A 144179-nucleotide genomic window follows, 5' to 3' on the forward strand; every position below is an offset into this window, starting at 1 on the left:
GTGAAGGTTCCCAAAACATTGTCTATTCCATATCCTAAGCTGTCTTTTAACATATTGAAGCTGTTTAGAAAATGGAAACATAACAATACCATATGCAGGAGCTTCATCTCTCCACCAACAAAATACAAGATCATGAAGAGAGTAGTTATGAAGCCACATCAACTGGAACTTAAAAGATGGATGCTTCAGAATAATAACCCCAGTAGCAAAAAATTTAATTGGCTAATGATCACAACCCCTCCAGTCCAAAATTTTCAAAGAGAGAGTAAGGGTGCCACTAACCCAGAAACAAGAAACAAGAAATCTATCCAGACGTTCTCAGATAGCATCAACCCCAATCCTTCTACTATATATTTGATGTTATATTACGTTTTCAAAAATATGGACGCTAGTTTTTTAACTTTATAATTTGTATAAATTATTTTTCTCTTTTAACTGGATGAATTAATTGAAATCTTATATGCAAATTGTAGGTTTGTGAAATATGATATTTTATAAGTGTATTTAAACTATACTCCATTGTGAATGGTATGTCGTATTGCTAATTATAAGCAAACAATGTGCAGCAGAAATAAAATAAAATATAAATTTCATTAGTGAAGTAAAAATAAGAAATTCCAAGAATTGAAATATTCTAATATAGATATTTTATAAATGTGTTAACTCTAATATAGATTATCGTCATAGGCTACTATTATTGCATTCACTTTCACATTTTTAGTGAATTAGTTTATAGTCTATCCACCAATCATAATTAACTTTTTTTATGAATAAAGTATTTATAAAGTTTGTATATTAATTTATTTATATAATTTATTATTATAACTATATCTTCAAGGATGATTGGTTCATTTAATTTCGTCTTAGGGCCCTTTTTGCAGAGGCCTCTCCATATTCATTTATTTTCATCTAGATTTTAGGCTAGTTATTATGTTTTATTAGTATTTAGTATTTTAAATTTTTACAAATCTAATGTTAACTACTTTTATCTATTACTATATAGTTAACTACCAATAATAGTTTTTATAAAATATTAATTTATAATTTTTACTCTTTCAATGTTCTTTTCACATTATCAAAATATTTATGAATTAAATCAAACTTGTTCTATAGTAGATTTACAAATTCTACCCAAAAAAATATTTTTAACTAACCTTAGGTAATTAATCAATCAAATTCTAAATTTTATATAAAATGCAATAACTATTTTACAATTTGATCAATTAACATATACAAATGCTACATGTTTAACATGCCACTACGTGGCACTTGTTATATTTTGGTCTCCTTTCATTTTTCATATTATCGTAATATAATTTATTGCTCATATATGTCAAAACCATAACAAACTTAATAATGTGAGATTTTTTTATCACACTGGTCATTTATAATCCATCATAAAATAAGGATGATGAAGAAGTGAGAGCAAGGTTATTAAGTGTGCATTTCCATAACATTAGGTGTTTAATTTATAAATTAATATTTTATAATCAAACTTCATCTAGCCTTTTTCTTATTGAAAAGTAGAGATAGATTATTGATTCATAAACATTTTTTTTCTTTTGGTGCTAATCTAATATTATGACAATGGTGTTTTTACTTTGGCAATGACACAAATTATTCTGCATACTAACCCAACCATATGGTGCTTTTACACTCTAAGAAACACAATCATGCAGTCATTAGAAGTACTATGTTTTATTACAATGTGCATACTAACCCAACCATATGGCACTTCTACTTATGAGCATTCTTGGAGTATATTTAAGACTTGAGCATCTCTACTCTCTGAGAAACATTATAGTTGAAGTCATTAGAAGTACTTTGCTCTATTACAATGTGCATACTAACCGAACCATATGGCGCTTCTACTTATGAGCATTATTAAAGTATATTTAAGACGAGCATCTGTACTCTATGAGAAACATAATCTTTGAAATCATTAGAAGTACTCTATTCCAAAGAACCAAAAATCGGAATTAGATCAAAATCAGCAAGGCTTACTCGAATTGTGAATCGCCTGAATTGCAGCTATGAATCGATAAAGTGAAAAACCCTTAAAATTTAAAGATTTTAACGATTTAAAACTTGTTTCATACACCTTTTATTGAATATAACTAAAAAACACTATAACATCATCAAATAGAAGTTAACATACACAAACAAGAAACTTAATTGATAAATCCATCACATATGTAAAAACTAAAATGTAAATTTTAGCTTAAGTAAATAAAAATCATAGGGTCATAATGAGGCATGACATGGATATACAGATTATAGAATTATAAATGTTGTCAAATCATAGATGTGTGTAAGACAAAGATCCATAATGATAATCATAAAACCAAATGAAAATGACATCAAATCATAATGTATGTAAGATGAAGATCCATGATGAAGAATCATGAAACACGTGTCTATCTATAAAGTCAAAGTGTAAACAAAATTAAAAAAACAAGGCTCTAGCTCAAGCCTCGAGCTCGTCATCATCCTCAAGATTAGTTGCAACCTCAGGATCAGACTTAGCCTTTGATACCTTCTACAAAAGTGTCTAAGGTAGGTCCTAGAGGATTGTTGAGCCATAGCCCCCGCATGTGAGATGGTGCACAAACATCACTAGGGCCTATGGCATGCTTTGTGTGTGCATGTGTGCATGCGCCAATGCTTGAACGTGCTCTAGCCTCCTCCTTTGCCATGGCCATAGCCTCTGCCTCTATATCTACCTAGTCAACCCACTCATGGTCTTCCTCAGTGAAGACAATTGCACCTATAGCCTCAGTGAGCCACTCTAACTCTGGATCGGAGAGGAGTCACTGGCCAAATTCTATCTAGTCCTAAGGCGGAGGTTGTAATGAACAAATACAAGATCATTCAACTTCTGCACAGACGACCTATTTCGCCTCTTCAAGTGGATATGCTCAAACATGGACCATCTGCGCTCACATCAAGAAGCGCTACTAGGCAGACTCAAAATAGGGATGGCAATCTTCTAAAGTTTTGGGGTTGATTGCCCAAACATTTGCCACCATCTATCTGAAATGAGGGAAAAGAAAAATAATTAGTCTCATTTACAAGCACAACTTTAAAGCTAAATTAGAAAATCAGAAACTAGAATGCATAAGTCGTAACAATTATGAATGAACTTTAAGAATATATTGTTTTTACCTAGCTGTAATGATGTGTGAGCCTCTATGGCCATCCTATTAGAGAAAAGTGACCCCTCCTTATTATTGAATTTGTCCAACTCAATGGTTGCAGTTGCAGCACTACTATCACGACTCAACCTCTGTATGATTGTGTATAGGTCAGTAAGAACCTCCTCATCCACCCTGAAATTAAGAAGGAAACAATATACTAGATTAAGGTAATAGGCAGTTGCATGGATGGGCCTATAGAGCTAATTCTGTCATCTCCTATCAATAATGTCCCAGATGGGGCCATACTTCTCTGAAACTCTTGCATACTGAGCTTTAATGGCCTCCTTGACCTTATCCATGCCCTCATATATGTAGCCTATAGAGGGTTACTTCCCATCAGCAACTCGTAGGAGAGATACAAGGGGCTCATTGATCAGCATATAATGTAAAAAAAAAATTGAGTCAAGACTCAAAACTAAATTATAAAGCTAAATCATTAAATTATTAAAATTATTAAATAATAAATAACAATATTAAATGTTAAATAGTAAAAAGTTTACCTTGATTATTTCTTGAGTAGGTGCCCAAAAACCATCCTCATCAAAGAGGATATTTCCCACATCTATACTCACTGTGGTCTTGGCATAGGAAGAAGAAACAAACTCCTCCCCAACAATCATGTGCCCCAACTCTTCCCTTGATGTCATCAAGGACTTCAGAGTGATGAAATTTGAGGCAAACCTCACGATGCCCAGACGAGCTAGCTCCCTATCTTTTGTGTATTTCTTCATTGTGGTGAGAACAAATGTATGATTGTATATAAACTTGCATATACTTTTTGCCCTTTCGACACATGATTTTACCCCCTCAATCTTACCAATGTCCTCCAACATGAGGTCAAGGCAATGTGCGACACAAGGAGTCCAAAATATAATGGGGTGTCTCTCCATCAATAGTTTTCCTGTAGCAATTTTAAAATTAATTAGAATTTTAGTATTTACACATGTCAAGAAACTTAGAAAAGTTCAAAATTTGATAAGTTAAAAGTTAAAAGTTAGACTGTTAAACTTAAAGGTTTACCTGCAGCAACATAACTTGCTGATCACATGTTCTTCCCCCACCTCTGCTATGACTTCCTCAATAACCTCACACAAATTTGTGGCATTTTTGACTTGAGAGGAAGCATCAATAGATTTGATGAACATGGTGGATCCTACAAAATTGAAATAGAGCAGAACATTTAATTATCATGATTATGATTCATGGACCATCAACAAATTAGCAATCAACAAATCAAAATTTAAATTAGCATGTAGGAAAGTGGAATGATCAATCACCTCCACAGAAAACAAGGAAATTGAGGAGTGTTCTTCCCCTCTTATTTGTCCAACAATCAGTCATGATGGTGCAACCTTTTATGGTCCATTCCTTTCAGTGGTCGACTAGCTCAAACTTCATGTCCTCTACCATTTCATCTAAGAGGTAGCCACTCAGCCTCAATAGGGGCTTTAAAGCCTGGACCACAAATAGTTATGGCATCTATCATGCCTCGCCAATAAGGAAACCTATCACAAATAGATTATGATTAAAATTTTATATAACAAATCATTATGTAATATCAAATATGAACCTACAATTACACAAGTAGAAATATTAAATAATTTAGAAAATAAAAAAGAAACAATTACCTCGTTGCAATAAATGGAATGTTGCAAAAGTACCAAAACTTGCAAATTTGTTTTATAGCAGAATCATAAATCTCCTTGTTCAAACTAACCTTGCTTTCAAGCGAAGGTTGTGAGCCAAGAGTAGTGTGTGGAACAAAGTAACTATCCAATCTGGACTTCTACACTCTAGGCTGAAATATAATAGGCTCAGGCTCAGTATAAGAACGACTAGCATTAGGACAAGCACTAGGACTAGCAGTAGCACTAGCACTAGGATGAAAGGGAGACCTAAAAGAACCCTCTCCAATGCAACCTACATATGTGGATGCGAGTGCATGGGAGCCAATAGCACCTAACTGTTCAAGTTGTTTTTTCTTATTTAACTTCTCTTGTCCAAAGCCTCTAATGCCATATAACATTTTCTTTTTACCTCAACAATTTGTTAATTGCATGGGGTAATATCATGTCCAGGTATGCTTGCAATATGATATTTGAATCTATAAATGCCACCTGAGTTTATTTCTTTACAAAAGAAACATTTTGTTTGATATTTTGTTCTTTCAAGAAATTCTTCAGTATAGATGCAAGTCTCATCTTTTTTAGACATTATGGAAAATGAAAGCTAACGCTGCTACAATAAGAAAAATCTATTACAAACTTAAACTATAAAAATATTTTTTAAAAAAAATAAAAATAAAAAAACCCGACACTATTTTTGAGCAAATTGTACAATGTAAAACCAAATAGATGTTTGCAATTTGTTATAAAAACCAATTATAGGGTTTGCAAGATTGCACCTTGCAATTTAGTTAAAAAAACATGTAAAAACTAAATGATATTTAAGATTTATAAATGAAAACTTTAAAAAATTGACAAAAAAATTGACAAAAGAATGAAAAATGCACTAATATACAAAAAAAATCAACACTTACCTCTTGCAAATGAGTTGAGGAATGTTGCTATTGGCTCCTTAAAGCTCCCAATGCAATCTTATGGCCTCTCCAAACTAATTATTGATCTCCTTGATGCTCTTCTTTCTTGCTATCTAAAACCTTGTGGTTTCTCTTTTCTCTTCTTCTCTCTCACTTTTCCTCTCTTCTTCTCATACTAAACAATTAGAAGGCCCCTTAGGGTTATAAAAAAGAGAAAAGACACAATAAAACATCAAAAAATTGATTTAATTTTATGTTTTTTAGTTACAAAATCATGCTTGCCGCAGCCGATTTTTCAAGCTAGTTTTAGGCGATTTTTGGTGAATCACCATGAGTCGTGATTTTGGCGATTTTTGGGCCAAAAATTGGCAAGCCGATTCACCGACTCACCGTGAATCGCTTGGCCTTAGTTGGATCACCAAATCGCCTGCGATTCAGGTTACTCTGCACTATTCTATTAAAATGTGCATACTAACCCAACCATATGGCGCTTCTACTTATGAGCATTCTTGAGTATATTTAAGACTTGAGCATCTCAACTCTCTGAGAAACATAATTGTTGAAGTCATTAGAAGATGAAAGGAATGATTTGTTAATTTGTTCTTCATCAACCCAAATGTTTGTCTTCACATGAAAAAATTTGAGGCAAGGAATTTTTCAAGTTTATGACTTCAAAGTTCAATAATTTTGTAGCACAAACTGCCAACCAAGAACTTATGAGCTCATAATTTCTAATCAATCTTAGTGTCAAAAAGCTGATCAATCAATTGATATCAATGGGTTTGAATTTGAGATTACAAGATCCTTATCTTGAATGATTAATGTGAAAGGATGAATGAAGGAGCATTAAATTCCACTTCACATTTCTCATTATGGCTGCCTCAGACTTTATTTGTATTCCCCAATTTTATTTTGTACATGTACTCTATGACTGAACATTCAATACTCAAAAATAATTCAAAAGTAATTTGCAATAACAATTTTTTATTTGTTATTTAATGGTAGTGCAGACTTATTTCCTCTGGGTATCCACTCAATTTGGCATGCAATTACAATTGCAGTTTTACTTTCAATGTTTTCAGTAGTATTTAGTGTTATTTTAATATATCACCTACACCAAAATACCCTATTCCTATTTTAATCCCATATAATTGGACTGTATTTACTCAATCAGTTTTTCATGTCACTAGTTGTAAATATAATGCATAGCAAGGAATGCAAATGGTGCCAAACATAGGAAGAGTTAAAATGCATCAATAGTCACATGCTCCTTCAATTTGCATAAAACTGTGTTGTATGATATTTTCATTTACGGCTCTCAACTCATGCCCTGTAACCTCTGCTGAAAAAAGATATGCTATTCAGATACAAGAGGGTAATTTTTTTCTGGTGATGTACATTTCAGTTATAAGATACCAAATTATCCCTATTAGTTTGCTTTCTACCTAGGTCTAGATTTTAAGAGCAGGCAATCTCATTTTAGCTATGAAAGGGTTCAAGCTAAGAGCTAAACTATTATCGGAGTCCATGTGTTTTCTTGATTTTATGCTTGCTTATGACCTAGCATCATAAGATGGATCCCCATATTGTTTAGAAATTAAATTATAGCACGTTAATTCAATATCTTAACCAGAATGGGACCCAGAAACATAATGGACAATTTGAACTACTGTGTTTTTGCCACACCATATGAACAACATGCTAAATTGATTTAAAATCAATGTACAATAGCTCAAACTGTGATTCAAAATAGCAACTAACAAAAATAATTATTTTATTAATATTATATAGAATGACAAGCAACAGGCAATAAAGTTTGGCAACCCATTTTAAGACAAGCATCACTCTACCTATAAATTTAACTACAGGAAAGTTTTATCAATCATAAGCAGTATGATAATTGTGCCACAACAATTATCTATTCTAAGATTTCTGTGGGGTATCTGCAAATCTCCATGTCTTATGATTCATGAACTCATAAGTTCGGATACCTACAACTTCATCAGCTAGCAGTGATTCGCCAATTTCTTGCAAGTCCGTTTGCGAGAGTTCAATGTTCAAGGAGCCAATATTCTCGTCCAAGTTCTTGGTTTTAGTAGTTCCTATCAAAATATCAATAGAAGAATATCACTTTCTATGCTAACAACTCAAATCACTGCCAATGAGGAAACAGAGATATGGAACATAGACTCACCAGGGATGGGAACAACATCATCACCTTGATGCAGAACCCATGCAAGAGCAAGCTGGCCAGGCGTACAGCCATACTTTTTGGCTAAATCTGCAATGCGCGTGTAGAAAACTTTGTTCTTCTCCAGATTTTCCCCTCTAAATCGTGGATGATTAACCTGCCCCATAGGACCCATTGGCATAATATTGATTGATTTTTCAAATCAAACAGAAAGGATAATGATTGAATTTTCAAATCAACCAGAAAGAAAATATGTAACAAAGAATTTGACTTTCAGTCTCCAAGAATCTTGTACAATCTCAATCAAGAAAAAGAACATATCCAGGACCAGTTCCTAAATATATTTTGAAACATACCAATGAACTATTTTCCGGTAAGCTCTCTGCAACTGCCTTTCCAGAGAAGAATCCACGACCAAGAGGACTGTATGGTACTATACCAATGCCTAACTCCCTGATTACAAAAAGGCACAGTTCATATTGTATCAGTTAGGGGAACAGAAGATTAAAAATATTAGCATCTCATTCCATTAAGAAATTGAACTCTTTTATACACATCATACTAGAGATCTGTAGAACTAAATCCAACATGCCTAACAACAACTGGGGAAACGTAGACAATCTTCTTATAGACTTTTCACCATTAATAATTTTGTATTATCTCACTGGTTTTCAGATGCTTTTGTTTCTTACATTATCAATTCTGTTATATGACTATTTTTGATATGTTAGAATTATACGTTTTAACAGGGATCTTGTAAAAACAGTATGACTATTTTCAACATTTCAGATTTCACATGTTTTAACAATGATCTTGTAAAATGTGCTCAAAATGCCCATGTTCCATTCTCATTGGCACTTGACAATGAGGACACCTAACAATAGAAGGGACAGAGTGTTGCCATATTAAAGATCCAAGCCTACCCTTTGTCTAGAAGATCTGCCTCGATTCTTATTGGCCCTCTGTTGTGAAGCTGTGAGGTTTTCACACCATTGCCTCATTGCGAATTGGGACCCCCTCTTTTTTTGCCTTAGCAGCAGTAGTGGTCTTAGGCGGCTTTAGTTGGCAACATTTTCAATTCTCCCAAATCAAGGAAGTAAGTTTGTGCAATTTTGGCCTGTCAGGAAGTAATGTCTACCTGGGGTGCAAGCAAGAGTTGAGCTAAGTCTGTCAGGAATATGGAATTGGAACCAAAGGGATTTTAAAACCTTTAGACAATCCTTGTTCTAGCTTTAATGTGACCTTAGAAAGCCAGGATAGGTTACGGGGGGTTAGAGTGTTGACAGCGTGTTGAATCTTGAAATTTGGTTGACTGAAGTTTTTTGAAAAACCCCAAAGTCTAGATTTTGTGTCAAGATAGGTTATGGGGGTTTAGAGTGTTGAAGGCGTGTTGAATCCTGAAATTTGGTTTAGTCTGAATTGTTTTGAAAAACCCCAAAGTCTAGATTTTGTATCTTAACTCCTATGAAGCTGAAACCTATCTCAAACATCCTAACAGTATAAGAAAGGAACTCATATGTTCTATTTGTATAAAATTATAAATCCTCCCGCCCCAGAGCTGGAACTGACTAAGTGTTGTTTGCAGAGTAAACTTGCAAGCAGATTGTCCAAACTAGATCAGAATCCGACCCTCTTTTGGCATTATTTCCCAACGTAGGTAAATTTTTGCCCCTTCAGTCAGGCCTTTAAAGCATAATTCGATGAGGAGCTTGAGGACTTTGAATGAAGTAATGTAAAAGGAAGGGGAAATTTAATAGTTCCCATACTTAAAAATTTCGGCTTGCTGAATGGGAATGCCCAAACATGTCGGAATCTGGCCTTTTTTGGGCATTAATGACCAAAATCATAAGATGACCTTCCATTTTGGCTCAGCTTATTAGTGCCTTTGAGAATTTATTCAAACTTGCAAATTTGAGTGAAACAATGATGGCAATTTAAAAGGTTCAAAAATTGGATTTTTTATTAGAGTTTGGCTGGAATGCCCAAGTTGGGTCAGAATCCGGCCCTTTTGGGGCTTTTTTGCCCTTCAATTTAACTGAAAACTTTGGTCCATTTAAAATTTGTTTGAAACTGGGCAAAACTTGATGGAAAAACGACTTGAAGTGTGAAATATATGATGGATTTAACCTAAGTTACCATGGTTCATCACTCCCCCCCGGACCAGTACAAGTTTGAACTGGTTCGAAGTGTGGTCCAGTTCAAACTCTAGCTCGGGTAAGGTGCTGTTTTTTGACGGCGGGTTCAATTGGGTTCGAGGCAAGTTCGAACCCGGGGTGGACCAAGCTGGGAAAATCAAACCAAGTTTGAACCCACGTGTTTGCTAGGCCCTGCAGATGGCAAAAATCAGATTTTTTGCAAAATTGATGATATTTTGGCATCCACAACTAATGTTGCTGCTGCAAAATTAATGATATTTTGGCATCCACAACTTGTTTTGATGTCATGATAGCCAATGGAGGCACATTAGAGTGCAAAGGAAATACAGTAATGTTCACATTTCTATGGATGAGTAAATTTACCATATAACTTTTTTGTTCTCTCGCTTGAAGGTTTGTGTGGTTCTAGAGTAACATTTATGCAAACCCTGACCCATCCTCTAGGATTTCTATTGAGGAATATTGAAGAACTTAGAATATTGATAGATTTTTATTCCATTACTTGAACAATGAATGTGAAGCAATGATACTTGAACTTGATGCTATGATTTGTTTTTAATATTTTGAATCTTTAATGTTGAACTATATGATGGTATGATCACTATGATTACAACTTTATGGTGCTTTCGTTGTTTAAATGTGTTTACGCTACTATGCTACATTCTAATTTTAACGCATGCTATATTATATATATATTTTTACATGTTTTTGTACTAAGGAACCCAAACGAACCCAAACCCCTTTCGAAAATTTTGACGAACTTGCTAACCAGTTCTCAAACTTTGAACTTCAAGCTGAACCCGAACCTGTAACTTAGTGTTCAGGTCAGATCCAACCTTTTTTGGGTATTAATGCTCAAGATCATAAAAAATTGTCCAACCTCCATTTTGCCTCCAATCTTTCATAACATGCTACAATTGGTGAAAACTTACAGAATTTGATGAGAAGATGGCTTGAACAAACAAAGATTTGGAGATTTTGGTGACTTAATGTTTTTCAGATGTAAGAGTGAATTGCTCGATTAAGGTCGGATCCAAGCTGACTTGGGCATTAATGCCCAAAAACTTCAAATTTCCGAACCCTCATTTTAGCTTAAAACATTAAGGAGTCTTGGTAAACATTTGGTGAAAGCAGCTTAGACAAATAAAAAATTTCAGTGGTTTAATGAGTTTGGAATTTCGAAGTGAACTGGATTGCTCAAGATAGGTCAGAATCCAATCTTTTTTGGGCATTAATGCCCCAAAATGCAAGATTTCTGACCTCCCTTTCTAACCTAAAACATTAATATCTTTTGAAAATTGCCTTGATCTTGGAGAATTTGAAGAGAAAACAACTTGGGGAATGAAAGTCTTGGGGGCTTGAGGACTCCAAAAAAATTGTGTTGGGCTGGAATCGCCCAAAACAGATTGAAATCCATCTATTTTAGGGCATTTTTGCCCAAAAGTCTCCAACCCTTTCATTTTGAATGATTCTTTGACTAAGGCCAAGAAGCATTCAGCTTTTAGCAAAATTACTTGAACGAGTGAGGTTTTTAGGAGGTTTGTGCATGTAGACTTTTTCTGATTGTGGTTGTGATTGCCCAAAATAGGTCAGAATCTGACCATTTTTGGACATTTTTACCCTGCCATTCTGACCACTACTAAGACTAGGATTTAAATTATTTAATTTCGTTGTTTAAAGGCCAACTCAGCCCTTTAATTGGACATGACTTTTCAGGGCTCTTGAATTTCTATATAAAGGAGACCCCTCAAATCATTTGAGCAACAAAACAAAGCAATTCTGCTCTGACAATTGGTAGGGATCCACCCTCAAATTTGTAGTGGATTTGTCTGATTTTATGTCATGTCCCCATTTTGGAGGCAATTTGATTTAATTAATTTAATTAATTAGGTTGTCCAAAATAATGAATATTTTATGAGGATGACTAATTAATTATTTTAATTAAATAAATAAGTGGTATTAAGTTAATTATTTATAAAGTTATCAAATAAATAAATATTAAAAGGTAAATTTATATTTAATTAATTTAATAAAGTGACTTGAATTATAAAATATTTTATAAAGTCACTTTGTAAAAAAAAAAATCAAGAGTTCCCCTTTTGAGTACATACATGGACTTTGTAAAAGGAAAAAAAGAAGTAATATTAAAACTCATGTATTATCCCACATTGGCAAGACGGAAACGTGGAGCAAGTGAGGAAGGGATTAAAAGAAAGAGGATAGCTCTCATTTAAGCAAGCTTGGAAATATCAAAGAAATTGAAAAAAAATTCTGGAGATTATGTCTCAATAGTTTGAAGGACGAAATCCCTTCAAGCTGGAAATCTTGACGCCATTGAAATATATGGTCTTGAGATTCAACAGGGTAGCAGTCTGAAAAAGTAGATACGAAAAAGCAGTCCGAAAAAGCAGAACCGAAAAAGCAGTCCGAAAAAGCCGAACTGAAAAAGCAGGCCTAAAAAGTAGTTTGAAAAAGCAGTTCGAAAAAACAAATCAGAAAAACAAAGCAGAAGGGGCGGCATTGAAGAAAATTATTACAGCCATCTACAACCAGGTTCTTTTGTTAGTATTGTTTTTTAGGGTGTTATAAGCTTTCAGCTGTAAGTGTGCATTATACCAGCATTATCATTTTGTAATCCATGTAAATGCCAAAGTCTTGGCCATATTTCATGAGCATTGTAATTTTCATTGCAATTAAGAAGATAATAGTTGCTGGTGTCATTTAAGCAATTTAATATCATTATTTATCAGCTAGTTAGTTTGCATACAAACTGTTTGTAAAAATGCCAGTTGGCTATAGGTGTTCATTTCTCATGCTTAGATCATATATATGCACTGAATATTGTCAAAATTAGTAGCACACTCATGTTAGGTCATTGTTTAGTCCATTGTAGTCTTCTAGCACAAGATTTTCATTGATGCAAATTGTAAAAAAAGTCATTTGAAGCTAGCTGAAATACTATATCAATCATACGTCCCTTGCATGTAAATTGTTTGATGAAATTCCTTGAACTTTCATCAGCATTTTTTGAGGGCAGATTTGAGGAGGGTTATTACAGTGGTATCAGAGCTTGCTTGCAAAGTGTTTGACGAAATGTCAAACAACTGAAGTATAAAGATTTTTGGTGTTTGAAGAAGTTATAGCCTATTGGGGTTATTACAGTGGTATCAGAGCGGTTTCCTGCCATCCTGTGGAGGTCTTATTGGGAATTTGGATTAGCCAGATAGAGAGAAAAATGTTTGACAAAATGAATGCCAGTCCAGATCAGGGAAAGGAAAAATTCTTACAGATATTAGACACCTTAGCACAAGGACAGTGATCAACAGAGCAGAGAGCATAGGAACAAAGTCAAAGATTGGAGCTTATGATGCAGATGATGGCTCGTCAAATGGGGTTGAATGCCAACGTAGGTGGAGGAAATAATCAGAATGGTAATAATCAGAAGGGTAACAATCAGAATGGGAATAATCAGGATGGGACACATAATGGAGGTGAACGAGTTGGGAACAATTTCGGTCATGCACCCCAGCAAACTAGGACAGTGAGTTCGCGGCCTATGATTCCCATATTTCCTCCTAGAGCTCCAGAGCATCCCATACCAAAGCCCCAGATCACTGATATACAAGACCAGCTGAGGAGAGATTGGGAAGCCGAAGGTCCAGATTTTATTGCTGCAATCACCTTTAGGGAGTATATAGATGTGCGGATGAAGCATATGCCTCGTGGACATGACAAGAACCAGAGCTATGAGCTACGAAAGAAAGTAAGGAAACTTCAATTACCATATTATGATGGCTCGAGGAAGTCTACAGCAAGAGCTTGGGTTCAAAGGCTTGACACATACTTTCAAATGAACCCTATGCCTAAGGAAGAAGCTATTAAGTATGCAACAATTCACCTGGATGGGTTAGCACACAAGTGGTGGCATCATGGTATGGTCACTATGGGTCATGCACACATTACCTCATATGTAGAGTTTACGGAGAGACTGATTGAACATTTTGATAGGCCTAAGGATCATACCTTCCCTATGACAGGCAGAAACTTGTATGACGAGTTTAACAGACATGCTGATTCGATACAGGGAAACATTAGCACATCTTCAGGTAATGGTTTATCGACATCATCTTCACAGGCAGAAGGGGTTACAGATGTTGTGCAGGTTGAGCCAATAGCATCAGAAGGTGATATCACAGGCACACCGGATTGTATGATTGACACAGATAGTGATTCCAGTACAGTTGGGCTGGATGAAGTTACAATAGTTGAGGATACTGTCATGTTTGAGGATAGTACATTTGATCAGCAAGTGAGCATTCAAGACTTTGCAGAAAATGAGTATCAAGCACAATTGGATGCTTCTTCACATGAGATAGAGGCTAGTAGCTCTTTACTTGGTTTGGCAAGCCAGTTGAAGACAAGGGACAAGAATATTGTCACGGCTTTATCTCATCATGACAGGATACATGGATTGATTGAGAATCACATTTGGATGATTCAACTGCAGGAGAGACAGAAAGAAGTCACAACAGGTTCTTCTTGTGACAACTTACAACAGATCAAGGAAGGCATGGAGGCAATGAAGATAAGTTACATACACCTACTTTCAAATCGCGACCATCTCCTTAATCTTGCAGGGATCTATTTAGATGCATTGAAGGAGGAGGAGGAGATTGACCGGTTTTCTCATGAGTTGGAGGATACTCAGAATTCCTTGGGGTGTATTCAGTTGGCTCTCCAGGATTCTGAGAGATATGTGGACGAGCTTTGTCTTGAGGTGAGCTCAGTTCGGGAGTTAGCGCATATAGCAGGGGCTCAGTTTCCTTTTACAGTCAGGTCACATGTTGATGATGATATGAGTACATCTAGCATTCACACTCCGGATTTAGAGACTGTAGACAGGTTCGTGAAGTCAGTTGGTATTGTTCACATTACTCAGGTGAGAAGTTTACTTGAATGGCCAGTTGGTTTCCATTCATGGATTAGATGTTGGGATCCTTATCTTAGTACTTGAGATCGTTTTGACCGGAGATATTTATCATTCTTTGGTAGTAGTATCTGTTGCACCATCATGGACTTGATTAGTAGTTTGCCAGGTGTAGTTCTCATCCATGCCAGCAACTTGTTTGATGCTGGAATTAGTTTTTACACACCTTTGTTGGGCATTGTTCATGTATCCAGTCAACAATTCTTGTTGGAATGGGTTGATGATCTCTCAGATATGACAAAATTTACAGAAGAGTCTCAGGATCTGATTATTACAGATGACACCCACGGGGATGTTGTGGACAGTTTTGAGGACTGTCTCCTCAACAGTTTCCTTTGATACGGAGGTTTATGTTGATGCTTCAGTCACTCTATTTGATGATACAAGTTCAGCAATTGGACTGCAGAATTTGGATGGCAGTATTACAGACGATAGCTATTATGAGGTTACTCCTTTGGACAGTGTACCAGGGGTAGAGTATAGGAGTTTGACCAGCCAGCACAATCATGTGTCTAATCAGCTGAGAGTTAGTGAGCGAGACATTGCTATCGTTTGTGAGCATTTCGATGCTACTCGTCAGTTGTTAGCAGTGTATGGATGGGGTTCTCCTACTAGTAATGAGCAGGGAGGCAGTTATCTTTCCTTAACGGAGATCCACTCTTTATGGGAGGCTATTTGGATTTTGAGACAAAATTATATGCAGTTGGTAGCCGACAGAGATTATCTTATGGAGTGGGGGAGTACAGCATACGAAGCATTAATGTGGTGAGTAAGCTTACTCAGCAACTCGAGGTGACTTCTGAGATTCTTGAGAGTACACAATTGGCTTTCGAGGAGTCACAGTTTCATTTGGCTAAGGTGACCATGGAGTTAGAGCAACTGCAGTCTTTACCAGATTTTGTACAGTCACAAGTTGTGGTGTCTGGTGATCCAAGGATGTCCATGGTCGAGATTGTCAGAGACAGTGGAGATGGGGATGCATCCATCCTTGATACTAACATTGGCATATCGGGTTCGTTCTCACTAGAGTCAGGTTCAGTTGAGTTGGGTGTTGCAACAGATTGTTGTGGTATGCCTGACATGGTGGTGGCCTCTAGTACTGATGGCACGGAGACTAGAGATGTTGTATCAAAGATTATGTGTGATGTTGGTGAGCCGGCAGTTGGCATGGTTCCTGCTAGTGATACTACTCCCTTGGCGATGTCTTCGGAGGTATTAGTCAGTTCCAGCTTGGTTAGTGATCGATTGCAGTTAGTTTCATCTGGGTTGCAGTCTGAGCCACTGACTAAGAGTGGCGCATTCTATCGGCATTATACTGTGAGGTATGCTCATCAATTTACCTTTGATGACCATGTTGATGAGATGATGATACAGAGATATACTTTGATTCCTAGTGCTTGTTATCAGTTATGGGATGGTTTGACGCCACAGGATAAGAGTTGTGATGGGCATGACATGGCGATAGGTTTTGCAGTTGACAGCTTGATAATACATGACTTAGAGCAGGAGTTTGGGAGTGATGCTTCAGCGGTTGTTGTTATTGATTCTACTCCTTTGGCTATGACATCTCCTGACTTAGCTGGTGATCGGTCACAGTGGGTTGTATCACTTTTTCATGGTGAGCTGTTGACTGAGGTTGGTTCTTTTTATCAGCATTATACTGCAGGGTATGTACATCAGTTAGCATTTGATCCTTGTGTTGAGGAGTTGATGGCAAGCAAATTTGGTTTGGGTTCCATTTCTTGTTGTTTATCTTGTGATGTCTTTTCACCATCAACGATGCATGGGAGTTATGGTTATGAGACAGTGGCCGGTGATCTGCAGAGTTGTGTTGACTGCAAGAGTTGTACAGTGAGTGGATTCTCCATACTTGGTACAGTTTCATTCGGGAGCGTTCACCATTGTTGCAAAGTTGGATTATACATTCTGTATAGGCCAGTGGGATGCGTTGTTGGTATTTACTGTGTTGGCAGCTTGATTTGCCCACTTTACTTGGGTTCTGATGTTCTAAGAGTTTGTGTCTCGTGGGTTTCTAACTGTGGCAGTTGTGATTTTGGAGTTTGGTTGAGCTGTAATTGTCAATTTGATTATGGATTCCTCTTGGTTATATTGCAGAGGATATTGCAGGAGCCTATGTTAATTAACAGTGGTATAGTTCATGACTACATTTGGGATCCAGGCGGATTGATTGGTTTATTGTTCAGCCATTGCTTGGGGACAAGCAATTTCAGGAAGGGCGGACTGTCATATCCCCATTTTGGAGGCAATTTGATTTAATTAACTTAATTAATTAGGTTGTCCAAAATAATGAATATTTTATGAGGATGACTAATTAATTATTTTAATTAAATAAATAAGTGGTATTAAGTTAATTATTTATAAAGTTATCAAATAAATAAATATTAAAAAGTAACTTTATATTTAATTAATTTAATAAAGTGACTTGAATTATAAAATATTTTATAAAGTCACTTTATAAAATTAAAATCAAGAGTTCCCTTTTTGAGTACATACATGGACTTTGTAAAAGGAAAAAAAAAAGTAATATCAAAACTCATGTATTATCCCACATTGGCAAGACGGAAACGTGGAGCAAGTGAGGAAGGGATTAAAAGAAAGAGAATAGCTCTCATTTAAACAAGCTTGGAAATATCAAAGAAATTGGGAAATTTTTCTGGAGATTATGTCTCAATCGTTTGAAGGACGAAATCCCTTCAAGCTGGAAATTTTGACGCCATTGAAAGATATGGTCTTGAGATTCAACAGGGTAGCAATCTGAAAAAGCAGATACGAAAAAGCAGTCCGGAAAAGCAGAACCGAAAAAGCGGAACCGAAAAAGCAGGCCGAAAAAGCAGTCCAAAAAAGCGGAACCGAAAAAGCAGGCCGAAAAAGCAGTCCGAAAAAGCAGTTCGAAAAAACAAATCAGAAAAACAAAGCAAAAGGGGCAGCATTGAAGAAAATTATTACAGCCATCTACAACCAAGTTCTTTTGTTAGTATTGTTTTTTAGGGTGTTATAAGCTTTCAGCTGTAAGTGTGCATTATACCAGCATTATCATTTTGTAATCCATGTAAATGCCAAAGTCTTGGCCATATTTCATGAGCATTGTAATTTTCATTGCAATTAAGAAGATAATAGTTGCTAGTGTCATTTAAGCAATTTAATATCATTATTTATCAGCTAGTTAGTTTGCATACCAACTGTTTGTAAAAATGTCAGTTGGCTGTAGGTGTTCATTTCTCATGCTTAAATCATATATATGCACTGAATATTGTCAAAATTAGTAGCACACTCATGTTAGGTCATTGTGTAGTCCATTGTAGTCTTCTAGCACAAGATTTTCATTGATGCAAATTGTAAAAAAAGTCATTTGAAGCTAGCTGAAATACTATATCAGTCATACGTCCCTTGCATGTGAATTGTTTGATGAAATTCCTTGAGCTTTTATCAGCATTTTTTGAGGGCAGATTTGAGGAGGGTTATTACAGTGGTATCAGAGCTTGCTTGCAAAGTGTTTGACGAAATGTCAAACAACTGAAGTATAAAGATTTTTGGTGTTTGAAGAAGTTATAACCTATTGGGGTTATTACATTTTAGCAGCGAAATTCTTCTTCAGGGAGCAGCAAATTAGGCTCAGACCTGTAGCAACGAAATTCCCAGATTAAGGCAACAAGCTCTCCCTTATCTAGCAGCAAATTTGATTCTAAAAGGTGTTGGGATAAGGTGGCTCAACCTTTGGACGCTTTATTGGTTTTTTAATTATGCATTTTTGGAATTTGCTAAATGAGACCAAATCTTCCACAAGGATAGACTTGGACCAAAAAACAGAAAGTCTGTTTTTTGGGCTTTATTCTCTTTGCTTTGTTTTTATCCAAGAGTTGTGCATAAAGGAAGTTTCTAAATAAGTTGCACATGAAAGATAGAAAAAAATAAGTCTTTTGCAGTTGGAATAATAAGGTTTACTACAAAACCTTGGTGTTCTAGGTTCTAACAAGGGATATTACAGATAGGACCAAGAAGGTCATTCAATTTGAATATGGAGCAGATGACAGTAAATATTGTCTCACTTGGGGGATTGATAGGAGATGGCACCTCCAGCTTCACAAGCCCATCCATACAATCACTTAGTACCTCAATTCAGCATTGCATTGCTGCCCTTATTTCAAGATGGATGAGGAGGTTCTTAATGGTCTCTACTTGTTTCTAGAGTTAATGGCTACCGGTTATACTGACATGAACACTATTGTTTGAAATTGGGGAGATCTTCTCTCATCAAATTTGCAAAACCAGTTGAATAGAATTGCAGCCAGGTAAGAATATATGTTAAGAGCATAATTTGATTTTATAACTTGAAGTATTAAAATTGCAAATGAGACTGATTTTTCTCTCTTCTTATCTCATATAGATGGTGGAAAAAAATTGTTCATAGAACAGCAAACTTGTGGAGGATTACCACCTACATATTGAGTCAACCATGTGGCGCTTCAGATCGTAAGCGCAATAGGAGCATGTTTGAGCACATACACTCCAAAAAGTGCAATAGATTGACTGTGGGGAGATTGAATGATCTAATGTTTGTTCATTACAACCTCCAGCTTGGATAGAGACAGATTTTAGACAGTGACACCAACCTAATCACACTGGAGGAAGTCGATCCAGAATCTGAGAGGATCACTGGGGCTACAGATCTTGTCTTCAGTGAGGACCTTGACTTAGCCGGTGAAGCCAATAGAAGAAGAGGCAGATAAAGCACAAGCAAAAGTAGGTACAATTGATGTTGGTAAGGGTGGCATGTCATACGCACAAACTATGGCTGCTGATTCATCTAGGACCAACCTTAGACACCTTTGAAGGAGGGATGCAGGCTACTTTGAGCCATAAAATTGTTTTTGTTTTGATATATGTTTCGAACATTTTATGTCAAGGATTTCATATTCCATAGTTTTGTATAAATTTGACAATATTTATAATTTTATGTATCTAAGCTTTCTCCTTTAGTTAAAAGTTGCATTTACACTTTTTGATCAATGTATACTTGTGTATGTGATTAAACCAGCTATTATTTGATGATGTTATTATCTCTTTAAAATTTACTTAATAAAATGTGCATGAAACAGTTTCAAATCCTTGAAGATCTCTATATTTCTTGGGTTTATTCACTCAGTCAAGTATTAGCCAGTCCCACGTCAAGTTACCCTTGCCAAGTCCAATTCCTATATCTATGTTAGTATGTTAGATATAGAAACCTACATCTCTATCATAGCTAAATTTAGGTGTTTTTGATAGGCCTTGTTACTTTCTTTGTCATCATGGGGATGGAGCTTAGCTGTTAAGAGTATCCAATGTCCTCTCTCATTTGTAAATGCTTGGGATGGCTGCGTGAATCATACATGAAACTTTATCTCTGAAAAGATGTTGAAACAAAGGAAAATGCCTTCTCAGTTGATAGTTTCCACCGGATACATCTTTTGCTTACATGCAAACAGAAGGCAAGATTATAGCAAAAAATTTGTTATTGGAACACTTTGATAATTGATATCTTGACTTGTTGCTAACTGAACATGTACCCATATGGTAACATGTTTCGATACCCAACATACATTTCTCAGGTTCATTAGTTCCAACTAAATTCCATTAAATGTAGTAATATAATTCCTTTTATGAGTGTCAGTTCTCAGAATCTCTGCAAACACTCCATTCTCTCATAGGTGTTCAAAATCTGGTGTAGCTTCAAGAAAGATCTTCTCTTTGTTTGTACCTACTACATCAACATATGAAGTCACCAGCATTTACAAGTTTCTAGCAAATTTTGGTTATGTACTGCTGAAGTTGAGCTTCAAGCAATTTTGATTGAGACTGCTAAAAATCAATGGTTGACCAATGGTCATCTCTTGGCAGCTATAATATTCTATATATCTGTCTTCATCTTTGCCTCATCCTATAGCTATCCTCCTACTTGGCTGATGCAGTGCAAGGTAGGAGAATCCCCAAAGGAGATGTTTGAACCCCCAGCAAATAACCACACAGTAGAAACACAATAACAATGCAAAATCTGATACCAAATCACAACTTTTTATTCATAAAATAACTGTTACATGCAATATGTCAAGCGGTAAGGCCTTCCCGCTTACAACCAAATACAATAGCAATTACAATAACAGTTCTACAAGATCCCCCAAGATCCAACCCAAACACTAGTTAGTCCAGATCCACTCTGGTAGAAACCTCCAAGGAAGATCTAAACTTGTGCTCGCAAGCCCACCAAGCAATCTCCTTGTTTCTAAACTGTAGCCACTAGATCTTCTCACAAACTCGCAACTCCACCACAATCCTGCTATAAACTGCCTCACATTTGGCACTCTGTCCACAGACTCAGGAACATTCGATCCTCTGCTTCCTCCTCTCCAAGCTTCTACTAAGAAGAGATCACACCTTGAAGCTTGATTAGAAATGATCATATGCCTTGCTTAAATAGGCACTTAGCACCCAAGACGTTACAAACATAACCAATGTGGGATAAAAGGTAAATGCAACTACCTTTAACAAATATTTAATTCCCACCCAAATACAACTAAGCACCACCATGTGGCCCAACAAATATTAAATGCACAATTTAAGGAAGTGTCCACAAACTTCTACAATTCCACCTACACACCTCGATAAATGGAATGACAACCATTTTAATTTATTTTTCTATTTAAGCCACCTATGCACCTCAAAAATAGAAATTCCTCTTTTTCACCTTTTTTTTATTTTTTTATTTTTCTCTAATTTTCGTCACTTTCTCTCTCCTCCGATTTTTTTTTTTTTTGACGCAAGATGCTCCTACATCAGACTGCCCAAGTAGATTAAAAAAAGTGTGTCCCACACTTGACGCCAAAAGAAAGATCTACAACCATCTTCATCTTCACCAAAGGTTTCCACTCCATTAGGGACAAGAAAACCAACATGCAAATCATCCACATTTGCATCACTCTATCGAACACCAGAATCTCAACCATCTAATCAGCATGCTCACTCCCAGGAACAAACTGAACATGATGCTTCATCAACAAACCCTCATCCACATCAACAACTAGTGAATCCACGCCAGTAGCAACAAACTCCATATCAACAACAATATGTAGATCTCCATGAATACATTCCAAGCTCACAACACCAGTGGTCTTATTGCTTACAACAAAATGCTCTACAACATACAAGTCACCACCAACAGCAACCAGATCATCCACGACCAAGTGCTCTACAGTCTCCATATTAGACTCAACCAACTGATCATGAAAACCAATCTCCATCCCAACATCAACAAGGTCGGGCTCCACAAACTGATCAACAAAACCAAACTCTTCCACCTCGACCTTGCGATGCCATCTTCTCTCTCGAACAAGTCTTCTAACTGACCAGACAACTCTCTTCCAGATCAATAGACTCCAACTCCAATAGCATAGAACTTCCTTCTTAGGTTTCTCAACTCTTTTAGAAAAAACAGCGTCCACCTGAGCTATTGTCTCATTAATCCTCCTCTCCACTATATCTCGGAGATTCACAATCATCCCAAGGTCCAATCCACTCAGAGCCATCTCCCAAGATCTTTGCAAACCCTCTATAAGAAATCACCAATAGATCAATCTTCTCGAACAAGATCAACCTTTTGTCTTTGCAACCATAGATCCATCTGCATGTCCTCCCAAGGTCCTGGTGCAAACTACCTCAACTTCGGCAATTTCTGTCTACACACTCAAGAACAACCTTCGCTCTGATACCACTTGATGTAGCGCAAGGTAGGAGAATCCCCAAAAGAGATGTCCGAGCCCCCAACAAATAACCACACAGTGGAAACACAATAATAATGCAAGATCTAATACCAAATCACAACTCTTTATTCATAAAATAACTGTTACATGCAATGTGTCGAATTATAAGGCCTTCCCGCTTACGACCAAATACAATAGCAATTACAATAACAGTCCTGCAAGATCCTCCAAGATCCAACCCAAACACTAGCTAGTCCAGATCCACACTCTAGTAGAAACCTCCAAGGAAGATCTAAACTTGTGCTTGCATGCCCACCAAGCAATCTCCTTGTTTCTAAACCGCAGCCACTAGCTCTTCTCACAAACTCACAACTCTACCACAATCCTGCTGTAAACTACTTCACATTCGACGCTCTCTCCACAAACTTAGGAACAATCAATCCTCTGCTTCCTCCTCTCCAAGCTTTTACTAAGAAGAGATCACACCTTGAAACTTGATTAGAAATATTCATATGCCTTGCTTTAATAGGCAATTACCACCCAAGATGTTACAAACACAACCAATGTGGGATAAAAGGTAAATGCAACTACCTTCAACAAATATTTAATTCCCATCCAAATACAACTAAGCACCACCATGTGGCCCAACAAATATTAAATGCATGATTTAAGAAAGTGTCCACAAACTTCCAGAATTCCACCTACACACCTCGATGAATGGAATGGCAACCATTTTTATTTATTTTTCTTTATGCCACCTATGCACCTCAAAAACAGAAATTCCTCTTTTTTACCTTTTTCTTTTTATAATTTTTTTTTTTCTCTTTATTTTCTAATGCAAGATGCTCCTACATCATTAGCATTTAATGTGGATGTGTGTTTATTGGATGCAACCTCTCTTGTTTGACATGTCATCGAGTATGACCATGGAACGGCTATTTTGGAATGGCAAACTCTTCTTGTTTTGGTTGCATTTCCTTTGCGTCAGTCATTGCCTTTCTCTCTTCCCAAAGGTTGTTCGCATGGTGGAGTTCATTCACTATCTTTGGAATAGAATTTCTTATGGCTACAAGCATTATTGCATTCAAAGCGGAAAAAGCATTGTAGGTGTTTACTTCAGAAGTATTTGTCTTTCAAGTGTGTGTTCGTCTGCAGTTTGTTCATGCTCTTAGAAGAGTATTTTCTTCAGATAGTTCATATTCTCAAGAGTGCTCGATTCTGGAGGAAATCGCTCATATTTTATCTTCATATCTTCGATAGTCAGGTTCTTCAAAGTGATTATTGATTTCTATGAGAAATCATTTCTAGTTTATCTGATTTAATGCATGTATTCTTAGAGTCTCCATGCTTGTCATATGTCCGCAAGTTCCTAAGGAGATTGTGTTTATTTTTGTTCTCATGCATATTCAGCTATTTGTGTAAAGGATAGTGCTCTCATTGAGTTCACCATATCTCATATCCCGACTGGAAGTTCCATGTCAAAAGTCAATCAGTGTGAAAGAAGATTGCTAAAAGAACATTGGAGATTCTTCCTTATTTATAACTAAGAGATCAATTTTTGTGGGGCTGGGTTGTTTCCCTCGAAGAGGAGAGTTTTTCCCAGGATATATCTTTCTCTGTGTGTTTTAGAATTTGTTTTCTGTCAATCTGATTCAAATTTAACAATTGGCACTGATGCACATCAAATAAAAGATTATAAATTTTAACACCAAACAGCACCCAGAAAAACATGAAAGCTGCAAATTGTAGGAAGAAAAAAAGGGAGCCTCCACTTGGAAGTAAAAGATAGTGAATAATAGCTTTCATAAACTTTTATGGGTTTTAATTTGGTGTTTCCTTGAAATTGTGGGTATGATTTAATTCCTATTTGCTTATATACTTAAAAAGCATGGACAATAGCCACGTGTTTTTGTAGGTTTTCTTTGTTGCTTGTTTGAAATTCAAGGTATTATTCAATTCCTATTTACTGATATTTAAAAATTAATAATCTTCTCCTTTTTAATGTTTTTCTTTTAATTGGGGCAGACGGAAAATAATAGGGAATGAAAAAAGTAGCACACAAGCAAACAATACAGAGGAAATGCCCACATATCACCTGCGTCCAAAAACTACTGCTTGTGTTTGCAGGATATTTCCACAATGTTACCAAGTAAGGAACTGGTGAGTCACAATGATGGAAAGGCAGGCCCTGGAAAACCTAAAAATACAAAAAAGATAGTCATAATGTCCACTACAGATCCTGTAGATAACTACAAAGTTTGGATTTCCCTGAGATGGCTGGGGAAATCTGGAACATCACTCAATCATCACCAGGATGGCCAGACATCTTGACAGCAAGACAAAATACAAAAAAGATAGTCATAATGTCCACTACAGATCCTGTAGATAACTACAAAGTTTGGATTTCCCCAAGATGGCTGGGGAAATATGGAACATCACTCAACCATCGCTAGGATGACCAGACATCTTGACAGCAAGACAAATTTTTATGATGTTTTTAAAGAAACATTCATGACATTACAAAAAAGACATATATCATAACAGCACTATAACTGCAGCAATAAATATATCACCACAGCAGTATAACAGGAATAAATTCAATCATGACAGCACTAACAGCAGCAACAGTAGTATAACAGCAATATATATAACAATATTTAGAGTCATAGCTAACAATATAACAGTTAACACTAACTGCAATAATTCGAATTTCAGATTTCATTGTTCAAATTTTGACTCTAAGTCTCAAACTTCAAGAGATTTGATATGGTACTCGAGTCAATAATAATTGTCAGTTTCAAAAAAGATTAATGGTGCATAGACTGTGGTCTGGTGCAGTGTAGTATTGTGTGAGACGAACAGACAAACAAACAAAAAATTGAAGTGTGGTTGGCGTGCCGGCTTCTACAAAAGTCATCCACAAAATTTTAACTGTTCCACGTTATAGTGCTGCTGCTATACTGCTGTGTCCATTAACTTGTAGGAATCTCTCTCTCTCTCTCTCTCTCTCTCTCTCTCTCTCTCTACATGCACACACACATACATATATGCATGTGTATGTGTGTGTATATCTATAGCCATCCCCAAAAACTGGCCATCAACCTTTGTCCCTAAAATCACATCCCTTGCTATATCCGTCATTGTCCCCAAAACATCATTGAACATATACTGGAAATCCTCATTTGTCCACAAAGATCAACACATAATCACTATTGAAGAGTGATCTCTCAATATACCATAACAGCATATTTATTACAGCGTACATGCACATATATACTCTTCTTTTTTGTTCCAGATCTCTTTCATGCTGACTATGATAAATGTAAAGCTTACTACTTTCATTCCTTCTCTCACATTCAGCAGACTATACGGAATATTGTCATGTATTTCTCAGTGTTTCCTAAGCATCTAAGGAACACTCACTTCAGTATATCAAGTCTATTAGTTTTAAACCAATCCAAATATCCATCTAAAAAAGGCAATCAAGAAAGCTTTCAAGAAAATTGAGCATCTCATATGTAAATTTGCACATTTATCTTCTTGGATTAAAAATGGACACTTGATAAGTTCCTATCCAATTTTTCTTTCTAAAGACAATGAACTAGAGGTCAGCTGCATTTATTGTTCTAAGACTACAATGCTTAACATTGTTTGTTCACCATCTTAGGAAAGTCCAAGTTATTCAAGATGATACCCAACCTTGTGGCAAACTTCCTAGATCCCTTTCCTTGGGAAGGCTGTTATTGAAAAGACTGATCTTCCATGCACAGATTAAAATCTCAAAATTCCTTGCAAAATCATTATATCTGGCATCTAAGTAATGAATCTTCCATCTCAGTCTTGTCATATTGTTTAAAGATGGCCACAAGGGTCCTTAACATCTGATGGAAGTAACAATCAAATAGCTTTGATTGCAGACAAAGAATTGAATCCTCCATGATTATCTTAGGGAACCATTCCTTTTGTAAGATTTATAAGTTAAAAATGTTAACTCCCTCTTTAGCCCATACGCGGGATTACAATTTTCAAGTTGCTGACAAAGTCTCTGTGAGAGGAGATGCAAATATAAGGATAATTTATGATAGTCAGCAATAAAAAAATTTAATTTATAAACAATTTATTTAAGTAATAAATTCAAACAAAATATATACAGACAAGTTTGAATGGACCTGCACACTGGGATTATGTCGTCCTCAATGTCACGAGTCCAAAGGGACCATTCAAGCTGAACGGCAGTAATAGGATGCACTGCATGGGCTCTTCTAATGGTATCAACACTGGCTTCTGACAGTCCAATATATTTTACTTTTCCCTCTTGCACAAGTTTTTTGAGCTCCCCTATCTAATCATCAGAGACAAAGACTGCATTGATTATCAACCAGACAAAAATCACTAACAAATCTGCATATGACAGATGAAGTCTTATGAACTTTAACAAGTGCACTTGAAACCTTGCCCAAAATCTCCTCAGAAACATAAAAATATGCTCCGAATTTCAAAATAGATGGAAAGTGCAGAAGCAAACCTAGCCTATAACTTTGCATTCATTGTGTTTGAGAAAGAATCAATGCAAAAAGGAACAAGCTGTACTTACTGTTTCTTCAATAGGAATTGACGTATCTATCCTATGCTGATAATATAGATCTATGTACTCCACATCAAGACGCTTAAGGCTTTCTTCACAACATTTCCGGACATACTCTGGGGAGCCCTTGGCATCCATCTTACCATCAGGACTAAATATAATACCACACTTTGTTGCAAGCTGAACTTTGTCACAAGGAAGCTGCTTCAATGCCTGTGTATAAGCATTTCCAGCATTAGCGAAATTTATAAAATTTAGTACTTCTGTAGCTCACCGCAATTTTATTCACAGTTAGTCCCTTACACTGCTTTGGTCTCGTGGACGTCATTAAAATCATTCATTCCCCTAAACGCTTTGTAAGAACAAAGAATCCAAATGAAAAAGAGTTGAGCATATTTTCTATTATTTTATGTGCTTTAAAATGATGGCAATAAATAAAATGTCGAACATGTAATAAATGAGTAGAAGTGAACAAATTTCAATTAACTTGTTTATTTTACCAAAAAAAAAGCTCAAATACAAACATTTGAAATGAATTGTTAAATCTCAACACGCACTGCATATTCAGTTTCACACTTCATCCTTCAAAGCCAAAGATGTCAAAAAAGTATCTGCCTATCATCCGACAGAGGGTCTACCCTAAAATAAGTGTCTCGTGTCTGTTGAAATTAAATCAAATCAGGTGTTGTTAAATTCTTACTTTTCAGGATTTGTTCTCTTAGATATTAAATGAAAAAGATATAAATCGAGAAAATCAGAGACCTGCTATAAATTAATGACAAGGAAATGAAGTTTGGAGAGCTATTCCAAAGATTAAGAATACTCCATCGAGATAGATACATCCTGATATGTCCTACACACGGTGTTGGGACTCTGTATACATAACAACTTGTTTTGTCCTGCACTTGCATTTGGTGGAAAAAAATGGGCCAAAACTTGACAAACTCAACAATTATAAATATATATAATATAAGAAAATCTGTTTCGATTGGTTTCTTTTGCGAATTTCAAGTTGATTTTCTGTTTTTTTGGGTCTCGGCTAAGTCTGACAACTGATACTTGTGAACCTGTGAGTCTGACAGTAGGAGTTTTGACTGTTGGACTCAATCAAAGCTGCAGACTCTCGTACTCAGATCGGCAAACCCTGTCTTAAAGAACCTTGCGAGCTGTAATCATCATCAACAGTACACCATACCCTGGTCGCTTGTAAGCTAACATCAAATAATGACGCCTTTAATCACCAATTAGATTAGGGATGGAGAAGATTCCATTTTGAGGGTGTATACAAATAATTAACAAATTGGACCACTATTTGTGGAAAAACTACGATTCAAAACCAGTAGGCCGCTCTTGAATGTGCGTGTAGCCCCAACTGATAAGGGCCGTGATGGCCATAATGGAAACTGGTGTCACCGAATATGCCCATTCTTATAATTTCCTAAATTATAAAGAAATTCCAAAGAAAATATCAGGAAGTTTGAGTGTGTATAGCAAACCATTTTAAAAGGTAAGCTCACCTTCCCAACAAGGATTTCATTGGTAGTGCCACCATATATATTTGCTGTGTCGAAGAAGGTAATGCCTTTCTCGAAAGCATACTTAATTACGGAAATCCCATCTTCTTCGGAGACAGGATTGTTATATACGCCAGTAAGCCCCATGCATCCATATCCCAACTTAGAAACCTTGACCAGAATTAGTTTCCAGTTTCAGTGTCTATCGAAATCTCTCACAGCCAAAATTTCATACGAAAATACTTGGTACAAATGAAACCTTGACTGCCCAAATTGGTTCGTGGAATTACTGTGGTTGCCATTGTAGATTGACGGAAATGCGTTAGGTAGCTCAAAATAGAGAAGCTGTGGATTCCAGTAGCCTCCTCTGTAGTTTGGACTTCTTATCTACGAATAGCTATGCTCATTCTTGTTATTCTTTTGGTGGCAGTCGGGAAAAAGTACTAGGAAGCCGTAACCATCAACGGGGCACCTAGGTAACGCTCTCATGGAGAGTGGCTTTTTAATTCATTTTACGGTGCTTTTTTAGATCAGGCTCGGTCAAAAGGAGCAACGTCTACGTTCACTTAAATATTTAATTTTGTTTTTCAGTTCCGACAACTATGTTTTGGAACTCTAGTTTGAGCACTCAAGTAGGGAAGCAAGTGAAGCACTAGGCAAGACATGCTTGAATACCCAAATTCAGCATGGCCATATGCAATGGTGCAATTAAACATCGCTAAATTTAAGGAAATGTCACTTGTAAAATGTACAAAAGATCAAAGTGTGGCTAATTATATATTATGTTTTCTTAAGATCACACTTTTAAAAGTTGTCGAAATACAAATAGGACAATGTCTAATAGGGCTATAATAGATCACAGTCCATTTTTTTTGAAATTGGTCATTTATTTAAATGGACAATAAAGATAGAAAAGCCATTTTAAACAAAAGAAAACATCAACACATGTGATAAACACACTTTGGATGTTGGGGAGTGGTCATATCATCATAAAATAAAACTTCAATAATTAACTTTTGTAATCACCAAAAAATATAGTATGTTATTAAAGAATAGAACCAACAACATAAGAACGCCAAGACTTATACATGGTAAACCCAAAGTAGAAAAAAACATGAAAAAACACTTCACTAAAGTATATAATTTGATTACAAAATATTAGGATCCTACTTCTTTAGATTATCAATAGGAAGATCAATGCCAATACAACAATGAATATGCATAAAGGCCCATTGTCTTACAATAATGAATACAGATACGTAAAGGCCCACTACCTTATGATATAAAGAGAAGCTCATTGCTCTAGACTTTCAAATAGAAGCTTGTTGTCAAAGTAGAAAGATGCAAAAACAAGCTCAAGTACCCAAGACTCATTGTCTTCAATTGCTCGCTCCTCTTCAAAAGTAGATAAAGATGGATTCTCTTGATAATGCAACCAATCTACACAACACTTTTTACACTAGCAAAAAACTTTAATATTGTTTTTCCTTCACTTATGTTGCTTCAAACTCTACTTTGTTGATTGTTGAACTAATCTGCATACATCACTTGCTTTACACTTCATACTTTATTTCTCCAGAGTAATAATAGTCCTTATATACATGATAGATCATTAGAGAATACAACTAGGTCAACCAATTTAAAAGATATTACAAACAAGTTTCATGTTAGCCAAGGCAATGGCAACTATAAATAAGACCAATTTCAAAGACATCTAAACCAAAGACTTCAACATATAAGTGATAAACATTATAATACATAGGTCCTGTATAACATAAAGCTAAGATATAAGCACTAAGTATAAAATTGGGACCTAAATTTGATACTTCAATAAGTAATAAATATAACACCTAGACCTAAATCTTAAAGCACAATCCATCCTAATAGAAAGATGGATAAGAAAATGATACACATTACCTAATATCATATTCACAATCATCAGAACAACTAGTACTTGTTCCCTAATTTTTCTTTCAACTCAATCAAGTAGAGCTTGAAAAATATTTGCAACTAAAAATGAAGGGTGCCTAATTGATTCTGTTGAGTGTTCTTACAAGAAAGAAGTGTTATCAAATGAATTTCAAATTCAATGCACATATTTTTATGATAGAAAATTATTACATAGCTTTTTATAAAATTTGCATTATTTATGTACATAGTTTCTTAAGTACAATATTATGCATAAGCCATAGAAGTAACTAATTTAATACAACATAAAAGAAACATTATACATTTGTAAAAGAAATCTCATAAAAGGAATAAGGGTTTTTCATTGGTTAAATGACAAATTCCAAGGTCAAATTGTTGCATGTCTCTTTCTCCTTCAAATCTTCTACCCGAGAAATACCTTCAAGAGATGAGAGGCATTGGTTATAGAGTTTAGGATGCCTAGTCATTCAATTTACAACATCACCAGATCATAGCTTTCTTTCATAAGGCATTGAACCAGTTTTGGAGCTCTCACATATATCAAAAAAAACATGAAAATGTCATCAGTTATCCATTCAATTATAAACTTCATAATATTATTTAAGAGTTTGTTCATTTTCTAGGTATATGAATATTCTTACTACTCATCAAAATGCTCAAAATAACATATATCACAACATATATAGAGTGAAATAGGCAACCACAAGGGTTGATCCAACTATATTGGCCTCTTACATTTTGATAGAGATAAGAGTGTGGATCATCTGTATTTGTAGTTGTATTGACCAAATATTCATCATTCATAATAGTGAGTTTATGGTTTCACTTTTATAAATAATTCATATATATCGAATATAACTACATTGAGTGAAATAAGTGATTAGTATTTTCAAGAGAAGCATAAATCATAGAAAAGAAAGGTAAGGACATGCAACCTTTGTGTGAATGGGAAAGAACATAAAAGTTCTAAGCTCTTAGGATGTGTCATAAGAAGATGTACATTTATATCAATATAAGGGGAAAATAAGCAACATTGCAACATAAAAATCTAAGAGTGATCCTTCTAAAAACATCTATAAATTGGTCAAGACATATTGAAACGAACCTCAAATAGATAGTGATGTCATAAAGACTCTAAAAGAAAGAAATAAAGCACTCCAAGGTAATGGACAATCTTCCAAGGAATTATGGATTGTTGCAATAGTTAAGGAGTTCTACATAGGCATGAGACAATCCTTGATAATCACAAAGGTTTCAAGGACATAATGATAAAATTCCAAGACATGGTGACAATAAAGAGAAGAAAAATCAAGAAAACAACTTCAAAGATAGGAATTTGTTATGTTATTCAATCCAAAAGATTATCTAACAAAGGAAGGTGCTAGACAAATCAAGATTGATTTTTTATTTCATATTGAAAGAATGATCTCAAAGACGTTGAGGTCACAAAATCCTCTATGGCAACCATGGAAACATAGTTACCAAAAATAAAAGTTTGAAGTGCAAAATACAAAGTGATAAGCATGAATTTCAATCCTAACTTGTAGAATGCAACAAATAGAGGGAAATTTTTAGCCCAATACAAAGAGTGAAGCAAAGAGCAATGTGCAATAAAAGGACATAATAAATGCATGGCTACATTTTTTAATAGAAAAGACTTAACCCATTGCAATCAAATCATAGTCCTTAAAGAGGATTTCAACATTATTCTAACACATGGATAGTCTCCAATAGTAGTCAAATCCAACAAGAAACATCATATGTATTATGAAAGCTCAAGAAACGGATATTCAAGAAGATAGAAGATAAAATCATGCCCTGCAATGACTATTAGCCCATCTCAAAATCAAGTGTGGGATACATAAAAAAAACAAAGTGCATTCTTAGTATTTTCACTCAAATAGAGATCAAAAGATGAATTATAAAATGCATAGAGAGACAAAAATAATCCTACTATTTTTTGCACAAGTAGGTCTTAAGGAAATATCATTCTTCTTAGTTAAAGAAGTTTACCAAGAATGACTTTAATGACCTCACAAGATATGTATGAAACCTTTGTTACAAAGATCTTCATATACCTTTGGATGCAAGAAGAGCATGGTGGTGCTTTCACAAAAGTAGGTCATAACAAAAGAAAAAAATATTGAATGCAAGTGAATGAGTAGTGGTGCTTTGTTTGAGGGGTTTTGCTTATCCCTAGAAGTAATTAATCAAAGAGGATTTTTTTGCCTTTGTTTTTAAGAACTTTTCTAGCACAACTAATACCCAGTGAGAAGCATATTTATTATGTTTTTGTATTAGGTGTAAAATGTAATAAGTAAACATTTACTATATCGATCTCTAATATATCACTTTATTAAAAAAAATCTTAACATTTTTTATGAGTCAAAGGGGATATTGTTGAAAATTCATGAGTGTTGTCAAGCATATATGGAAGTTTGAATAAGTTGAGAAACATGTGGAGGGAATATAGTGGTTTTCATGTCAATTTAGAGAAATTGGAGTGTTTTTAAGTTCTTTTATGGTAGGGGAGGTTGAGGCTTGATTCTTTCTCCATCTTTAAGTCTTTTTGGACTTGTTTAAGATGATTATAAGCATGCTTGGAGTTTGTGTACTACCAATGAAGTTAGAAGTTTATATTTTTGTGCAATTGATTAGAAAAGCATAAGTATCTTCTAGCTTCATTGTTTGAGGTAGATCTTGGTATTTTTTCCATGCTACAATTTTGTTTTTTTGGAAATTATTTTGGGAGGAGATCATTTTCATAACTCATTTTCCAAAATTGTATGATATTATGTACAACAAATTTTCTTAATATATTTTAATGATTTTACCTTTACATGCTCATTTTATTGAGTATACAAAATATGTGAATAAATGTTTTCTATGAAATTTTATGAATTTATTTTTTCATTTATTTGTTTAAACACCTTTAAGAGAGATAGATCATACTTTTATGGTTCATATGATTTTTTTAGTGATGCAAATAACAAGTACTTATGGAAGCTCTATTTTCCTTCTTGAGTTGTGAGTATTTTTGCCTTCTTTAAAATGTACGTGCGCGCGCGCGCACGCGTGTGTGTGTGTGTGTGTGTGTGTGAGAGAGAGAGAGAGAGAGAGAGAGTTGACCCTATGGAGTTAATAGTAACTAGGTCTTACTAGTCCTAAATAATGATGGAAGTAGGAACTTAAAGCATGTAGAGACATGGTGCTATCCTCGACTCAATCCACACCATGACTAAATAATTGCCATTTTTTTCTTATACTGGCTTTGGATTTTTTTGTATGTATAAGGTTGAAGCAACCCATCATTATCAAGGAAAGAAAATAGGATAAAGAGAGCAAAGAGGGAGAGGGAGAGGGAGAGGGAGAGGTAGGTGATAATGGAAGAGGGGAGAGAGGGAGAGAAATGTTTCAAGTCATCTGTATCAAGAGAAAGGGGACCAAAGAGAACTATAAATGATTGCAACAACATGTCAACAATCTTATCATTCAAGTAATATAACTACTCCTTTCATGGATGCTTTTAGTGCAACATGATGAGTCTATGTTAAATTTTGGCGATTCAAACATTTTAAACTAATTACAGGAGGAGAAAGAAGACTAAATTGAACTAATCATAACAACAACACCAACTCAATTTTTAATTTTGTTTAGGTAATATTATTGCTCCTATGGCTACTTTCATAGTACATGGTGAATCCATTCTAAAATCTTGTGAGAAAAATATTTTAATTTTTTTGGAGAAGGAGAATTAAGACTGAATATAATTAGACATAATTGTAACATCATCATCTTAACAGTCTTATCATTCAAGTATCAAAACTACTTGTTTTATGGTTACTTTCAAATCACCATGGTGAGTCCACTATGAAGTTTGGTGAAAGAAAGATTTTGAATTGTTTTGAGTTGGGGAAAGAGGAATAAACACAAGTGGACATATATACAACATCAACTCAATAGTCTCATCATTCAAGTTACACAACTACTCCTTCTATAGTTTTTATAAGAGAAACATGATGAATCAACTCTTGATTTTTATGAGATAAACCTTTCAAACTACTCAGAGGAGAAAATGATTGAGCATAACTAAATATTATTGCATCATCAACTCAATAGTCTTAAAACTTAAGCAATGGAACTACTCCTATGGTTTTTTTTAGAGTAGTATAGTTAATTGACTCTAAAATTTTGTAATAGAAAGCTTTCAAACTGTCTCTAATGGTGAATGGTGATACCAACAATTATGTTGCATACAACCCTCAAAGTACTCTTGTCTAAGATGAATAATTTATAGGGGAAATGAAAGAATAGAAACTCTAATTATGTAATCTTTACCAAAAATGTAGGTTTCTAAGTGGTTTATTTTGGACATGCTTCCATAATGTGCGTATTTTCTTTCTACTTGGTTTACCTAGTATTGTCATAATTCATAGCTATATAAATTTGTGATTCCCAAGTTCACTACACATGCAATTATATATAGTTATACAACCAAGGAAATCAACTCCATTAAAATTATTTGGCTTATCAACTTACGCAATTAGGTTTCCATCTCCTAGGTTTATTGGGATGACCCTATTTTCATGATTGTTGTTTATCATTCTAGAAGAGAATAAAAGTTACAAGGGTTACATGTTTGTGCAGTTAGTTTGTGAAAGTTGGTGTGTTTTCTCTTCAATGTCGTGACATCTTGATTTGGTTTTTAAAAAAAAAAATACATTATCAATTTTCCTTTGGTTTATTATTTGGTTTTGAACTTGCTTCAAAATAAAATTATGATAATAGATTTATGCAATTTGTTTATGGTTTTTTCAAAGTCTTTATCACAAATTTTAATATTAAAACCACACTCACAATTTTATTCCAAAATTACTCACTTAGTTTTATTTTAAAAAATCCTCTTGCAATTTTATTTGAAAAGATATGTATGTATTATGGCTCAAGTCTTTTGAGCCGTAACACATTTGGGTTATTAGAATTTTTAAAAGACCCTAATGTGTTAGTGTCATTTTTGGTTTTTTTGGTGAGTGACTACCTTTCTATTCACCATCTTGGTACACATCACCAAAAGTAAATACTTGATCTTGAGAGGCCTTTGGGCTAATAGGTCCATAGAATTTACAAAGATAAGCTATATTGTTAAACCAAATAGAATGAGTAGTGAAACCAAAGATAAAGAATTGCTAAACTATAAGATAAACAAACTTCTCTAGACCACACAAATGACTGGAAAACCCATGAAAAAGGTTTTTTTTGACATGTGAGAGACATCACCAAAGATATAAATAGAACCTAACCACATATGTCTTCAAATAAGATATTCTACATTGTTTGTGCACTAACAATTCATCCTTCTACACCAAAAGGGAATTTGAGTAAATAATCAAATAAGTATTTAGGTGTAAGGTTTGTAATTTTTCTTTTATTTCACTAGTGGGGGCCTAAGTATTATATATGCCACCAAGATATAAAGCCCTAAACATTAGGAGAAAAGCACCAATAGCTAGCAAGATTACGTGGATACCTAAACTTATTGTCATTTTGTTCCCATGTTTCCATAAGTAACTAAAAATTGGAAAATATTCCTCTAAAGTCTCTTGTACAATTGATGTGTGATAAATACAACTAATTTTAAAAATTATAATTAAAATCAAGCAAAATAGGGAAATGTGTCCACAATTTTATCACTAGGACTAACTCTCCATCCTGGAGTAGCTAGATATGGAAGTAAATTCAATCTTTGTTCACACAGGTATTTTGGTGCAAAATGGACCACTTCAAATACATTCATTTCTCTAGCCCAAAATACAATTAGTTTGGCATGTGTTGCATGAGCCACAAGCGATTTGCACGACACATTAATAAGTAGAGTGTTACCAACTCACCAAATGAAACTAGTAATTAATTTCTTGGTCACATCCAACAAAAAATAGGGTTTTATTAAAGAGTGTTTCCACGTGGAACAATCATAGGGAATATAAGATTTTCATGAGACCGATCCTAAACTTCTATCCTAGCATGAATAAGAAAGTATTACTAAATATTATTATTAGAAAGATTCAAGAGAGTGAATAGTATCCTATGGTTTTTTTGCCTTTATGATTCCCAATTTTGTATTTTACTATTTGATAGGAAATAATATTTTCCAATATATTCATAGCATAAAAAATGTTAAATAGAATTTATTTTTTCAAATTTCTTATATTTAGAACAAAACCTATGTTTTATCTACATAAAGTTCCTTTTTCTAGAGATACGTAAGAAATTATGTTTTTTTTCACTTTTTAATTCTTTATTAGGTATTGATAAAAAAGGTAGAAAAACATACCTATGAGACAATTGATAATTTAGATCTAGTTATCCAAACTATGTGTAGAAGTAGTAGCACAAATGAAAAAAAATGTTTCCTTTTTCTCTGGCACACCTTTATTTTTATTTTTTTATTAGTAATATATCACTTTTGACTGAAGCTATGAAGCAATGAGGCCACAAATCTAGGGGACCTCATCCTTGAATCCAATGCCCAATAGTTGCGAGCACAAAAGCCCAACAGGGACACTAAGCTTGAGAGGCACAACCAACACACCTGACATGGGTCTAACATAGGATCCATGAGCACTCCTAACCTAGTGATAATCTTGAGAGTTGACCATTGTTATCTCCATCTCAATCAACGATTGACCTAAACACCAAAATCTCCATCAACATTAGTTTGCCATACACATGCAACACATGCACCTAACCACCACCACACACAAGAACCAAGGTGGGCCCAACCAATATTAACACTATTTTGAGCCAGTGGGGATTCGAACCTTGGTTGCACCAGTAACACTGCAACCACAACACATCTATACGACAAGGTGATCCCAACTTTTAAAACAATTTTTATTGACTATTATTACTTTTTTTAATCGATGATCTAGACTAATTCTAGATCATTAGTAATTATTGTAGTTCACTTTGAGGTCTCATTTTATCTAAATGATGATTAGAAAAATAATAAGTATTGTAATGAACAATAAAATAATAATAAATGTAAGGTTATTTTATTCCATTATTGATATTCACTTCTTTTTATCATAACTTGAGATTTGATATCACCGAGTATCATTTTTTAACAAGAAAGGCTGGAATACATATATTAATTCCAACAAAATTGGACTTGGCAATGGGAAAATATTTCAATGTAGTTTGAAGGTTTAAATTGCATAAAGGTTATTTTATGCGATTATTGGAAAACAAGTTGTTAAGAGCCCAACTTTTATGCATTTAATAATCCTTTATATTAATAATATTATTAGGCTTAATGTGTTTTGTTAAAAAAAAGTATCCAATAATAAGGTCATTGTAGATACAACATTTAGTGGTTTTGATTAATTTTAATAAAAAATGACACGTATAATATACTATTATGTCTTGTTCATATTAGATTTAGCAATCTCACCTTCATAGATCAATCCCACCACCTTACTAGCATATTTCAAAGGGATACCTCAATTAAATTCTATCATTTGAAGTCACATCTTGATCATTATTCTCTATCTCACCTTTATCTCCAAACCTAAACATTGAATTAATTTATGAATTTTAAATAAAGACTTTAATATTTAATCTCTCATTTTACTTTAAATATTCTATTTATTTGGGGAGTTTATATTCTTTACAAAATAGATGTAGGATTGTGAAGTTATGAGATTGGAAAATCAGAAGGTGCTTTTTGGTTTGTTGGTTACCTTGGTGCTCCTTTACAGATGTTAGATTTGAGGCAATAACAATTGCGAGATAAAAAATGGAGGCTAAAGATTAAAAAATCCAAAAATATTTGATCATTAACAACCTCAAAATTAAAACGATAGTCCCCCATGAAATCTTATTGGCAGAAACACACATATTCCCTTTGGAGGCTTCAGTTACCAAGCTACCTAAAGACAACCCGAAGTATGGTAAACCATTAATGACCCAAATTGATTATAGAAGAAAAACTTGATAGGAGAAAAAACACATGGATGAAACAAAATGTCAAATGAGTGAAAACATGGAATATTAATATGTATGAATGTCTGGATAACAATTCATGAAAGAAAAATTCAGGAGTCTCATATAGGTAAAACCAAATGGGTGCAAAAAGAATGTTGTATCAAAGAATTCCCCATGAAAGATCATGACGAGAAGGCACACATAGGAGCAAATATTAACTAGAGACCTAAAATACTCATAGCACAATGTAGGACAAGTTCTCAACATATGAAGTGTGAAATAAGTAGATGTATGAAACCTAAGAAAGAATAAGATGAGAAAATATGTTCATTTTGTGATCCAATAGTGGTAGATACATAATAATATTTTATCATGGATTGCCTAACATATAATGACACCTAGTCTAGATACAAGGGTATTGTAGAAGTTGATAATTTAATTGTTTCTTTTGAATGAACGTAGCCAAATAGGACAACAAGCTTAGTAATCAAAAGTCATTATCAACTAACCGAATTAAACATTATCAAAAGTTAATAGTAAAGGGTTAATGTTTAAAATTTAGACTGGTTTTGTTGTTATTGTCCTCCCTCTTGGGCTCTGTTTCTTGGTCCCTGGTTTGGCCTTTGAGTTGCATGCTTTAAGTAGGGATTGTAGGGAATTACCTATCATTTATAGAGTTGTTAAGATCTGCTTTGGGCTTTTGGCTAATATGGTTATCTTATTAAGAATTTCGTATCAATTTGATGCATGCAAATCTCCTTATGGTTGAGTTTCAGGTAATGTGTATTAAGGTGAGATGTTTTAGACTCTGTCTTTAATAAGTTTTGATCTAATTGGGTTATAGGGATTTATATATGGAGATTAGAATCTCAAATGGGCCATTTCATGTGAATATTCTTTCATCCATTTGGTTGCTATGGGTAGGAGTATGTTAAGGGCTTTTGGCCCTGACAGAGTGTGACTCTGGTCTATCTGGTTATTATATCAAATCCCTTTCATATTTTTTGTTATTACGATTTGATTTGCTTATTTGTATGGTATTGTTGAAGGATGGTAATATGTGATGGGCTGGTATTTTCCTCATGCTTTTCAATTTGTTTGGGTTGCAGATTATGTGATTAAGCTCCTAGCAGTATCAAAGGTTATTTCTGAGAATGTATTCTCTTCTAGTTTTGCTATGATAGGATTTAGTTAAGGGTTTCTTTTCTTGTAATTTTTAATTGGTAAGTTTTAATTTCTAACTTTATTAGGTTGATAAATTATATTAGTTAAGACAGAAAATTAGACCTTCTTGGAATCTTTGGATGGATAACTTTTTCGAGTTTATGGTTAATACGTTTTTTAACTTGTTGAATGATAAAGCTTAGTAGGAGGAATGATTGTTTGATACTGGAGGTATGCTAGCACATAGATGGTTTTCGACTCTAGATCAGGGGATATGGACAAATGCAATGTAAAAATGTAATCAAACCTATTGTGTTTATTAGGGGTATGCTCTTGAATATGTTGTAATTTTAAATTTGACTGGGGTATGCCTTTGTAAAGATGTAATAATATAGGACGTTAGTCTCGGGCTAGACTGGAGGTTTTCTTCTCCCTTTTTTTTTCTAACAGTGCCCATTTGAACGAAGTAAAGCTATTGTATCTTATTTATTAAATTAATAAAATTAATCAAAACCTTGACCATTTACCAATTTTTTTTTTTTTTGGGAAAAGTCATTATCGACTTAAATTTTTTTTTCAAAGACCTAAAATTCAAACACCTTTTATTTTTTAACATCTCAAAAGTTATTAAAATCTTCCATTCATCCAAAAACTCTCTCCCACAAGTCTATCATGTAAAGATCCGAAGCCGATATTATATAAAACTCACCACTAACCTCTTAAACAACAACGATGACGCCTTGTAAAGTCCCCTCCAGTAGACCTCTTAAACTACAACGATGACGCCTTGTAGAGTCCCCTCCTCTAGACCTCCTAAACTACAACTACGACGCCTTCCGAATCCTCTAAAACAATACTCTATATATATGTCACTACAGCGGACGAGAAGTCCAACTACAGCTTTACGCTACAGCAGCATGTTCAAGTACACATCTCTTCTATTTTGAGCTTCCTAAGCTATCTTCGTACAACTACAATGGCAACAACAGTTATTCCACGAGTCAATCTCGGCGGTCAAGGTTTGCAGGTGTGCATTCTCTTCCTGTCCCTTTCATTTCTCATATCGACTTTTGGGTATGAAAGGTATCGATTAACATCGAAATTGGAATGTGGATTTGTCAAGGTTTCGAAGTTGGGATATGGATGCATGGGGCTTACTGGAGCATATAACAAACCTCTCTCAGAAGAAGATGGTATTTCTATGATTAAGTATGCTTTCGAAAAAGGCATCACCTTCTTTGATACAGCAAATGTATATGGCGCCACTACAAATGAAGTTCTTGTTGGCAAGGTGAGCTTTGCTTTCTAAATGGTCTGCTCTACCCACATAATTCCTGATTTTTCATTTGGAATATCATTTAAATTTAGGACATTATAAGAATGGGCATCCTCGATGACGCCAGTTTCCATTACGATCATCACGGCCCTTATCAGTTGAAGTTAAATTTTGCTGCAGACACATCCGAGAACAGCTGACCGGTTTTGAACCCTGGTTTCTCCGCAAACAGTGGTCCACTTTGTTAACTATTGATGTACACCCTAATAAGGAAATCTCCTCGATGTCTAGTCTGATATGTGATTAAAGGTATCTTTATTTGTGTTTAACTTACAAGTGATCGAGTATGATTACAACTGGGAAGGTTCTTTAGGCCAAATTATTTGTTAGAGCACTGTATTGGGGCAAGGACTCATTGGTCTGAGTGCCGAGACTCCTGCTGTCAAACCGAAGTCTCTGTTAAAACTAGTAGACAAATTGGAAGCCACAAAACATATACAAGATTTAACGAGGTTTGCCAACTCGGATACATCTACCAGAGAGAAGAGCATCAATCTTTATTCAACCACTGTAGCTTGTCTACATTTCCCCTTATATATACACACAATAGTTTTCAACAGAACAAAGAGACAAACAAAAAGAGTGATGAAATGAACAATTGGGGAAGAAGAAATGAACAGTCGGACTTCACATCCACAATCTCCCTCTCCCTCTTGAAGTTCAGCTAGCGACTTTCCATTTGAACAATTTCCCGTTTAAACTCTGCTTTCCTTGTCCTTGCTTTACATTCTAAACCAATCTCCAAACATAATTGGTATTACCAAGTCCCATGGAAATAAACTAAGTTACCGATTCTGATTCTGATGCTGATGCTGATGCGGGTGCAGGATTCTGATGCGCAGATGCACGATTTTTATTTTTATTTGATTTTGGATGCATTTGGGTGCATCTAGAGAGAGAGAGAGATTTATATATGCAAAGAAATGTACAAAAATAAACCATTCCATATCATGATAATTCACCAATGAGAACCTCTCTATTGCTATTGAATGAAATCTGTATTGCACAGTAAATTATTGCTAAGGAGAATTATATTTGAGGATAACTTGACCTCCTTTTTCTGTTTAAGCCTTCATAAATAATTTAAAAAATATGTATTAGTTGCCAGTTCTGACTCTAGTTCAAATCAATTGTTCAGATTTGGGGGTTCAATAACCGCTGAGAAGAATCCTATTTAGGGAAAATTCGATCTATTTCTCTGTTTAAGCCTTCAATAATAATTATAAAAATGCTTCAAACATACACACATTTACTAACAATTAGTTTGGGTTGTAACTGAATGTTCATACAGACATTCCTTTTTATAAGTTGCAACCATGGTTTGAGTTTTTCTTATAAAGCATACTATCCTTATTAATAGATAAAATCATCCAAATAAGCCAGCCTGTTGGACACACGCAAGTGTATGCAGTGCACATAGAGGTTTGAGTTTTAAACAGTTACTAAAATTTTAATGTCCTTACTTTAGTATGTCCTGGGCGCACCAGTGCAGCACCCAAAAGCACCAGCAACCGCACCTGGCAATTTCCCAGATGCTGTGGTAACTAAGGAAATAAATATGCCAGCAAACAGCAACCATAGCCGGAATAGTAACCATAGCCAATTGCTAATTGCATCCAACCAACCATATAATATCAGTAGATTTATGCCAACAAATCCGACCCATGCAACAACTAACCATGAAAAATATAAACTTCTTCCAATAAAACACCAAAAACCATCAATATGAAGAAAACTAGAATACCACTATAGAGCAATCCGCATGTTGTATGAACGATGTCAACTAAAACTTGACTCAAATCCACCAATTAGCACTGCCATAAAGGTTTGTTAATAACAAAATGATTTGCAAACTGCAACCAATCTGTTGCAAAATCTCACACGACATCTTCCAAGTCCTCATTTAAAGGACCACATGTACTAGTTAGAAAAACAATGAAGCACAACAACAATAGATGACCTCAAAACAAATCTAGGAAGAAAGATCCATGCAAACCATATCTCATCCTTCTACCAACGCTGCGAAGTATGATCTCCTTTACCTCTCCAAATGAGAGCATTTACAACCACAAGCACCACAGATATAAGCCCTTGTAAACAAGAAGATGAAACTCAAAAAAATTCAAAATTAGGAACCATCTTAAACATCTCTTAAAATCGAATGCACAAGGAGATAAACCTGCTGAGTAGGCCAAGAGTGAGGAGTGAGAATGCTCCTCTAGGATACAGCAAATCAGAATGACTCTTCTCCAAGAACAATCTTCACTAGGCCCATAATGAACTCGTATTCACTGTAGGTGTAGGCTCCTTGGTCTTCTTGCTGAAACTTCCAAAGAGAAACTGTCTTAACAAATGTTCTCGAAACCCAAGAGAACTCTAGCCTTACCTAAGCCTCTTAGTTTTCAAGAACACCTACATGGTCAATCTAACAATGGACTTGATACCAAGAGCACTAACAAGACCAATTGTCAAAACTCCCACTGCACGTTTGCTTTACCTGGGAACACAACATGATGACTTGATCTAACATCTCCAAAAAAAAAAAAAAAATCTCATGTTCTAAAGAGCATAACCTGTCAAGCAAACTTGTATCATGCAAATGCTCTAACTAGAATCAAGAGCCTGCCATGTCACAAAAACAAAAAATCAACAACTCCAATCACATGAAGACAACCATCTCATAACAGAAAAAAGTCTTATTATCAAAATTTCCACTCACATGGGATACCCAGCTATGCACGATATCATGAACAGTCATCACACTAAATAGTTGTAACTGAAGCTCTATTTGCTCCATAACCTATGCACATGTTTGGCCTTCCTGAACAACTGAATCTGTAACAGAGTTTGTCGAATTCCTATAATCATTTGCATTCTCCCGACAGTCTTCAGCTTGGACTTCTTCAGATTGGCACATAGTAGATGCATTGTCCTTTATGACTTATACGGATTGAGTATCTTGAAAAGTTATCTGGCATCCAGCATTCTTGTCCACCTGTCCACCTGATCAGAGGTAACAGAATCAGCTGAAGCAACAATTCTCCCTCAAGATGTGGCATCCTTTGCTCCAACGTCCAATTTGAACATGTCATTCGTCTTATATACAGTTGATGCTTCTTTGTTGCAACCTCAAATTTGAACACGTCATCCATCTTATATGCAGCTGATCCGTCTAGATCTCCAGCTACAATGTGTAGACTATCCACATTATTGCCTCCAGCCTTTGAATTAACAGACCATTTGCCTGAAGAAGCTAAGTCAGTATTGTCTACAGAGACCTTCTCCTGCAAAGTTATTCCATCTTCATCTCTTGCAGGAGATTCATCATCTGGTTCCACTGGAATCCCAATTTATAGCAGAATGCTGCTCCTACTGCCGCTAATTTGACATCAAATCTGTTTACTGCTGCTTCCAAGTCATGTACCATACAAATTGGTGGCCATGCATCCATGCCATTTCCCCAGAAAAAGTATCCTTATCAACAATGCTACAATTCAGTTCCGAGGATAATTAATTCCATAGGCCCCCTGGTACACCCTAGATGATATTGTAATACCAACTACCATACCTCTGTGCAAATAGCGCACATTCAAATACTTGGTCCCAATTGCTTGGGTGACATTTATGGGCATCTTGGGTGGATAAGGGTGCTGGCAATAGACCCACAATTCAAAGAGATACAACTTAATGAAATTTCAGAATGTGTCTTTGGTTTAGTGGTCACTCTTAATTGCATGTATAGGGATGGGGCAGCCTCTAAAAGGCTGTTGAACTTTAGGTAATGCTGCAGCTATCATCTTCAGTTCTCCTTCAATTCGTGCTTCATTTCCCAGTCTGCCCATTTCTCAGAGTCCACCAGGAATTTGACTGATTTGCTGCCTCTTAATTTCTCTCACAACATTTTATTCTCTTCTAGCTCTTCCGGTGCAGGGTCTGACTTTTAATAGCATAGATGCTTTGAAACCACGAACTCCGTTGCCACTTCCAGTGAAGAGATAAGTTCAGATACCCTGACAAGTTTGAAAAAAAAATGGAGAAAGATAAGGAGAGTGAGGATTCCTCCCTCCTCCTCTAATCCTGCAAAAGAACACCCACCACTCCTGCCTTGATCTTTTCAGATTTACCATCTTTAGCCCCCACTGCCTTCTTCAACATTGTCCTGAACATGTTGCTTACATTGCTTCCCAAGTAGTTAAACTGTGACTCCAAAACCAGACACAGACCCTCCTGGCAGCAATCCAGACACTATCCCTTTTCATTTCAATATTCTATCCATTTCTATAAAATTCAGTTTGGCTGCCCTGCATCATGTTGCACTGCCCCACTCTCCTGGATCTTTCTTAGGCTCTGATACCAATTGTTAAAACTAGTAGACAAATTGGAAACCACAAAACAGAGGCACAAGATTTAACGTGGTTTGCCAACTTGGCTACATCCACCAGAGAGCAGAGCATCAATCTTTATCCAGTCATTGCAGCTTGATTACATCACATTTTTCCCTCATATATATACATATTAATATTCAAGAGAAGACGGAGAGACAAACAAAAGAAAGATGAAATGAACAGTCAAAGAAGAAAAAACAAATAGTTAGACTTTACATCCAAAAGTCTCAGCTGTCGGACTTAGCTGAACCTGAAAATAAATTGATTCAAAATTTGCAAAGAAAACCCACAGAATTAATTTTCTTAAATTATATATATTTTTATTTGTTGTGTTTTTTCAATTTTTAACCCCCAAAAAAACCACTTCGAAATTTGCAAAAGGAACCAATAGAAACAAAATTTCTTCAATTATAGATATTCTTAATTTTTGAGTTCTGTCAAGTTTTAGCCCTTTTTTCCTCCAAATGCTAGTCAGGGCACAAAACAATCTGTCGTTTATACAGAACCTGAATCTCAACATTGTGCTGGATTTGGACCTACCAGGATGTACTTATAGATGGAGTATTGTTAAGCTTTATGATAATTCTCCAAACTTAAGTTCATTGTCTTTACTCTATAATAAGTCTTTGGTTATTTATATTTAAATATTTTCAGTTCAATTATGAAAGAACAAAATATTAAAAAGGAAGAAGATAACCGTGCCTCATTTGATTCATTACCTAAGTTACTGATGCTAGATCCAATGGTGATGTAGGTGCGGGGCACTGTGTAATACCCCTCTTTTGCTATCATTGTAAACTTAATTGTTAAAGTTCTATATGACTCTTCTATAGATGTGTTAGCCCTTAATTGATATTTGAAATGCAATACTTTGATATGTTGAGTAATTTATTATGTCAGGTTGTAACAATTTCCTACTTTCAATGATGATGCTTTAATTGCTCTTAGTTACTTAATGAGATTACTTTTATGATGATGTCATACTCTATGTCTTAGAAAGATGTTTATTATGTCCTCATGATGATGATATGTACATGTTAGAATATGATGTTATTTATATATAGGTTTACTATTATATTTACCCCACACTTGCATGTGTATGGTGTGTGTGAATTTTACATTCATGTTTGACGTGCCTGGTATGGTTGAGGGAGCGAGTCGTAGTCACCTGCTAGCCAGGATCTACACGATGTACCACTCCATGCCATTGTTTTTTTAACTTAGATATATATGCACATGTGCATGCTTGTCTTTTATACAGATTCACAGGTATTGGGCATCGACTTCCCTGAATTGTTAGGATGAGCGTGCCCTATCACAATAACTCAATGGTAAGAATAGGGAGATAATGTTCTGGTCCAATCCCAACCATAACTTAATTACTTGTGCAGAAAAGGACATGTATCTGACTTTCCATTCTTTTTAAATCCATGAGTTTATCTTTGCCTGTGTTGTTTAAGTTTGAGTTTTAGTCAGTTTTGGTAATGTTGCTTTTATGTGGATTTGGCTATGTGATTTATTTGGTAAATAATTTAATTATAATATTTGAGATAATTATAATATTTGATAAATGATTTAGTTATAATATTAAAATATGAGAATATTTAATTAATTAAAAACCAATTAAATATGTGCTTTAATTTAAAAGACTTAATTTGGAAGTCTAAATTAGAAAATTGGTTAAAGAGAAATTAAAATATGATGATATTTAATTAATTAATTATGTGCTTAATTTAAAAGTCTAATTTAAGAAGTTGCATTTAAAAAGATCATTAAAGTTTTAAACCAACTAGGGTTTGACCAAAATTCTACGTTGATTAAACCCACAAAATTGCTTGTTCTTTCTTTTGATTAAAACATATAATTTACTAATTTAATAAATGAGTAAAGATAAATCATTGCTGAAAATTATTTTTCTTATCAAGCTGAGATTTAATTGTAACAAAAAGTATATTAACAGAAATCTATATATATATTTGATTACAATAAGTTGTTTTGATTGGTCACAAATCTTTGTACTGAGGTCAACTTAGAAGAGAAGATAAGACAATTTATTTAGTTTGTTTTTGAATGCAACAAATATATATATATATATATATATTTGATTACAATAAGTTATTTTGATTGGTCACAAATCTTTGTACTTAGGTCAACTTAGAAGAGAAGATAAGACAATTGCTTTACTTTGTTTTTGAATGCAACAAATCATTTTAAAATAAAATTCTCCTCGATCTAATATGCCACATGCACTAAACCGTTGAACCCAATAGAAATCAGCATTGATTTTGAAGGTGGTAATATTCATATTTAGAAGTATTTTTTTTTCTTAACCCTTGTTCATGTTAAAAAGAGAAGGTTGACCTTATTTTATTTTAAAACATGGTACCGGGCATGACAATTTTCGCTAATTCCATAGTACTAAAATAGGAATGACTAATTCCAATTGCCATCCTCCAAATCAAAATTTGCCATAGGTATGCGGACCACGTGATCTCTTTACAAAAAAAAACACGACTTATCTTACACTCCTTAAAGTACTTCTTGTCTATCCTAAATTATCGGTGAGTTTCTAAAGATGCTAATTTTTCTTGGTTTTTAAGCATTTAGAATAACTTTAGAAAAAGGTATATAAATGGTTTTATATTTAGTTTTATTAAGATGTATTTAATATGTATTTATATTCATTTTTAATTTTTTTTCACATTAATTGATCTTTTAAACTTACTTAGCTATTTTAGCTATATATATATATATAATCTCTTTAATGTATAATTTAAATTGTTTTATATTATATGAATTAAAATAAAAAAATATATTATATTAATTTAAATTATAATAAAAAAATGAGTTTATTATAATATTGATTGTCATTAAATTTGATTATATTTAATGCTAAACGTATTGTGTGGTCAATTAGAAATTATATGCTTATGTATTTTTGGATTTTATTTTGTGATTGGTTGATGTTACTTACTTGTATAATGTTTTGTCTTAGGGTAGACCTTTTTTTGAACTTGATTTTTTTTCTCTTTTTTTATTATGGCTTTATGCTTGTAGTCTTGGGGTGTATTATATAGAATTTTATATCCAGTTAATATCATAATCATGTAAGTGTGGGCCTAAGGGTTATGTAGTTAGCCAACTAGGATGTACACCAGAGATTTTCTTTCGTGATTTCTTTTATGATGTTTATTTGTTTTCAAATTATGACAAGCTTGTGTTTTAAATTTGAAAGTTATATTTATGAGTTTTGCTATGTGGTGCATCTATGTTACTTGGGTTGGGAGAACCAACTTATTTTCGGGTTGCTTGTTAAGGAACCAAGTTTGATTACGATGGGCATTGTGGTATGGGACACAATTGTGTTTTATGTGCTTAGGAGAGGTTGTCTAGGTACATGTCTTTGGGAGTGGCTTACAGTAGGAGTCATGGGCCCAAAGTGGTCAATGCTAGGGTAATCTATTGTAAGTTATGTAACAAGTGATAATCTAGTAATTAATATTTGGGGAAACACACTAAAAAGATAAGTTAGAGATAGTTGCCTTGCCCATGCCTTGAGTGCTTGTATAAATTAAGGATGAGAATGAGATGATACCTCGTGAGAGGTATCACTGGTTTGCCTCGTCTTTATGAGAGGGTATTTTGGTTCTGCATGTATCACGTGAGAGTTTGAGGACCAGAGTAATCAGTCCAGGGTAACTCAACACTTGAGAGTTCGAGGTCTAATGAGAGACCAGTCCAAGGTAACTCAACACTTGAGGTTCTGGGGTCTAATGAAAGACCAGTCTAGGGTAACTCAAGTGGTTTCACCATGTGATGGTGACACTCCTTAGAATGTAGCCCGAGTCTCCGTAGTTTTTGTTTGTGCCTGCGGTGGTGTACTTATTGTTGGATGTATTTAATGTTGTTATTTACTTTCATTGATGGTGATTGGTGATTTGTAGTTGATGTACTTTTGACATGTAGATTTTGACTTGAGGTGGATATATTTCGCTAAATTTATCTTGTGATTTTGGTATTCGATTTATATTTGGTATCTGGATGTTGACTTGGTGTGTGATGTTGGTATTGGAATGAGTGTCCTTTCGATTTTGATTATCTCTTCTTCTTGAGTAGTTTGTGTTACCCTTGAGGTAGTTTTGGCTATTAGGATTCCTTGCCTAGGATTATTTTATGGTTTGATATTCATTTGTGGATTGTTCATTATCTTCTCTACACGGTGGCAGTGGAAGCCTAACTAGGTGACCATGCAGTTGGGAGGTAGTGTCTTCTTATCATTTGGGTCCCTCTTAGATTTGTAGATGTTGGATGCTCGTTGGTGCAGTTGTGCCTTTTATCATTCTTATTCATATCTTGGAAACTTCTAGTTAGTTGATGTATATATGTTATCATGTATCTTGTATTGTAATGCCCTACTCGAAGATCCTTGGAATAATGATAGATAAAAACCGATACAATTTTTTTTAGAACAAGCATGGAATCAAACACATAAACATGCAATCGATCAAAAGATCGCATCAGAAGACTTAACCAAGTAATCCAGACATCCAAGGAATCTCCACGCATCACTACTTACCAACACATCCAAAACCAACTATGAAAGTTTATGCAAACAAGAAACTAATAATCTATGACCTGTCGGGACCTTCAACTTTGAACCAACAAGTCCGGAGATACCTGCTGTTTGCCTGAGCAGGTTTTTGCAAAGAAATCAAGCGATACTTTTCCAGTGTCATACGACACTGTACAGTACTACCAGGCAATATGTTTCCAGTATTGCGCAATACTTCTTACGACTCTTGGGTGATACTTTCAGGCAGCGCGCGATAGAGATTAATACTTCCGTGCAATACTTTACCAGTATCGCACGATAGAACTTACTATTGCCGTGCAATACTTTTCGGTATTGTGTGATATTTCTCTCTAAGGCGTGCGATACTTTTCCAGTATCATCCAGTGCTGAACTTCTGTCGCGCAGGTTTACAAGGAAATAGCCCGACGAGCAATTTGAAAGGGGAAAGAGTTAGAACCTCCACACCAAGAAGTATCGGATCCACAATAGTTGAGGAGTAAACACTCGAAAGCATAAGGAAGATCACATAATTCTAACATCTCAACCATACATCTAATCCAAGCATCTAATGTAATCATGCGGAAAGCAACATCGCAGTGTGCATACATGAGCATAAATCAACTATCTTTATGAATTGAAATAACATAAATCACATGGAAACATACTCCAAAAGATATGGAGAACCATGTGAGCATCCAACTTCGGAACTGAACATGGAGGAAGGCCAACTCTATACGCCGGTCCCGAGTAGTGGTAAAGGTAGCTACGCCTCCCAACCACATGGAACCCGTAGGCCCACTCCCGCCATGCTGATGGAGATAGTGATTCAACCTCAAACACACATAAGACAATCATCCATGGCTAACACTCACACCAAATAGTACAGAGGATGTAAACCAAGATCATGAGACAATGCAATACAACAGGTCCTGGTCAAGCACTCTATGGGTCTACTATGTAGGGACTCTAGTGGAGAGTGGGTTGCTTGGGACTCCCAAGCTCAAGATCGTGACGGACCGTACCCCTCAGGGCTCCCTCGAGAGGCCAACGTGCTATGTCCCCGGATGAGTTGTGCGGACAATGTGGCTCTTAGATAAACTGATGAGCGCATACTTTCGAAGGAGCTCTACGGGTACATAGTATTTTCTTATCTCAGTTAATTACCCAAGAATTTATTTAATTATCACTTAATTAGAAACTTCTTCACGTATACTCGCTGAGAACATGACCCAAGGTTATGAGAGAAGCCCCTCCACACCGACCTACCCTACATTCCCATGCTTATCACACGATGAGTGCCCATTTCCCAACCCAACCCCAATGAACATAACTCAACCGACAAACAACCCCGAGCTTGGGTCTCGCAAGAACCGACAAGTGCATGCTCACGTGCTCATGTGTGGGCACACCAACTACACGATGATCATAGTAACAAGGGTGGGATGAGAAACATAAAAGCAAATCGCTCAACTGATTATGTCCAGGAGTACGGATTCAACACGAATCCCAATGCAATAAAACCAATACATCAAGGGTTAGAAAGATATCCCTACGGATAATTTGGATCCACGATCAACTACGGTGCCAAGAAAACCCAAGAAAGCAGGGCAGCACACAAATCGAGGCGAAAACCAAAAACAACAAAACCTCGAAATTAAAACCTATTATGTTGCTGGGTATAAAAGCCACAAATATCAAATAAAATTTGGGTTCGGAGTTCGTATGCAAAAACGGCCAACATAACGACACGAAACCCCAAACGCTCAAGTCCAAAAAGGGACAAACACTCGTACCCACCCAACCAGGTAGAGCTTGCATGTAGAAATGGAGGGGAACATTAGTTCTCAACCTTCAAATGTTTTACTGCCAAAAGCAGACCCCAAAACGGAGTGAAAACAAATAAACGGGAGAGCCCTACCTCGCAGCCAAAAGGGCTATAAAACAGAAACACATGCAATAAAATAATTGCCCAATGGTCACTGTTGAAAATCTCAGCAAATGACAGTCTCCCTAAGTTGGATCCAATGAGCTCAACCTCGCGATGATCCCACGCCTATAGCTCCTACAACAAACAGAACGGTAAATCCTTCAAAGAGGATTTTGAAATTTGCTCTCCATATTCCTATTTCGCAAGTGAGAAGTGAGGAAATAATTCCCTTTTGGGTATATATTCACTTTTAGAAGTGGAATATAATATTAGGAATTTAACTGGCCCACTAAAACAACTCTTTTCATATTACGAAGTAATTGGTAAAATACTTTCTTGTTATTAAAAGAGATCGAAAGGTCTATATATACAAAAGAATAAAATGATGTTTCCTTAGGAAACGATTGTAAATAATAAAAACATTCTATTCTAACAGAGAAAGCGAAAAAACGAAAGCTAACTAAAGCTAACTAGATATTTACAAAAGGTTACTATTAACTAATAATAGACGATTATCTATTATCAAAATACCCTCCTTTAATGGTTAATTTATCTACAACACCAAGTTGTCCTCTAAATTTGACAAACTTATCAGGACGAAGAGGCTTGGTGAGAATGTTTGCAGTTTGATCTGTGATAGGAACATACTGCAAATCTATAGTCTCGTCTTCAACCAGCTATCGTATGTAATGATAGTGAACATCCACATGCTTGGTTTGTTCATGGAAGACTGGATTTCATGCTAACTTGATAACGCTTATCAACAAATAGAGTAGTTGGTCTTGTTGGTGACATCTACATATCCCCAAGCATTTAAAAAAGCCAAACATCTTCACATCCTGCCTTAACAGTCCCTCTGTATTCAGCCTCTGTAGAGGAGAGAGAAATTGCCTACTATTTCTTCCTGGTCCATGTGACTGCACCGGATCCTAAACTGAACACATATCCAAAAGTTGACTTTTTATCATCAACAGAGCTTGCCTAATCTGAATATGTGAACCCACTGAGTTTGGGATTAGAACTTCAAGAGTATAAAAGTCCATAATTGGAAGTGCCCTTCACATAATGAAGCACACGCTTTGCTGCCATCCAATGATCAGCCTTAGGAGCTATCATAAAGTGTGAGATATAGTTGACTGCGAAGCTGATGTCAGGCGTAGTAGCATAGCGGTAAATGAGGCTGCCTACTAGTTGCCTGTATATAGTATCATCAACAGAAGGAGAATCAAACTTTGTGGATAACTTGAGACCTTTCTCCATAGGTGTAGATGCAGGCTTGCAATCTTGCATACAAAATTTGTCTAATAGGGCCTTGACATATTTGGATTGAGAGATGAATATATCAGAAGACTGTTGCCAAACCTCAACACCTAGGCAATAATGCATGAGCCCAAGGTTAGTCATATTAAAAGACTAGCATAAATTCTATTTGATTCCTTGAATCAAAGATGCCAAACTGCCAATGATGATCAAATCATCCACATAAATAACCAGAAGGATAATGTCATTATCAGTAGTTTGATGTATAAATTTGACTCTGAAGAATTCCTCTTGAAGCCTTGATCACTAAGGTACTTATCAATTTTTATGTACCATGCTCGAGGGGCCTGCTTCAAGCCATAAAGAGCTTTTACCAATCTAAGAACCTGATGGTCTTTACCAACAACCTTGAAACCAGGAGGCTGTGTCATGTAGACCTCTTCATGGAGATCATCATTAAGGAAAGCACTCTTGACGTCCATTTGATGGACCTTTCAGCCAAATTGTGTTGTCATGGCTAGGACTAATCTGATGGTGCTCATTTTTGTTGTAGGAGCAAAGGTCTCCTCATAATCAATGCCTTGACGCTGAGAGAAGCCCTTCACAACTAAATGAGCTTTGTACTTATCCAAAGTACCATCTGATTTGTATTTGATTTTGTAAACCCATTTGCAGCCAATGGGTTTCTTACCTGTTGGAAGATCAGAAAGGACCCAGGTGTTGTTCTTCAGCAGGATTTGGTGTTCAGATGTAATGACTTGTTCCCACTCTGGAATTCCTTTAGCCTCGGAGTATGTTTGAGGTTCAAGCTCATTGTGAATATTAGCCATGAGAGCAAAGTTAACAAACTTTGTAGGTTTGCTCTTTTTTCGAGCAATTCTTCCATCAATGAGCTCATCATCACGAAGATCAGCAAGTGTCTTAGCCCACCACTTAGACTGGAGAGGAGAATGACCAACATATGTATTAGGAGATGCTTGGTGATTAGGTTCTTCATCAAAAGAATCTAGATCAAACTCAGGCGAAGCATCTACAAATCGAGGAGATCCTGCAGGAGAAGCCGGAGGTCACTGATATGACTGGAGCTATTGGAGCCCTTCTATCAGGTGGACCTAATGGGTGCCGAACTCCCAAATCATGAACCTTCATAGGTTGGTTTGCTGGATCAGGATCAGGAGAAATAGGCATGAATGGTCCTCATTGCTCATCAAAGACTACATCACGACTATAGATGAGACGAGATGTCTCAATATCTATCAGGTGGTAGGCTTTGTGAAGATTGTTGTATCCAACAAGCATAAGTTTCTGACTCTTGGCATCCAACTTGGTGCGTGATGCATCAGGGATCCAAACAAAAGCAAGGGAGCCAAAAACCTTTAGGTGACTAATTCTGGGCTTGCAACTTGACCAAGCCTCTTCCAGAGTTTTACCTTTGACTGCCACTGTGGGTGAGCGGTTCAACAGAGAAACTACAGTGTTAACTGCTTCTGCTCAAAACTTCTTCAGAACATGTTTGTGTTTGAGCATAGATTGAGCCATCTCGGTGATTATTTGGTTCGGACGTTCAACTACACTGTTCTGTTGTGGCGTGTAGGGTGTGGGTAACTAGCATTTGATGCCATATGTATCCAAGAAGCTAGAGAAAACATTAGAACAAAGTTCCCCCCATTGTTTGATCTAAGACTAATAATAGATTTTCCGACTCTTTTTGAATTAAAGGTTTAAACTTCTAAAATACAAGAAATGCATCTGATTTCTTTTTAAGGAAATACACCCACATTTTTCTACTAAAATCATCAACAAACAACGGAAAATATTTGGACCCAAGAACAAGAGTGGCCATAGGGCCGCAGATATCGGCATGAATAAGCTGAAGTACTTGAAAAGCTCAACATGAATTGCCATTGGTGAAAGGTGTGTGCTTTTGCTTCCTAGCCTGACATGCATCACAAACTCCAAGCTGTTGAGTCTGAATCTCTAGCAATCTAAGAACAAGCTCATCCGGAGCAAGCTGTGAGAGATAATGCACATTTAAGTGCCCATATTGTTGATGTCAAAGTGTGCTAATAGAAGACCGCCAAACAGCCATAGCTAAGTCCCAAGAATCACTAGAATTAGTAAGTCTGAAAAGACCATGATCCTTAAGACCCACTGCAACAGTAGATTGAGTCGCCCGATTAGTGATGGTGCACTGATGTGAACTAAAGGTGACATCCAAGTGTGGAGAATGTCACAACAACTGACTGATTAAGAGTAGATTTAGCTCCATCTCTGGAATGTAGTATACATTGAAGAATATGAGATTTCTCCCAGTAGATTGAATCTAAATGTTGCCTTTGTCAACAACCTTGTACTCTTCTCCGCCACCAAAAATAACAGAATCAGAATAAGGTTGGTAGTCAGTAAACCAGTCTTTGCAGTGAGTGAAATGACAAGAGGCACCTAAATCAATGTACCAGGCAGATGACTTCACATGATCTGCAGGTCTTTTAGCCATGAAGGCGTAAAAGGCAGACTCTGCTCAATGTGCTCTGCACTGTTCGCTTTGGGTTGCAAACCTGATTGCTTAGATTATGCAGCTAAGTGTTTTCGACATTCAACCTTCATGTATCCAAACTTGTGGTAGTAGTTGCATTGAATGTTCTACTTTTGGGAGCCATTTGATGCTGGTGCAGAAGACTTCTATTGAGATGGCTGCTGAAACTTGCCTTTATCCTTCTGAGAGGATTACGCAGCGAAGGCTTGCTCTGTGGAGGTGGAGCTGCTATCGAATTGTTGTTTCCACTGATTTTGCTGAAGCAAAAGTGTACAAAGATTAGTGAACTTCAAATCAACACCAGAAGACATGATGTTGAGTGTCTCAATAAAATGCTCATAGGACTTTGGTAAACTCCAAAGAGTGATAACCACAATATCCTCTTCATCTTGTGACCGATGGCAAGTAACTGATCACGGATTTTGTGAATCAAATTCAGGTGTGGCTAGAGCGAGGTGCCATCATGACAATAGAAAACAGAGTGTTCTTCAAAAAGAAAGCTTTGCTTTTGTCAGAAGTCTCATGAAGACCTTTGAGATGTGTCCAAATCTCGGCAGCTATCTTTCCGGATGGAATATGAGAAAGTTGATCATCAACCACGGATAATTTGAGAAGCATCACCACCTCTTGATTATTTAGATCCCATGCATCTTGATTAGAACCAAGAGAAGTTGGACGCTTCGTAACACCTAGAGCAAGTTGATCAGTGTTTTGATAATCAAAAATTGCGATGATCTACTGCTTTCAAGTGCCATAATTTTGACCATTGAATTTGGAGTTGTGCTTGAGTAGAATGTTTGTCAGAGATGCCATGACACATTTTTCAATGAAAAATGTGAAAATCTGCGAAGGCACGTTCTTTAAGGAAAAAAATGGAAGACCAAAAAATTCGGAGAGTGACCCAGAAGCGAGCTTGAAAAACCTAGGAGTATGCTGTTGTTTTCTAGATTCATTGGCTTGAAAATTGAGGTACGAAAAATGAGGCTCCTAGAAAAATTGGACAACCCAGTTGAGCTCTTGAAAAGCCCACCAAGAATCTAAAATCAATTTTTTATTTGAGCTCAGAATTTAGGGTTTCGAAAAAAACACAGTCAGTAGCCATGGAAGCTCCGATTTGCAAAAAAATAGAGTTTGCAGGCAGAAAACGACTAGTTTGTTTGTCACAGAGAACTTGTGAATAGAGATGGCTGTTGAGTTGTGGAGAACTCACGAAAATGCAGATTCAGACACAAGAAAAGCGACAAGGCCGTTTTTTGTTTTTAAAAAATGTCACAGAAAATCATGATTTTTGGGATTTGAGTGTGAGTAGACTCAACATGTTCATGGAAATTGAGATCAGATTGCATGCAAACCAAGATCTCGTGCAGACTGGGCTCAATTTGTTGCTGTGATTTTATGCCTTTGATGCTGCGATTTGCATTCATTGAGCCATAAAACCTAGCCGCAACCAACGTTTTAACAAAAGAATTTTTCTTAACTACAGAAACCCTATACAAATTTTTTGAGAAAAAAACATAGAAATGATTTCAAAAAATTTGAGCAAATAATTTTGAAAGAAATTATAGATTTTTCAAAAAAAATCGAAGTATTGACTCTGATACCATATTATGAAGTAATTGGTAAAATATTTTCTTGTTATTAACAGAGACTAAAAGGTCTTTATATACAAAAGAATAAAACGATGTTTCCTTAGGAAATGATTGTAAAGAATAGAAACATTCTATTCTTACAGAGAAAGCTAAAAAAGCGAAAGCTAACTAAAGCGAACTAGATATTTACAAAAGATTACCATTTACTAATAATAGATGATTATCTATTATCGTAATATTTCAACCTAGACAAAATTGGGCAATTCCAATTAAATGTAATTCAACTATGACAAAGTTGCCGGGAATTAAAATAATTAAATCAAATATAAAATTTTCAAAAACTATAACATCACAATATTCTTTAATAACTTTCGCAACAATGCAAACCTCTAAATGCACTGACACGTTTACGGGTCTAATCACATAATGCAAATGAGTCCGGATTTATCAAATCACCGGAGGGTTTAATTAATCAATTAATTAGGATACATCTACCATACAGGGACGACATTGGCTAGGTAAGAATAGCCGAATCACTAACTCCATGTGCCACTATTGGGGATATAAATTTTGCACGCTACACAACACTATCAAGTGCAATTGCATATAATAATATAGCCGAAGTGATAAATGCATTAATTCACATTAATAATTATTTATTTAATTGCATTAAAATAATCTCTTAAATCACTCACTGCATCGTAAAACATCCCAAAGAAAGAATGAAGCAAATAACTGTAGCATCAAATCAAGGTATCCATAAACCAATAAGTCCATCATATAATCATAAACAAAGTATATGTCTGAATACAAAATAACTAGATATCGTCATAAAGCATAATGTCACATTAATAAGTATCATCATGCAAATATAATCAAACTAAACAACATAGCATCTAACATCTATGATACTGGTAAATCAAAATATAGTATCTGACCATCAGGTCATCTCGAATGTCCTCAAACATGAGTATCAAAGTATCTCCTGAAACCAAAACATACAAGGTACAAAATGCAAACACGAGATGCACTGTGTATTATGATGTGCTTGTATCTATTCTCACATATCCTGTGACATGTGCAGTGGATGTTAATCATTTGATGTGCTTTCATATTATTAGTTGTACTTATGCATTTGCTTATGAGATAATGTGTCTATTATTTCTTTATGATTATGATCATACTTTGTACTTGAGGCTTAATTGATTAATATAATCTTCTTAACATGACACAATGTGAAGGAACCCTTGAGAAATGGAGACTGTATATTTAATTGTTTGTGTACTTGATGTGTATATGTATATTGCTTCTGCATTTCTTGTGTTGTTTAAACTTTAAATAAAAATTATTTCAGTAAACATTGCAACATGTTAGGTTATTTCTCTCGGGTTCTTGAGTAGGGCGTTACATGTTGATGCATGGATTTTTTTTTTGGGATTTTGGATGTGTTTGGGTACATCCATATATATATATGTATGCATGTATGTATACTATTATTTATGTATGCAAATTTAGTTTTTGAATATTTTTGCTTGCTGTGTCAGCCCTAAAAAGATTGAGACATAACATGGGAAAAGAGTCAAAGACTTAATTGAAATTATTTTGTATAAGCTAATATTTGTCAAGAGCGACACACAATATAGAAGTTAAACAACAAAACACATGGTACACTTATACTTGGCTTCTAGAATGATGAGAGTTTGTGAGAAAATTTGAAAGCCTAACTATAGGTAAGTTTTTGAATAAACCTTGTTTGACTAACTTAGTGCAACAATTGAGAAATCTAATTGTTTTCAGCTACATTTGTATAACTAAGTATATTGCTAGTGTAAATGGCTGAAATAGTTCATCTACATGGTCATGTATTATACTGCAAAAAACTGAGTGAGTTTCCCCAAGTGTTTTAGTCAGTTTGGCAGTGTATATTGACTGCATTTCAAAACAGTAAGGTTCAGACCAGTAATCAAGTGTTCTAGTCTCCCATTTGAGGGAGGGGGAAGATTCCGATGGAGAAGTAGAACATCAAAAGGAAGGGATTAGAAGGAGGAACAAATAGGGGATGTAGTCAGCCATATCGCGGAGGAGAGTATACAGTCCGGATGCTCCATGGATTCACCCAGATGCTTGATGGATGCTCTGTGGATGCTTTCCCAAGCATCCTGCAAGCATCCACAGGCAGCGGCCTCGCTTCCTGCCCACCTCTGTGCTGCTTCCAAACACATCCGTGCATCCCCGTGCATCCACGCCCGCATCCTGGCCAAAATGTCATCCATCAGTATCTTAGTTCATTACCAATAGCCATGAGACACTTATATTAATTAGGGTACGCTTTCCGTCAAATGATGGGCAGATACTTTTTTGACATTTTTTTCTTTGAAGGATGACAAATAAAACTGACTATGTAGCATGTGTGTTGAGATTTAGCTATTGGTTGCAAATGTGTGCAAATACGCTTAATTTCTCATGTAAAGTAAACAAGGATTCACCTAGACAAGTTTATTAAAGTATGTTCACCTCTACCTCATTGACAAATTCTTTGTTGTCATTGTTGTGAAGTACGTAAACTAATACAAAATGTGTTCACTTCTATTTGATTTGAATTGCTTGGCCCACAAATTCTCTATTCTCATAGAATTTTAGATAATTCCACCTAGCTTCATTTCATTGTTAATATGAGTTTGTTTTGTGTATATCTCCCAAGCTTTTCTCTTTGAAGGTAACGGTGAACAGTTCAGAGTTCTTAACAAGTAGTACATGCACCTAACGCTCAATGATTATGTACAGGCCTTAAAGCAGCTTCCTCGTGACAAAATTCAACTTGCAACAAAGTTTGGTATTGTAAATACTGCAGATGGTAAGGTAGATGCCAAGGGTTCCCCAGAGTATGTCCGGAAATGTTGTGAAGAAAGCCTTAAGCGGCTCGATGTGGAGTACATAGATCTATATTATCAGCATAGGATAGATACGTCAGTTCCTATTGAACAAACAGTAAGTGCTGTGTGTTCCTATTTGTGCTGATTATGCCAAGTATTAGACTAGGTTTGCTTCTGAGTTTTCCATGTATTTTGAAACTTGGAGCATATTTGTTTATGTTACCTTGGAAAATTTGGGCAAGGTTTTAAGTATGCATGTGTGAAACTTAATAAGATGTTACGTGCAGATTTGTTAGTGATTTTTGTCTGGTTCATAATCAATGCTATTTTTTCTTGCCAATGATCTTAGATCCGGGAGCTCAAAAAGCTTGTGGAAGAGGGAAAAGTAAAATATATTGGACTGTCAGAAGCCAGTGTTGATACCATTAGAAGAGCCCATGCAGTGCATCCAATTACGGCTGTTCAGCTTGAGTGGTCCCTTTGGACCCGTGACATTGAGGAGGACATAATCCCAGTATGCAGGTCCTTACAAACTTGTCTTAGTATGTATATTTGAGTTTATTGCTTTAAATAAATTACTTATTAATCCACACTTTTTTTTGCTGATTATGCATATTTTCCCTATAGTGGTGATTTCCTCATGCAGAAACTTGAAAACTGTATCCCTGGTATGGCTCGAAGAGGCAGTTAATAGTGTGAGCTTAAGAAAGGGTTCACAAAGATGATCACAACAGTATCAATTCTTTGTCTGCAAATGGCTGTATTATTGCTGTTCCATCAGGTGTTTAGAAATTAGGACCCTTGTGGTTGGTCATCTATAACAATCACGATAAACTGAAATGGAAGGCTCATGACTTAGATGCCAGAAGTAATGATTCTGCAAGAAATTTGAAATGTGGGTTGTCGGGCTTTTTTAGACATTTAAAAAAAAATCTGTGTTTCTAATGTTGAGAAATTTTACTGAGATTTTTCCCGAGTTTTTGCTGAATCCATGTTTTTCAAATCAATGTATAAGGTATAAACCAAGTGAGTTTGAAGACTCTCTTTAGATGAAGGGATGGGTGGAAAATTTGGCTTCAACAATATAACAAGGAAGTCCCCTTTTGCACTAGATCATAAAGATAATCATCTGAACCTTTCCAACCCTATCTTAGCGACATGATCCCAAGCTAGGATTCCAAACCTCAGAATAATACATGAGTGTGGACTTAATCTGTGTGTCAAAGAACATACCTTTGGAAGCTCAAGGTTTTACAGAAACAGAAACAGTGAGGCCACATACACACCTATGATGGATTGCACCTGCAATTCCAAATGCCGAAGACTTCAAGGGACAATATTGAGAGCCAAGTTAGAGAGAATACATGTTTAAATTGTTGGAGATTGTAGCTGCAATAGAGATCTTTATCTCTAATTTTATGAAATAGAAATATGTTTGTTATGACTGCTATGGTCATCTTCAGCTGAAAGAGACATTTGTGATAATATTTAAGATAATATTATATAATTAAATGTGTCATACATCATGCGAAGAGGCATGTGTATGGAAATATGAAGTGTTGAATATTTGAAAATTTGAAGGGTCTTGCATTTGGGATTTGAAGAGACCTTTGTGTGTAAAATGAAGAGTCTAAATGCAATCTATTTATGTGATTGCTTGATGTATTGTAATGTATCAATTGAAAGCCTTGTACTTGAACATTTGTGTTTATCAATAAAAGATATATTTCGCCGGTGTGGCTGGGGTATTCCCTCTAGTTGGAGGGTTTTCCTAGGATAAATGTCTTGAGTCCTTGTGTATTGATTATTATCTTTTATATTGTTGTTTATCATGTTTTTTTGGGCTAATTTTTTTTAACAGGTTATTAGAGCTAGGCTTCTGATAACAGCTGTAAAGAAGAATGTATTAGGTTATTTGTGTAACATTATCTGAGCTTATTGATTGTGATCTGAGTTGGATGTGTGTTGTCTTAGAATTGCTTCTATTTTGTTGAAAGTCTAGTGCAAAAGTGTCTCAGCTTCATATTCATGTCATTTTGCACCAGCTAGGCACCATGTTCATGTTTCTCTCAGAAGTAATATTTCTTTTGACAGAACCTTTGCCAATAGTTTGATGTTTTTGGTGTCGTTTATGGAGTTTGATGATTCACCCTTTGGAGGCTTAATTCGTATTATTGGTGAATAAAAGATTGATTATCATCTTCTGTGACATTTGAGTCACTATAAATGAAATGTATGGGCTCTCCTTGCTGATGCCAGTCTTTCTAAGATAGTTGACAAGTTTTCTTCACCATGGTGTCACTAAGCTGTTAATTATTGGCAAAGTGCATATCGAGTCTGGACAGGGACACTGATGGTCTTAGAATGGTGTTGGTGCTCTTTGTGGCTCAATTTGATGAAGCCTGATGTTTCTCTCTAGTGTCCTTGGAGAAGTTGGATTTTGGAGAGTTTTTGCAGTTGAAATGGAGTGAAATCGCTTTACTAAAGTAGAGTAGAGATGTTTCTCCATCTTGGAGCAGGTTTATAGGCTCACCTTAGAGTGTTCAAGTGTCTCAAGTGTCTCAAGTTGGAGAAAGTTTTTAAGATTCCATAACAACTCTATCCCACATCATGGAGATAGACTCAGTTTTTATATGATTTAGAGAGTTTCACTCGTTGCCTGAGAGAAACTGTATCTCCACAATTCTCTTGTATTTAGTATTGTACAAGGTAGGAATTATCATGGTCAAATAGCAATGTACTAGTGATACTCTCCGAGTAGTAGGGTGCTATTTTTAGAATGATTAATGTGTTGGACTATTTTTCAATTGGAGTTTTCTCTCTCTCTCTCTCTCTCTCTCTCTCTCTCTCTCATCTTAGTTATTGCTTTCTCCACCATGGCATTATGATATCATCATGTCAGTGAGTATTTATTGAAGTGTTTATATCGCCAATTCATAATTATATTTAGGCATCTTGCACCAAATCCTTTCGGTATAGTGATTAGAGTGGCATCGGTTTCTTTTTATGCTTACTATTCATTAGTTGTATGCTTTGTTGGGACCATTCCTCCCAGTCAAGAGTTGGTGAAATTTCCTGGGAGTGCGAGTATCTGAGATTCTCGTTTGGACATAACATATGCCGAAGAAGAGTAGCAACCTTGAGTCAGCAAAGTTAAGATAATATGAGGCTCAAACTATTACACAATGGTCGCACCTATTCCTCTTCTTCTTAGCTCTTGTTCGAGTTAAATGTTACTTAACAATTCGTAATTATTGGATTTGTGTTGGTAACCTAGCAGAAAAAACGATGAAAAGGATAGCAGGTACAAAGCCTTAATGGCCGTGTTTCACCAACAATTGATGGATCATCGATCATTTGAAAGAGTCGTCGGTTTGAATACTTCTCTTTAGTAGGTCAATCTTTTTGAACCGACAAGTCATATGAAAGTCAAGTGTTGCATTCTTGATCAATGTTTCTTGTTAGGCTGTTTTGGGGCACTATATGAAGTGTGTGTATGTGTATGTTCTTTTCATATGTTTCAAAAGGCATGGTTTATGAATGGAGTGGTCGTCAGAATTGTTTTTTCAATTTTCTTGATCTTCAAAGATCATCTTGCATTTATGTGTTGGTTTCATTGTGATGAGAAGTTTCTTTGTGGGATGATTGTTTCTCATGCAGCAAGCAATGGTGAGGGGTGAGGCTTGTCATTCGATTCTGCAATACTGTTTTGTCAATGGTTCCAATTCACCAATGCAGACAGAGATGGGTTGACTATAGGAAATGATACAGTTAAATAATTTTCCCTCTCACTTCTCTCTATTCAAAGCTCAAAGTTGTGATCACTATCATGAACACGAACGACATGAAGTTTTCAAAATGGCTAGAGAGCAAAGAATTTTGACTGGCTTAATCACACCTGCAAAAGAATTCGCAAGAATCCTATTGTGGGGTTTTCACAACATCGCCCCATTGCAAATGAGGACCCCATTTTTGTCTCTTGGTCTTGTCCTTTTGGCTTTAGTTCTTAGTAGTCTTTGGCTCGGTCTTCTAAGGTCCCCTCTTTCGAATGAGAATTGGTAAAATTGGCCAAGTCTGGAAAGTGTTGTCCATGTGGGTCTTAGAATGTAAATTGTTTAGTTATTTGAGAATTGAATGTTTTGACATACTATTTTTAGCTTGTCTATTTTTAGTAAGTCTATTTATAGTAAATTTCACTGCCTCCCAAATTGACCTCATTTTTACTTTGGAACAACTTAATATTTTTAGAAAGTCTATTTTTAGTAAATTTCACTGCCTCTCAGATTGGCCTTATTTTGACTTTGGGATAACTTACTATTTTTAGAAAGTCTATTTTTGGCAACAAGTGAGCTCTGGTTGATAAAGAGCCAAAAGAGTATATGTTTCTATGTCCAAAAGAAGGAGCAAGCAAGACAATCAATCAAAAAATGGTGAAGTCTCTAATGTCCCCATTTTTAGCAGGTTCCTGCAGTTGGCCAGGTTAGTTCACCATCGCGAGCCTCGTGAGCTAATAGTGGGATTGGAGGGTCTCGGTTGTGTGGTTATAGGCTTTCTAGTAGCCTATGGTGTGTTTTGGCTTTGTTTGAGGGACTTACTATTTATAGTAAGTCAATTTGTTGGTTTCGATGAGCTTAGTTGAGTTAGAGGAGTTGGAGGATGCTCTTAGTTTTTATTTCAAGCTTCCAGTTTGAGCTCCAAGAATCTTGGAGGGAGTGTCTATTTATAATGTCACCCCGTCAGGTTCATTCATCATCTTTCATCATCAGGATCACTTTGATGTTGTCAGATTTTGATTCTGATGCCTTTTTAGTTGTTTTCACAAGATGGTTGAATTATTATTATTCATATAGATATGTTGAGGTTGCTATTTTTGATAGTGTTGTTGGTTGGTCACCTTAGTATCATAGCTCGTTGGAATTGGGACGAAAAGTTTTAAATCATGGGAACAAGAAACAGTGGCCTTATGTGTCAGAATTTTAAGTTATGGTGGAAAAGGTCATTTTCGGAGCCAAAAGCAATTAATAAATTAGTTTATAATGACTCTTTATTATATTTTAATTTTATATGTGGGAAGCTTCCTAAGTGAAGTCCATTTGAGAAACTTTGTGCCGTTTGGAGATTACAAATATGAGATTATTTGATGAGTAAAGCATCCGATTGATTATTTGCTTTTGTTGCCTGTGAAGAAATTCTAAGTTGTTTTTCCTTTGCCCTTGCTGAGGTATAAGGGTTTGGTGATCTTGCCTGGAGACTGATTCTCCTTGATTTATCTATGCAATTGCAGCTGAGGTATTGTGATTGTTACTTCTCTATTGTAACATACTGCTTATGACAAGTTGGTGTCCATTGTCATGGTGGTTGGAATTCTGAAGTTGATAGAGTTTCAATCTATTTGTGCTGGGAGTGGCTTTGAAATTCAGTTACGAGTTGAGAAGTCTTTCATTGGTATATGTGTATGCTGGAAGAATTAATTTGGCACCTTCTTGAATGCTGGGATGACAATCTACAGCAGAGTTTGGGTATCATTTACAACCTGCAATTATTAGCAAGGGCTTGCAAATCATTTCCAGAGGCCTGCAATTCGATTTCAGAACTCCACAATTTTGTATAAGGCTCACACAACAGTGATTGGTGGCTGCAATTTGGTCTAGAGATTAATTGTGGCATTCTTCCCACCAAACACTGATGATGAAAGGAGTTGCAACCTGCCATTAGCAGCTCGATTGGGTATTCTATTGTTCATTTGATCTGCTCTATCCAGCTTCTATTCAGTTTATATAAATTGCATTTGGTATTGTCATTTGTGCAAATTCAGATTTGAGCAATAAAAGATTTAATCTTCAGCATTGCATTGCTTCTTCCAATAATCATTATTACCAAAGAATTCAAGGGAATTGAACACAAGTATTTAGCACAAGCAAAAAGGGAAATATATGTATTTGCTATCTATCAACTTAGGTGGTAGAATTTTTTGATCCATTTTCAGTATTGCTTAAACTTGATTGCAAATTGTTTAACAAAATGTCAAATAACTAAATGCTTAAGGAGATTAGTATCTTTGTCGAGCTTGAGCCAAGAGGGGATATTACAAAGTCTAGAATCATCCTTGAAATATCCAAAAGTGGAAAGGCATGAAAACATCAGGAAAAATTGTTCTCATGGAATTCTTCCATCATGGACAAAATCTAGGACCTCTCAAAAAATGTTGCCTTAGAGAAAAATGGTTGCTGCAGAATTCTTCCATCATGGATAATCCATGATCACTCAAAAAATATCGCCTTGGAGAAAAATGGTTGCTACTGAATTCTTCCATCATGGACAAAATCCACATCCACTCAAAAAATCCTGGCTTGGAGAAAAGTGGTTGCTCCGGAATTCTTCCATCACAGACAAAATCCATGATCACTCAAAAAATTCCACCTTGGAGAAAAATGGTTGTTGTAGAACCATCACGGACAAAATCCATGATCACTCAAAACTTTTCGCCTTGGAGAAAGATGGTTGTTGCGGAACTGTTCCATCATGGACAAAATCCATGACCACTCAAAATTTCCTCCAACAAGATAACTGGAAATCTTGGAAAGAATGCCTAAGTGTTGGAAATTCTCCTTTATGGAAGAAAAAATGGCTAAGTATTGGAAATTCCTCTTTCATGGAAGAAAAAATGGTTGTCAGAAATTTCTTGTTCTTGGAAGAAAAATGGAGGAGAGAGCTCTAGTTCTAAAAATTCAAGAAAGATGATCAAGTCCCAAATTCTAATTCTAGCATCAAAGACATCCAAATATTGAGTAATTTGGTCCCAGACATTCAAAGTTCAACAGTCAAAGTTCAAATTCAAAAATACAAGAACATGGCGATGGAAGTTCAATATGAAGAAATTCTAAAGTGACATAATCATCAACAAGGGATTCCAATCCATTTCAGGGAGATAAATTTCCAAGCAAGTACATGGAAGACGAGAATGTTTGAGGAGAGATTTTCAGAAAAGTCAGTCAAAGTTGGATCTTAGTTAAAAAAATGATGTAGTTGGAAAGGAATCAAGCTTACTTGGCCTCCATCACGATTTTATGGCACCCAGTTATCTTTACAGATAAGTTGAGGTCTCCAAGTCAGACTTCTATGCATTCAGGGAATGGAATCAAGAACAATCTATTCAAAGAAGACTAAGCATTTATCGAGGAATAGGCATGCATAGTGGATATTTATTGCACCCCACTCTCTTTCTATGCAAGTATGTATAGTGGGAATTTATTACCCACTATGGTAGTGAATTTCTTATTGCATTAATGTAGATTCCTTTTCTTTGCCCTAACCCTAATTAGGGCTGATGTGGCATGAACTAGGCCATCGGTTATTGTGATCATCTGGGCCATCCATTGTAATCAAGGACCTATATAAAGGCCTCACTTCTCATTTGTAAAGAGGGGATTTTTTGAGATTGTTGCTATGAGCTACTAAGATAATAGAGTTTTCATTAAAGCTTGGTGAATACTTGCTGTGTCTTGGTGCTTGCTTGTTTTTTAAAATTTTCTCATTTAGACTATGTTTAGCATGGTTAAAGTGTTGTGATTGCAATAGACAATATGATGGTGTGTTGATGGATTCCTTTGGTTCATACTTTTGATGTTTTAGTGATTCTAAATTGTTGTGCAAAGTTAGCCTAAACCCATTTCATGCATTTGTTTAACTTTTATAATTCATATACATTGTTCTTTATGATGGTGTATGTGGTGGTTTCAAAACTTTTGGCATAACCCTTGAAGATTGCACCAGTTCACGCATAGTTGTAGTATAACTTGGCAAAGTAGAGCTAGGTAAATTGAGGAATTTGTCCACCAGAGTATCATTTATTGTAACCACCACCCTTAGGATTAGAATAGAATTCCTAAACCCCATCCTATTTCATTTTTGCATACTTTATGAAAACCCAAAAAGTATTTTATTGCAAAACTTTTAGATAACTCTCACATCTAGTATGCTTTGAAGTGAATTTGAGTAAACATGTAAGGCCCCTTGTTATCATCAGCAAATCACATCAACCACCGAGCTTATCCATAGTCAAGACCTGGCATTAAAGGAACCTTGAAGTCATCATATGACCTTCTAGCAATCTTAGCATACATGAGACTTTATTCAAGAGAGGATAAGATACTTCGGTATTTTGTTATATTGTTTGGTGGGTCATAAAACATACATCAACAAATCCTGAGCTTGGGTTCAAGTAGTCCGAAACCAATGCAATCATATGAAGCGATATGGAGAAAATGGGTGTCAAGTACAGTTGGCCATTTGCAGAGATTGGAGCCTTCATAGGCCCTAGGGCTCCTCCTTTCGTTACCCTTAAGAGCTAACATGGACGCTGTACCCTTTGCAGAGATTGGAGCCTTCATAGGCCCTAGGGCTCCTCCTTTCGTTACCCTTAGAGCTAACATGGATGCTCTACCCTTTCGGAGAGCTTGTGGGTATGTGCTGTAGTAGTGTCACTTTGAGGAGGCCAACCAAGCACAACTATAGGATTCAAATTGAAAAAGAACTCGCATAAATGAAAATAAATTTATGGCATTGGTCTATTCATGAAACAATTGTTGCTGGTGTATATGGTTGACAGATAAGTTTTAATTTTTGTACCTTTTTGCAGTATTTTAAGATTTAATATGGCTCTGGGATGCCTGTCTTATTCTAAGAAATTAAAATTTTGCATATGAAAGAGATAAGTATACTGTGATTAATATCTCTTGTTGACAGGGATTATTAGGAGGAATTTTTAAAAAAGTTTGTAAGAATGAGAAGCTTTTGTGCTTCCCTCTATTTGCAAGAATATGAGGAATCGAGCATCATTGGCATCAAGAATTTGGATTCTTCATGATTATCTGGAAATTTTAATTCTTCTTCAAGCCATTGGGACCATGTAGATAGATCCGATGCGTAGATCATCCAGGTTGATCATTTTCAGTCTACATAAAAAGGGCAGTTCCTGATGATATCGGCTCTCTTTCTGGTGTAAAGGGATGCTTGGTTGAGATTATATAGTTAAAATTTCTCTCTTGTTTGAAATTTTGTATACTGTTATTTTCTACAGTGGATGGTATGCTTTATTTTTATTGGATAGACTAAGACTCTCTTAGTCATTTGGTTTATGTATGCAGTTCTAATTACATTTATTGGAAAATGAACTGTAATATTAAGTCTATGATCAGACCTGAAGTTACAGGCATTCTGTGAATTTTTCTTTAGATGATTTCTAAGCATAACTAACAACAACATTTAGCCCTTTAATAGGCTTGTCTCGGAAACTAATTTTCTTCATTTGAGGTCAACTGCTCCTTCAATGGTGCCGAAAATTGGATTCCAACAGTTTTGAGTGGTAAGGCATCTCTGGAATATTGAGGTAAATGCTCTACTAACCAGGCATCAAGGCTGCAAGGATTGATTCTAATTCTGAGTTGATTGGGTTATTGCCCTGCTCTTGAGACACTGCAGCTGCTGTAGTGTAATATGGAGGATGGGTAGGGCTCAGCTGCTCTAACGCTGAGATGTCGTGTTTGTAATGTTCAGGTCATGGAAAGAGTGGGACAAGACAAACGTGCTTAGCAAGCTAAGTACTCTCAATCATTTACTCTGATCTTGAGCCTACATGTTTTTTTAAAGATAGATCTCTTTTATTTAATTTGTGGGTCGTATACAATATTAATTGTTCTCGTAATCAGGGATGAGCAAGCGGTGTCAAGCAATTGATATTCTGAGTAAAGAGTGCTTATATGTAATGCCCCGCCAAGGGACCCAAAAGAATTAACCTAAAATTTTACTAAGTTTGCCAAACAATTTTTTTTTTTTAAACATGAAAGATAAACCATTCATATCAAACACATAGTAGCAGAAGGAAGTAATAACATACATACAACTAAAAACATACATAACAGGTTACATTCGTTAAGGATCCCAAGACGTTGAGTCACATTTGATCTAACTAGTACTAAGTCTAACAACTACCACATCCACATGAAAGAATAATTTAAGAAGTCCAATGTCCATAATATACATTCATTTTCAAATGCCTATTTAGAATGCTCAATCATCCACTATACATGTCACAAGGTATGAAAGGCTTAAAAGAATATACAGGTGTAAAAATAAAGATACATCCTCCTCATCGAATCCATGATACAAGTGCAATAAAGTAAATGAAACCAAATACCATACATGATACATCATCATAGAAGATATAAACATCCACCGTAAAAGATAGCCATAAATCATAAACACTACACATAATAATCTAAATGCACGGTTCCTCCCAACCGTAAATAGCATCATTAGACCATTGTGGGCCCTAGCCATCCCTCCGTGCATAACATCCCAAGTCACCGAAGAGATCATCAGTTTTATCATAATAGGAATGTTACTCTTAAAACATACTACATCATATGCGAAAGAAATCTAACATGCAAAATAAAGCATAAGATAAGTAAATAACATCATCTATCATATGCTAATCATCAATATAAGGATACATGTCCACCATCATAATCTAGGAACAGAACGAAGATAGATGCCAACAAGGAATGCATCAGCCACGGTGTCTCAGACGGATCTCAAATGGTAAGAGTGGAAAAGCACTACCACCCGACCGCGTGGAACCTAAATGGTCCACTCCCACCGTGCTGAGGAGATAGTCTCAAGTCCTAAACAGGCTACCAATCACATAGCACAAACACTTTCTAAGTCTAGGAATCCTAGAAGTATACTAACTCAAAGGTTCCAATCACAAATCGACATCTAATCCCAAAGGCACACAAAGACATGTAGGAAACTTACTATGCAAGCGGGAAAGTGTCATCGCATGGATCACGCTAGAGTTACCCTGGTAGTCTCTCTATAGACCCCTGCCCCCTAGTGATCCCTATGCGGCCACTAGTATCCTCTCATACTGACAAGGCATACTACGAAATGTAAGGTCACAACCAAGTGTTCTCTCTACTCCCATCCTAGTCTGTACTAGCACTCGAGGCATGGGCGAGAACATAAAATTATCTTTTAGGTTCATTTAATTCCCATTTAGTGTAAATGTTTTCACTTATTAAAACAACTTACAGTGAGTTACCCTGGCAGCCTCTTAGGGCCCGACCCCCATTGCAAGCCACTTCCCGACACTACATGTAGATAACCTACCTTAAGCTCATGGAATCATAAATCACAAAATCACTATAGTCCTATACAAGCGACTGGAAAAATATCAAAAGATAATCCACAATAAGAGTATCAAATCTCCATGAGCAACTGAAAAGCATCCATAGATAATCATGACCACAACAATTCTCTATTGGCAACTGAAGGTATCACTGATAATCACAATATCCATATCAATGATAAATCACAATATCCATTGGTTCTCAATGAGCAACCAAAAAGCATCTCAAAATAAATAATACTGATCGAAGACTCCAAAATGGTCAAGTCAAACATGTCACAACATGATATCATCAAGATCAAAACAAACACTTCAGTCCCATCAAGGCGACTGAAAAGTAATCCAAGTATAACTGATCGATGACTCAAAGATGGTTAAGTCAAGTATCTCAAATACATACACCTCAGCTTCACTCAAGAAGACTGATGAGCAATAACAATCAGTAAATACAAACATCTCATAGAGCATACCATCACATTACCATGGTTGGGTTTTAAAAAGATCGAGACCAAATGATATCAACATGCCTTCACATTCACATAACCCTCGAGCCTCTGGTAACAACCTAAGACTAGTCAAAGCTAGGACAAACTCCAAAACCCCAAAACACATATAGCATAGAGAAACAAGATACAAACACATGTTTTGGTTTGCTTTTGCAATCACATGATTAAGCCAAATATGAGGTTTCAATTTTTTTTTCAAGTATACTTCAAGTGTTTGAGATTCTACGTTTAATTTCCATGTCAACATAGAATTATCCCTCCATTATTTTAAAACAATTTTCTAAAATAATTATAAGATAATTATATACTTGTATAAATCATTGCACTAGCACCCATTGACTTTTAGATAAAATCACTCACGCTATTCAAAACATTAGAATAATACTTATCATCTTTCAAATAATTAGTTTACAATTTCCTTTAAACACTTCAAGGACAATCATTTATTTAAAATAATCCTCATTGATTTTAAGTAAAATCAATCTACTTAAAATCAATCTCATTAATAATTCAGTTATTTAATTCCACTTATTAATATATCTTTTCTTTTAATTTGCCCTCGTTAAAAAATCCATTTACTTAAATTGACTAATAATTAATTACACTTCTTCTACTATTAACTAATCTTAATTAAATTAAATTTAATTAGATTAGTTAGTAAATCATATAAAACTAATGCATAAAAATAAGATTCTATTTTAATTCGAACCCAAACCTACTGCAATGGCAAAATAGAAAGCTTATGCGACAAGAAGTCTAGTGGCGACAGGAAGATAGCATATAGAACTATAAATCCAGAATTGCATTGCGATAGGAAGTCTAGTGGCGACAGGAAGATAGCATATAGAACTATAAATCCAGAATTGCACTGCGACAGGAAGTCTAGTGGCGACAGGAAGATAGCATACAAAACTATAAATTCAGAATTGCACTGCGACAGGAAGTCTAGTGGCGACAGGAAGATAGCATACAAAACTATAATTCCAGAATTGCATTGCGACAGGAAGATAACATACAGAACAATAAATCCAGAATTGGATTGCGACAGGAAGATAGCATACAGAACTATAAATCCAGAATTGCATTGCGACAGGAAGTCCAGTGGCGACAGGAAGATAACATACAAAACTATAAATCCAGAATTGCATTGCAACAAGAAAAGAAAGAGTGCAAATGGAATATGCGAAAATCACGAGTGCACTTGGATATTGATGCTAATTTGCTATGCCTCAGAAGTCCATAGAAAAATCCCTTCCTTCTCCAACATTTGCCATTCCTCCAAGAACTAAACCAACCAAAACCCCCAAGTGACTAGAAGTGCTTGTGAAAGCATATGAGCATGTAGAAGCATATGAGCTTCTCGAATGCATTTAAGCTTGTCCATACACACTAGGAGAGCCTCTATATAAAGGCCTCTAAGATGCATCTAGAATGTGTCTAGAAAGAACTAGGAGATAAGCGTGACAACTAAGCACATAACTTCTATGATAAGAAGATAAACATGATGAGGTCTCTAGAATGTTGTAGACAACACGTGCTTAAATAATATGCTAATTCCTAAGTGTAGACAACACGTGCATAATTAGAGTGCAAACTCTTGTGTTGTCAACATGACAACTCACGAGAGTTCGCATACTCCTATGCGAATGAATATTAAAATAATGCACATTAATTTATTTAATATTCACTTGACTATTTTAAAATTAATTTATTAATTTTAAATCTCATGCACTCACTTTATTAAATCCACTTGTTTTATCTTAATATATATATATATTTTTTAATCACGTGCACGCATCATGTGATCTAGAATCTTTTAATAATTTTAATATCCTTTCCACTTTTTAAATTTATTTTTGAAACTTAATTGATAAAATATTTATAAACTTAAATAATAATATTATTTAGCATTTATTTAAAAATGAACTCTAAATATATTATTATTAAATTAATAAATATTATCACGTTCTAAATTTAAACTTATAACTTTTATCTTCAAATTTAATTCTTTTATTTAATTAATTTTCCAATTAATTAAATAAAATTAAATATTAAAATATCATAATAATTTTTCATTTAATTAAATCATTAATTAAATCTTTTAATTAGGCTTAATTAATAGAAAATACATCAAAGACTCATAAAATAAAATACAAAAATCCATCATAGCAAAACACATACAAAATCAAACCAAAAGGGTTAATATCACGAATTACGTCATCCGACGTATTCGGAGGGTGCTCAACTCAGATACTTGTCCTAATTTTCAATTAAAACAAATGGCTTAAAGGGTTGGGATTTGGATTTGAGAATTTATCTCCCCTCTCTTACCATTGAGATAATGCGGTAGGGTACGCTCATCCTGGCAATTTAGGGAAGTCGATACTCGATACCTGCAACCTGCATAAAATCCATGCATGTACAAGCACAATATATATTAAGCTAAACAGGCAATGGCAGGAAGTGGTGCATTGTGTAGATCCCGACTAGCAGGTGACTACGAATCCCTTCCTTAACCACATCAGAAACGCCATACAGAAAGGAAACAAACACACACACCATACACATGCAAGTATGCAGTTAGTATTCATAAGAAGACACATATGATAATAAATCAACTAACTAATCATCATTAATAACTGCAAACACTGCAATAATCATCATCCATACATGAAATATAGAATACCAAATGATCTCATCATATAATAAACTGAATGTAAAAACAATATCTGATAATCTCAAAATAATGTTACTAATTATCATCATCATAAAACTGTCCTAAAAGAGTTCGGCAATGATAACAAAAATGCGACCTAGGGGCAGGCACTACATCCAACCCCCTTAGAATTAGGCTTACTCCTAGAAGCTTACATGAATGATAATACTGAAGAACTCACTGTGCAGGTCCCATTGAACCCTTTCCCCCTGTAGAGGAATATGATTCCACTGAGAACACTACAATACACTTAGAGCAATATGATTCTGGTTTAATAGTAAAGTGAAAACCACATTGATCCAACATCCGTTCTTTTAACAACTACTGAAACAGATTCCCTAAATACTCTAAACAAGAGCAACATAATGCTTGCAAAGATAATCAAAGGCATACTATCTTAATACATAGATAAAAGATACATGTTTTGAAAACAGAATAAGTTTCAATTTTCAGTTTTGCCCATGTTTAGGTTCCAGTATAACTTCAATTTTGAAACCAAAGTGTGAAAATATGAAAAATATGCAAGTAACAGTTTAAGTCGTGTTTCAACTCACCTAGTTTCAAGTTTCGGTTTGAAAGAGATACAAATGATAGTTCAAAGTTTTTGTTTTGTTCAACTAGTTAACAACTAGTGGCGTTCCAATATACCCAGAGCTCCCAATGTTGAAACTCAGGCTCTGATATTATATGTCTATTCTGTACATGGGACAGAATTAGTTTAATTCTGTGTGTGACCTATTCTGTGTTAGTTTTATCCTCTATGTGATATGTTCTGCGAACTCGTTAGCAAATGCTGAAATCAATATTATTATCATGCTGTGATTGTCAGGAGTAGAGGCTATTGATTGTTAGCATGTAAGCTTGTGCTAGATCAATATTGATAATTATTTGTGTATATTTTTCTGCATCTTCATTGTTGTGTGCATGCAGAATTACACTATGTGTGTGTAAAGATTTAGTGAAAAAATGGACTATAGGCTGGCATTGACATAAAGATTAGTATCAATAATAAGGGGCTTTGGTATGTTCTATGAGATATTATTATATGATTGCAAGATGTTGATGATTGGTTGAATAAACAGCCATACATAAGAGGCTTTTATGTTCGGCGCTGTCGATTATGATTGTATCATGTGTATGTTGACTTTGTGCTAAAGCTTGTGATTAGTTGGACAAGTTATTTTGGAAGAATCCCCATTCTCACTTTCTTTTATGGTAACATTCTTATTAACACATTTTGTTCATCGAGTTCGATAATTATTAAATGAATGCTGGGCTGCATTTTTTTTATGTATGTGTGTTGAGATCAAACTTCAAAGAGATCAGTATTTCATGATTTTGTATCTAATTGTAAAGAGAATATATCTTTGCATTAATCTCTATGATAAGTGGATATTACGAGTTGTTGTAAATCTCTCTTGGTTGCAGGGCACAAAGGGATAGTGAGAGATTATGCAATGTTGTTTGCAATCTTGATATTAAATTGGTGGCACTTCATTAAAAGAAGATCATGTTTAGAGAGAGACTATTCAGCTTCAGAGGGAGGTTACATGATAGAGGGAGATGTCCAACCCTTTGCAAAGTTTGTGTGACATTAAAACACTTGGAATCAACTTCCTTTTTATGGCGATAAAAGTTGTCCCTGCTGAGAGGGAGTCTTTGTTATGAGAAAATCTCAGTGCTTAATGCATTTTTCTCTGGGAGAAGTTTAAGTTGAAAGCCCTTGTTCCACCCTCTACGAGTAGGTGTGGTGGACTACCCTCCGTGAGTAGGCATGGTGGAAATACATTCTTTTTTAGGAGAAGTTTGAGGTGAAAGCCTTTGTTCCACCCTCTATGAGTAGGCATGGTGGAAATGTTTTCTTCTTTAAGAGAAGTTTGAGGTGAAATCTCTCATTCCACCCTCCGTGAGTAGATATGGTGAAAGTCATATGTGTTACACCATGACTATAATTTTATGTGCTTATGAAGCAACTACGGTGAGTTATGATATGCTGATATAGCATGTGTTATGTGACGTGAATTTATCATCTTTGGTTGCAGCTATGTGTGCCTGTCTTACTAAAGATCTTTCTCTTGCTAAGAGAGAGTGTTGGAGATTGTAGGTGCGATAGAGATCTTTATCTTTGATTTTATAAATTAGAAATGTGTTTGTTATGACCGATATGGTCTTCTTCAGCTGAAAGAGACATTTGTGATAGTATTTAAGATAATTTATATAATATAAAAAGATGTGTCATACATCATGCGAAAAGGCATGTGTATGGAAATATGAAGTGTTGAATATTTGGAAATTTGAGGGATTTGAAGAGACCTTCATGTGTAAGAGGAAGAGTTTAAATGCAATCTATTTATGTGATTGCTTGATGTATTGTAACCTATCAAGTGAAAGCCTTGTACTTGAACATTTTTTTAATCAATTAAAGATATATTTTGCTGGAGTGGCTGGGTTTTCCCTCTAGTTGGAGGGTTTTTCTAGGATAAATGTCTGGGTCTTTGTATATAGATTATTATCTTCTGTATTGCTGTTTATCATTGTTTTTTTGGGCTAATTTTTTGTAACATAAATTAGAATGTGCAATCCCTATTCTTTCTAAGGATGGTAGACAGAGCTGACATACAATAGGATTCATGGTTCATCTGTAGGTTAAAGGATCATGCAATTTGTCTACATAATCCTTCAAAAATGTTTCTGCTGGTTACAACAGTGAGCAAAGTTCAATTCAATTCAACTGTATAATTATCACTTTTAATTTAATATAAACTATAAACAATTAGATGGTTTCAAAATCAAGCATGACTGATGGATCAATGCATGTAGAAACGAAATTATGCAGGTACACAATTAATATTAAACAGTATATACTACTTGTTAAAAAATCTGATCATAGAGAATTTCTTGCCTTTGATCTTCAACATACCATATATGAATAATCCCACCACATATCAAAATTTAAGATTCTCAGTTTCTCAGTCAAGAAATTTATCACATGTTATCCAATTTTCAATATGTAGTCATTGTTGAAATATTTATTTCTCTCTCTTGAAAATGTCTTGCATTTAATGAAGACTTAAGAATATAGAAAAGCCATTATTCATAATAAACCTCAGAAGGTCACTCTTGACCTTCTAAATCTTGACTTTTGTTGTTTCCGACGTAACACCTTGCACTTTCCAGGTATGAGTTAATAGAACTTATTTATGAGTTCCGCTATTGTTTTAACTGAACAAATTCTTCAATTTGGAAGTGATCAAGGCAAAAACTATTCTCCACCCAGTATATAAATTACTTATTTGGATATGTTGCTCAATTGACAATAGGTAATTACCACATTTTGACCAGCAAATCAAACTACTACTAAGCATTTTTTCATACAACAAGCAGTTATATATATTAAAAACAGCATTGCAAGATGTGGCTCTCGTGTCATGTCCCATTTGCTGGACAATTCGCCAAGGATCTACCCCTCTTAAGAAAACCAAAAAATTAATTTTAACATTTATAGAGGCCAACCTTTCTAGGTTTTTGAATGAAACTGTGTCAAGGCCGACCTTGTGAAAAATCACCTCATGTGAAGAGGCATGAAGAAGGCATTAAATGGTACAGAATATTGGAAGTAGAAGGTGTTGGCATATCCCATCATTTTCCCATACGATTTCATAGATTTGCTATCATTTATTTGTTTGTTTGGGTTGTTTTGTTATGTGTGATAGTTTGTCATTTATTGTGAATTGTGTGAGTGCTGTTTCCTCTGTTCACTGCCATCTTTTGTATATAAACCCATTTCACAATCAAATTAATTCAGCCAATTGCTCTGCAATATCTGATATGGTATCAGAGTGATAGTCATTCCTATGCCTATGTTGTATTCGTATCCGGTGAATATGTTTAATGATTTGATTTGGCCTTACCATGAAGGGTTTTCTTTGTTAATGTTGACTCTCTTTCTCTTGCAGAATGCCAAAACAATAGAAATCAAAACAATGCAGCATTGAATTTTCCACTTCCGAGCCATGAATTTTGAAGATGCATGTTTTGAGTAAACTTCTTCCCTAGATTTGGTGCTAAGGAGTTAATGATTTGAGATTCTTTGTTGCAAGCGTCCTTCTCATTTCAAGCTTTTGTTCTTGCAAAATTTACCTATCTTTAGCAGATTATTGGACTTGTTTACCAAGAATTGAGTGCTTGAGTATGAGACTTATTTTTTAGATCTGTGATATTTTGTTGCTAGAATTCTTTTTTGCATTTTAAACTTTTATGAGATGAATCTGCCTCGCGCTTTGAGTCTACCCCGTGTGACTACGTCTATTCTCCGCATTTGCAACGGCTCTTACTCGTGCAACTACTACTTGCTATGACTGCATTAGGTCTTCCTCCCAACAATCATTGTCTGTGTGTTCGCTTTTCTTCCCTGCAGTTGTCGTGGTTGATGCCCCATCTGCTTTCATTATGTTCTGCACTCAATTGATTGTTGTCGGGCTCTGTATAGCGCTGTGCTTGCTTGTTCATCACTGTTGGGCCCTGTGTTGTTTCGTTTGCTGGTTGACGGGATTGCAACATTTTTGGCACTGTTGCTGCTACTTATGGTGCTTGCTTTCTTCACGTTAGGCGACATTGCTTTCCTCTGTAGACGACTAATTCTTCCATCACAGTCATTGACTGCCGAGCGCTTTCTTCATGTTGGGTGTTGTTGAGGTCACATTTCATTTACTCGGTTTTTAAGCCTTTGTTGATGATGGATTTGTGACTTCTTTTTAGGGTTGTCTCGTCTACTTGTGCTAGCTCCTCCTTTGGACCTCCATTCCTACTGTCACCATGTGGTTTTGACACTCCTTTCACCATGTCTGTGCCTTCTTCACTCCAATTCAAGCTCGGGTATTAGCAACTTGAGCTTAGCTTTCTATTGTGTTTGTTTTGTCTGTTGGGCATCTACTGGGTGTGTGTGCAAGCTGCAAGAGGTTGTTTTGATAACCTGTCTGCTAGGCAACTGCTTTGATATTGTTGAATCCATAACTCTGATCACCATACTGATTTGACTGTGCAGATCGCACAGAGCTTATCATTCATGAAATGCCTTATGAAGGCCTATTGCTCCTTGTCTACACATGATTGACGGGTTCTTAAGATAACTATGTTTAAGTATTATCTTAACTAAATCTTAGTTAAGTTTGTCTCAAACCATTACCTTTTAGATCGCCGATTATGAGACTGCAAAGTGGGCCGACCTAGGAAGGGTCATGTCCCTTAGAGGGACTTGCCCTTTGGTTGATGTATTTATATAGGGTCATTTGCTCCTTGATCAATACTGCCCTAAGACGACTTGCAAAAATTAAAACATTTCTAGAATTATATTTATTAATTCACTCAAGTCTGTATATTGAAGATCATTTGCAGCAAGCATAAAACTAGAAGGTATAATCTAAGTCTGATTTATAACAGAATTTGTAGAAACTTTACATGGTATTAGAGCTTTGGTAGTTGAACCTAGGCTCTGCAAATTAAACGATCAGACTTAATATATATAGCATCATACTTCTATCTTCAATGGCATACACAATCAGACCCGAGGACAGGTTTGATGGAAAAGAACACTTCGATGCTTGGAAATTCAGAATCACGATGATTCTTGAAGAAAATGATGTGAAACAACTTATTGATTCAGCATCCAAGCAACCTGCTATTAAACCTAATAAAACTATCTGAAGTAAAGGAAACAGGAAAGCCATGCAGATCATATTAGATGGAGTTAAAAATGAAATAGTACCCATGCTAATGAAACATCAAGCAACATTTGTAATATCCCGTCTCCCAAGATAATTATATATCAAAGTTTAAATTAAATATATAAAATAATTAATTGATTAATTAAATACCAACAAATCATAATAATATAAATTATTATTAAATATATTATATATATATATATTAAAGAATGAAATATTAAATATAATATTTTAGTAAAGATAATGATGAACTTGAATTGATACGACCATTAGAGAGACATCAAATAATATATAATAGTGTTACACAAAGGGCAGAGAGAAAAAAAAAAAAAAAAATAGAATTATGATTATTATATTGATTAAATTAAATAAATAATTTAATCAACATATAATTATCTAAGTCATTATAACACTGAAAGAAGTTATTAATATCATAAGATATTAAAGGAGTGGTAATATTAGAATAAATAAATAATAAGTTCATGATATGGGCCTATAATATATCTAGGAATGAACAATAAAATTTATAAAATGAATTTAATTCATATTATCATTAGTTATGTTGGCCGTAGTGAAAAGTCATGATCTTTGTAAATTGAGATTTAAATCCAATGAAGAGTGAATACAAGAAGGAACTCATTGAATAAATCGGAGGGGAAAGAAAGGAGGAATATACAACTTGGTTACGGATAGAGGCGAGATTAGGATATGGAAGGCAGACTCGCATTCTAGGAAAGACAACAAGTTACTTACGCATCTCCAGTTAGTATGGATAAGGAAGTAAGGGAGGCACAAAAACAATATACAAGCAGTGGTAGGGATAAGTAGATTCATGTTTTAGACAACCGGCTTGGCAACAAAAGGAAATACATGTATCACGGGATTTTCTACATCAATTCATCTACTAATCACACTAGTTATGGGGAGATTCAGATTAATAGTTGGAAGGATATTCAGGCAGCTAGAATGATGTATATTCATATGTGGATAGCAAAGGGATGGTCAAACTGGATGGAACAAAGATTTGTGGGAATAGACAAGCAGAAATGAATATGGTGGACTTGAATCAGAGATCATAATAGAATTAGAATTCCACACATATATGATGAGATTAAGTCACACTACAAAATTGGAAACACAGGGACTTAGTTGCACATGATTGGGGGTGAAATTATATCATTCCACACCTATTGATACGTAAGAAAAAGTCAGAAAACTAGGAAGGGGATTACAAACCAGTTCATATATTCTGATAATCCACAAGGCTATGAATCCTGGTAGATGACGTGATTGTTATAGAAGACAAACAAATAGGGCCACAGAATCACCAGTGAGGTGCAAGAAAGAAATCCGATATATCTTACATAGACGTCCTTGGCAATGAGAGGATTTCAACAAAGTATAGTTTAATTTAGAAGACATATATTTACATAGTGAATAACAATGCAATCTAACAGATGATAAGAGATATATATGTCTAGACATTATACAGTCTTTCCCTCCAGAGAGTAAAAGAGATGATCAATTTGAGTATTTTCTATTAATAGTAAAGAATGCTACTAAGAGTTGTTTCGAATGGATGGGGATATATTAGAGATATTATAACTAGAGACCAAGTGACAACTTGGTAGAGGGCATTCAGAAATGAATGTCGGGATTAGAGTCCCAGAGAGATTTTAGAGAATCTCTTAGAGACAATATATATTGTAGTAGTCAAACATATGCATATGTCAAAGACAGAGACTTGGTAGAGGTGGGATCTCTACCAAGTAGTGTTACTAGAGATCCCAAAGAGGCCTAAGGGAGACACTCCTTCTATGACAATTCCTAATCGAGACGTAGTCCTCACCAGAGGGTTAGGTGATTGGAGAAAGGTTCTCTCCCAAAGGATTAGGAAGGGTAGCTTGGGTAGTATTTAGATTAGTGTTGACTTAAATCTAATATTGCTAATATGTTTTATATACAGTTTTTGATATTGTACTGACAAATGGTTGCAGGTTACAGCTTTCGAACCTAAGTGGAAAGCGGGGACATCACAACATTTAATATGATGAATGCGTTATTGAATGATATGAAGTCAACAATGCAACTAGAGTCCTTGTACTAAAAAGGTAACTAAATTATATACAGATAAAGAAGGGAGAATTGATGATTTTTTACTTCCTAAGGGTTGCTAGTCTAAGAGATGAACTTGCAAGTATAGGAACCATAATTGATGACACAAAACTAACATTGATGGCTATAGATGGATTACCAAATTCATGGGAAACATTCATGCAAGGAGTAAGTGCTAGAGACAATCTTCCTGACTTCAATAGATTTAAGGGATATTGTCTTTAGGAAGAATCCAAAAAACTTAAGAAAGGGGGAAAGTTGAAAATTGAAGATGAAGAACTTCATGTTCTCAACACAAATTCCTATAAAGGCAAAAAGAAGCATTTCAAGAAGAAGAAGGGTAATCAAAAGAATGACAAACCTAAGAAGGATCTATCCAAAATAAAATGCTTCAAATGTGAAAAGTTTGGACACTACAGATCTAATTGCCCTGAGAATTTTAAACAAGTAAATTGTACAAACATTAATAGGAAAGAAGATAACTATGATCCTGAGAATTGTGTATTGAATTCGGCACTATCAAATGAAGTATCAAGCAAGGCATGGGTGATTGAGAGTGGACCATCCCAACATATTACGAGATACAAAGAAGCACTAGACTCTATATCAGAAGAAGCTGATGGCAAAGTTACCATTGGTGATAATTCAGCTCATTCCATCAAAGGAATAGGAGATTGCACCTTCAAACTAAAGTCGGGTAGTGTTTTACATCTTAATAGAGTACTCTATATACTAGGAATAAAAAGGAACCTAATCTCCATTACAACACTTGAAGATCATGGACATAATATTGCTTTGATAGACGATAAAGTATTGACTTGGTCTAAGAACTCTTCATTTAAGAAATTAAAGTTGATTGGTCAAAGAAAGGGATACTTGTATGAATTAAATATGGAACCTAGTCGACTTGTTCAATCATTAATTCATGAAGCTGCTAATATAAACAAAATTTGGCACAGAAGGTTAGGACATCTAAATTTCAAAACCTTATCAACTTTGGGGAAGATGGTTACTCGTTTACCTAAATTAATAAAGATCATTCAAGTATATGCAAAGGATGCGCTCTGGGTAAGAATACCAAAAGTCCATTTGATGGCAGCACTAGGAAAATTAACAATATTTTGGAATTAATCCACTCAAATTTGTGTGGACCTATGTCTGTTCCTTCTCTTGGAGTATTTTGGTACTATATACTCTTTATAGATGACTTCTTAGGAAAACTTGGATTTACTTCTTAAAGTGTAAAGAATCAAAAGAAATCCTTAAGAGATTTAAAGAGTTCAAAACCTTAACTAAAAATTTATCAGGACATAAAATTAAAATTCTTAGGATTGATAATGGAGGGGAATATACTTCAGACTTGTTTAAAGAATATACTATTCTTTATAACCCTTAACAAAACGGGGCAGCAGCAAGAAAAAATAGAACAATTATAGAAGCAACAAGAGCTATCATATTTGATCAAAATTTAGAATATTATCTTTGGGCGGAAGCCTCTTGTATTGTTGTCTATATTCAAAACAGGAGTCCTCACTCCTACCTTAAAGATAAAACTCCTAAAGAAGTTTTTACTAAGGTTAAACCTAATATAAGTCATCATAGGATTTTTGGGTGCCCGGTATATATAAATGTTTCTAAAGAAAAGAGAACCAAGTTAGAACCCTCTGGGAGGAAAGGTGTTCTTGTTGGGTATAGTCAAACATCTAAAGCATATCGGATTTTCATACTTGGTTAGAAAAACATTGAACTTAGTAGGGATGTAATATTTGGAGAAGATTTAGCATTCAAAAGAGCCCTAAGTTCTGAAGATCCCTCTCCCTTAATTCTAAAGAAAATACTGAATTTGAGTTTCAGAGGGAGAACATTAAAGAAATTGAAAATGAAACTCAAGATCTTAATCTTGAGGAAACTCAAAATCCAAAGAAAAGACCACTTTGGGCCATTAAGACAGTCGAGGAAGCACAAGACTTCACTACACCATTTGGAACCTTTAGAGAAATAAAAAGACCCAAAAGATTTTCTAGTTATGCAACAAACATGAGTGATTTATCTAAATTAGAACCAACTAGTGTTTGAGATGCTATTAAACATATAGCTTGGAAGGATGCTTTGACGGAAGAATACCAATCCATTATTAAGAATGATGTTTGGGAAATTGTTCCTAGACTTGAAGGAAAATCCGTTGTTTCTTCTAAGTGGATATTTAAAATCAAGCATGCTATTGACTGTAGCATTGAAAAATATAAAGCCAGATTTGTAGCTAGGGGATTCTCCAGAAAGAAGGAATTGATTATGAAGAAACCTTTGCTTTTGTTGCCAGATACACCTTTGTAAGAGTAGTCCTGGCTATTGCAGTATTGAAGGGATGGAAAGTACATCAGATGGATGTAAAAACAACATTTCTGAATGGAAAGACTACAAAAGAGGTATATTTGGAGCAACTAGAAGGATTTGAAACTCATAACCCTAAATTTTTTGTTTGCAAGCCTAAGAAAGCTCTATACGGGCTTAAACAAGCTCCAAGGGCTTGGTATGAAAGAATTGATAAGTATCTCTCCAGCTTAGGATTCTCCAAGAATGAAATTGATCCAAATCTATATTATAAACAAGATAAAGATATGGTAATTTTGATATTGTATGTTGATGATTTACTAATAACAGGTGATGATCATCTTATAGATAAATGCAAGAAAGATCTAATCAGAGAATTTGAAATGAAAGATTTAGGACTCCTTCATTACTTCCTAGGACTGGAAGTATGGCAAAATTTTGACAGCATCATACTTAATCAAGGAAAGTATACATTAGATATCTTGAAGAGATTTGGAATGTTGAACTGCAAGTCTATGTCTTCTCCAGTGGAGACTAATCTACATAAACTTACGGAAGCAGCAATAGAATCACCTTCCATAGATTCTACTCTCTACCGACAGATGATTGGGTCCCTTATATACTTGGTAAATACAAGACCTAATATTTGCTATGCTATTAATGCCTTAAGTCAGTTTATGTGTGAGCCAAAGGAGATTCATGTAGTTGCAATCAGACACATTATGAGATACTTACAAGGCACTCTTAACCTTGGGCTCAAATATGAGAAATTTGACTTAGATTTACATGGATTCATAGACTTAGATTGGGGTGGAAGTGTTAAGGATAGAAAAAGTACTTTAGGATGCTGTTTCAGTGTAGGGTCAATGATGATATCATGGATATGTAGAAAGTAGTCATTAGTAGCACAAAGTTTCATAGAAGCCGAAGACATTGTAGAAAAAATGGTCTCTCGGGAAGCAGTTTGGCTTAGAAAGTTACTTGTGGGATTATTTGGTCAAGCCATGAGTCCCATGATTATTCATTGTGATAATCAGAGTTCCATCAAGTTTTCTGTGAATCCAATTTTCCATGACAGGTCCAAGCATATTGAAATTCCTTACCATTATGTAAGAGATATGGTAGATAGGAATTCTGTAAAATTAGAATACATTTGCACTGCAGATCAGACAATAGATATTCTTACCAAACCTCTCTCTCAAGTGAAGATAGATCACTTCAGGAAAGGACTTGATATGGTTGAATTGTAATACATTTCTATTCTTTAAACTATTATTAAAATAATCTTTATTGTCAAGCTATTATTTGTTATGGGCTCCAACATTTGTATTCATTATCTAAGAGGTGACGCTCTCTGAGATAATGAACTCTTGTAGACAATACATTATTAGGGATGATGATCTCTTAGATAATGTGCTGAATAGTAGAGAGCTACTATCAGATCTAGATGACTTCAAGATCATTTGTGATATAGACATTTCTATGCCTATGAGTCACAACTTGGATAAAGGAAGAATTTGTTCTTCGGACTTTATCCTGTGTTTTGGTAGATCTTAACTCAAGATCATGTTGTGATATAGGATTGCCAGTACCTGAGTCACAACTTGGATAAATTAAGACTTTAATCATTCTTCGGATTTTATCTCGTGCGTTGCATTCTATGTAATACTGTCATCACTAGTATAAGTGATAAGTCATATCACAAGATGGTAATATGACTTGGTATCATGTGTTCAACGATACCACATGCTTAGAAGATTCAAATAGATATAGAGTATCAATCTATGCTTAATCATTGTAATTGATGATGCTAGATATGTTATCTCTCAGTATGATTATCAAATTAAGAGGGAGTGTTAAATCCGTAACTCTGATCACCATATTGATCTGATTGTGTAGATCACATAGAGCTTATCATTCATGAAATGCCTTATGAAGGCCTATTGCTCCTTGTCTAGACATGATTGACGGGTTCTTAAGATAACTATGTTTAAGTATTATCTTAACTAAATCTTAGTTAAGTTTGTCTCAAACCATTACCTTCTTAGACTGCCGATTATGAGACTGCAAAGTGGGCCGACCTAGGAAGGGTCATGTCCCTTAGAGGGACTTGCCCTTTGGTTGATGTATTTATATAGGGTCATTTGCTCCTTGATCAATACTGTCCTAAGACGACTTGCATAAAATAAAACATTTCCAAAATTATATTTATTAATTCACCCAAGTTTGTATATTGAAGATCACCTGCAACAAGCATTAAACTAGAAGGTATAATCTAAGTCTGATTTATAGCAGAATTTGTAGAAACTTTATAGATATGGATTATGTTTCCAATGCATCACAACCACCATCTACTGTAGTGATTTATTAGCAGATGAGTTCTTTTGTTCATTGCATTGAGATTTTGGTTTGTGAAGCTGTATGAGACTTATTTTTTAAATCTGCGATATATTCTTGCTAGAATTCTTTTTTGAAGTCTAAACTTTTATGAGATGAGTCTGCCTCGCGCTTTGAGTCTACCCCGCGTGACTGCATCTATTCTCCACATTTGCAATGGCTCTTACTCGTGCATCTACTACTAGCCGCGACTGTATTAGGTCTTTCTCCCAATAGTCATTGTCTGTGTGTTCGCTTTTCTTCCTAGTGGTCGTCGTGGTTGATGCCCCATTGTGTTCTGCAGTCAATTGATTGTTGTTGGGCTCTGTATAGCGCTGTGCTTGCTCATTCACTGTTGCTTGGCCCTGTGTTGTTTCATTTGTTGGTTGACGGTTTGTGATGTTTTGGGTATTGTTGCTACTTCCTCTGGTGCTTGCTTTCTTCTTGTTAGGCGGTATTGCTTTCCTCCTTTGTAGATGACTAATTCTTTTGTCATAGTTATTGACTGCTAAGTGTTTTCTTCACGTTGGGTGTTGTTGAGGTCAAATTTCATTTACTTGGTTTTTCTGCATTTGTTGATGACGGATCTGTGACTTCTTTTTAGGGTTGTGTCTTGTCTGCTTGCACTAGCTCCTCCTTTGGACCTTCGTTGCTACTGTTACCATGTGGTTTTGACGCTCCTTTCACCTTGTGTGCACCTTTTTCACTCCAGTCCAAGCTCGGGTATTAGCAACTCGAGCCTAGCTTTCTATTGTGTTTGTTTTGTCTATTGGGCATACACTAGGTGTGTGTGCAAGTTGCAAGTGGTTTTTTTGATACCCTATCTGCTAGGCAACTACTTTGAAATGGATTATGTTTCCAATGCATCACAACCGTCATCTACTCCAGTGACTTATTAGCAGATGATGGATAGGATTGCAAAAATGGATTCTAAAAATCTGTAATTGCGTGAGACTGTGCATTGTCTCTTTGAGATGATAGGGATGAGAAAATAGATGGGCTCCAATGCCCAACATGTCCTAGAAATCTCTGCTAAACATAATATTGCCCTTTCTGATATTGCTAATATCTAAACCCAAGCTGAATACTAAAAAATGTGTCTGTTAGAAATGCACAAACTAAAGGAAAAAAAATCTGAGCTAGATAACAAGCAATGTTCTCTTATGTTTGAAATGAAGCAACAGTTGAAGTCTTGGGCTTCAATTTGTAGCACACCGACCCAACTCCCCTTTTTGCGGTAGAGGAGTTGGTTCAGGCCAAGATGGTAGATGAATAGGTTAGATGGGCTTGTATGCTCAACTTGAGGGTCGGGGGCCTTCCTCCTCCTTCTGAGCCACTTACTACAAGTTACTCCTTAGCGTTCAACTAGGCATCATAGACATCGCACTTGACAGGGCTTGGATTGGCCATGACAACACCCTCCTTTGATTCTTTTCATTGGCTGATTGCCTTCGGGTTCTTAGGTCGAGGAGGAAGATCTTCCTTGTTCCTAGCAAGATTTACCTTGACAAGGACCTGACAAATTCAAAGGTTGTTGAGATGAAACTATCGGGGTCTTGTGGTTGAGGCTAGGCGTAGTGGTAAATGAGTTGTCATTAGGAACCTTAGGGCTGTTATTCGGGATTCTTTCCCTCAGGAGTGGGAATTTAGGTTGGCTGCCAAGGCCAAATGATGGTTGGAGAGGTAGTTGGATATGAGGGAGCCTTTGGACAGCTCTTTGCATGTCAATTGCTGGAATGACAATGTGGTGCAAGAACACTTATGTACACAAGCATACCCGGAGTTTAAGGGAGAATCATGAGCAATTTCATCTATAATTGATTCGTAAGGTCATTTGAAGGTGTTTAAAGTCATCTGGAGTCATTATGAAACTTTATGTAATGCATTTGTAATAAGTTATCCAAATTGTCCCAATAGTTCTTGATTGTGACTAGGAGGTCAAGTCATGTAAATGTAGCCATCTAAGGAAAAAAATGACGCAAAACATGTTAAAGTCCATTTAGATATATTTAGAATTTTGGAAGGTTCATGAAGAGTTTGAAGTCATTTTGCATTAAAATGCAAAAAGTTGTAAAAAGTGCAACATTGCAAAATTGCGATTGTGCAACTTTGGGTAGTTGGTTGGTATAGGAGTTGGTTAATTGCCTCAATGAGAAATTGTCAAAATCCTTATAAAAAGGCTATAAACGGTTGAATGCCATAGATGGTGTCAAGTTAGGCTAGTACTTTGAAAGATCTATCAAGCAGCCCTCTAATTGTCATTTCTGTAGAAATAAGAAGACAGTTAGGAACAGGATCAAGTTTGTGTATGGATCCTCATGAGATGACTTGTTCATATGAAGGGAGGAAGAAGACACCATGGGAAACATTGTAACATATTTAGATTTGAGAAATCAATAAAGAGTTTTGTAGTTTGAGATTTGTAATTGACATTTTTATGACAGGCCCATTTTGTTCTCTGTTTTTGTAATGTCCCCATTTTTGTCAGTATTAGAGTTTTAGGGATCAGCCTATTATTGTGATCCTCGTAGGCTAATTATTGTGGATAGAGGGTCTTCTAAGGCAATGGCTTGGCTTGGGAGGGTCTTATCTAATCCACAATTCAGTAAGCTATAGGTTGGTCTTCGTTTGGCTCAAATTGGACTTCGTTTGAGCTTAGTTTTGTGTACTTACTATTTGTGGTAAGTTGGTGTTGATTGAGACGGACCCTTTCTATTTTTGGAAAGTGAATTTGGTCACATAGAAAAATGATAGGTATGACTCCTATTTTAGACAACACATTTAAATTATGAGTATTTTGGAAGTTATTATATTTTTAGTGGCCAAATTATTATTAATTTATTAAATAGCTTATTATAAAATTATAGTTTAACTTTATAATCTTACTTAAGTTGAGAGTTCAGTTATCATTGGAAAGAGCCATTTATTAATTTATTAATTTGTTAAGCCAAGTGAAGTGAAAGAATCTAATGAACTTCTAATTAGTTTTGTGCGGTGAAGCTTGTTGAGTGAAGTTATATTTTGGCAACAAAAAGGGCATCTGTAGGTTATAAATACAAGCTCATTTGTTGAGAAAAGCATGCTTGGATATTTTATTTGCTTTTGTTGCCTTTGTGGCTTTTTTGGGTTTTGATTTTTATGCCCTTGTTGAAGTATAAGGGTTGAGTTTGAGAAGTTCTTGGCAATTGTGCTGAAGTATACAATTGGCCAACATCTCCTACTGTATTTGCTATAGCTAAGGAGAATAATCTTGATTATTATATACTTATTGAGGCATCTGGCTAAGGGTTTGAATTGTGGGTTGTTCCATTGGATCTACAGCTGAAGCATTGTAGATTCAAATCTAAGAATTGGTTGAAGGTTGGTTTGCAATTTGTTGCCGTTGTATAGAATTTTGCATATCTCCTATTGTTTTACTGTGGCTAAGGAGAGCTCCGTTGTTGAAGAATTTCATTTGAATTAGCAGTGTTTGGTTGTTTGCGGCACTAGATTGCATCATTGAAGGGTTGTGATTCAATTTCTTAAGATTTGCATCTTCCATTTCTATCATTACTGTTGCTTGGAAGAAAGTGTGAAATTTTGAGATGTAATTTGATTCAATGCCGATGTAAATTGAATTGAGAGCTAAATAAGGAGTAGTTCAATTTTTTAAAAGTTACATGGCATAGTGAATCAAATGCAAATCTATCATTGCCATTGAATTGGGTTTGGTCATCATTAGTGTTCAAAAATTGCCTAATCTTGGTGAATGTGATTTAGTTAGTCTTGGAGTTTTTTTCCAGTAGTATTGGCATTGTATGCTAAATGTTTTGACGTAATGTCAAAAGTCAGAAATAATAGCATTTGTTAGAGCTATAGCCAGGCAGGGTTATTATAGTGGTATCAGAGCTTGCATTGCAAAGTGTTTGACGAAATGTCAAACAATTGAATTATAAAAGAATTTTGTGTTTGATGAAGTTATAATTGGTTGGGTTATGTACAGTGGTATCAAAGTGGATTCCTGCCAGCCTGAAAATTTGGGCTCAATTTGATTGGTGCTTTGTTTGGAGTTTCGCTTTTCAACTTTATGGAAGGTGACAGGAGGTTTGGTATTCATTATACCTGTAGAGGGCGTATTTCTCTACCAAGGGATGGAGATTTTGAGATACAGGCTATTGTGAAACAGTTGGATGTGCTAGTGAATGAGATGAATCAAAATCACAAACGGATGACCCAACTGATTTCAAATTTGAAATTTGAGCAGAGCATGATATTGTCTTTCAAAGAGCGAAATGTGATGATATAGTTGTGGCTACAGATGTGTGGGACATTTCTTATGAGACATTGCATGAGTCGGGCACAATTGTGGTGAAATGTGATGAGAATTCATGTCAGGTTGAGATAGGTGATGCAGTTGTTGGCATAAGTTCCTAGGATCATGTATTTGATGGTGATGCAATGATAGTAGGAGTAGGAGCATGCGAGGATACTGTCATATCAGCAACCACTTGTGTTAGTTGAGCCATCTAGCGAGGAATTTAGCAGTATACATGTAGTGGTTATAGATGTGTGCACTGATGATAGTACACATGTCAATAATGATGAGGTGAGTGATGCAGAGAGAGAGTTATGTTATACTACTAATCAACACATTGTTGATGCACACTTTGTGGACAATCCTATGTTCGACATGGATGCAACATTGTCCTATGAAAATCCCTTTTTTGAGATTGATGTTGATCACTCACTTGATTGAAGTTGGACTTAGTTTTCACTATCTACAGACATGGTTCAGTTTTCTATAGTGACCGTTGGTGATGTTTTTGTAGCCACAGATTCTAATGAGGATGTACTTATAGATACAGTTGGCATGACTGCATGTGGTTCTCCTATAGCTACGTCTTTTTTTTGGGATTGTTGGTGATGATCACGATTCCAATCTAGTATATATTATATGGGTGGCTACAGGGAATAAGAGTATGCTGAGATCTCCTATAGAGTTATCTTCTGGTGATGCCTTGATTTTCACATCATAAGCACAGGTGTTGGGTGCTATATTGCAGGTGATATTGATGGACCTGATGATATTGGCATGCAGTTGGTTCAATGTTGACAGGGATGCCACGTACTTATTCATTTGGGATTTAGGTGGAGGTTGGAGTCCACTGTATTGCCAGATTGCTTGAGGACAAGCAACTCGGGGAGGGAGGACTGTAATGTTCCCATTTTTGTCAGTAATAGAGTTTCAGGAATTAGCTTATTATTTTGATTCTCGTAGGCTAATTATTGTGGATAGAGGGTCTTTTGAGGTAGTGGCTTGGCTTGGGAGGGTCTTATCTTCTCCACAATTTAGTAAGCTACAGGTTGGTCTTCTTTGGACTTAGATTGGACTTTGTTTGAGCTTAGTTTTGTGTACTTACTATTTGTGGTAAGTTTGTGTTGATTGAGATGGACCCTTTCTATTTCTGGAAAATGCATTTGGTCACACAAAGAAATAATAGGTATGACTCCTATTTCAGACAACATATTTAAATGATGAGTATTTTGAGAGTTATTATATTTTTAGTGGCTAAATTATTATTAATTTATTAAATGGCTTATTATAAAGTTATAATTTAACTTTATAATTTCACTTAAGTTGAGAGTTGAGTTATCATTGGAAAGAGCCAATTATTAATTAGTTAAGCCAAGTGAAAGAATCTAATGGAATTTTCTAATTAGTGTTGTGTAGTAAAGCTTCTTGAGTGAAGTTACATTTTGGCAACAAAAAGGGCATCTGGAGGTTATAAATACAAGCTCATTTGTTGAGAAAAGCATGCTTGAATATTTTATTTGATTTTGTTGCCTTTGTGGCTTTTCTGAATTCTGATTTTTATGCCCTTGCTGAAGTATAAGAAGTTCTTGGCAATTATGTTGAAGTATACAATTGGCCAACATCTCCTATTGTATTTGCTGTAGCTAAGGAGAGTAATCTTGATTATTATATACTTATTGAAGCATCTGGCTAAGGGTCTAAATTCTGGGTTGTTCCATTGGATCTACAGCTGAAGTATTGTAAATTCAAATTTGAAAATTGGTTGAAAGTTGGTTTGCAAATTGCTGCTATTGTATAGCATTTTGCATATCTCCTATTGTTTTACTGTGGCTAAGGAGAGCTTTGTTGTTGAAGAATTGCATTTGAATTAGTAGTGTTTGGTTGTGATGGAGCTCAAAATTATAAAATTAGAATCTCCATTTATGTACAATTTTTAAGCCATATCATTACCAATTTTATCTTTTAGATCATTAGCTTTGTGGCTATTAGGATAGGATTTTTCCTCCCATATTTCCAAGTTACATTTCCAAGCTTCACGCACCATTTGTCTTATGCAAATCCAACTCTAGAAGGATCAGCCTTTCCACATGGAGTCTTATACAATTTTGCTCAGTCATGTAATTCTGCATCACATCCAAGTTTATAAACTATTCATCCATGGTATTCTCCTGCCAATAGTACTTGGATATACAATCAAAAAGATTCCTCTTGCTACTTTTCACATATCTGAAGAAACTATATGACATGCATTTCTAAGATACACCTGAACCTATGGAATAAACAATTGTTTTAAAATCATAATGACAACAGCGGTGGAGTCTAGAATATGTACAGTTTGGTAATGGTACAGCAGTGATGTGAAAAGTTTTGATCCTATCAACAGAGCCATAGGAAATTTTATATATATATGTATATCTGTCCATAGTTATTTCTCAAGCAACAATAAATACCATTTTTGAAGTCAACCTGTCAAGTCATGCACTGTGACTTGTGTGATAATTGTGCAACATTTGTAGAAACATACAATATGGATAAATTACACATCGTGACAGGAGGAGATCTGGAACTAATTAAGAGGTGGAATCTTGAGATTCAAGTTGCTGTAAATCTTGAGAAGCCAAACATCTACAGTAAAGTTTCTAAACTTGCCCAGAAAGAATAGTGTTCCCCCACTGAAGCCATAGCCCAGTGATGTCCTCTGATCATAAACAAATTGAAGATATGGAGCAGCAGCCCGAATGCTTGGAGATGATGGAATGGTATTTACCGACAAAACCAAAATTAATAAAGTTTTGATCTATTACTAATACAATAGTATTTATGATGTGTGCATAGAGAAAACACATTCAGCGGTTGAAAAACATGGAAGGAGGAAAGGGCAATCAAACCCAGAAATCACGCTAAGCAAAAGGACCCACCAAGTGTTTTTAAATTGATGGTAAATATACATTCATCTTTTCCAAATTCAAGCAGGAATGAGTAGAAAGCAAGTATAAATCAAAGACATGAACGAATCTAATGAAGTCGTGCGTTTGGAAAGCACACCCGTTAAATTTCAAGACTACCATGTATGAAGGTGCCGCAAGGGATCAGATTTGGATAGATAATTAATGATCAAATGTGTTTCTGTAGGTGATATTGTTTCACATGGAGATGCCAAGACCATTATAGCGAGATGCAGTTCAAAAATTATAGTGATGCACAAGCATTAATCGCTCTAGATAGACGTTAGTCCACACGCCTAGCATATATGGATATTGTTAATAAAAAGATTCATCGCAGGAATTGAAGATGAAGAAATGCCGCCAGTTTAATTACTATGGCTAATGAACCCTTTGATTATGATATGTAAAAACATAAATGGTGAGGATAAAAGCATCGATTTATACTAAAGTTGATCATTTGTGAAATGAAGATAATGTGAAAGGGTATGATATGCGGAAGCATGAAGTAATATTTTAAGAAATATTAAAATTAGAATTATTAAGAATAAACAATTAACAACTAAAGAGAAATGACTTTTCATTTTGAAAGGTCACGTCCTCCCTCCCATATGATATGTATAAAAAGGGGACATAAAAGAGGATATTGTAAGACATATTTAGACATTCACATTCATATTTTGAAGAAGCATTTTAAATTACTTGTACATAGGAATAAGGGTTTAAATATGACTTTGTAATATAAATTCATTTATTTTATTTTAATAATAAAATAAAATGTCCTTTGTTTATTATTTAAATGGCATGGAGATTTAAATTGCAGATGAATCGTCCTTTGTAATTATTTTTTGGAATTCTGTATATAGTTGAAATGTTAGATAAGTGGACATGGTCATTTAGCATTTTAAATTTGATCATCGTAGGTATTGTAAAATACTAAATCATTTCCGTATCTGTGTCCAGTTTGTCTCCCTACCAGAGGAGTTGAATCTCAATTTGGACTAATTTAAGATTGCGTAATATTTGGTCTATCGCATCTTGATGATTTAATTGTTAGCAGTACAAGTGCATAAGAACTTTATGAAGCTGTACGTGAAAATTCATTGAAGTTGACTCTATTGCCCGGATGAGCAGAGGCATTGGTCTTTTTATTATTGAAGTCAGAAAATCTATATCTTCCTTCCTACAAGCATCAAATCCATTATTTACAAATATTTTACAAAACATTCAATTCAAACACTCAGCATCCAATTTTCATTTTAATCGAGTTCAAGGACCTTGCCAGCCGGAGAACTCCAAAGCTTAAATTCGCTTTAAAAAAGCTCTGAACTAGGTGATTAGGTTCGAGGAGAAGGTCTACCCGCCTAGGTTTAGTAGAGCCTAAAGTGCAAGGGAATCGAGAAGTATTCCCATTCGTTGGCTAGAACTGATTGAGAAGTCCTATCGGAGGAGTGGCAGGCTCTTGGATTTTCAATCTGCAGCTTGGGGAACCAACAGGTTGTTTGAGACACTGGATGCATCATTGAAGGGTCGTGATTCAATTTCTTAAGGTTTGCATCTTCCATTTCTGTCATTACTGTTGCTTGGAAGAAAGTTTGCGAAATTCTGAGATGTAATTTGATTCAATGCAGATGTAAATTGAATTGAGAGATAAATAAGGAGTAGTTCAGTTTTTCTAAAGTTAAATGGCATAGTAAATCAAATGCTAATTATCATTGCCATTGAATTTGGCTTGGTCATCATTAGTGTTGTTCAAAAATTGCCTAATCTTGGTGAATGTGATTTAGTCAGTCTTGGAGTTCTTTTCAATAGTACTGGCTTTGTATGCTAAATGTTTTGGCATAATGTCAAAAGTCAAAAAGATTAGCATTTGTTAGAGCTATAGCTAGGCAAGGGGTTATTACAGTGGTATCTAAATGTTTTGGCGTAATGTCAAAAGTCAGAAAGATTAGCATTTGTTAGAGCTATAGCCAGGCAAGGGGTTATTACAGTGGTATTAGAGCTTGCATTGCAAAGTGTTTGACAAAATGTCAAACAATTGAATTATAAAAGAATTTGGTGTTTGGCGAAGTTATAATTGGTTGGGCTTATAACAGTTTTCAAACATTTTTACATTAGTAAATGGATTGAAATGGCTCTTACGAATTGAGACATGCATGGGATGTGTTAACAATCTTTTGAATCCATTCAGAGTATCTGCCATGGAATAGACAATGAGATTCATTCAAATTTGCAAAGATTGGCACTAAGCCCTCCATCTTAGAGTAGTAGACAAGGGTTTAATAATAACTTGGATTTTAAACTGTCCTAAAATCCTGTAATTCTGGGAATTTGTAGCAGACTCATTACTCTTTAAAATGCTTTTAGTTTGTGATTGAATGATTATGTCACGAGAGAATAACTTGATGCCCTAGTGGCTTAAAGCCAATAAGATTCCATAGTAGAACAGTATGAACTGTGGTATTCATCTTTTTGGCAATTGTCTGATTTGTGGATTGTATTTGACGATCAAATAGGATTGGGTAACATAATAGACTTTGGAAAATGTATCAAGGAATGACTCATGAAGTGCTAGAAGTCTGGTTGAAATATTGATTGGTTGAAGTAGACCTAACTGTCAATACAAGACAGTCATAAGTGTAATCTGTTCTTTGTTTATTAATTATTTGACAATTAGTTATGCAGAACTTTGTTGGCATTTACAATCAGTAGCAGGATCTATTGAATGTGGAGGATATAAGATGTCTGTGATGGAAGAATGAACCACGAGAAGCTAATGTTTTGTGTGGAGGACAGGATTAAGGGAAACCATCAAAGACTGAATAATGGTAATTGTTGTAGTCATTTAATGGGAGAGTGTTGCAAACATTGTGGACAAGACATTAAGTTAAAAGATGGACATTGGTTCAAATATGATTTGTGTGCAGGTATGGATGGAGTAACTTGTAGGATAAGGGATTTTAATTAGATGTGTGATCAGTAGTATGGTCTAATAGGCTTGAAGCCTAAAATCTCTTGATAAGAGTGAGTTGCAAATAAGACTTAAATATGCATGATGACAGATTGTTCAGATGCAAGGGAAGTTATTGATCGGACCTAGTTGTATGGTCAAAACTAATGATGTATGCTCCTTGAAAGGCATTGGATGGTATAAGTGTTTGGATGTTCAGTTGTTCTTGGATCCTAAACTGATGGAGGGTTCCCAATGATAAGTTGGTAAAGGTAACCTTGACAGGGAATGAATGAAGGTGAGTGGCTATGTCTCTAGAAAGTTGAACTTGATCAAAATTTTTGAAAATGATGCATGGATGAGCATAAGTGTTGGTGGTTGATGGGTTTTGTAAGATGCTCTGCATCAAATTGGTATCAAAGCTAGAAGAGCCTGAGAGAATGAGGAGTGACAATTCACACTAGGACCTAGCCCAAGAAGATTTGATATTTGATGGTTTTTGGTTGCAAGTGCTTGTCCATCTAGCTGCAAGAGGAAGTTTTTTTTCTTTGTGTGAGCAGAGAAGGAAGGCTTGTTAGGGCCATAGGACGGTCCATTGATTGCCAAGAGACTAGGGAGAGAGGCAAAGGGAAGGACTCCTAGGTGAGGGAAAGGTTTGTGGTGAGGTGAAGCAGCAAGGGAGAGGTGGACTTGTGGTTGGTAAAGCACTTTTTGTAGCAGCCATTGCATACTCCACTAACAGGAATAACTAAGGAAGCAGATACATGGACAGTTCTATGTCCTTAGAGGGAAAGTTGATGGTAGCAGGGGCATAAAGAAGACAAGAGGCATGAAGAGGCAAAGACGAGTGAGATAGAGATGTATATGATGATTTTCGTCTAATATTTTTTGCAGGTTATTGGTTCCATGTTTCCAAGGGACTTGGAAACTTTTAAAGGCCGAGAGTATGGTGCAGGAGCACCTATGCACACAAGCATAGCAGGATCTTAAGGGAGATATCATGAGCAATTTCATTTATAATTGAGCTGTAAGGTCATTTGAAGGTGTTTAAAGTCATATGGAGTCATTATGAAACTCTATGTAATGCATTTGTAATAAGTTATCCAAATTTTCCTAATAGGTCCTCATTGTTACTAGGAGGTCAAATCATGTAAATGTACCAATTGAAGGGAGAGAATGATGTAAAACATGTTATTGAACTCCATTTAGACATATTTAGAAGGTTCATAAGGAGTTTGAACTCATTTTGTCTTGAAATGCAAAAGTTGCAAAAAATTGCAAAAAGCGCGACATTGCAATATTGCAATTTTGCAAAAGTTGCACAGAAAGTTTCAAAAGGGTAGTTGGTTGGTATTGGAGTTGGTTAACCAATGGGAAAATGTCAAAGTCCTTATAAAAGATTGTAAATGGTTGAATGTCATAGATGGTGTCAAGTTAGGGGATTACTTTGAAATATCCATCAAGCAACCTTCTAACTGTCATTTCTGCAAAAACATGAAGACAGTTAGGAACAGGGTCAAGTTTGTGTATGGATCCTCATGAGATGACTTGTTAATATGAAGGGAGTAAGAAGACACCCTGGGAAATACTGCAATGTATTTAGACCTGAGAAATCAATAGAGCTTTGTTGTTTGAGATTTGTAAATTGACAGTTTTACGATAGACCCATTTGTTCTCTGTTTTAAAGCATTTTTACATTTGTAAATGGATTGCAATGGCTTTTTAACTGATTGAGACACGCAGGGGAATTTGTTAATAATCTTTTGAATCCATTTGGAGTGTCTGCCGTGGAATAGACAATGAGATTCATTCAAATTTGTAACAACTGGCGTTAAACCCACCATCTTAGAGTAGTAGACAAGGGTCTAATAATAACTTGGATTTTAACCATCCAAAAATCCTGTAATTTTGGGAATTTGTTGCATACTCATTACCTTTAAAACGCATTTTGTATGGGATTGAATGATTATGTCATGAAAGAATAACTTGATGCCCTAGCGGCTTAAAGCTAGTAAGATTCTATATCACAACACTATGGGCTGTGGAATTTGTCTTTTTGACAATTGTCTGATTTTTTGATTGTATTTGATGATCAAATAGGATTGGGTAACATAACTAGACCTTGGAAAATGTATCAAGGAATGACTCATGAAGTGCTAGAAGTCTGGTTCAAATATTGATTGGTTGAAGCAGACCTAACTGTCAATACAAGACAGTCATAAGTGTAATCTGTTCTTTGTTTATTTGACAATTAGTTATGCAGAACTTTGTTGGTATTTACAATCAGTAGCAGGATTTATTGAATGTAGAGGATAGAGGATGTTTGTGATGGAAGAATGAACCATGAGAAGCTAATGTTTTGTGTGGAGGACAGGATTAAGGGAAACCATCAAAGACTGAATAATGGTAAATGTTGTAGTCATTTGATGGCAGAGTTGCAAATATTGTGGGCAAGACATTAATTTAAAATATGGACATTGTTTCAAATATGATTTGTGTGCAGGTATGGATGGAGTTACTTGTAGGGTAAGGGGTTTTAATTAGATGTGTGATCGGTAGTATGGTCTAATAGGCTTGAAGCCTAAAACCTCTTGATAAGAGTGAGTTGCAAATAAGACTTTAAAATATGTATGATGATGGATTGTTGAGATGCAAGGGAAGTGATTGATAGGACCTAGTTGTATGGTCAAAACTAATGATGTATGCTCCTTGAAAGGCATTGAATGGTATAAGTGTTTGGATGTTCAATTGTTCTTGGATCCTAGACTGATGAAGGGGTCCTAATGATAAGTTGGTAAAAGTAACCTTGATAGGGAATCAAGGAATGTGATTGACTATGTTTCTAGAAAGTTGAGCTTGATAAAAAATGTGGAAAATGATGCATGGATCAGCATGATCCTTGGTTGTTGATGGGTCTTGTAAGATGTTTTGCATCAAAATGGTTCTTTCTGGCCATATCAGTTCTTCTTCACGATGATATGGGTTTTGCTGAGACTCTTTTGGTTACAAATACGTATGAGAGCCCTGCTCATCCTCTCCCATGTGTTACTTTCTGTGGTTGTTAGCTTTCAGAGATGAGGTTAGGTGTACAAGTGGTGTGAGAGGATCTGATGGGGTTGCCTGTTTGGTCAGTGATCGCTTGTTGAGTTTGACTTCTGTCATGTATTCTGAGTCTCTGACAGCTCAGTTAGATTTATGTCGATTCAGATTGACTAGTTGACTACACACACTAGGGAGATCTTGATTGTTGTTTTCTACATTCTTCCCGCCTCATCATATGCTATGCATGGTGATTAGGATGGGGACCCCTTTGGATCCATTTGCATGATTGCATTACTCGTCAGTCATCCATGGGGGACTTCAATGCACGGACCGCAGACCACTAGACCCCCCTCCATAATTTGGTGACAGATTCGGCTTGTACCTTTGAGTCGGATCCGTCCACCTTGGGCCTGCAACATTCTTCAGAGGACAGTGAGGAGCCCTTCACGAGATATGGCCATCATCTACTCCAACCATGCGAGTCTTTTGGCTTGGTGATCCTTAATGGTCTCTCTTGTCTTCTTAGTATTACTTATCTGATAAACAAATAGACATGTCCCATGAAGTGACATGTCTCTTCTTGTCTTATGCTCATTATAAATCTAAGATGTTCCTGCTTTTGGAAAACACATACCTCATAGGCAGTGTCAATACATTTGCAGCGATCCTGACAAAATCAACATGGTGTTAGAGCTAGGTTCCTGTCAGCCTGAAAGCAGACTAAATTGAAGGAATGAAATCTAATACAATCAGTGATTAATTTAATTCCAGAGAAGGAAGTACCTAGAGAGAGGTTCAACTACAAAGGAATGGATCATAAGCGAAATTCCACCATATGCTGCAGGGAAAATAAGTTCTCTATATAGAGGTGTCACAAGAGGAATATTGATTCGTTATTAATTTTAGAGGTCAAATTGCAGTTTCAGACTTTAGAAATTTTTATGCTGTTAAGTCTTCTAGACAACACTGTCTGAAAGTTTTATAAAATTTCACGTCTCTTGGGTTAGGCACAAATATTAGGTAGAGATATGAGTGCTAAAGTCAATCATGACGCTAGGTTTTAAAGGTTGAGTTTCTGCAGTAAGAGAATAAAAGAGATACAGGTAAAACAAATAATCACTGAACAGAAAAGGAAGACCCACATACAAGGATATAAACTTGGCTAGTATTGAACACCAAAAGACAGGAAATAAGAGGAGACTTTCAGTATAATTGAGAGAAGCTACTTAAGGTTTCATTATAAGAGAGAAGCCACTTAAAACACAAGGAGGATTGAGAGAAGATAGGTGTACGTTTGCATAGGTTGGGAAATATCCCTGCCATTGAAAGAAAATAGAAATTGAAATCAATAGTAAATTCATCACCTCGGGCTTGAAACACATTCTCAAATCCTTTACAAATGAAATTAAAATTTATGACTACAAACACACATAATATCTAGCCATCAATAGCATTAGATGCTTAGCCTGGAATCAACAGTAGCTAATAAGCATTGAGCATGTCATATGAAGCAAGTTCTTGTTAAGTATGGAAGATTTTACAAATGATAGTTTTTGGGATAATGTATCACTTCATACTCAAAGGGAAGACCAAACTATGACATTGTTAGTCACATCAAGACATATCGATAAGGATCCAGTGGAGACTTGTGATGAGATTCAAGAAATGAATGGTAACTAGAATGATAGCAGCAATAAGATATAATAAAAAGAAAATAGTTTACTATCCATGGGAATGAAAAACAATTGCCTTTACAAGCGGACAAACCAAACCACAACAATAGGCATATAGTTGTAAGCATTACGAGAAGAGAAAATTTATAAGGAGTTGACTCAAAATACTAAAGAATAATTAGCAATGAGTAAATAATGTTTGCTAAAGATATTAATTTAAGAGAACCTATTAAAGTAGTTGAAGCTATTTGCCTTGATCTTTTCCTTTGTCTTTGGAGATGTTCTTGCAGGAAAAGAAGGTTGCTACTTTACACATGCTACTAAATATTGTGCAGAACTCAATCTTATGGTAGTAGCTCCAAAGAAGTTTTGATCTAGAATTCATTAGTCATCTGATGATTGTGCTAGATAGAGTGAGACTCTTGAAGTGAATATCTTTGATGATTGAGATTATGAGTATCCTTCAATATCAAGAGGGAGCATGACAATTCATTAGAGACAACCCTAGACAAAGAAAGGGAGCAAATAGAGGATATGTTTTAGTTAACCTGAGGGAGTCTGACGTCTGACACTTCATCAAAGGTAACTTTGAATGAGGAGCTCAAAATTTAATATCAGATTTAGACTGATGTCTATGTATCATTTATTCATGCCTGGAGGCTACGTTGTTCTTGCAACACTCAAGTTCCAATGATAAAATTTATCTTAAGCTACTCTATACGTACTCTGATTTATTTAGAGGCTTCATCACTTTTGTCAAAAACAATAATGAACTTTTAGAATGTCAATTAAAAATATTAAAATAATAAAATGAACCAAATGCTATATTTAAAATGAGTAGAAAGAAGAAAATAAAATTAAATATATTAACTTTTTTAACTATGAAATAAAAAATCATTTTATTTAGAAAAATTCAAATTCAATTATATAATTACTTTTCCCATTTGAAACAATTTTTTTTCCTAATTTACTTTCAAAGTTGGCTGAATCACAACATAAGCTAAGTCATTCAACATAGATATACCCATCCATGCAAAACCGTAAACCATAATCGAATCAGTTCATGATATTTTTCAGGCCAAGTTACTCAACAGAGATACAAGCTCACAGAAATACAAATACTGAATTGGAAAATCATAATCAATTCCTTAATTTTTCAAGCTACATCATTCATACCCATAGCCTTTCCAATAGTCCTAGGCTCATCAATTAAGAAAAAATTAAACTGGAATCCAACAGTTAATAACCAAAACTTTACCAATTGCCACCTAACTTTTATAGACCTCAGTGATTGAGGTTGAGGTTCTTCAAAACTTTCAAGGAAGCTAGAACTCTCTTCATCATCAAGTCCAACAGGAGTGCGTAGGTCATTTTCCCCAAAGTAGATGGTAACTGAACTACCTCCTTATCTTTCTCTTCTTTCTCTAGACACAATTCAACAAAGGAAGGTTTCATTTTTTCTAAAAATTACACTTCTATTGTGTACACCTCAAATTTTGCTCCTATTACTGACCCAACTAAACTATGGCATCTAGTGTGGACACATGAAGATATTTGGTATGGTCACTTGAAACTTGGAGTGCTTTTATATTCTAAGGATCTTGAGACATGTTGAGATTACATCTGCATCATTGACTGTTGCATTTGATGATACCCGTGTTGCTATACTTTGGGCTCCTTGTGATTCAGTGCAGAAGAACACACTTTGTCTTCGAAACATGACTTCATGGGATGATCACTTGACAAAGATTTTAGATTTTTTTTGTGGAGTCCTTCACTTTAGATTTGGGAGACATCATTGATTCCATTCTTCTTCTCTTTGATGGAGATGATACTTCTCCAGTTGTTGTGAGAGAGCACTTTGACCATCTTGTTCATTCTCTACATGATCATTATTTTGAGTTTGATGCGAATGTCAATACTTTTATACAACATTTGAAGGTCTTTGTCTTTAGAGGAGCTATCGTTGTCTTTGGATGATATTTAGTACTGTGGCCTAGAACACCTAATTGGATGGTGGCAGCTTTTGGCATCATAATGGAGACACTTGAGCTATACTTTAGAGATAGCACACTTCATCCATATCCCCTCATCTTTCTTGATGGGAAGACATTTTGCATACCATCATGGTTTTATTTCTAATGATCATCTTTAGCATTCAGTTTCAAGTATCTACAATCATTGTCAGAGACTCTACATATGGGGGGCTGCCTTGTCTCTCTTCTTCTACTCTCTTGTAAGGGGGACTTTTTCCTCACATGGGGTCTCATTCATCTCATTCATCATTGATTGTATTTTCATCTCTCTTTTAGGAAGTTTTGTCATACTAGGTTTCCTTCTTTTCTCCATTTGTGAGAGATTGTATTACACTTGTACAAGTGTACATAATACGACAACACATCTTGCATCTTTCTTTGTATGCATTTTTGTACTTTCTCCCTAAGTTACATTAAATGGGGATTATTGATGTAAATGAGGTATTGTACCTGGTGTAGTTCCACCTAGGTCCTAATTAAACATTACTTAAGTTTACTTAGGGATCACACAAGAAACTTCCCACCGTTAGTGGTGATTACTACATTATCATTTTTCTAATAATCTTATGCCATCCTATGTTCATCTTGGCCGAGGTTACTATAAGGTCCTCTATGCAACAATCTCATACATTCATCTATTATCATTGTATTATTTGCAATCAATAGAATAGCATTTTTCTTCATTGTTGATCTCTCTTGTGCTTTGATGGAGTACCTTGAACTTGGGTGGCTATAGTATTCAGCCAATGTTGCATAGTTCAGAGCATTCTATACCCATTCTAACAAGTTGCTCCTCCAAGGAAGAACACAAATCAGCTTGTATGCAAGCTGAATAAAACTCTGGGCAGAAATGAATTACTTGGTTAAGTCAAAACCATATGGAAAAATGTTAGGTGAAATCCTAGTGCTTTTCAGCTTTAACCTTTTGTCGAAATTCTCCAAGGGTTCCAAGTCCCCAAAGAGTACAATGTGGCGCTCTTCACCCCATTGTTAACAACCACACTTGTGAAACCTCACAAATTCTCTACCATCATGATTGATCTTTGCATCAATCCAATCAGTCTCAAAGTCTTTTCAAGTGCCTCCATCTCTGCACAACACAGGCCATGACTACCCTCATTCCACAGGCAATAGCTATCATTTCTGAGTTGTTTACACTCTACATCACTTTCATTTTCTTTTGAACTAATCCTTGGTCAATTTTTGATTGCATGGGTATGCTAGCCTTTTCAATATATGATTCAATTGTGTGTTCTTCACAACTACGACTTGCACTTTCCATGAAGAGTCTCTGTAATTTGTCATTATAGTCTTCCATGTGTGGGATTACAGCTTGAAAATTCTTCGATGAAGAAATGAGACATTTAACCAGATCTCTTTTTCCTTTATGTGGAATAATTTTTGACAGGTAACTTTCTGTATTCCCAAAATTCTAATCTACACTCTTGTTTTGTAGAAGAACCTTTCAATGCCAGTGTGAGATTTGGGTTCAAATAGTGACAATTCTGCCTTCCTCATTAGATCTCGGATTTCTGCCACAGCCACTTTCAGTCTATCATTGTCCCTCAGGTCAATTAAATCCTCTTCAAAATCAACTTCATATGCTGATGCCAGCCCTTCTTGAGATGTTTTCTTCAAGGGCTTGATTGTTGAAAGAACCTTCTTGATCTGACCATTTTTAAAACAGCAGTTCATCAATATCTTATAAGGTCATGCAGTTGTAACAAATCTCAAGCCTGAAGATGTAGTTGTTAGCAATATAAAATTGATACAGAAGCCATTAATCAGCACTATGCATAATTTGGAAGCTTGAAATAACTGATTAATAGCAGAAAATCCATGTACAAATCCATGTACAAAAAATTGCACACACCTGCAATCTGAAAACACTGCATTGTATAAGCTAGGATTATAGAAATCAGCAGATGTAACTCTGAAACCATTTCCATTATAGCCATTCATTCATGCATCTTGCCAGCCCATACTTATCCCTTAGATACATTTAGTTGGTGAACTTCAACAAGAAATTCTCATTTCACAAATATCTCATTTGGTGGCCACCTTAGGAGAGTGCTATTGAGTACATCCAAGACAAATCCAATGTTATCACACCATGAGTTATCATAACAAAGCATCTTTCCCAAGGATGGCCTCTTGGTCTCTCTAATTAACACTTCAATGGCATGTAACTATTGCAAACCCAAAATTGCTTCGATTGTCTCTAATTCCATGATGTAAATCCTTTAAATACCTTGTGTCTTTTGAATATGATAGTAGGAAGTTGTCTCTTCAAGATGCAAGGAGTATTGAGACCATTGTGGAATGTCACATCTTGTATGTGGCTTGGAGATGTTTATTAAAACTCTTTCTATTTGTGACAAGTATATTAAGGTTGGGGTTAAAATTAGAATTAGGGTCACACTTAATTTCTTCTCACGAGTTCTAAAAGAACCCATTCAAGATTTGACACTATTTTTAACCATCACATTTTATTTTTAACATATAATATATACACACATTATCTTTATTAATAAAATTATAAAAAGAAATATTAAAATTAAAAAGTAAACTCATTCATGTTACACTATATTGCAATTTCATTTTGTTAAAAATTGAAAAACTCACATTTGTTTGGTTCATTTTCAGATTGGAAAAATTATAAACTCGGTACTACATTGTAATTTCAATTTTGTCCATAAAATTATTACACAGTTTTGGCCATTTCATCACAAACTGAATATGCTAAATGCAAAAGAATGAAACTTAAGTCATTTTTTCATAAAAGGCAAACTGAAACAAAGTTGCAAAATTTTCATTAATTTGTTCAAGCATCTAGAAGTTTGAGGAAGCTTGCAATCTCTATTAGAGTGCTCCTTGGAAAATCTTTGGCTTTGATGCTGAAAACTATAATTGGGATTCTTACTTTCCTCTTTAACATCTTTTTGAAAAGTGTGTAGCTTTTAAAGTCAAGATTGGTTGGTTGTATCAATATGTCTATAATAGGAGCTTCTCCCTTAACCTCTGCTCATCTTCTTTCAGGCATTTCCATCGTATTAGCCTCTGCACTCTTTTAGGTTGTAGTGGCATTTGTCTGCACCTTGACCATTGCTCTTTTCCATGGCTGTTAGTGTAATGTCAACAATAACCACAGGGTTCCTAATGTGAGTCATCAGTCTCTGAGCAATGCTAGGTAAGAAATCATTAATGAAGATGAAATGAATAAGGTCAGTGATACACTGAATGAATGCAATCAGTGTACATGAATAATTAGATGAAGAAATACAGGAGATGAAAGTATCTAAGGCAAATAAACAAGTGGTTATGTCTTCTTCATATGCCTTATGAGTCCATGACACATGCTTTTGAGCAATGCCTTGGGGTCAGTATGATTCCAACTACATGCCCCATGGAAATTTGATGATAACATTGATTATTTTCTAAGTTGCCGGTTCTGATTCAGGTACGCATTCTGGTTCGAGATTTGGGTTCAGAATTCGTTCAAACTTTTTGGGTTGGATTCGGATTCCTTTTGGGTTCGTCTGTACAAGAATATATGTTTAAAAATAAATACACACACACACACACACACACATCTACATGTACATTCATATATGCAGCAGCAAATAAGTTATACACCACTATGCTAATATTAAAGCAACATAGCAAAATACACCTATTAATGTTTCAGTTCAAAATTAATAATGTTAAACATTAATAATCAGCAATCACAATCAAATATCATCAAAAGCTATCAAACAAATCATCATCATTCTGCTGTTGCTAATTAGAAGCACAAAAACTAATGCTATAGGCTCATTTTAGGCCAAGGTTGTGATTGTTGCCATATTGTAAGTTTAATACATTAATTATCATACTGGATGATTCAACGAAAACAGCTTTGGATCAGACTGGATGAAGCCAAGAAAGTAGGCTAAGGATTGAGATTTAACTACAGAAAAGATCTCTTTAGATTTTGTTCAATCCATAGTTTTCTATACATGTTAGCCTATATGCATGAATTATGGTGTATTACAGACATTCCATAATAGATGTGTGGCAGTTTTATAGATCCTGATTCTTCTCAAGTAGAATATAATTCAAATTAAATATGATTAGTAATTTGAGTCTAATCATGTGCTTGAATCTAATTCTGAGTCTAATTTGGCATTAAAATCTTTTTGAAAAAGCAAACAAAAGTGTGTTTTCCAACCAAATTCTCCAAACTTCTGTCCGGGTTCCTATGCTGGAAACCAAAGTCCCCCAAAAGTCGTTTGAATTCTGCCAGGGTTCCTCTTAGAGAATTCCCAGCAAAATTGGGTCTTTGTGGCAGACTTTTGACAGAATCTGACAAGGACCAGACTTTTGAGAGAACTGAACCAGGAATTCCTAGGTCTAGGAGAGAATCTAGTAACTCAGATTATTTTGAATCTTAATGGAAGCCTTCTTTTATTGTTTTACATCACATTCTTTTCAACTCCTACATAAGAAAAGTCGTTCTTATTTCTATTCTAATTGCAACCTTCCAATCTAACATGTAACTAACAAAACTTGTAAAAAGTGATTTTTTGAAGAAAAGCTGTTTGCATTTAGCCTGTTTCTGTCAGCACCACAAAAAGCTCATATGTAGCTAATTTGGTGTGTTCATGTTAGCTGTTACCACTGAGGCAGGACTTTTAGAGAGGAGGGCAGGCTTGGATCTTTAATATGGCAATACTTGATCATTAAAATTTATGAAATCTATATGTTGAAAATATTCACAATAATAGAAATGATTATATGAGAAACAAAAGCATCTGGAAACCTAACATAAAAACTTTATTAGTTGTTAACCAGTGAAATGATACCAAACTGTTCATGGTGAAAACTCTTTAAGAAGATTGTTTTCATTTCTCATATGGTTGTTAAACATGCTTAGTTCTACAGATTGCTAGAATGAAGATTTGGAAAAAGATTCAATTTTTTTAAAGGAAGTGTTATGGCATTATTTTTTATCTTTCTCTCTATAACTGATAGAATATAAACTGTGCATGTTTGTCGTCAGGGAGTTAGGTATTGGCATAGTACCGTACAGTCCTCTTGGTCGTGGATTCTTTTCTGGCAAGGCAGTTGTGGAGAGCTTACCAGAAAATAGTTCATTGGTATGTTTCAAATTATATTTAGGAACTGGCCCTTTAAATGTTCTTTCCCTGATTGATCCGTACAAGTTTCTTGAAGACTGAAAGTCAAATTCCTATTTACATATTTTCTTTCCACTCAATTTGAAGTTACAATTAATATCTTGCCTATGGGTCAGATTAATCATGCACGATTTAGAGGGGAAAATTTGGAGAAGAACAAAGTGCTCTACACCCGCGTTGCAAATCTAGCCAAAAAGTATGGGTGTACAACTGGTCAGCTTGCTCTTGCATGGGTCCTAAATCAAGGTGATGATGTTGTTCCCATTCCTGGTGAGTCTCATTTCCATATCTGTGTTTCATTAAATGGGAATGTTTTGACTTTAAAAATTATAGTAGCTAGTATATGCAGTGATGTTATTTTATTGACTTCTGGTAGGAACTACTAAAATCAAGAACCTGGATGAGAATATTGGCTCTTTGAACATAAAACTCTCACAAAAGGACTTGCAAGAAATTGCCGATTCATTTCCAGCAGATGAAGTTTTTGGCACCCGAGCTTATGACTCCATGAGTCATATGACATGGAAATTTACAGATACCCCACAGGAATCTTAGATTGGATAATTGCTGTGGTAGAATATCACACTGCTTATAAATTATAATTAATAAAATTCTCTATAATTAAACTTACAAGTAGTTAGAGTTATTCTAGTCTTTCAACGGCTTGACAAACTTTATTGCTTGTTGCCTGTTATTATATACCTTATCAATATGAGTATTAACACAACATTGATATTTTGATCTACAGTTTGAGTTATTTATGGCATTGATTTTAAATTACTTTAGCAGGTTAGGTTGCACTTTCATATGATTATTAGAACAACCGGTCTTGAAAGAGCAATGCAATCAAATGCCAAGTTGTTCAAATTGTCAATTGCATTTCCATGTCCATCCTTCTTGCATTGTGTTAGGATTCTTGCATTACTTTAGCAGGTTAGGTTGCACTTTCATATGATTATTAGAACAACCGGTCTTGAAAGAGCAATGCAACCAAATGCCAAGTTCAAATTGTCAATTGCATTTCCATGTCCATCCTTCTTGCATTGTGTTAGGATTATTGCATTACCGCAGTATAATATACTTTCTAAACAATAGAGTGATCCATTTTATAATGCTATGAAATATTCTCTCAAATTTTCTACAATTTCCAAAACTTTATTTTCCCAAGTAATTTGATTTCTTTATTTTAAATTTATTTTCCTTGGGTAAAGTTCTCCAAACATATTTCATAATTTAAATAAAATCTGTTTTGACTAGGAAAAATATAAATGTTAATGAATTTATAATAGAAAGCTGTTTATGCTGCGGTGGATAAAAGACAGTGAAACTTATCTTTATGTTTCCTCTTGACCAGCATTGAGACCCATGACAAGGAACCAAACAAATTTCCCTTTCGAGTCGCAGCCAAGTTGTGGTAGCGCCGCTCTCACAATTTACATATAAAATTCTTGAAACTTCTCAAAACCCGACTTCGTTTTTTTTCCCTTGTTAGTTGGTGTTTGGAGATGGTAGCAGAGGATGTGCGAAAAAACAAACAATTTTTTTCTTTATGATCTGCCAAGTCAGCTCTAATATGTATATATATTTTACTTTGCTTCCTTCAGCTCTCTTGAAGTTTACTTTCCTAAGAATTGGAAATATAGCAGCTAGCCACCAATGAGGAATAAACTTAAAATTGCAACACTTTATCCCAACGTATGGTGGATCAAAAAATCATAATCCTAGAAGTTTATAACTCCAATCTAAAGTTTGATTTCTCTTCCTACGTTTGGCTTGAAGACCACCCTTTCAAGTTTTGTGGTGGCAACTAGACCACTTTTTCCCCACAAATAAACTAATTTATTTATGTGCAGTGATAACTATTCTAGTTAGGAATGAAGAACATGATAGAGAAACTAAACAGAATAAAAACCTAAGAGGATAGCTAAAAGACTCACTACATGCCACATATATACACACGAATATTAAAACTTAAATGGGCATTAAATCAAAAGAAGATAAATGAAACCAGTAAGAGTTAATGGACAATCCACAACTCTTTATGACATGCACACTAATTATTATAATTCAATTTCAGGATATTTTATGGCAGCACTCTTGAATGAGAAATTGTATTTGGATCGATTCCTAACATTTCTCTGCATAGTAAAAATAAAAAAATAAAATTAATAGCAGCATAAAGTAACACAATCTGAAATATAGTATGTAGAAGTCTTTAAATTTTTATTTTTTTGGACCTCTTCAAGCTTCTCCCTCACTTCATAATCATTCAAGTTCCCAACATCAATGAATACTAGTTGCATATGAAGTGTCGCATTACCCTTATACAAGTGTAATGCTGAACTTTAAGATTCCAGGTCTCCCTTGAACTATTAATATTAAATTGTTCAGTCGTTATATATATATATATCTCATTACCCCAGTGAAATATAGTTTCTTCAATTCAGAATTACTAAAGACTTTTATTATTTCTCTATTTTCTGCTACATCCTCCCTCATCTTCAAAATATTTGTCTTTACAAATAAAAGAAATTATTCATCTTCAATGATGTTATAATCACTTGTTCTCAATAACAACTATATTTATCAATTCTTTAACTTTTCTATTAAGATATAAAATAAAAACTTTTAATAGTCCCCCGATGTTTTACACTGGACCTAATCACAACTACTTCACAGATTCAGACACTTCAATACACACTCTCTTCTTTGCACAGATTTCTACATATAAACGAGAAATGCTTTCTTATACGCCTACAAATTTCTTTGACAACAAAGTAAAACAGTTTTGACACCGAACAAAGACTACTTACAATAGCTTGCGAAGATTAGGAACAGCAGCAGGTTTAATCAGCATCTCTACAATTCTTTATTAAGACACAAAATTATTACAATTCAGTTTCAAGATATTTTCAAACAATTATCAAGCATTTTGAGTTTGTCCTAGGCTAAGACTCTGTGTTTTCTCCTTGATGACTATGGCGGTTGATTAGTATGTGGCATTCCATGTGTGTTGGCCAGCTGTCATTATAAACTTTGTTTTGGCACAGTGTGAAGTCAACAAGTGGGGATATAATGCTGACATGCATAATATATATCAAATATAAAATATTTATATGGTACATACTAATCTTCAACAAAAAAGTACCAAATACAAAACAAAGTAAAACATTTTTTTTCCTATATTAACGAAAATGTAGTGATTTTTTTCCATATTTTTTGTTGTTTTTGACTACAAACTATGCAGATCATGAAAATTAGATGCTGATTTAAAAAAAATAAAAATCCACGATGTTTTCAATTGGTCAACTATACATTTTTGTGGGAGGATAGCCGCATCTTATTTATATTGGTAAAGTTGTATTGTAGATTATTGTGACATAACTATGGTAATCTTGAGGCCATGTCGTATGGTAACTAAAAAATTTTGAATGGAATTTGGAAAGTGTTTGAGATAATAAAAAGAGAAAATGTTTTTGTTTCATTTTGTTAAAGCCCTAAACTAAAATACAACACTGCTACCATGGCACCATGGCTATCTTCAGATGCAGATTTAAAAAGATTTCTATTACATTTCATTTAGGGTTTTTACTATGTTCAAGTCTTCTTCACGACGGTTTGATCGATGAGAATTTTGTTCCGTGTTAATCGGGTTTTCCAGAGTTATTTACAAATGAGGTATTATTGTTCACTATTACGAGTGAAATTGTAGAGGTATGTTTTTTATAGTGACTTCTAGCTTCTTGGTCCGATTAGCAATGGTTCCTTGACTATTTATTTGGTTAAAAAATTGAATGTAGGTTTATAAGATGCTATTCAGTTCAAATTCTAAACCTATATAAGAAGTTGGTTGAGTCTTAAAATGGTCTTTGTGAAGGAAAAACAATGATTTTCATGCTTTTGATTAATTATGTTTTAAAATCCTTAATAGGGTTCAATTTCAATGCTTCTTGAAAGGAACGTCTGGAAACATTTTTTAAAACCCTAAATGGGTTTATTGTGAAAAGGTTGTTTGTATATGCTTTAAAACCCTAAACAAGGTTAGTTCGTTTCTTTAGTTACACAATTGGTGCTACTTCTTTTGAAGAAGATTGAGATAGGGTTTGGTCTAAACTGAGAAACAAATCTTTGAAGTCATTTACTTTAATCGAGATTAACCAAGATGACAAATGTAGATGGTTAATCATTTGTTTTGAATGCAAAACAATTGTAAAATAAAATGACATTTCACTTGAAAAGAGAATTATGTAATTGTTTCCCTATATGCATAAAGGTAGGCATGCATGCAAATCATACTGTGTGTGTGTGTGTAAATAGAAAGGTTGTATCCGTGTTTGATTTACTGAATATCTTACAATTGCTTCTGATCTCATGAATGCAAAGTTGTAAATATATTTATGAGACCATTATTAATTTCAACACAACATCAATTATATTATGCAGAGAGGGGTCGATGCTCCTTACAGTACGTGCTTCTAAGCATATTTTAAGAGTTTGTGTTCATTAAATCAATAAAGGATAATGTTATTGGAGTGGTTTTTCTCCCTATGACGAAACTGGTTTAGTTTTGAGGGTTTTCCACTTGGCACAAAATATTGTGTTACTGTATTTGATTTTTGTGTCTTGTTTAGATGTTCATGCATGCTCGCATACTTAACATAATTGTCACATGTTTATGAAAATCTTTTTTGCAAATTCTTTTCATATCAATTATTTAAAATAGAGATTTGTCACGGTGAATTGATAAATTCAAAGGATTTCATTTATGCAGTTATGTTTGGAAACCATTGTATTATCAAACTGAAAATAAAGCCTTGCATTACATTGTCATATAAAGTTGTGATATAAAGTAAAGGAAAGTTTAAAATAAGTTACACTCCACCTTTTCATTTAAGTTTTCCTTAGGGATTGTTTGCGATCTTTGGAAGTGGTTACGGCTCAGGCAAAAGGTGCCTCACTTACCAGAGCTCCTCTTTTGATGACTCTGATTATGTGTTTTGGAAAGTCATGATGGAAGCTTTCCTAAATTGCCAACATGTTTTTGGAAATAAATATATAGTTCCCTTGTCTATACCTACTGGTACATAAGCTGAAACCAAGTATGAAATTGATAAAAGAGCAAAGTTTTCTACTCTACGCGGGTTATCCAAGGATGCTTTTGTAAAAGTTATGCATTGCAAAACTACCAATGAAGTTGGGGAAAAAATTGAAAATATTTATCAAGGTGATGCTAAAGTAAAAGAGCCAAAACTTATAACACTAAAGACTAAAATGAATGAAGATGAAACTATGAAAAAATGTTTCTTTGAGAATTGATGATGTAGTAAATGCACGTAGGGGTCTTGGTGAAATTGGCGAAGAACGTAATGTTGTTTCTAAAGTTGTGAGAACTTTATTACCAAAATTCGATACAAAAATCTCTACTTTAGAAGAGAGAGATAATTTATCTATAATGACCTTGCACCAATTACATGTTATCCTCACAACCTACGAGATGAGGATTGAAAGCAATACTTCTACCTCTAAAGAAACTGCCGTCAAAGTAGAAAAGAAGGATGAAAGCGACTCTGATTTATTGGATGATTTTGAAGCCATGATAGTGAGGAAACTTAAAAAGAAGTATAGAGATAAATTATCTTTTAAATGCTTTGACTATGGGAAAGCATGACATTTTTCTGTAAAATGTCCTTATATAGATCAAAATGATGAAGAAGAAAAATTTGAAAAGTTTTCTAGAAGAAAACTGTATAACCCAAATAAAAAGACCAACAACTTTAAAAAGAAAAGTCTACTTTCTAAGGAAGACTCTTGAGAAGAATCTCGTGAAGGAGGTGAAAATCTATTTATGGCTGAAATAGAAAATATTGATAAGACAACTATTATTGGTTTATTTTTTGGATTTGATTGTGTGAACAATTTTTGCCATCAACATTTTGGATCACACTACGTGATCCATCATCAAGATGTTGCAAATGAAAAGAAGGAGAAAGGATCATGTAGTGTGATCCAAAATATGTTCACACAATCAAATCTAGAAAACAAACCAATAATACTAATGGATAGTTGAAATATGACAGTTGTGAGATAAGCTTTGATAAAACTTAAACAATTTTTGATTTAGATGGTGAAGAAGTTAATCTTGAAGAAGGGATTCTTTGTTCCCTTTAAGAAGTCAAAATATTAAACAAATTGATAGTAAATCATGAAAACACAAATCAAGTTTTGCAAGTTGAGCTGAATATTGCAAACCAAGTTGTTGAAAGTAAAATATGATTAATTATTAACAAAGACCAATTTTTTTTTTGGTCTAGAGTAGCATGTCACTATATTGCAAAACAAATAGAAAGTACATTGCATCTAAATGACATATTAAACAATCAAAGAAGTATAAATATTTGACTTGTGTTGGCTTTGAAAAAAGAGAATCTTTAAAACAAAATTGAAAATATGTTAATAAAAATTAGTCTATGGGATATAATAAAACTTGTTTTCGCTATGGTTACTACTTTTATTGTAACTCATGGACACAAAGTCAGTATTTGTAGATTTCTAACACAAAGAACATCTACATTTGGTCATAGATAGTCTTATGACTTTCAAAGAATTATTAGGTGCACAAATGTCATCATTATGGATATTTTGCAAATTAAGTAAAAAAAATCTTCAAGTGGGGAAACCTAAGTTTATTCCAAGTGTTGAAAAATATCTCTTAGTGCAGTTTGTTTTATTTTCAAAGGAGATTGTCACTTGGATGTTGGACAATGGCTATTCACTCCATATGCCAAGTAGTAAAAATAAGTTTCAGTTTTAGAAGATTTTGAAGGAGGTTTGTAAGGTTTGGAGATGATGCAGGTACCTATATCAAAGGGTGTGATTATTTTTACTTGAATAAGGACACTCTAATTCATGATGTCTTTTATGTTGAAGGATTACAATATAATCTCTTAAGTGTAAGCTAAATTTGTGATAGTGGATACTTTGTTTGCTTTGATTCTAAAGGGCATGTCGTAAAGAATAAAGAAGGGAAAATAATTGCCCCAGGTTTAAGATAGTGTAAATTTGTATAATTTGCTAGATACCATAGTTCATGAAACAACTATAGTCAATCTATATTTTATAAGTCAAGTTGAAGACAATTGGCTTTGGCACAAAATGCTAGGTCATGTCAATTTTGATAACCTAGATAGAATCAACAAAAGCCAAAATGTAAGAGGATTGCCTCTTCTTAGAAAACCATCTAATTCAATTTGTAATGAATGTATAAAAGGAAAACAAATGGAAGTATCTTTCAACACAAAAGAACATTCATCTACTAGACCTTTGGTATTAGTACATACAAATCTATGTGGACCAACAAGAATTCAATCAATCAACGGTGAAAAGTATTTTATGTTTTTTGTTGATGATTATACAAGGATGGCTTTGGTTACATTTCTTAAACAAAAATCTAAAGCCTTTAAAAGATTCAAATTTTTAGAAAAAATGGTTAAACGAGAGTCTGATCTCAAACTGAAATGTCCTAGGTTAGATAGGGGAGGTGAATATAGCTCAAAATAATTCATAGAATAGTGTGAAAAATATGGTATAAATGACAATATTCTACTACCCATACACCTCAATAAAACAAGGTGGTTGAAAGAAAAAATAAGACTCTTAAGAAAATGGCAAGAATAATGTTAAATGAGGCAAATATACCACGTACCTATAGGAAATAATTTGTTCATACAATAATTTATTTTCTTAATTGAGTTCAAATTAGGGATAGAACTTCCTTTACATGTTATGAACTCTAGTACAATAAGACCGCTTCAATTAAATACTTTAATTTTTTAGCTGTAAATATTTTATAAAGAGATGATGAAAATTTAGATTATTTCTAGGCCAAATTTAATGAAGGAATATTTTTAGGATATTCTTCACATAGTAAGGCATGTAAATGTTTCAATCACATATTGGACAAGAATGTTGAATTAGTCAATGATATCTTTGATGAAAATATGCTTCTGGACAATAATCATGTGTAGGATGTTGAAGATGAGTCCAGAGTAGGATTCAGAAAGATTTCTAAATCTGATGTTCATGAATCTATTGTCGTTAAATCAACAATAGTAGATTGTTGTGAACAAGATAATCCTTCAAGTTTAAGGTGGATACCACCTTAAAGACACCCTCTCAAATTATATCCAAGACACATCCTGAAACCTTGGCTATAGGGAACAAAGATGCAAATATTTTGGCACGAAGAAAAGAAAATTAGGAAGAATAGGCATAAATGGCTTAACATTACTATCTAGTAACTAAATTTGAATCTAAATCTATTTCCAGGGCTTTGAATGATGTTTTCTAGTTAAATTCTATAAAAGATGAAATTAATCCAAGTGAAAAGAATAAAACATGGGAGCTTGTACCTAGGCCCCATGCTAAAATTGTGATAGGTGGCGAATTTTTTTTTAGAATAAACTTGATGAATCAAGGAAGGTTGTGATAAATAAAGCCCAGTTTGTATGTAAGGGTTATACACAACAATACAATATTGATTCTGGGGAAACCTTTGCACCCGTGGCCAGATTAGAATCAATTCAAATCTTTTTGACCTATGCTAGTTACAAGAATTTTACTATTATCAACACCATTGTTATCAACACCAACAATTTTCACATGAATGGCAACACAATCCAAATCTCTAACAATTTACCTTTTTATTTTTTTATGTCAACACTTGTACCACTAATCAACTATTGTAACTTTCTCCAATTGAACTTCTCTCCCCTTTCGACACCTAGGACAAAAGGTGCAACATTGGAGTCCTCTAAACACTTTGAAATAACTCTCCTCTCTTTGGGTACATCTCTAACAATTGTACCACTCCCCCTATTAGGGACATCTCATACTTTCACAATACTTTGTGTAATGCCCTGCCCGGAGATCCTTGGAACAAGGATGAAATACAAGCGAAGATAATTTTTTTTGATAACATCATACACAGATCACACAGATCACATAGATCACAACGGAAGTCTTAACCACCACCCTGGCAACCAACAAATCTCCAAATGTCACTACTTGAATTGACACACACAACAGGAAACAAAAAATTGAAATGACAATCACACAAAGAATCTAAGATCTGTTAAGGCATGGAAAATTAAGTAAACCAAAAGGTACTAGATTCACCAAAAATCGATCCCTGAAAACTAGTAGAGATGCCCCTTGTTTTTTGCACGAGAACCATAGACAAACAGATTCTCATGTGAAGATGTGCAACACACTATGTGAGGAAGTACCTTCTGCGCAAGAATGTGCACCAAACGACACGAGAAGGTACTTGGCCAAACAACCAAAACACCCAAAACTAGTGTTGGGTTTCGCATGAGAAAGTGCCAAAGGCAATGCAAAGAAACCCAACACACCACACTAGGTCTTGCATTCTCGCATGAGAAAGTATGATTTTGTGTGAGATCCCAAGACAACAAGCCAAAAACAAAAAGGTAAAAGGCTAAGGAATGAAGTTCCTCCACACCGGGGAATACCGAACCCACATTTTGAGCCGTAAACACTCGAACACAATACTAAAAGATAGAAACAACATCTAACCATCTTACACACAGTGAAGGGAAAGTATAGAAGGAAACATTACAGTGTACTTAAAACAACATCACAATAAATAGAAATAACATTGCAAGAACAAAACAACCAAACTAAGTATGCAGTTCCTCCCAACCATAATAGTATCATAAGACCATCGTGGGCCCTAGGTATCCTCAAACATAACATGCCAAGCTATCGATCAGATCATTGGTACAATCATATAAGGACGTCACTACTAAAATGTGTTACAACATAAGCACAAATTTTTTTAACATGCTAGAAGTAAAGCATAAGATAATCCTACAAGTACGGATAACATCATCTATCATATGCTAACCATCATAATAAGGAAATGCATCAATAACTAACATCATCTAAACATGGTATACAAGCATTCCAATGAAAGCATAATTCACAATAAAGCATACTCCAAAACCCAAAGTACCAAGTGAAAATATCCAACAATGGTCGCATTGAGATAGTAGACCATCTCTGTATACTAGTCCCCACTAGTGGTAAAGGTAGCTATGCCTCCCAACCATGTGAAACCCGAAGGCCCACTCCTATCGTGTTGATGGAGATAATGCTCCAACCAAAAATACACATAAACCATAATGTTTATGGCTAACACACACGCTAGACAATATGATGACTGAAACCAAAAACATAGACAATGCATAAGCTACAGGTCCTGGTCAGACACTCAATGGGCTACTAAGTAGGGGCTGACATCATGGAGAGTCGCTTGGCATCCAAAAGCCCAAGCTAGTATGTTATAATTCTTTAGAATAACTAAGAGGAGGGGGGGGTGAATCAGTTATTCAAGGCCCAATGATGTCTAATGCAACTTTTTCTACAAATCCTTAATGGCACATAACTGAAACTATCATGCATGCAATTGAACATTAAACAATCATGAAAAGTAAACATGTATCACACCATAACACTAAGGATTTGATAACCCAGAAACCCTTTAGGAATAAGAAGGTAAAACTAGAGTGGGGATGATACCCACAAAATAACTGCGCAATTGATTTCAACCACTTCTGATGGTCTGCCCTGGTAAAGGCTACAACACATTGTTAAATGTGGCCTTGTTAGAGGATTTCACCATACTGTTAGGAATGGGCCTGGTTAAAGGACTTTGGAACATTCACTTGGAATGTCACCCTGTTAAAGGATTTACAACATGGCTATTAAACCAACCTAAGTCCATAGGATTTATTCTAACTGTTACAATTGCTAGAGAGTAACAATAATGGCTTTTGATTTGATACAACTTATAACATATCTTGTAGATTACGGATCACACTTCAGTTCAATCCTTTGCTTGGCTTTAATCACTGCAGCTCTGTAAGCTTGTCGTCTCAAGCTTCATCACCTTGAGTCTTCTTACTCATCATACCAATGCAATCATATCTATGGTCACCTATCGAAGCAGAGTATCTGTGCTCTCTTCCACCTTAACACCTTCTTCAACACTTAATGTTTTCATGCTTGACCATCTCTATGCTTCGTGACCTTATGACTCCTTAAATAGAAATCTGGGATACTTTTCCTGCTCGATTTTCCCTCTCCAACTTTAGGGTTTCAATAGATTAGGTAGGATACAATGTATCTATCCCATATCTTGCTCTTATCTAGAAACTTCGTCTAGAATCCAATTGTATTTGCCAAAAATGTTTTACATAGTGTTCTGTGCCACCAGCTCATCATTCTTATCTTCTATCTGATTCACAGAATTCTAGATAACTACCATGTCGGCTTAGATCTGGCGAATCTTCGATTTTTAAAATAATGCAGCAAGTCGGTATTATTGGTTTACTGATGCTTGACAACTGAAGAAATTCTGTGAAACTCGGCTCTTGAAATTCACTCGGCACTTCAATATCACTCAACACTTATATCTTGCTCGGCACTTGAAAACTTACTCGGCACCTATTATATTTTCTTCTACTCAACACTTGATCTTCACTCGGCACCTGAACATCACTCGGCACTCACTAAGTTGAACTTTGCTCGGCTTCAACTGAGAATATGTTCGGCACTAACTAGCTTGCTCGACTCTTTCTAATGAACTTAGTTAGGCTTTACAAATGACTTAGCTAAACCTTACATCTTTGATGTGTTTTAGTGTGCCCATTCTCTGTGTCTGACATCAATGCACTGTTTCATCAATGGCTTAGCTAATCTTTATACTTCATTATAATATCATAACTTCAACCTTTCTCTAGGTGCTCTAGTTACATCTTATTGATTGCCTCCTCCTTGTCAATCAACCAATTAATAGTATTTGGATCACTAAAGCAATTGTCATTCCTGCAAGTAGCAAGTTTGACATCAATGAAAAAACAATGATTGGAAACATTCTTTACTAGTTCCATTAGTCTTCATTCATGAGCTTTTCAATTATTTTCAACATAGTATTGGTAGCTACTCTTCTCAACAGAAGGCACACAATCCTAGGCAACAACTCTTCTCAACGGAAGGCGCACAACCCAAACATTTTATTGTCTTATAATTATTACCACCTAGTATTTTAATTTAGTTATCACTTATATAAAACTTCTTCTGCCAACCAATGGGAAATAGTCACTAGGTTGTAGGATAGAAGCCCCTCCTTATGCTACCCTACCCTACCCTACCCATGCTCATCCAATGAGGAGTGCCTGTAGGAATGCAAATTCTCAACCCAACTCCAATGATCATAGCTTCTGGAAAACCCACAGAAGATCGAGACTTGCAAGTCACTCGAAAAATGTACATGCACATACTTGTGTGTGGCGCACCACCATCATGAAGATTATAACACACAAGGATTAGATGAGAACATAAAGCATAAAGTCACTCAAACAAAAACATACTCAGGAGGATGAATGTGACATGCATCCCAATGCAACATAAAAGTGCAATAGAGGTCCGACCAACATCCAAATGGATGATCCAGGTCCACGACCAAACTCATGCCAAGAAAGCCTGAGAAAAAAAGGTGGTACACAAAACAAGGTAAAAACCCAAAAAAATTGGAAAACTTCAAAATTAAAACCCATTTTGCCTTTGGGTACAAAACCCCTAAAAATCCAATAATGCTTGAGTTCAAACACCATATGCAAAAATGTTCAACATAACGACGTAAAATCCCAAACCCCCATCATAAAAAAGGGAAAATGTTCATACTTGACCAACTAGGCAGAACCAACAAATTGAAATGGAGAGGAACACTAGTTCTCAGTGTCTTAACAAACTGGTACCAGAAATAGAAGCTAAAATGAAGCAGAAACAAGAAAACAAAAAGGCCCTACCTGACAACAAAAGGGGTAGAAATTGAAAACAACACAATAAAATAAATCACATGTTGAAACTGCCAGAAATCACGACAAAGCAAGGTCTACCCAAGTTGGATCCAATGAGACTGATCTCGCAAAAATTCCATGCTCATAGCTCTCAGAAAGAGTAGAAAACCAATCCTTCGAGAAGAGGATTTTAGAAAAGCTCCCCAATTTTCTAATTTGCAAAATAGAAAAAGTGAGGAATTAAATTCCTCTTTCCAAATTTATTCACTTTTCAACTGAATAGTCGATTAGAGTAAATAGCCAGTTAGACTAGCTAGAATTCGAATCAACCCAAACGAAAACAAGTTATTCCTCATAACAGGAATTCACCTAAGGCAATGCTGCTAGAAATTAAATTCAATAATATTTGAAGCTCGAAAACCCAAAATCACAGAAAATCAGTTAACAACTTTTGTGACAATGCGAACCTCTAAATGCACATACACACTTACTAGTCTAATCACATAATGCAAATTAGTTCGGATTTAATAAGCACAAAATGTTTTAATTTAAACATTTAAAATAAGGATACGTTGACCATATAGGGATGACATTGGTAAAATATGAATAGCTGAATCACTAACTCCATAAGCCACTGTTAGGGATATAATTCTTGCACACTAAAAAACATGATCAAGTGCAATTGCATATAATAACATAGTCGAAGTAATAAATGCATTAAATAACATATTTAACCCTTTATTCAATTATACCTAAAAATCCGTTTACATCACTCACGTTCGCATAAAGCATAAAGAGACAAGTACGAAGTAAATCCCATAGCATAAAATCCATCACATAATAGAATCAAAGATATCTCCAAATAGTAGATAATCAAATATCATCATAGACCTATTGTCATCTCAAAATGGCATCAACATGCAAATATGATAAATTGAACATCACAACAGTATAACATCTATGATACTGAATCAAAGTATAACATTCGACCCTTAGGTCATCTCAAGGTACAAATAATAAGAGTATCAAGTAGCTCTCGAATCAAAATAGACAAGGTACAGATTGCAAACACGAGAGGCACTACACTTTCTTTCAACAAGGAATACACAACCTTTGTTTCTCCCCTTAAGAGCATCCACATGTATATAAATCCAAGAGACACAAGATAGACATGACGTGTTCCCTAGAAAGATGCACAATTATTAAGCATTTAGTTTGATGAAGAAGAGATAATAACCCCTCACTTTTGTTGGATATACTCAAAAGTATCATTTAACAATACCTTGATGAAACTATATGCTATTTGATCCTTTGTACGCATATACTTCAATCTAGCTTCCCTTTCTACAACCTTCTCTCTTAGGAAGTGACATCAAATAAAATTGGGTTTGGTTACTGAATGCATCATTAGATTCTTTAAAATATTAATAACACTTAAATTGTCACTCATAATAGGAATTGTCTCATCATACATCACCATTATGTCTTTGTGAGTCTACTTTATCCATATCATTAGGGTTCAACAAGATGGTATTGCAATATATTTTGATTTTATTGTAAACAATGATACCAAATGTGTCTTCTATGATAACCTTTTGGGATTTTACTACTAAGCACTTTAAATTCCCAATTTGAGATTCTAGAGACAATTTTGAATATATTTCACTCTCAAAAATATGTTTAGTTCAAAGGTGTGCAACTCCTGAATAAGATATGTATATGCTTCAAAGATAATAATCTCTTATATAAGATATAATACCTTTAATTTTAGAAAAAGTCTCTCTTAATGATATGACAACTTGTACTATGTTTGTGACTCTCCTACTTATAAATCAAAGAATATAAATATATTATTAGTTTTTCTGTAGGCAGAAACTATTGCATTCATGAAAAATAACTTTTTAATTTAATTGTCCAATCATAATATTGATTTTTTCAAGAATTGTTTTTAACTATATAGTTTTAATATATATTCTTTTTTTCATAATTGAATATAAAATATTTATCTCTAGTATTATTGGTTGATTTTTTTTTTTAACAAAAGACAATATAAGCCTATGTATTTATTGATATAAGAAGGAAAATACATCAAGATATCACTTTAAACTTTTAGGCACAAAGTCCAAAGTTCTCTACTATATGACCTCTATGTATGCTTAAACTAAAATTGACCATGTGTATTGAACAAATAATACCACTGACCTACAAATCACTATAACCCTTGACTTCCCTTATATCCTGTAATAGACTAGATAGTGATCAAACCATAATTTGCAGTTGAAATTACAAACTAGCTGACATTAAAATCACAAGAAGCTACACAAAACTGATTGGATTACGACATGTTGAATGAAACTATTAACATCTTGAGCCCTTGCCTTGATAGCTACTATTGAGACATGCCAAAAATGCAACATTTGAGTAGCAAAATGGTACCTCCACCATTCAAGTTAGACATTAACACCTGCAAATTCAAGAAACTGTGCCTTTAGTTGAAACAAAATGTATACCAACAACCCAAGATGTGTTAAATACAATAGAATAGTATATCCCACATCCACCAATGTTCAAGCATATCTATGTATTCATCTAGTGACTAATTTAGCTCTAGGATCCCATAGAGCAATGACTCAAATTCTTCAGCAACATCAATCATTTACTTGATAATTAATGTCTTTTTCCATTTCTTTTTCCACTAAGTCAAACAACGTAGGATAAAGTTGTTTGCACTCTTCATTTAGATGAATTGTCATTGAACCTTTATCTACTGCCAAATCTTCCAACTACTCATCCACTGAATTACCTTCACGATATGTGTGAGAAGTTAAATAATTGGTAAAATATCAACATTAACACCCTAATATTTTGGAGGATGCATTACGATTTCCAGTTTTGACATTCCTGCTCTTGTATAGCCTAGATGATTAGCATAGAGTCACCTTCGATATGAATGTCCATTACCTCATGAGAAATTTCTAGTATTAGTCCATGATATAAATCCATGGCTTCCGCCATATTATTAGAACCATCCGGTAATGCTATTGCTTTGGCCACAATAAGCTCCCCCATGTGATTCCTAATGCATATACCTACCCCAGATTTACCTAGGTTTCCACAAGATGTCCCATCAAAGTTCAACTTGTGATATGGCGCAACCAGTTTCTTCCATCATACCTCCTTTGTGTTGATCCTAGTCTTTAGGTTATCTACTTGTTAAATTGTAAGGCGTAGGGATGACCATTCTTTTAACATTGCATTGTCCCAAGATGAGAAATTATAGCATGTTGAATTGCATTGAGATGTGATGACATTCATTTTTTCACAAACACTGGCTATAATTATTTTTTGCACACTCTCAATTGGTGATTAAGTTTGTTCGAATATTTGTTCATTACATTCCCACCACAGGGACCATATTAATATAACAAAATAATGATCCATAACTTAGCAATTATAGATTTTGAGTATAGAATTGACCATGATTGGATGAGGTCCCAAACTGTTGCAGGTAATGGGAAGGAACAATGTAGTTTGGCTAGCATATATTTCCAACATTCATAAGCATACATACATAACAGAAATAAGTGGTGAACCTCTTCATATACTTCATCACATAGGACACACTTGAAAGGATCTTTCGTCTGTAATTTGGCTAGCTTACTACTCATTAGTGCCCTATTTTTTAGCACAATCCAGATGAAGTTGCCTACTTTTGGTGGAACACATGCATTCCAAAAAAAATTAAAGGCTCTATTTGAGGTGTGCTAGGACTCTGAAGCCTTAATAGTCATATACTCACATTTAACCGAGTATATACCAGAAGGTGATGGGAGCCAAATAATTTTATCCTTTTGTTTTGATAGGAATACAATTTGGCTATCTAACACTACCTTAAATTGCATCCATAGTGTTTGGATGATGGGGAGTGTTGATAAATAGATTTGTCCTTCAAAAAATAATGCAAATAATGACTTAGAATGCTCAAATTAAGACACAAATCTTACCAACAGTTGGATAGATCATCATTGAATTGATAATCTTCATTTGAATTTAGAGGTATAACTCCCTCTTAGAAGATCTATTCAATGAATTAAGCATCAACATGTATCTTTAACCTGAAAACACAAAGGTTTTTTTACATTAATTCATAAGCATGAAATGAATGCGATTGCTAGATTTACAATAAGGTAAAGAAGGAAAGATCAACTGAAAACCATAGGACCACTTACTAAGCCTTCTGTATGCAAAGGAAAATAAAGAGGGCTTAAATATCACATTCTACAAACTATGATATGACAAAATTGAGTTTGAAAAAAGGTAGAAAGACCATAAGAACATATTCAACCAAAAAAAAAAAGTACCTTGACCTTAGGATCTAAAATCTATGTATATTTCCCTTTAATTCAAAACATAATAAAATGACAACATTGTCATTTCATCTCTGCCATCACAATCTTTTTAGGAAAATAAAATAAATCCTTTATATTCCCCTTTATTACAATAAAAAAAACTATTCTTCCCCTCTTGCTATAGCTATATAATTCTAGAATAGAAAAAGAAGAACCCTTATCACCTCTGTTTCTTTACAATAATTAAGTTTTACATAAACATGATTCAATTGTGGTAATTGAATCTTGAAATAATTTCTCATTTTTTTCCTGCTTGCCTTGATGTAATGAGAATCCAAGGGTACCTCACTCGAGGTAATCCAGATACCTACAAATAACCATGCAACAAAAAACAAAATACAAGATACATAAAAGCAAGATCTGATACCAATCCTCAACCCTTTATTCATAAAATAACTGTTTACATGTAATATGCCCAGCTATAAGGCCTCTGGGTTAGGGCCAAACACAAAAGAAATTACAAAAAAAATAGTTCTATAAGATCCAACTCAATCCTAATCCCATGAGCTAGTCCAGATCCACACTCTATTAGAAAACCCTAAGGAAATCTCAACTTGTGCTCACAAGTGCACCAAGCAATCTCCTGGTTTGCCAAGACTTAGCTACTAGCCCTTCTCAAAATTTGTTCCTACTCTTCATCCCCTTGTCCAAGATGGATGACTATCATAATCTTCCATCTTCCCTTAGACTCCACTAGACACCCCTTCTTATACCCACTAAGCCATAAATTGACCTAGCCATTACAAATTAAAATATACCCTTACATTAAATGCCCATGTAAGCCACAATTTAGATACAACACAAATTAAATACCTATACAAAAATTAAATGCGAAAAGTCATCTCATAGACAACTCAGGCACCACAGAGACCAAGAAAAGATTGAGTGTCAGAAGCCACCACTGGGCATCGACATTCCACCAAGCATAGCCAAGCTCCATTATTAACCGAGCTAACTTGGGCAACACTGCTACCAAATCCTAGTGCAAACCGAGCCATAGTATATGCCGAGTGCCACCTTCAGGTACCAAGTCCCTTCACTGACCAACAACTCAAGCAACACTACTATCGAGCTCCCAATGTAAATCGAGCTTACATTATCTGCCAAGTGCCCCAAGCATCGCCTAAAACCTTCATTAAGCAAGACACTCAATTAACACAACAACCATAAAAAACTCAATATCGACTGAGTACTACCTCTTCACTAATCGAGTCCTCCAACTCCAAAGCTAAAATACCCCAACATGCAAGATTTCAAACCAACCAAAGATGCTCCTGCATTAGACACCACAGGTCCAAAAAGATGTTCTTAATAGATGGAAGAAAATCTTCTAGGATTCAACACATAAATTCCAAATTGGTTCTTCACATACATATCCTCCAAGTCCTCAACGTGTACGTACATATCCTCCAAATCCTCAACGTGTACACTCTGTTTCAAAATTTGCAACCTCTTGAACAATTCAAGTTCATAATCAATAGGAATGAACTTAGCCTTCAACTTAGTCACCACCAACCTCCTTCTAGTGATCTTTATTTCATCTTCTCCCTCTCTATCTGTTTGCAATTCATTCCACCAAAGAGCAACATGTCCTTTTAGCTTAGTTTGTGCCAACCTTACTCTGAGTGGATCCTCAATATCCCCAATCTCAAAGTAGTCTTCTAATTCACCAATCCAATCAATTAGATCTTCAGGATTTAAAGTACCTAAAAAATTAGAAACCTCCATCTTATGCTTCAACTTCAACTAAGATCCAGGCCTAGCAAACTGACCAAGCCTATTTCTCATAGGTCTCTCCATATGATCAATTTTGTCCACACCACTCGATCCAACAACTTCAAAGCCTTCAAAAACCTCCTCATAACCATCTTCAATACCCACATGCCTAGGTACACAACCTACAACACTCACAATTTCAGCAATCATGTCACTCTTCATCAATGCAATCTCAGATCTAAATTCTTCTTTAATCTACTATGAGATCCTTTCTTCCACAACATCACTAAGATCATTAATCACCCTAGGGTCCAATCTTCCTAGAGGCATCTTCCAAGATCCTTCCAAAGACAAAGCAATAAATCCAAAAATCCATAATATTAATCAGCTTTGCAAGATCAACCTTCACTTCCAACCTTCACCAAAGTCCTGGTGCAAATTGCCTCAACTTCAGTGCTTGGTCTACACACTCAAGAACAACTAAGCTCTGATACCATCTGATGCATCGAGAATCCGAGGTTACCCCTACTAGAGGTAATCAGAATCCTTGCAAATAACCACACAACATAAACACAACAATAATGCAAGATACACAAAGTAAGATCTGATACCAATAGTCAACCCTTTATTAATAAAACAACTATTTACATGCAATATGCTTAGTTGTAAGGCCTTTCGGGTTAGGGCCAAAATCAAAAGTAATTAGAAAAAATAATAGTTCTAGAAGATCCCTCAAGATCCAACTCAATCCTAATCCCAGCTAGTCTAGATCCACACTCTAGTAGTAGAAAGCCCCAAGGAAATCTCAACTTGTGCTTGTAAGCTCACCAAGAAATCTCTTGGTTTTCCAAGCCTCATCTACTAGCCCTTCTCAAAATTTTCTCCTACACTTCACCCCCTTCTCCAAGATGGATGATTATCATAATCTACAATCTTCCTTAAGACTCCATAAGACATCCCTTTTTATATCCAACAAAGCCACAAGTCAACCTTTACAAATTAAAATAAACCCTTACATTAAATGCTGATGCAATCCACAAGTCTGCTACAACACAAATTAAACACCAATAAATAATTTAAATGCCAAAAGTTGGCTCATAGAAAACTTGGGCACCATAGAGACCAAGACCAAACCAAGTGTCAGAAACCACCACTAAGCATCAACATTCCACCAAGCATAACCAAGCTCCATCATTGATTGAGCCATATCGGGCAACACTACTGCCAAGTCCCAGTGCAAACTAAGCTACAATATACGTTGAGTGCCACCTTTACAGACCGAGTCCCTTCATTGAACGAGCAAGTTGGGAAACACTACTATCAAGATCCCAATGAAAATCGATCTTACAATATTTGTCGAGTGCCCCAAGCATCACCGAATGCTTTCATTAACCAAGTCTCTTGGTTAATACAACAACTATGAACAACTTAGTATCAACCGAGTACCACCTCTTCACTAACCGAGTCCTCCAACTCCAAAGCTAGAATACCCCAACATGCAAGATTTCCAGCCAACCAAGGATGCCCTGACATCATACCTTTGTCCTAAGGAAAAGTTATTACATTCTTTACTAATCTTATAAGTGATCCCATGAATATGACTTTCCTTTCTAGGAAATCCCCACTTTTATGTCTTGGAATGAAATATTGGAGCATTTTAATAAATTAATAGCTTCTTGCCAAATGTTTCAATTCTCACATTCCACCTAGTATGTTGTTAGGTATATAAAATCAATTAACGAATGTTAGTTAATGGGTGCCCCACATTGCTGCTACACTTGGCATACATTTGTGATCTCTACCTAAAGATTATCATCTGCATAAGTGTCAGACGTGGCTTCTCCATTGGAGTTAAATCATGGGACTTGAGATCTACATATCAAAATCCATTAATGGATTCATGTCTAGCATATATAGAAGCACCCACAAGCATTTCACAAAAGAAGTCACAAATACTTTTCTTTTGGGATGTCTACAAATGTTTATTTTTATTGTAGTGGCCTCTAGTTGACAATTTGTCAAAAGTTTTATAGTGAGCACTTCAAACCACTTCTTGAGCTTTCCTTCACCAAGATAGATGGAATAGATGTCCCCATAATGTTGAGCGATATTGATGGATAAAGTCTTTTATCACTAGAATTCTGTCAAATAGTCGATGATTGCTCTTAATAGTATGGCCTTGATGTATCCATCATGCTATGAATATATCTCCTCAAGCCTGAGCATGAAACATAGCATAAAATCTATATTAAAATGCTTTGCCTATCTCATAATTAAGAGTATCGTCTAACTCTTATCAGGTTTTTTTTGTGTTACCTTCATTCCTCCGTTCTTTACCATCAATGAAGCCAAAATCCTTGGTGCAGGTGAGGGTAACTGGTATGAAAAGATGCTTGCTTAGATGGTTATCACCATGTTGCGGAGGGGGTACAACTTTAGTTCTTTACCATAATAAGTCACAAATGCATTGAAAAGGGGTTTGTCAATGTAGAATATTCTTCACACCCGTGGACTTAGTGTGAGGACTAACATCCTACTAAGCACTCCACAAGATCCATTTCAATAATTCTTGGAAAGGTCAAAGAGAATCAAGGTCAAAACACATTTGACTAATCAACAAAATATAAATTCTATAAAAGAGCTAAAATATTTATGAAATTTACCCATATTGCTCAAGTAATCCAAAATGTCATGCATCATAATATTTCAATAATTAATCAAGTACAATGATATCAACATAATCATGAAACAATTTCTACATCATAATATGTTATCATTACATAAAAGTGAAATGCATCATGGAGAAAATTACATCAAGATAAATGTACACAATAGTGCCCTCGGACGACAATCCATTTGCAAGTCCCAGTCTCATAGCCCTCGAACATGAATCCATTCGTGTCTCAAGATGGAAGTGTGGCCCAGAGGCTTTTACTATCCAACCACGGAGTGGTTAGCTCCCCTAGGGTTCTTCCTGACATGAAGAACTCCCCAACCTTGCCTGAAAAGCCTAGCAACTTGGAATGAAAGGATCAGATGGATCTGGTGCAACCATGAAACTAATTACAATAAAAAAATGCCTAACATGTAAAACATAATCATGGATGTGGTAGGGAGATGAAATAATAACCAAACATTATTACAAATGCACAAAGTTGCTTTGGCCAAAGCACTTAATCCCATAAATTAAAACTGCTAGATAGAACAAAATGCACATCATTTCCAGTTCTACCCTTCCATTTTATTCGACATTCAACATTTCTCCCATAAAATAACTAGAATGAAAACACGTAACTATGAGTCCACTCTCATCCATTCTTGACATTTTTTTTTAAACTAATAATAATAATTATAACAAAAGTAAAATAAAAATCCTAAAGTTCTGTCATAAGAAACTATTTTAGCACTTTTAACATCAAACCATTTTTACTATTTAAATTATTATTTTTATAGAGACGAACTACCATCTTAAAATATTGAAATAAATTCACTATTTCATTTAATCTACTAAGATAGAATTAAGTTGACATCTTCCTTCTAATTCATTAAATATTAATAAATAACCAACATTGCAAGAGAAAAACATTTAAAAAAAAATCTAATTTTCCAAGAATAAATATAATAAGTTTTATATAAAGCTAGCTTTCTCATCACATAATGACATTCAATTTTTCTCATTCCTATCATTTTAAATTACAATTTTGATTAGCTAAATTAAAATCTAAAAAAAAATTCAATTCAACATGCATTTCACATTCCTTATTTTTCTATAAAACTATTATAACCTATATGCCTTCCCTTATCAACTTTATTAACTAATGAACTCTAATAAATAGAACTACTTATAAACCATCACTTATGGTAGCTAAGGAACAATCACAAGCAAATTGTTCATTTCAAAATTTATTTAGCCAAACAAGGACTCAATCAAGTGCAACAAAGGTATAATTTCATGGACATAGTCTACTCAAGTTTAGTTGAGATAATTATCAAAAAGACTTGCAAATGAATTTTGTTGAAGCTTATTTCAATGACAAATTGAAGTAAATTTTGGTCGGCTATGACTTATTTCATTGAACTATCCTAAATTAAACTTGTCATGTAAAATGGTTACAAATATTGTCATGTAAAATGCTTACAAATGTCCTCTCTTTAAAATGTAGTTATTGTTGAAATTGTATGAATAAGACATAAATTTATGTTTGCTTCACTGTGATCCATTTATCACAATTTATTTCAGACTGAATCTAAATATAAATTCACAACTATGAGCTCTAATTTATTGCTAACCCTAAAATAATATTGACAACTACCTCAAAATATAGCAAATAAAATTTTGGCACAATTTTTTAGAAGGCAGTTTGTTAAAATTATTTTGCTTCATTCTAATTATTTTGAATTTCATAGAAATACAATATATTTAATTTCTGTAGATAAAGCTATTATTGTAAGGGCAATTAGAAATTTAAAATAAAAATAAAAATGATAAACACATACTATTAGAATTTATTCAATTCAATTCAAGAGAACAAAAATTCTTTGATTTTCCCATGAGTGATAGAAGTAAAAGAGACATTCAAATGTCTATGAGAAAAACCTAAGTAGAGAAATGAAGTTGGGTTGAAGCTCTTAGCTCTCCAAATCTCCCAATTTTTCCATTGCTCTCGTTTCTATGTGTATGCTCTCTCTATGTTCCTTCTATGTTCCTTCTTTCCTCTCCCCTCCCCTTCCCTCCCCTCGCAAATTTCAAAAAAGCGCCCCCCAACCCATTTGAAGAAGTAGATGTAAAATTTAAGAAAAAGGTTGAGATAGGTAGCTTGGGTGACTGAAGGAAATGGATGCCCATATTTTAATAAATGAAGGAAATGGGTGTCCATACTTAATAAATAAAAAAGGTTGTCCATACTTAATAAGTATAAATTGTTGCCCATTCTTATTAAATAGCTATTTATAAAATTTATTTCTGGTGGAACATTTTTTACTTGGTTTTAGTAATATTTACTTTCACTAGGTCACATTTTGTTACATTGCAAAGAAAACAATTAATTAAACTATATATTTTATTTCATCATTTTGTACATTCATTCTATGATTTTTCAAGTTATAAATGAAATAAGTAAGCTATATGTTATATCTTCACATTCTCATATGAAAATTTCTAACATTTTCTTTACTTGAGAATAATATGTTTTGTTTAATATAAGGAGCAAAGTAGAGATAAAATGAAAGGTAAGAGTAGAAATAAAATCAATATTTTAGCATGTAATAATGTCTAAGTGGTGTGTGTGTCTACTAGATGATCCCAACCTACCCTTTTGAGGAGCTAATCTCCTCTACCTTAGCCACACTCTCACGTTCTTCCTGCAACCACTTAGACACACTCAAAGACACATCAGTAAGTAAATGTCCAATAACCCATAATCAATATTAACTCATAACTCATAAAGTAAATTTCATACATTGCATAAGTCATTTAAAATGCTCGACATTATAATTAACTAAATAGGTAGAAAATAAGGTTTCCTTTCTTAACTCTAATTTTCAATGTGATGATCCAAATTGATTAAGCACAAGAGAGTGATCAATGTAGAAATGGATATTGTGATGGAAAATAGGGAGAAAGGGGGTTATATGATCTTCCTATTATGGGGGAGTATGTACCTAAATCTTGAAATAGATAAAAGACACATACTAACCTTGAATTTGGAAAGTGATGTTTTCTAATGTCTGCATGTAATTTATGGAAAATCTTCAATCCATTTTGCACTAGAAATGTTGAGACAGAGAAAACCCAAAAATATTTTGCCTTTTTGAAGGGAGGTTGACCTTGACCTTGATAGTGGGGCACAATCTTACCTTGGGGCACAATTTTACCTTGAAAAAGTTGACCTTGACCTGCATTGCTCTGATAACATTTTTGTTTGTAGATCCCACAGGTTCGATGCAAAGGGTATCTGAATCTACTCTTCAATTCTCTATTCCACACATGTATCTGCAAGAAAAATGTCTTCTTCTTTTTTAATGAGTCTGTCTCAGTCAAACCCCAGTTTGGAATTAATCTTGAAATATAATTGAAATTATAATATGCATAAACAAAGTAAATGGAACTATTCACCTCGCTTATGTGAAAATCCTTATGGAGGATTCAAATCCTTGAATCCATAGATACAAATGCTCCAAATGTATGTAGAAATGGATGTAGGATGTCTCAGATCAATACCATGAGATCTTCAAAACCAATCTTGAATATATCTTTGCATAGAAGAAGGCTTGAATAAATGTGGAGGGAGAAATCTTCAACAAGAGGGCTACGTAGAGATTGAATCCTTCAATGGCTAACAATGGACCTCCTTGATGACTTGGATGCTTGAACATTTGAATTCTTAAATGCTTGAATGATGGTAGATCTTCACTTCACGTAGATGAATGGGATCTTAATAATCAGATAGCTTGTGCATAAAGTGTAGATAATAACTTCGCTCATAGATAGTGGATAGAAAGTAGATGTCAAAATGAGGGAAGAAGGCTTCCTTATATAGTGATCTAGGGCACTAACTCCTAGAGAAGGATGACATAGGAACATTAAATCCCATTTAACCTTAACCCCCAAGAATAGACCTAGATTAAATTTCATTTAAGAGTCTACCATTCTGGAACCCGAAATAGCTAACCTGGAAGCAGGAAAAGCAACTTTTTGAAGCCCGAGATTTTGAAACTCCCAAAAATTGAAAATGGGACCTGGGGTTAGGGATGAGGTCAACCTTTCCCTAGGTTAGGGTTGAGGTTTTTCTTGAACTAAGTTAGGGTCGAGGTTGACCTTGATCCAAAAGGTCATCCTTGACCCAGAGGCCAAAGTCCTCAGATTCACAAAGCACTTTATTAGAAATAGGTTGGAAATCGAGAGAGACAAGAAGAATAGGAAAGAAATAGCTAGATCCATGCAAAGACCCATTCAAGGTGCTTGACATGACCTTAGACCAATTACTCAGAGGGCTAAACTCTCTTAACATGGAAGTGCTTCCATTTTAAGACAATACATTAAGCCCCACTTTAGCAAGAGTATGGACTTGATGCAAACTCTTGGAAAAGTAGATCATAACAAAAAGATAATCTTATTAAAATAAAAGGGATAAAGAAATCCTCAAGCCCCCAAAGAATCAAGTCTTCATCAACTCTAAGATCACAATAAGAGAGACATCTCAAAAAAAATGAGAAAATAAAAAGGAGTGTGATTATGTCGCCCAATGAGAACTTATGTCCCATTGTGAACCATACAAGGAAATTGTGCAACTAGAAAGATGGAATTGAACTGCCTAGTGAATGTGGCTACTCAATACTCAACCCATCAAGGATTCACCCTCAAGAATATTCTATTCTATAAGAGTAAAACCAAAAGAGATCCAATCTTAAGTACACCTTCGACCTTAAGTGATCAACAATATTTGAAACTAGAGGGATCAAAAGATCCTAAAACATAAATCCATGCTTTAAGGATTAGTCACTAATCCGAAAAGGGAGAAAAGTTATCTTGAAAAATAATATATATGTATTGAAAAGTGCATGTGTATAATAAGTGAGAAAAACCTATGCCTGCCCCCCCCATAATTAAAGTCATTGCTAACACTTTAATTGAAGCAATGGCTTTGATGAAAACATAAAAAAATCCACTAATTACGTTTCCACTATAAGATGCCCCCAGACAAAGACAAATGAAGGGAAATAATACATAAACATACACATAAAATAGAAGGAATTGATCTAATGTGGGGTAAATATGATCATAAGATTATATATATATATATATATATATATATATATATATATATATATATGATATTATTGCAAATGAATTAACATCATTACCCAAAGAAAGTAGAACTACAATCACAAAGGAGAAAAGATTACATAAGAAATACAAAGAAGAATCTTTTCAGACCATGACCTAAAGACCAAAAAGAATCAGTGCTACCAAGTCATGAATCCAAGCAGATTACACAAGGAAACATGTATGAACAATAGCACAAATACAACATAACATGAAACAACATATGGAAGAATAAAGATACATATAAAGGAATAATATAATAGGTTTGATTCTTTTATCATCTTGCACCAATGAAGAAAAAAAGACCATATAAAATAATCTAACAATATTTAGCAAACATATTAAGGGAGAAGCACAATACAACAAACAAACACACAAAAGAGACTACCATGAAACACAAGCCAATCAAGCGTGCTACCTACTCCCCCCATCTCATTTTTTATCATTTAGGAAAGGTGGGTAACTCGCAAGAGGGACTATATCCAACACAGTAGCAATAATAGCCAGTTCCAAACAAGGATCCTCTTGAGAATCACAATGTTCAATACTAGGTGTAAGTGTTAACTTTGAGGAAAGCATATTATGTAAATCAACATTAATATCAATAGTTTCATATTCATCATTAACATTATCAATATCATCAAGAGTATCTTCATCATCTAGATTAATCAAAATAGGATCTAAGATATGAATAGAATCATCATAATCAGGTAACTTAACATCATTATTAGTACCAACTTCTTCTAACACATCATGCATAGTTGTATCCAAAGAAGATAAAGATTTTTGAATAATAGAATTATGATCTTTAGCTCGAGCATGATGCTTCTTATGGTGTTTGTTAGAAGATCGATTATGCTTTGCTTTACTTGAAATTTGTTCAGAACTAGGAGGAACAATTACTGGATCCTTCACAGGTTCTATAGAAGGATTAATAGGATTAACAAGAGTTTGACAAGAAATAGGAGGAACTTGATTAATAGTTGTAGAAGCCATAGAAAAAGGAGGTAATGTATAGGAAAAAGTCCATAGTTAAGATCCATAGGAGGTAAAATTAACTCAAGAATCTTTCGCGTCTTATAGACTTGATATGAACGAAAAAAATGATCAGGTCCAGTAGGACATGAATTAGGTAATGAAGGCCAAAAAATGTCAATGGTAGCAAGATCCTTGGGCCTAGAAGTATAGTATAAGCTATGATTAACTATCTTCACTTCATCATCATAAACAAAGACATTTAAGAATAGGTGAAGCAACAACATGCATGGCATTTAAAGATGGTAAACCAAGCTTAACTTGAAATTGATCAAAAGTATGAACACCAACATAGGTGGTTTTCACAATCTTTCCACAAAGCTCAATCAATAAATAAATAGAACCAAATGATGGATAATGAAAATTTGAATCCATACATCGGATGTATCGTAAAAATCGTGTTGCAAATTTTTCATAAAGATATTTTCTTCTATAATAATATTGACCAAGGAGGTAAGATCAACAAGACAACCACAAGTAGGTATCTTTGTAAGCTTAGCATAAATATAAAGGGGACCATTAGGAGATTTAATAGTCTCAGAATCATCAAAGGTAATCAAAAGTTCCCAAGGTCATTTTTTCTTAGGTTGTTGTTGAGGTTTAGGTTGAGGCTTCAATTTAGGCTTAGGTTTCAGTTGAGGTAGAGCTTAAACTTGAGATTAACATGGAGGTTGAGATTGAGGTGGAGATACAAGTTGTACCACATGCTCCACTTGATTAACAACATGATTAAGGTCATATCTTTGAATCATACACAATATCCATAGAAGATAACTGAGCAATAGTATTAGTATCATGTGTAGTTAAAGGATTCATATAGATTTGCAAATTTTGATTAGGAGGAGAAACAAATTTAGTTCCACTACCACCAAAATTATCAACAGATAAAGCATTAGAACCAATTAAGTATTGAACTTTATATTTTAAAGAACAACATTTCTTAGTATCATGACCATTTTGGTGATGATATTGAAAAAAATCTTCTGGATCAAAAGATTTAGCCACCATTGTAGTAGGTAAAAGAGGATGAATAGGAGGTAAAGTAATCATATTAGCAGTTAACAACCTATACATAATAGAATGTAAAGTTTCAAAGAGAGGAGTAAATGTACGATTTAATTGAAAAGAAATGGATGCAGAAGTGGCATTGTTGTTAGAGAAAAAAATTAATTTAATTTTATTAAATAAATTACCTTTTCTCTCTTCTTAAGATTTCACTTTATGCACTTTTTGCATTCACATTTAATAGTAAATTAGTAATTACTAAATGGATTTTACCTTTTAGGTTACCCTTTTCGGGGTTTCGATTACCTACTATAAGGAAATATCATTTGTAAGAATCTTGTATCTTTTCTTTTTCTAAGAATACATTAGCACATTTTTGAGAGAAAACCCTTGCCTGCTCTTGTCTGTTTCTTCTCTGTGACAAGTTTTTACATGCAGGTATTCGAGGGTTTTATGGATTTGTTTTGCATATTTCTCAAATCCTTCATGGTATCAGAGCTAGATCTGTTATAGTTTATTCAATATTTTGAGAAAAAGAGAGAATGAGGGTTTGACATATCAGATCTAGAGTTTTTAAAGCATTTTTTTAATGAAAATAGGGGGTTTCTAAAATTTAGAGCACTATGAGGCCAAACTAATCTCACAGTTGGATTCAAATGGTGTTAAAACCCCCATTTTCATATAAAGTTGGATCGTTTTGGACAATGTTGATTTGGGAGGCAAAATTTTTTTGCCTAGAAGGCCGTAGGACCTCCTGCAAGCATCTCGATGCAATTTTGAATAAAAAAATAAAAAATAAAAAAGGCACTCACATGCCTTTTTCGGTGCTAATTTTAGGATTTTCGCCTTATAGCCATCTTCCTAACATCACTGAACTTTTTTGTCCCCTATATTTGTTTTCTCAGCCACCACTGCAAGATGTTACTGTCGAAAGTTGCTACTGCCACCAAATGCTGCCACCACTATCAGATGCAACTACTGCTACCAAATTCCACCACCACTACCATCTATCTTTGCTAGCCTGTCGTCACCTTTCTTTTCCAGTCTACCACTACTTGTGGTCACTGTTCCAGGAGCTCCACAACTATGGCCACCACTTCACTACCACTACGACATCAACTCCACCAGTAGCTCTCCATTGCTCATTGTTTGCTCAGGCTCCACTACCAAAGTGGGTGCCATGTCATCCTTTTGGACCCCACTGCCATGTGGCATGCCACATGACAATTTTTTTTGTTGCAATGACCCCTTGGCCATCAATTTTAATGCTGTAATCTGTTGATGTTAGCATGGTGTCAACACTACATCATAGACCTTGCATGCCCTTCAAGTCCCTTTTTAGACTAGCTATTGGTTTTTTGGCTGTATCTTTAGTACACAAAGGTCTTTTTTCAATTTGAAAGAAGTGCTAGAAAGCTAGTTCCGAGACAGAGACAATGTCATAAGATTTTTTTGGGTTATGATGCAATTTGGTTGCCTGTTTGGGAAGTCAAAGTTGGGTGTTCAATTTTTCACTCTGGAGGGCATATCTTGAGCATCCCAACTCTATTTTTTGAAAGCTCATTAAGTTCTCTTTCAAAAAATGCTGGTTTAATGTCTTCTAGATTCTACTCCAAGCTCTTTCTATTATGGTTTTTGCTTTATTATACTATGGTGGATATCTTGGGTGTTTCAAGTCCGGGGATTGATTTTGTTGTTTTAGATAGTTTTTCATGGGTTATACTATCTATCATATCAACCTTATGTCTCTTTTGATATTTTTTGACATCCTTTTGTAGTATTTTGCAAAAACACTGGGATAAAGTGCCACTCTATTGCATGTTATGATCTTGCACATCTTTTTGTTTTATTGTACATGCACTACATTATAAAGTGATTTGGGGGATTTAATGTTTGCCATATTCACCATCTTCCTTTGTCAAGTAAGTGTTCCTTCCACAACATTATCCTCATGATGTGTCAATGACACATGCCATTATAGGTTTTTGTACTTATTTTGCACTCTTAATATTACTGGTTCTTCTTTCTATATGAGATAGTGCATTCAATTTTAGTGTTCATGTCTTATCTCTCTCAACATTATAGGAGGGTTATGTTGGTTCTATTGCTTTCTTGGTTCGATGGATTGATATATGTATTCAATATTTGATCTTATGTACTAGGTGATTGCAGTGGCTGGATACCTATGCATTTTAGTGAGATGGATCATTTTCCATATAGACATTTTTTCATTCCTATTTTTGGAGGCCATAGAGATACTTTCCATCTTCTATTGATCAACTCTTCAGACTTAGTCTTCTCTACCTGGTCATGTTCTATATAGTGGAGGTTCTTTAGATCAATAGTTTGACAGTGTTTGCAACTTCATGCTTTAGTGGTGTTCTTCATAATCATCTTCTATTCATATCTTCTCGAACATTCTTTCCATCTCTTTTTGGAGTAGGATTTTTCTCATATGGTTTTTCCTATTTCTTCACTTTATAGAGATTTGGTTATGCTTGGGTACCTCATCAAAACGTATTGCTAGGACCCAATTTGCTTTCAATAGTAGCTTCTAGGTTTTTAGCTACTCCCTAAGTTTATCTTAAGTTGGGGGAGGAGAGGTGTTAGTTTGTGGTGACTAATCATGAAAGTACTGTAAATACTTCATAAATTCTTTGAGGTTTAAAAAAAAATTTGGGCCCTATTTTATCGAGATTTTGGGCTGACATGTAATTATTAATTATAACCCTAAAATTGGTTTAATACTTGTATAAAAGAGCTTAAGGTTAGGGATTGTTTTCATAAGGTGATGCAAAAATTGGTTCTTGTGGCAATATTAAGCTGTAAGGGATTGCAGATTGTAATCAGGTTATAATTACTGGATCATAATAATATCAGACTTTTTGTTTGGTGGATGTAGCCTAGGGATTGGGTGAACCACATTAAATATTGGTGCCTTGTGTTCTTTTCTCCGTGATCTATTATTTTCTGTTATTGGATATATTTGCATGTAATTATTATTTTATGTTCGTGGTTTAATCCTAACAATAAGATATTGCCTTATTAATTAAATCATTTTGATTTAATTATTAAGTCACTTATTATCTCTAGTTTACTTAAGCTAAACTTTAGGCATATAATAATTAATTATTTTATTAATTATTATCATGCAACCTAGGCTTTACCTATTAGGTTTTTGATCTCCTTTTATAAGGATTGATCTCTTTGTAATTTTATTATTCACTTTTTATAATAGAAATTTCTCTTTTTGCTCATCAAGAATGTCTCATCTATGGATTTGAGAATTCCAACCTCCATAGATTTTTCTTCTCTTTCTGTGACAGGAGTTCGCATGTAGGTGATTCTTGGGAGCTGTGGGGTTGATCTTTCATCAACTTCAACATGCCAAAAATCTCAATTTGCATGCCAAAAAAATTTTGATTTTTTACCAAAATCAAAAAATCACCACCTCAGGAAAAGTGCCTAATATTTTTGATTTTTGAAATATCTAGATTTATATGGTAAATTTATGAAAAGCATTGTCTCGAGAAATGTGCCAAAAAATCTTAATTTTTAAACAAAAAAATGTTAATATATGTGCCCAAAAATCACAAAATCGTGCACCTTAGGAAATGTACAAAAAATTAGAGAATTTTTGCCTCAGGGAACATGCCCAATCTGGGAGCAATATTTTTTAAGTCTCAAATTCCAACTATGTCCAAATTGGACAAATTTTATATGAAAATAGGAGTTTTTGGGTGCTTTGAGCTCAACGGTGATGTCCGTTTGGACTAAAAGTGTACCAAAACATGGTTACCCCTAGATTCAATAAAAAAAAATTGAAAAATGAAGCCCTATAAAGAAAAAGAACATATATGAAAGCCAAAACAAAATTCTCATAAGCAGAATAGGGGCATGGAGATCTAGAGCTAAGATAAAATGCCACTCCTTGCATTTCAAGATCTTTCTCATCATTGTGATTTATTGTATTCACACTACATTATAAAATGCCATGTGAGGATTGTCATTTTCCTTTTAGTGCCATCTTCCTTTATCAAGTGAGTGTCCCTTCCATGACATTAGCCCCATAATGTGTTGATGACACGTGCTTTTATAGGTGTCTATACCTCTTCCTCACTCTCAATGTTCTTGGTTCCTTTTTTTGTGCAGGAGTTATTGGCCCGCTTTCTTAGTTGCCTATCACCTCACCCTTGTCAGCATTAGGGGGCATTCTTCTATTGTTTCTAATGCTTCCTTGGTTTGATTTTTCAACTCTTTAGGCTTTGGTGTTTCATGTCATTTGTACCTTCGAGTTCAATTGTTTGCCTTTGTGTGCCTCTTGATTCAATGCAGATTATAGTCTTCTCCACCTAGTCAAGTTCTATTTCAGAGGAGGTTCTCTAGATCATCCATTTTTTCTTTGATAGAGTTTGTGGCTTCTTCATGCTTTAATGATGTTTCTTCATGATCACCCTTTGTTCTTATTTTCTGGAACAATTCTCTAGTTGGAAGCTTTTGCAGTCCTTCACTAGGTTTTTAGCTATCTCTTTTTGGAGTAGATTTTTTCTCACTAGGTTTTCTCTATTTCTCCATTTCATAGAGATTTGGTTGTGATTGGGTACCTTATCAAGCCTTATTACTAGGCCACATGTTTGCTTTCAACATTGCATTGCAGTTTCCTTGCTCTTTCTACATTGTTTGTAACTGCATTGTTGCTCATCTTAAAGGGGGGTGTTAGAGAAAAAAGTTTATTCAATTTAATTAATCAAATTACCTTTTCTCCCTTCTTAAGATTTCATTTTATGCACTTTTTGCATTCACATTTAATAATTAATTAGTAATTATTAAATGGCTTTTACATTTTAGGTTCCCCTTTGTACCTTTTAGGTTACTTTTTTCAGGGTTACAATCTCCTACTATAAGGATAGATCATTTGTAAGTATCTTTTATCTATTCTTTTTATGAGAATACTTTAACATATTTTTTAGAGAAAATCTTTACCTCCTCTTGTCTTTTTCTTCTCTGTGATAGGTTTTTTATATGCAAGTATTCGAGGGCTTCATGGATTTGTTTTGTGTATTGCTCAAATCCTTCAATTGTGAGATGCAACAATAACTTAATCGACAATTGCATTTTCTTGTTTATTTATCTTGACATAGTTGTTAAATTTTGAACTTTATTTGGATTAGGAGTAGCATCACTTTTATCAACAAGAACAAGAGCCATCAGAGTGGTGTCTCAAATTGACTCACTTGTAATTGATAATGATGAAGCATTACAAAAATTAGTTGAAAAGAAGTAAATTTAGTAAGAAAAATCTTATCTCTAACATCCTTCTGCAAATTTGAAATAAACATACGTTGAATATTGTAAGAATTTGGTATAGCTCTGATACCATGTAAGAATTTTCCTAAGGAAAGAATGAAATGCCAAGATCTAGAAGCTCAAGAGATAGCACAAGAGAAACAAGATATGATCAAATGAGAATGGACATCAGATGATTGAATATCAGATAACTGGATGAATACATCATAGAAGTGCTTTGTATATAAAGGTAATTGATATGACTAGGAGTCAACAAAGAGATAAGCACACCAACTAAGCACATGCCCACCAAGAGTGGATTATCCTCCGTTGTGCATGCATGTATGTGCAACAATGAGAGGATAAGAATGTAAAAGTGTATCTCATAAAGAGATGTAGTAGACAACATGTGCTTGATTGGAGTGCAAACTACTATGTTGTCAACATGAAAACTCATATCAATATGCAAACTCCT

At 35.0% G+C, this 144179-nt stretch overlaps 2 protein-coding genes and 1 long non-coding RNA gene across 4 annotated transcripts; 1 reads left to right on the plus strand and 2 right to left on the minus strand.

The window, feature by feature from the left end:
- Positions 1 to 2312: 2312 nt before the first annotated feature.
- LOC149533480 (uncharacterized) lies at positions 2313 to 5712 on the minus strand. 2 transcript variants are annotated; one of them, XR_016356655.1, is made up of 5 exons: positions 4475 to 5712; positions 4218 to 4350; positions 3698 to 4098; positions 3166 to 3329; positions 2313 to 3033 (listed from the first exon to the last, which is right to left on the minus strand). It is a non-coding gene; the product is annotated as an uncharacterized LOC149533480 (long non-coding RNA). The 2 variants fall into 2 exon arrangements; XR_016356654.1 differs by lacking the exons at positions 4218 to 4350; positions 4475 to 5712 and adding an exon at positions 3444 to 3513 and having other exon boundaries at positions 3698 to 3909.
- A 1781-nt stretch (positions 5713 to 7493) lies between these two features.
- Positions 7494 to 29464, minus strand: LOC149533481 (putative aldo-keto reductase 1). Its single transcript, XM_089802979.1, has 6 exons — positions 28927 to 29464; positions 27419 to 27622; positions 26994 to 27166; positions 8284 to 8380; positions 7931 to 8084; positions 7494 to 7838 (listed from the first exon to the last, which is right to left on the minus strand). Exons 1-6 carry the CDS (start codon positions 29068 to 29070, stop codon positions 7660 to 7662), a joined length of 951 nt encoding a protein of 316 aa, XP_089659105.1. The 5' UTR covers positions 29071 to 29464; the 3' UTR covers positions 7494 to 7659.
- Positions 29465 to 40891: 11427 nt separating this feature from the next.
- LOC149533482 (putative aldo-keto reductase 1) lies at positions 40892 to 110292 on the plus strand. Its single transcript, XM_089806765.1, has 7 exons — positions 40892 to 41026; positions 41123 to 41290; positions 60390 to 60593; positions 60828 to 61000; positions 109412 to 109508; positions 109664 to 109817; positions 109924 to 110292. The coding sequence occupies exons 1-7, from the start codon at positions 40976 to 40978 to the stop codon at positions 110100 to 110102; spliced, it is 1026 nt and encodes a 341-aa protein (XP_089662891.1). The 5' UTR covers positions 40892 to 40975; the 3' UTR covers positions 110103 to 110292.
- The last annotated feature ends 33887 nt before the right edge of the window (positions 110293 to 144179 follow it).

This window comes from Cupressus sempervirens, chromosome 10 (assembly GCF_028749045.1).
Source record: "Cupressus sempervirens isolate cs-2001-9-10 chromosome 10, ASM2874904v1, whole genome shotgun sequence".
Taxonomy (NCBI): Eukaryota; Viridiplantae; Streptophyta; class Pinopsida; order Cupressales; family Cupressaceae; genus Cupressus; species Cupressus sempervirens.

Excerpts from the sequence above, each read along its gene's own strand:
- LOC149533481 (XM_089802979.1), bottom strand. The coding sequence starts at position 29,070 with ATGGGGCTTACTGGCGTATATAACAATCCTGTCTCCGAAGAAGATGGG. Across the intron at positions 8,381-26,993 it reads GACATAATCCCAGTGTGCAG|GGAGTTAGGCATTGGTATAG; the intron begins GTCCATTCAAAC and ends TTTTGTAATCAG. Across the intron at positions 7,839-7,930 it reads TGATGTTGTTCCCATCCCTG|GAACTACTAAAACCAAGAAC; the intron begins GTGAGTCTATGT and ends ATATTTTGATAG.
- LOC149533482 (XM_089806765.1), top strand. The coding sequence starts at position 40,976 with ATGGCAACAACAGTTATTCCACGAGTCAATCTCGGCGGTCAAGGTTTG. Across the intron at positions 41,291-60,389 it reads ATGAAGTTCTTGTTGGCAAG|GCCTTAAAGCAGCTTCCTCG; the intron begins GTGAGCTTTGCT and ends GATTATGTACAG. Across the intron at positions 109,509-109,663 it reads TACCAGAAAATAGTTCATTG|ATTAATCATGCACGATTTAG; the intron begins GTATGTTTCAAA and ends CCTATGGGTCAG.